This window comes from Eulemur rufifrons, chromosome 8 (genome assembly GCF_041146395.1).
Source record: "Eulemur rufifrons isolate Redbay chromosome 8, OSU_ERuf_1, whole genome shotgun sequence".
In the NCBI taxonomy this organism is placed as follows: Eukaryota; Metazoa; Chordata; class Mammalia; order Primates; family Lemuridae; genus Eulemur; species Eulemur rufifrons.
The window spans coordinates 2,403,608-2,547,332 of NC_090990.1; the positions used below are offsets into that span (position 1 = coordinate 2,403,608).

Here is a 143,725-nt window from a genome sequence, read left to right on the forward strand (position 1 = left end):
TACAGGCCAGGCCCTGGGTGCTGCGCCAGCAGCACTTCTGAGATTGAGGTGAGGGTCTCCTGGCCGCGTGGAGTTGAGACTCACCAGCCTTGTCCAAAAGCTCAGTCTCTGGTTGTTACTCAGGGCGCTTGGGGAGGAACTGGCGTGTCTGGGAAACCGCCAAGCTCAAGGGCTGTGGCCCTCAAGCCAGCCCGGCCCTGCCTCCCAGCTGCACGCCCACAGGTCGGTGGCTTGAGGGAGCTTTTGTTACTGTCACTCGTGTGAAGGAACCAGGGCCGAGGTTAGTCCGAGCGCCACCTCTGGAGCCCCCGACATGGCGCCCATCAGCGCAGCACCCTGCAGCCTGGGTGAGGCCAGCAGGCCCCGTGGACGCTCCAGAATATTCCTCCCATGCTCCCCTCCCCCACCACCCCAGCTGCGAGTTAGAAGGAAGCACAAGGACCACAGCAGATGCTTCCCAGACCCCCTTGGCACCCTCCGTTTAGTCCAGGAGCCCCCAGTATGGGGGTGCCCCAGCTCCTCCTCGGCAGGGGCTCCACTGCGAGTCTCCACCGGAGCAGCCTGAAGACCCCCCCTCCTGGCTCCCCCCCCGTCCCCCACTGGGCTTTGGGAACCTTCTGCATAATCCGCTCCCTCTGGGGGAGCCCAAGCTGAACTGATGGTTCCCTAACAGTGCGGCCCTCCCTTCCAGGAAACTTCTAGCAGAGGTGGAGACGCAGACACACAGGAATGAATGCAAGGAGGGCTCGAGACCAACCATGGGACGCTTGACATAAACACACACACAGAGGACCAACCCCGCGGACAACAAAGCACACTCGTGTTCTTCACTGTTAGAAATAGTTGCATTTTTTTATAAAAACCTCCCTTCTTCCTTTCAATAGAAACGGTGACCCAAAGCAATTGGGCCGTGAGCTGATTTGTGTGAAGTTAGCCGACCTGACAGATAATCCGCTCACTGAATTAATCAGCCACAGAAAAGCAAATCCAAACCTAAATATTTGTTTAAATTGTTGACCCAAACTAATCCTCCGTTTGGCGCAGTCTCAGCAAGTAGGGGACACCCTTGCAAGGAGGGCGTCTGGGCGCATCACCCGGCGGCACATCGGGCTGCTGTCACCGGCAGCGGCAGACGGAGTGGCAGTGGCAGAGAGCCGTCGGCGCTGTGGCTCTCGGGACCGCAGCAAGTCACCACTCCCAAGAGGGAATCTGTGTCCCCCGGCCCCGTGCAGAGGCCCGGCCCACCCGGCCACCAAGCCCTCCCCAGGCGTTGGCTTCCAGGCTTCCTTCCTCCCAAGGCCCTGAGGTCTCCGGGCCACAGCAGGTGTGAAGACAGTGGCGGTCCCTGGAGTCCAGTGTCAGCATCCAGCCCTGGGCTGACCTGCGCCCTCGCCAAATGCCCCTCGGGACGCCAAAGGCGCCAACACGCCGCTGTCAGAGTCGGGACCCGGTACCAACCGGGGAAAGGGATGGAAAGGTCCAAAGCTAATGCTTAGCGTAGCGAGGAGCAAAAGTTCAATGATCTGTATTTCTAGAAACACACTTGAGCACGACGTAGTGGGCGGGAGGTGACGCTCCCATGCCCAGCGTGACTGTGTCCCACTGGGTGACGCCCTAGTCACAGGAGCAGAGCCAGCTGCCATGCCACAGACCTGGGCACCTCAGGGTGACAACCCCAGGGCTGTCCCCATGGCAGCTGGTATTCCATCAAGGTGTCCAGCTGTATTTTTACCGTCATTACAGAAACGGTTGACCTCAGAAGAGAAACTTTCTAATTGTGAGAAGCACTTTCTATGCCACGTGTAAGTAGGAGAACAGCGGGAGTGCCCCTCCGAGGTTACTAGAAGATTCCAGGGTAGAATTAAAAGAGTAATTTTGAGTGACTGCAGCTCCCGGTCCCTTTCCAGCCTATAGGGAACTTCTGGAGGCTTCCTTGCTAGAGAGACAGCAGAAAAGTTCTGCTCAGCTAAGCGGTCACGCGCGGGGGTCCTCAGGAGCCTCTGCCGGAGCCCCTGACCTCAGTGCTCCTGTCAAATGTCGAACGGCCGGGCCACTCGCTAGGTGAAGATTTCTAGTTAGATTTTGCCGTGGGAAGAGCTTCCTGGCGAAAAGAGCAAGTGTGAGCCAACAAATCCTCCCCCGCCAGCCAGGACACAGCAGCCTGCGGCTTCAGCCTCGTCGCTGCCTTTCTGCTCTGACGGTATAGAGGTGGGGGCAGGCGCCAGGGGCAGAGCCCCGGCCCCTCCAGAAGGGCAGTGGAATCTTCGGGAAGGGTCAGCCTGGCCGGGGAGCAGCACAGTGACTCAGCTTCCTTCGTGTTCGGTGCCGACTCGACAGACAGGCTGAGGGCACCGTGCGAGGCTCTGGAGATTAAAAGATTTAATCTCAAACACGGAGCAGAGCCTGGTGTATTGTAAATCCTTAATAAATGTTAACTCTTAATTATTATTTGTTTAGTATTGTTGCAATTCAGCGGTGAAAAAGAGAGACTGTGTCCTCTTGAATCTGACTCTAGTGGGAGATAAATGGCAGGTGAACAAACACACGCAAAGATCGCAACAACCAGACAGCGGAGTGACTGGAGGACGGGGACTCGGCTGGCCTGTGCTGTGAGATGAGCCGCCCCAAAGCTCGGCGGCTCCCACCAGCTACTGGTTCAGCTCACGGTTCTGTGGTTGGCATCTGGGCTGGGGCTCAGCTGGGCAGTTCTTTGGGCCGACGCTGGACGTGGTGACCTCGGCTGGGCCCCTCGTGCGTCTGTGATCAGCCGGGGGCTGTCTGACACAAGCCGCGGGGACGGCCGGGACACTTGGACCTCTCTCCACGTGGTCTCTCATTCTCCAGTAGGTTCTTGTGAGCTGGTCCCCAGCGTGGCTTTGGGGTCCCAAGAGCCCAAGAGCAGAGCAGCAAGCAGAGTGGGCCCCGCCCAGAGACGGCGCCACCCCACATCTGCCACTTGCCGGTGGTCGAAGATTACTCAAGGACACCTCGGACCCAAGGCGGGGACACAGACCCACCTCGATGGAAGAAGCGGCCACATCTGTGACCTATCACGGGGAATTTCTACCTTAGGTGCCTGGGCGAGGCCTCCCTAGGAGACAACAGCACAAGAATGAGAAGAGCTGGCCACGCAGGAAGCTTCCAGGCAGAGGGAAGAGAAGGTCCGGGCTAGCGGGGGTCGGTGGTGGGAGCTGAGGCTGGGTGTGGGGGCCGGGACTCATGGACAGTTGTCAGGCTGGCATGTGGCTCAGGCAGCAGCGGGACTCAGACAGGGAAGCAGGCGATCTGGCCCCCGCCTACTTGACAATATTCAGACAAAACCCACGGGCAGTGGGTGGCTAGACAATGAACAAAGGAAGCCGTGACAGTCAGGGTGACTGGGGGCGGGTAGCAGGAAAGGTCTGCTGGATAAAAGGACATCCAAGCTCATCCCTGGCTGAAGCCAGGGAGTGAGTGACGTGGATGAGGGAGAAGAGCATTCCAGGAAGCAGGAACGGCACGTGCAAATGCCCTGGACACAGTTGAGCAAGAGCAAGGAAACACGTGGCCACAGCCACAGTACAGAGGGAGGAGTGGGCAGGGCCTGAGGCCATCCCAAGGACTCTGGCTGAGTAAGTTGGGGGCCCCCAAGGGTCCTGCCCTGACTGGTATGGGGCCCAGAGGGACATCAGGACACCAGCCCAGGGGCCATGGCAACACCTCCAAAGATGGGGCAGGTGCAGACTTGGAGAAAGCTTACTGCTAAGGAGCACTTTTGCTGACAGCTGACCATGGGGTGCAAACCCCCAAGCAGGCTTGGGGCCCACACAGCCCCTCTCCAGCCTGACCAGTCGGGAAGGTGGTTGGTCCGTCGAGAGCAGGGAGGCGTCCTCCTGAAACGGCAGCGGCGCGGGCTGCACAGGGCTCCAGCTCTGCGCAGAGATGTCTCTCCCTGAAATCGCACCTTCTGGGGCTCTAAGCAGCTCTGAGAACCTGATGAAGGCTACAGACCCTCCTCCATGAACATCCCTGTGCACAGAGAATCCTGCATAGGATTTCAAGGGTTTCGTGGACTCTTGCTCCAAAGACAGAAGGGTGGGGACACCTTGTTCCCACACGGAGAGAAACACGGGACACTGGGGCTTCCTCAGGCCATGTGCAAGGGCACTGCCGTCACTGAGCTCTTGCCACCCAGAAGGGATGCGGCCAGCAGTGCACAGGGTGATGCTGTGTGGCGAGGCTGGACCCCACCGGCCGGTGTCCACAGGCAGCCTTTGTGCCCAGCATCTCACTCCCCCATGGCGGTGGGCCCTGAGGGGTGGGCCAAGTACGGGAACCGACAGACAGACGTCACTGTTCCATCTGGGGGCAAAGGCACAGAGGCCAGTCCACGAGGAGCCCTCAGCTTCCCTGTGGCCCATGCTCCCCTTCTGAGCTCTCTAACAGCCAAGCAGACCTCAGGGGTCTGGGCTGCCCAGCACCCCCCACCCCCACTTCTTCCCTAACAGCCCTGCGGGTGGCTAGTGCCACCCCCCCCCCAACATTCTCACTCTGCCCACACTCTGCCCACCCCCTCCAGTTCCAGGGCTGGATGCTTAGAGTCACAGGTTCAGGGATGGACAAGTGACCTGGCCAGAAGTAAAGAGAGTAAGGCCTGGGACTTTCACTCAAGAAGAAAAACAGCTGTCGGGCCGGGCGTGGTGGCTCACGCCTGTAATCCTAGCACTCTGGGAGGCCGAGGTGGGCGGATCGTTTGAGCTCAGGAGTTCGAGACCAGCCTGAGCAAGAGCGAGACCCCGTCTCTACTAAAAATAGAAAGAAATTATATGGACAGCTAAATATATATAGAAAAAATTAGCCGGGCATGGTGGTGCATGCCTGTAGTCCCAGCTACTTGGGAGGCTGAGACAGGAGGATCGCTTGAGCTCAGGAGTTTGAGGTTGCTGTGAGCTAGGCTGACGCCACGGCACTCACTCTAGCCTGGGCAACAGAGTGAGACTCTGTCTCAAAAAAAAAAAAAAAAAAAAAAAAAAAAAAAAAAAAAAAAAAAAAAAAAAAAACCAGCTGTCTTTGCACTAAGGGAAGAGGCTGAAAGGCAGAGTGGAAACCTGGAGAGACGTAGGCTGCTGACACCACCATCTGAGCACCTGGATCCAGCCATGCCTGAAGACCGAGTTCCCCCAGAGGGTATGAGAGGCAATCACAGCTGCCTCTTGGCCGATGCTGGTTTGAGCTGGATATCTATCCCCTGCAAACACAAGATCCCTGATAACAGTGTTGGTCCAATGAAAGTCCTGCAAATTTAGTGCAAAAACAGGTCAGTCCACATGAGCTCCTGGCAAGAAGAATTAAGGGGGAAACTCTAAATGATTTATTATTTAGGGGACCACCACAGGTGGTCAGCAATGTGAACAGAAAGCCTGGCAGCTACACTTGAGGACTTCAGATCTGTCCACTGAACAAGGCTGACCCCCCATGCCCTCCCCCCCACCTGCCACCTACCCAGACACAGGCCAAGCTTCACCGTATGAGGAGCTACCCACGGAGCATCCTTTTCCCAGTGCATGTTCTTGTTCCTGACGCAGAGGGAGGACACCGAGAGGGGACGTGCCCTGCCCCGAGGCCCAAGGGATGGGGACACCCACCCTCCAGGCTCAGTCTCAAGTCACCTCCACCCAAGTCCCAGCCACATGGAGCCTCCTGCAGGCTGATGGCCCAACAGAGGGAGGACAGGCAGCCCGGGGCGCCCTGGCAGGGAGGCCGGCTTGGCTAGAGAAGGCGATGCTAACTAGAAACCCCTCATCCTCGGCACCCTGCAGACGGGACCCTAGGGGCAGAGGGAAGGGGCCTGCTGGAACAGGGCCATGTCACCTCTGCCCACGTTCCTGCAGCCAAGCCTGCAGGCAGGGAGTGCAAGGACATCCCTCCCACGAGGACACTGCTGGTCAGATGGCATCGGGTGGGAGGGACAGAGGACAACCGGAACAGCCCTGCAGTCCGCCACACAGGACCCGCTGGCCTGGGCTCCCCGCCTGCTCAGCTCACTTTGTCCTCACAAACGTCCCCCACAGTAGGAACCACAAGAAGCCCCACTTTGCCGGGGACACTGGGGTACAGAGAGCTGCAGAAGCACAGACTGAGGCAGGGAGAGAGGGTGGGATGGAGCTGGGAGAGGACAGGCCTGTTGGCCCCAGACAGGACGCTCGTCCTTGTCCTACCCACTGGAGGGTTTACATAAAGGAGGCGACCGGATCATTTGTATTTCCAGACGGAGACGCTGCCCAGGGCCGCCCACTCGAGGTGTCTCCACAAGGCAAGGATGCAAGAAAAGCCACAGTTCTGACCTTCAGGATCTAACCAAAGTGCACACGGAATTTCTTTCTGAAAGCTAAGGACCGCGTCACGGTCGGAGCCTGCACAGAGGCAGCAGGGACTGAGAGCCACCGAACTTATCTGTGAAGAGCAAACATTAATCACTGAAGTGCCAGTGGGGACGTGTGTTCCCTGTGAGGTCACTGCCAGACGCGACACACCCCTCCTCCACTCAGAGGAGTAGGACCTGCAGCCCCTGGCGCTCCCACCACCGGCCTCCTGCCACCCCAGCCCCACACCCCCCCCCACTGGTGCTCCCACCGCCGGACTCCTGCCACCACCACCACCACCTGCCCACCCCTCCGCCCCCGGCACTGCCACCACCAGACTCCTGCCACCCCCGCCCCACCCCCCCCCACTGGCGCTCCCACCGCTGGACTCCTGCCCACCCCCACCCCCGGGCACTCCCACTGCCGGACTCCTGCCTCCCTAGAAGTCACCCCTATGGTCTCAGCACACACCTCCCGGCCCTGGGACAGGCCCGAGTGGACTCTCCGTGAAGGTGCAGGGCACGGCCACCCGGCTGCCCCCAGCCACAATGTCCTCAAGGGAAAACCAGGCTTATGCTGTAGACAGAAAACCCAAGAAAACTGTCAAAAGAGAAAACATGAAAAAGTTTCGTATAATATTTTGCTCAATAACTTAAAAAACAGATGTGATATAATATTAATAGTAGTACAAAACATTGCATAGCAAATAATATATTATGTTTATACAAAATCCAGTAAGAAAAACACAATTTTATCATCTGGGATGATTCATAAAATACATTTTGCTAAAAGCAAATCAGAACAGAGCTACAGATGGAGACAGCACGGGCCTCGTGCGCACCGCGGGCAGAGGCTGCGTCAGAGCCACCGCGGAGGTCACGTTCACACTGGCCTCGGTGGCTGTCAGTAGCTCCACCAGACACGGGTGTTACAAAAGTGGTCGGGGGCTCTGTCCTCAGTCAAGTTCACAGGTCATCCGGCAGGTCCCTGAGGCCAAAGGCCGTGGGGAAGACGGAGCACAGAGCAGTGCAGGCACGTGGGTGGGAGCTGGCGGCTGCAGGGAGGACGAGCGGCCGGCCCTCACTGGTAGATGACCTTCACGCAAAATGTCTCTTCGTTTTTGTCTTCGTGGTCATTGATGTAAATGAGAATCTCCACCTCCCCCACGCTCTGACGAGGGGCAAACCGCAGGCCGATCGTGTAGGTCTCTCCTCCTCCGACCTGGAAATAAGCGTCGAAATCCCAGTGTCCACCCCCAGCTGTCCCCGCTCTCTCATCCAGCCACCTCTCCGCACAGTCACGTACGTCTCCAGCAGGATCAGCAGCTCACAGGAGCTGCCCGAGGACTGTAAGCCCTCAGGGTGTACCTGCGGCCTGCCGGAGACCCCAGTGCCCGGGGACCAGGGTGACACGTTACTCAGACCCCAAAGCACACTCATTGTCTTAGCTACATTTTCCAGTGTTATGGTGAAGACCCTGGGCACACCGCTCTTTCCCGTTCTTGGGAGAAGCTTCGCTAAATCTCTGGCAAATGAAGAAACATCGGGTCACCCAAGTATAGGCTGACACTTGTCACTCTCCCAGGACTTTCTGAAGACGGCTCCTGACGCAGCGGAATCACTGCTAAAGGCAGCGCTAACCACCTCCTCCAGGTCACCTGCCCCCCAGGCGCCACTGGGCTGACGCCTCCCGGGACGCCCACCGCACCTGGAAGGCGTCCTCTTTGAACTGCAGCAGGTCAGGGTGGTCGCTGTGCAGGTGGTACGTCCTCCGGGAGGGGTAGGGGTTGGTGTAGGTGATCCGCTTGTTGACGCCCTTCCCTTGGCCTGCCGCCAACGTGATCTCGAAGGCCTGTGGACAGAAGGGACAGGGGACGCTGTGGCCAGACTCAGAGGAACAGCCGCTGGCCCCTTTTTCAATGTACCGTGTGTGCCCCAGACGCAGGGGACTCCACGTAGACAGGACAGACAGGCTCTCTGGAGCGTCCAGCCTGGGGGCATGGACAGCACAGGAGCAAGCCCCCCACTGCCCACCCAGCCCGACACAGAACCCCAGCTCTGGGTGGCCCGAGGCACAAGGCTGAGGCCCTGTGGTGCCTTGGCAGGGAGCCCCCATCCCCTCAGCCCGAGCTTGTCACCCATACAGACCTTGGAAATGAGTGGCTGGCGGCAGGACAGGCACACGAGCCACGAGGACACCAGCTGGTGACAGTCCACATCGACCAGGTTGAGGTGGACGAAGCGGCTGCCCGCCCTGAGGGGCCTCACGCTGACGTGCAGGTCCTGCATCCCACGAGGTGGCAGCACAAAGACGCCTTTGGGGTCCGTCTTCAAGAGCAAGAGCGGCAGGTTCAGGGCACAGCCTCTCCCGGGTCGCAAGCGAGGAATCCCCGCCCACCTGCGGCCGGGGAGCCGGGAGAGCCCAGGGCCACGGGCTGCTCAGGGCCAGCCCACGTCTGCGGCCACGTCTCAGGCCTGCACTGGGCAAGCCCCTCCTCGCACACGGTCACCACCCCGTGTGCCACCGCAGCAGGGAGAGAACCAAAACCAGCTCCGGTGTAGACGCTGGCCAGGATTCTCGCCGTCCTCGCCATCCAGTGTGTAACTGTGGCTTCACAGATTCCAGAGTCACTGTTACTATTTACCTCTCAGTAATTCTAAAAATTGGCCTTTAGGGCTTATTGATATGTCACTCACCCCCAATGACACCTCTAACAGAAGGCAAGTTTAATGAAGCCTTTAGTAAAAGAGTGTCATTGGTCACTGAACCTGCTGTAAACGCATCAGGACCAACCGCTGAGCTGTGCCCAACACCTGCTGTCCCGTCTCCCGGGTAGGGTGAGGGGAAGGCCCAGAAGAGCCCCCAAAAAAGCCGTACCTTCAGCTCCTGGGGGTGTGAGGTGAAAGCTCTCACTTTCCTCACCGTCTGTGTCCCCCGAAGGACAAGGGACAGGCGAGTCAGCTGGCCTGTGACACAGGAGACGTCCACACGCTGCAGGGAATGCAGATGGACCTGCCACGTCTGCACGGGTGCCACCAGCCAGCGGTCCCTGCAGCAGGACAGGAGCCATGGGCACTTGTCCTTGAGGACAGCAGCACCAACCCGTGAGAGGTGGACAGGCACTGCCAGGAGGCTGGGGAGGCCGCACAGGGACAGCCTTGGAGGGCGGGGGCCGAGGACACAGCGCTGGGGCCCGGCTGCTCTCGCCCCTGGGCTCTCGCCTCCCACCTAAACCAGAAGCTCTGGGGGGCGGGGCTGTGGCTTAGACATCGCTGGTCTCTGCACCCAGGACACCGCCTGGCCCAAGGTTGCTCAGGCCAAATATGTGTCCTGGACAAGCCTCAGTCCCCAGATGGTGAGGTCCTGCCCCCGCCTGTTCTCAGAAGCACTGCAGGGGATCCCCCGGTTCACAGCGGTTCTGAAGGATTCTCAAAGGGCCAGGAGATCCGACTTCAGAGGAAACGGTAAAGGGACCAGCTCATCCTAACGGGTGAGAGGTGGGGATGATCGCACCACAGTCCTCAGACATCAAGGACAATGGCTGGCCATGTCCCATCTCTCCAGGAGGGAACACAGCCTGATTCCCTCAGTTCAGCTTGAAGATTCAGCAAGGAAACAATGACAACAGGCTGCTGGGCCACTCCTGGCACTTCTGTTTCTTCCCTTGGTGGGCACAGGATACATCCCACATCTCTTGGGCTGTGTGAGCCGCTCCGGAGCACAGAGGACGCTGTCCAGAGCCAGGATGGCCAAGAACCAGTAGGATCCCACCTCCCAAAGCAGAGGGCTGAGGAGCTCCCACTCACGAGCTTAGGGAGGGGCCAGACCCACTTTCAATCCACCAGCAGCTCCCAGACCTGCCCTGTCCCCACCTCTGCCCTGTCCCCAGACCCTGGGGCCTGCACACTCACGAGTAGATGAAGACAAAGAAGTCTTTGCTCTCCGGGCTTGGACCACTAGCCACCTTCAGAAACACATCCCGAGGCTCCCCGGGGCCCTGCCAACCGGATGCAGACACATGAGGGCCACCCCTTCGAAGCTCTGCCTGACCCGGCCTGGCCTGGCCACAGCAGGAGGGAGCCGGCCCCCACCCCAATGAATTTATTAATTTTCTGTACGAGTGGGAATTCACTCTTCTGTTCACTGCAAAGGAGAAAATCATTAGCTTCCTGATTTTGTATGGATCTCAATAATTACATTCTGCAGGAGATGCTATCCCGTTTCCTAACTAGTCATAACACAATTATCGCCGTTATCCTTTACACAATGGTAATTAATAAGTGCCTTAATTACCATTCACTTTGCTTCATGCCTTTTTTAAATTTAAATTCAGATGATCAAGGAACTGATCTGCTAGTGGAAAAAATAGAAACACATTCATAAAGTTCTCATAAGGATGTCACAATAGCCTTTAGCACCTTGGAAAGAACCCACTTAGTCAAAAACCTAGAAGGAAGAGGCCCCCCAGGAGACCGGGGAAGGGCAGGGGACTCGCGGGAAGGACCTGCCTGAGCCAGGCCCACAACACAACCTACCACATTCTGGGTCTCACAAATGACGTTCGGGTCACTGCAGCGAACGTGGACTGGGGGCTCCTCGCCGGCCATTCCTCTCCGAGCACCTGGAACAGGGAAAAGGCCAAAAAAGTCTTCTCCTCGGCCTGGGCCTGTGCTGCAGACAGCCCTGCATGTCACACCATCTAGGACAGGCCTGCTAGGCACACGGACACGGCCACCTCTACCCCAGGACAGCGCCAGTGCGCTGTGCACTCCTGCAGGGACACTGGCCCTTCCGCCCCAACATGGCACATCTCTTAGCGACCTTTTCAGGGGACCATAGAAACGGAAGCACCAAGAGGCGCTTTGGAGCACAGAAGGCCTCAGTGTGCTCTGAAGGCACCACTGGGAACAGGGGAGATGTCCGCTGAGCGGCAAGTGTCCCCACCCCCACCCCCGCCTACTAGGGACAGACCTGGACGTCGGGAGCTGTGATTTTTAGAACAGTGGAATCAGCCACCAAATGTGCACCTGTCCCCGCAGAGGAGGCAGGAAGGCTGCCGTGCAAATCATAAGGGCAGGTGGCAGAACTTACAATGCACCACATGTTCCTGGTGTAACGGCACCAGGCCATGAAGTAACGATGCCATCTGCCACCCGTGGGGAGACACTGTTTTCAAACAGTGGAACCTGCAAAATGCCAGCCACGGGGTCGGCAGGGGACCTGCCTGGGAGCGTGTGCCAGGGGGGCAGGCGGATGGCCTTCTTCAGGAAGGTGAGCTCTGGGTGATAGAAGCGGAAGACCTGGTCCACCACGTGGGGCTGGGGCTCCACGGTGAGGCAGAGCACAGCGATGGGCTTGCCACCGCCCGCCCGGAACAGGACCTGCAGGGGAGCAGACACGCCGGCGTCACAGGCAGCAGGCGGTGTGTGGGCAGCTTCACGGCCCTCCTCAGGCAGCACAGGGACCTCCCCTGTCACCAGGACCCACCCTCCCCCTCAGATGAGATGGGAAGTTCAGGCACCGTCAGAGAGGCAGGGACAGAGTCTGCAGTGGCAGGTGCCCGCTCGAGGGGCCACTGAGCAAGGCCCAGGCCAGCACCCAGCACGGGGTCCGCATGTGGGCGTGCTACTGCCGTTTCTCTGAGTGAGGCACCCTTGATGCCAGTGGAAAAGTTCTGCAGTCCCAACACCAAAAACTGCTCCACCCATAATCCCACCTTCCTACACCCTGGATGTGTGTGTGCAGAAGTCATTCTAGAAGGATCTCAACATTAACTCCACCGGGTCCTTGTGGGTGGTACTGGGGGTCGCTGCGCTCATGGTCGAGCACATTAGCACAAGCTCTTTGATCCCAGATGGTAAAAAGAGGCTGTGCCTCAACTGAAAGCGCTAGATATACAAACTGTCCTCCTGTTTTTAAAAAAAGTTATTTACCAAAAAAACTTCTTTGTCCAAAAGAGGCACTAATTTGGACAGCTGATACAATGGGTATCTTTATTTCATTATACACACACACGCACACAAGTGTGCCCAGAGACACTTGTATATGCATAAATGCACACACATGTGCACACGCTTACACACACATGCACAAGCACACACACAGGAAGAGAGTGGAGGGGGAAGAATGGAAGCAAGATCTTTCTGAATATATCGTGTTTTATAGTTTGATTTTGGACTTGTTGAAATGTTCTTAGTTAATTTTAAAACTAAATTTTTAAAACAGGCATCTCTATGTATTGAAAATAAACTGCACCAAATCTGTGTATGAAGCTGGTGCTATAACTGCCCAGAGAAGAATTCGTTAAGTAAATTTAAAACACTGGACAAAAAGGACCTAGGACAAAAGCACCACGCAGAAATCCTAATGGCAGGGGCCTTGCTCGTGGCAGGGTGGACACCGGGAAACACATGCAAGCTCACATGCGGCTGGTGTGGCCACCGGCGTGGCCAGCAGCGTCGGGCCGAAGGGGCTTGACCAGTGTGGTCAGCAGATGGGTTATATTCAGAGGAATTGGGCAAATAAGTGAATATATTGAAGAAAACAGGAGCCAGGTTTCTCACTAGCAGACATGGGAATCAGAAACACATTAAAAAAACAGACAGTGGGAATAAACCTGTGATGTCAGACTGGTGCTGGCAGAATTGGTGTGAATTCATGGTGTTCAACATAGCCAAAAACAGAAGTCTGTGCCCCAACACACACACACATGCACACCAGATACCTACACGTCATATATGCATGTGTACAGGCACATGCCTTTCTGCTGGGAGGTACTAGCAGCAGTGACACCCAGCAATAATGAGCACATTGAGCACCCGGATCTTGGTTTCTAAATCTCATTCTCCACCCAGAGAAAACTTAGCCAAATGGCCGATGTTCCAGAAACGAGCAGGGAACGTAGGCTGAGCCTGGAGGGTCTGTGCCAGACAAGGAAGGGCTCAGAGAAGAACAAGGACGTGTCCACGGCTGGAAGGGGCTGCCACTGGTCAGTCGGGGACAGTGTGAGCATGAGCAGCTAAATGAACAATGACAGTAACGAAATGAGTAATAGGAATTCACAGTCCAGGAAGATATAAAAAGTAAATAAAATAAATGAACAGGCTGAAGGTGAAGCTCTGTCTAACTCAGAATGCCAACGATAAATGCAGGCAGGACGGGATTTGAAAACCCCCGCTGGGCAACCACCACACCAGCTCCCGATGGAGACAGCATCATCAGGGGACGCTGAGACCCCATGGGTAAGAGTGTGACGAAGAACAGGACACGCATATGGTCTCAGAGTAGCTCTCGACAAAACGCTTCCTCTTTACTTTCTAATTACTAAGTACAATTTGTTTCACAGGGAAAATGTGTGGCAGACACCATCTAAGCTAAATGAAAAAGTTAACACCACCGGTAACAGGACAAATCAACATCGTGTCGCCCTCGATACGATGTTCTGAGAATAACAGCAAAACGTCTGTGGAGTTCCTGCCCCAAATGCGGGGCCCAGTCGTGCGTGATCAGACAGGCTCGCTGCGGTCACGCCACAGGACAACTGGCCTGCACACTTCACAACGGCCAGAGCCACGCGAGGACGTGGGGCAGCGCCAGGGGGCCCGTGGAGCACGCCGTGTGGACCTGGGCGTGCGATCGGCTGAGCACCGGCACATCCGTGAAATGTGAGTGGGACCTGTGACCAGAGCCCGTCAGAGCCAATCCCCTGACTCGCGGGGTTCTGCTCTGGTCACACAGGGGCACGTCCTTGTTTTCAGGACAGACCTGCCCTCAGTCTCCTGGAGGAAAAGGGCACTACGTTGGTAACACTCCCCAACTGTTCAGGAGGAAGTGCATAAACACAGACTGGTGACGCAAAGGCGGTGAACGCCAACAGTCGGGACATCCGGGAACAACGCACGGGAATTCTTCACACTGTTCTTACAACTTTTCCCTAAGTTTGAAATTATTTCAAAAAAACAAAAAAATTTAAAGGCACAGGAGTTAACTTGGAAAAGATGGTAGCAGCCAGAGAGGGGACAGTTTCCGCATCTAAAGGATCACGTCGTGGAGCGAGAAATACGAACGTGACACCCTCATGGAGAGACGCCACAGACCCGGCCGTCTCTGGAGGCCGCGGGGGTGCAGCCTATCACTTCGGAAGTCGATAAATGGAGGGAATGAATCTAACGTTTACTCTGACTTCCCACTGCTACGTACATTTCAGGGTAACCAAACTGCTGATGAGGAAAGTTCTTGTTCACAGGAAAATCTCAGGAAGAGACAGAACTGGAATTTCACCACTTTCCACCCCAGACGGAACATGGGTGCAGCTCGCGAGCCCCAGGGGGACGGTTGATGGGGGACTTGGAACAGATGCATCAGGCCGTCAGCATCCGAGCCCACGAGGACAAGGACCAGCGTGGCCGCCACGGGTGCCGTGGTCGGCCCACACTCCACAGCTCCAGAAACAGCACTGGGAGGCAGGTCCTGACCCAAATGAGCCAACGTGAAGGGTGCAGCCCGGACACTGGGCGATACCGAGGACTCGAGTTAACTCGGGGCAGTGGCAACTCGCTGTCAGGTTAGAAAAGTCCTCGTCTGTCAGAGATACACACTGATTTATGAGTAAACTAATAACATTCCTTAAAACTCCAAATTCATGTGAAGGGATCATAGTTTTGACATAAAGATTATTTCTAAGTGAAAACATCTGAAATCTTATCTGAACTTCCCTTATCTGACTGGAGCAGGACCTGAAAACACAGCTGCCACCAACCCGCTGAGGGCACCACGCCCATGAGACAGTGTCCCACGCAGTGTGGGGAGAGACAGGCTGCCCACCCATTAGCATTAAAAACCACAGAACCTTCCATGCTTCCCCACCGACGCGCTGACCCTCACTCCCGTCTTGTGCTGGTTTATAAACCTCCGCCTCCAGGCGCCCCGCGAGTCACTCCCTTTGGCACACGCCCGCGCCTCTCCGCTCCTCCATCTACTGCCAGTTCCCTTTCCGACCCCCTCATTCGGACCTACGTTGGCAGAGGACAATTTTCCTCCCAACAGTTTTGGCCACAGGATGACGGTCGGGATGTCCCACATGTGTAAGGAAAGAACTACTGGCCCCGTATCTAGCCTAGAGCACTAAGGAGACAGCAGACACGCTCTTTGGATAAAGGCAAAGCCGAGGCTTCACACTTAAATACAATAAAGGCAAGTTGTCACTGGTGACGGGGCCTGGTGCACACAGGGGACCCCGGCGGCAACCGCCGTGAGCCTCGGGAAAGTGGGGCACGGCTGAGAGCCTCCCCTTAGCCTGGGCTTGCTGAACTCTGTTCTCAGGGTGGGCGGCAGGGGTCCCCGATTAAAAAGGTTTCAGAACTTCCTTTAAACGAGTGTCTCAGGCTCCTCTTAACAACGTCCTACCAGCCACCCAACGAGGGGTACGTGCCTCACAAACACAGCCTCCCCTTAGGAGGGCAGGCGGTGAAGGAGTCAGTCTTATTTCCAGGAAGAACCACACACACACACACACACACACACACACCACGGGGACTGCTGGGCTCACACCCAGAGAGTGTAGGGCGGCAAGAAGCCGAGCTGCCAGGGACGTGTCCATGCCAGACACTCACTCAGGGGCTGCTGGCACCTGGGGAGGCTGCCACTGCCCTGCTAGGACATGAAGAAAGTCCACCTCTGAGGCCCGGCCCCCATCCTACTCCTACCCTAAACCTGGCTTGACCCCTCCCCTCTAGGAGGGCAGAGAAGGGCACAAGGGTCAGGTCCACCCACGTGACAGCAAACTGATGACACACTTGGCTCAGTCACTAGGGAGACACTTGGCTCTCACTGCAAGACCACAGGAAACCTCTGGAATGCCCAGGACCACTCTGTCTCCTGCCCCTTTACCTTGGCCCGCTTGGTGGGCATTGTGCTGGACGTCCAAGGTGACCCAGCGTCTGGGCCCTTCTCGGAGCTCAAATCAGCAGAGGCCTGTGAGAAACCAATTAGCACGAGCAGGTCAGCAGGTGGCGTTCTTGGGTGACCAGCCCCTGCACGTGTGGGAGGAGCTGCCACCCTGGGCTAAGAGCTCGGGGTGACTTCGTTCACTCTCACGCCAACCTCTGGGCAGCGACTGCCATCAGCCAGCCTCTTTACACCAAAGAGGAGGCTGAGGCTGTCGTCAGGTAGGAAGTGGCAGATCCCAGATCATAACCTGGATCTGCCTGAGGTCCCCTCACTGTCCTTACGGCCTGTCCCAAGAGCCAGCGTGGAAACCTGTGCACCTCCGGGAATCTCTCAAGCCCACCTCCAGGGATGACCACCAGCCCACAGAGCTGCCTCCAAAGGTCAGTCGGGAGCTGACACAGCCGCGCCCCTCCCGGTCTCCCACACGGTGCGGCCACGCCTCCCACACACACCACCCCCAAGGCTGCGCCCCATGTGGGGAGCAATGCCACAGCCAGGGGGGCAAGCGACAGCAACTGCAGAGCAGGAAACACCGGGAGGTTTCAAGCCATTAGCTCCGCCACGGTGAGAGAAAGTCTTTGACCAATTCACTAAAGAGAATTATGAGGCGGCAGTCCAGACTTGCGGACGGTCACCAGGCAGGAGGCTCTGGCTGCCCGGCACAGTGTGGGTGTCTCGGCTCCCGCTGAGTGACGGGCAGCTGCAGGCCTGGGATGACACGGGCAGAAACCTGGGGGGCGGCCTGGGTTTCCCACTGTCATTTAGCTGAACGGCATTCCCCTCACGTGTCCGACAACCACACCTGCACCGCGGCCGGCAGCCCTGCAGAGAAGCTCTGGAACTTGAAGGGGACGTGGGTGGTCTCCCGGGGGCGCAGGAAGAGCTGCGGGGCCAGGCTGCCGCGCAGGTGGAACATGTCCTCCTCCACCGGCGTGTGCAGGCCGGCAGCGTCCTTGAAGTACTTCCACTCCTGAGTGTCCGCGATGACGCTGGGGAGGGAGGAATTCTTCCAGGCAGGGCCCCGAGGCAGGACGCAGCCCACCCACCCAGAGCGGCCCTCGGGGGAGCTGGGGAGGCAGGGCTCGCTCTCAGGCGGGCAGAACTCCTGCCAGCTCAGAGGCGCCCGGTTAGGGCGGCGACAGGAGGGGCTGCCGAGACCCACCTGAGCTCGGGGTTGTCAATCTCCACAGTCACCGTGTGCTGCGTGTTGTGGGGGTTCTTAAGTGTGAACTCAAAGAACTCGGCGGTGCCCAGCGTGGCGTAGAGCGTGTGCTGCGTGGTGATGGCCAGGCTCAGCGCGCTGGCGATGCTCTCGGCCTTGGCGCGCTCCCGGTAGGCAGCGATGACCTGCAGGTCCCGCAAGTGCTGTGCACGGACACTCTGTTGAGCCTGCAAGACGGGCACCAGTGGGTGGACAAGCCCTGGGCGTGCTACCCTCCTCGAGGGGCCTGGTTTGCTGGCCCCCGACTGCACGCCCCCGTCGCAGAATACCAATTTCTTCTGGAAAATGACCACAACCGCCCCCTTCTTGACCATGTGTCAGGATGGGTCTCAGCTGGCGCTGCACAGATTCACTGGCCGTCCCTTCCCTGCGGAGTCCACGCAGCAGCCCAGCCTCCCTCTGCCCCGGCCCACAGGCGGCGGCCCGGGGAGGCGGAGTCTGCCCTGCGAGCACCTCGAGGCTCTTCGCAGCTGTGGGACTGGCGCCAGGCACGGTGGGAAACGGCAGCAGTGGTTTCAAACAAAAGAGGAGAAAACACCCTCAAATCTAAGACAGGTGGGTGACAGGGCTCACCTGGCCAGGTCTCCAGCGCGGCACCAGAGTCCATGGGAGGGAACATGTTCCTGTCACGCTGAGTCTCAGTGCCCCAGATGACCTCACGCTGGGTCAGGGTGCGGACACCCCAGCACAGAGTGTGGACAACCCGCAGGCTGCCTCAGCGAGGCTTGGCCACCCCTCTCTGGGGCCCCAGGGACCCAGTGGGCTCGGCCAGCAGGACGTGCTCTACAGCACGGAGACTGGATTGCTTTTCTTGTGTGCCTCACGTTAAAAGGGAGGCCCGTCGCAGCTGCCTGGCAATATCTGAGGCCTGGACAGGGCCACCCCCCAGCCTCAGCATCAGCCAGGCCCCAAGGACTTCAGTCTAACCCCAGGAGGCTGTGACATCAGAGGGGACGGGCTGACTCGAATGCTGTCGGACTTTAACTCAAAAGGTGAGGAGGGAATTTGATTTCTGGCTTAAATGACTTTGGATATTTCCTTTCTACTATCCAAAGCCTCGGCCTTTCCTCTGCAGAGGTGTTGATGCCGAGCCTCTAACCTCCCCCTGGGATTTGGAAACGGGAGGTGGCCGTGCTGACACGGGAGGCCTCCCTCCGTGACACTGTGGTCACCACGGCTTTTGAACACAGTGGAACCTCTGACAGGCTGTGCCAGATAACAGGGCCGGGCGAGGGTTAGGATGCGCAATAGAACAGAGAGCGGCTTTTCAACCTCAGGATTCAAATAGTGCACTGCTCTGACCCACGTCCTAGCTGAGGGGACAGAATCTACTCTGCCCACCAGTGAAGTGGTCCCCAGGATGACACAGGGGTGGGCTTTCAGGGTGTGGCCACTTGGAGATGGGAGCTGAACTGGCCTATTAGACTGGCTGTCCTGGGCAGGGCACAGTGATGGCCACGCCCTGGGTCACCGTGGATTTGATGGTCAAAGCGATGGGTAGAGACAGCATGAACCTGGGGGCCGTGAGGAGGGCACCTTGCTGTCCACTCCTGCCTCCTTCCATCCCACAGAGGACGCCGTTAGCCGACACCCCACAGGAGACAGGGTGACTCTTGATGCCAGAGCGTGACCCAGGCGGGCACAGCCCTGCCCTCCCTCTCCTCTTTCTTTTGGGATCCACCCGCCTGAAGACGGCACCAAGCGCTCACACTGCTCCTGCCCAGGCTGTAGGTTTGGCAACAGAGACCTGCCTGGGGAGAGGGCCCGCGGCAGCCTGGCATTACCCGTGCCGGGGTGAGTGCGTCTGCAGGTCCCGGGCTCCGTATTAGCAGGTGCACTTGCCTACTGTATCAGCCAATTCTCCATTTTTAGCTTTATCAATAAAGAATCATCAGTAAAATAGAGGTGACACTTAAGTCCCCATCAGCCACACTCTTACCTTACATGCTGGGAAGGGTGACGAGGTTCACTGGGCCCCTATGTCCCAGCACCCAGCACACCCACTGGGGGACCCAGACACTGGTTCAGGGACAGACCTCTGCCCTGGCAGAGCAATGAGGCCCAGTGAGCCCTGTGCTGGGATTCTGGAAAGTAAAGCTCTCTCTGTGGCTCTGGCATCCGATGAAAACATGGAACTTGGGACTAGTGCCACTGCTTTGCTCCCACCAGGAGCAATCCTGCAGCTGTTGGGATGTGTCACTGCAGGGGCCTGAGAGTGAAGCCAGGACACAGAGGGCAGCGGGAGGTAGGGAGACCAAGGCCCTGGGGGCCAGACACAGCCCCAAGCTGGCACTACCCTGGGACAGTCCAGCTACCGTGCCAACAGACCGGCTTGCCGTGGGAAGAAAATCGAGCGGTGACCAAGTCAGTCCCAGGCTCGACGTGTCAGAACACCTGCCCACAGGTAGAGCGGCTGAGCCAGAACCAGAGGGCAGGCCCTGGGGACCCGGCAGGCCAGCGTGCGTTGGGCTTTGTGTCACTCGCAACCCCCACTCCCACCCCCAAAGGAGATGAACCTGCGGTTCTGTCTTCTAGGATCCCATGAGGTACAACAGTTCTCCCCTCCCATTTCTTAGCTACAAAATACTGAAGGGTCTATTTAGATTTTCAGCCAAAAAAGGCAACTTTTCTAGTCAGAATAATTACACTGGCAACCAAGATACTGACATCATTCAGAGCTCTCGTCCCCAAATCTGGGGGACTCAGAATCGCCTGCAGAGCTTTCTTAAAAGCCCAGGCTCCGAAGGCGCCCTCCCCAGCCAATTAGAACCAGAATCTCCCGGAGTGAAGCCCAAGCATCAGCTTTTAGTAAAAGCTCTCCCGGTAATTCTGACTTGAAAATTTCCCCTGTGGCTGAAAAAGTCCAATTCTCTTACATTCCGCAACTAGCGGCAGGAAGAGAACGCTGGGGAAGGGGAGAGGCGGCGGCCAGGACAAACCCTCACCAGCACGCGCGTCCCGCGCACGCCCAGCTCTGCTCCGGCCTCCTGCAGGCGCACGGACCGCATCCGCTCCAGCTTGCGCCTGCGGACGGCGTCCGCCTCGCGGCCGGCGCCCTGCGGCCCCGTGGTCCCCCGGGAGTGGGTCAGCAGCACGGCCGCCAGCTCGCTGTCCACGTCAGCCAGCTTCTGCGCTTGGACCACGTTCTTCCCCACTGGAAGGGTCAGAGAAGGAGTCAGGGTGGACGTGCAGCCTCTCCCTTCCGCAGGCAGACGGGGACAGGCTCCCGGAGCCACCTCGTCCAGGGAGGGGGCGCAGAGCTGGCTGGTGCTTTCGGCAGGCCCCGCCCGCACAGCGCTGAGACGCAGGTGCAGGTGGTGGTCTCACAGCCTGGTCGCCACAGCACCCCCTCCACCAGCCTCTAAAATCAGAGTTCTCACTGTGGTACTTAGATACAAAGTTACCTTCAGGTGATTTTCTAGGGGAAACTCAGTGTTCTAGAAACTCACTTTCTCAGGACATTAAAAGGCCCGCTGACATCCTCGCCCAGGACTGCCGGCCTCAGCTCACAGGCAGCCCCTCCGGGAGCACCGTTCCGAGCCCTCAGACGCACCGTCACATTAGACCCTCAAGCACGCCCTGCGTGGGGCCGTCATGAGCCTGGAGTTCAGGTCAGGAATCGGGGTTCTGAGGGGTTGCACCCGTGGCCAGAGGCCTCCAGCTTCTCGGGGGCAGGCGGAGCTCGGAGCAGGCCTGGCCCAAAGCTCCTGCTCTCAGCTCCGTGCCCAGCACCCCTGGACCGCCCGGCCTCGGGCAGCACATCTCCTTCCAGGGTGGCTCTACTCACCCTGGACACACAGTGAAAGCCGCTTGGCAAACAGAAGCCAAAGAGCCCGGCACCAACAGGCAAAAGGGCAGCCACACTGGGTGGACATTTTCCTTCTCATACAGAGCTGGGGCGTAAGGCCTCAGTGGAACTGTGCTCTGACGAGGCCACGTCACATGCTGCCAAGAGATTCCTGGACAATCGTTCACACAGACAGGCCAGGGGAGGGGCACCCCAACTTAGGACCTGGGTCCCTCCTGGCTCTCAGGCACCGCCAGAAACTTCCCACAGGAAACACACGCCAGCCTGACCCCTCCACAGCCTCCACCCGCAGACGTCGGCAGCCACGGTAAAGCTCCTCGCCGTGACACAGCCGTTTGTCCCCTCCTCCCCCACCTCTTCCTCTGTCACAAGTAAGCAAGTGCTGTTTCCAGGTTCCTCGTCACCACCCTAACTCGAAGCCATTTAATCGCTTTGCAGATGCCACAAGCTGGCCTTCGATGGCTGTCCCAAAGAGCATTTTACGTGTCTCTGGGGCACAGGCGTGAGGGGAGGCCCAGCCTGGATCAGGCCTGAGCTGCCCGTGGCCACAGCCCCACGTGGGCAGGCTGGGGGGTTACAGTGAGCTCAGGTTTTCACACTGCATCACCCCAGCAAACGTCTCTCTTGGTTCCAGAGTGACCGTGCGGGACCACACCTAGGGAGGAAGGAAGCACTGAGGCCCTTTATTAAAATTCTGTGCTGCTTCCTAACCCCAGAATGTCACCTGACGGGCGAGACCTGAGCTTTCTAGCAGACACCTCCTGTCCTGGTTCTCTGAGCACAACAGGAACTGAAGGACCCTGACCCAGGAGTGCTCAATCCTCTCAACAATCCCTACTGGTTCCAGCGCCCGGGCCTGCCCTGCTGGGCCCTGAGGCCAAGGTTTCCAATGACCTCAGCCTCTGTTCCCGGAGTGCAGGGACTTCCCACTCTGTGGAGCTGGCTCTGCCCCTGCCCTCCGGACAGTCACAGGGGCCAGCTGGGGATGAAGCAGCACTGACCCCAAAGCAGGGAATCGATTCGAAGGCAAGTTCACCACCTTTAACCACATCTGGCCAAGTCCCCTGACCTCTCTTTGCCTCGGTTTCTTCAATATTACAATGCGGAATCCAGCCCAGAATAGACACTCACCTTGCTTGTTTCGTGGATCACGGATCACAGACCCCCTCGGGCATCTCAGGCCCCTCCCCCCCAGGAGGATGTACGAAGTTGTACCTGGAGTTTCAGGGGACTTGGGGGATCCTGGAGGCCTTACAAGATGGAACCCAAAGGCCCTCCCAGCTCTAACAAGCCACAGCGCTGATCCCCCTGGAGAACCGTTCAAGGCCAATAGCCAGGGCCATCAACACAAGGCGGCTCATGGCAGCTCTGAATTCACACAAGATCATCTGCAAGACTGGCGGAAATACTACTGAAAGAGCACTGCCCACATGCAATTCAAGTGACAGGTATTTTATATTCAGGTCTGTGAAGTCTTAAATTTTAAGGGGATAGGCCGGGCGTGGTGGCTCACGCCTGTAATCCTAGCACTCTGGGAGGCCGAGACGAGTGGATCGTTTGAGCTCAGGAGTTCGAGACTAGCCTGAGCAAGAGCGAGATCCCATCTCTACTAAAAATAGAAAGAAATTAGCTGGACAACTAAAAATCTATAGAAAAAATTAGCCAGGCATGGTGGCACATGCCTGTAGTCCCAGCTACTCGGGAGGCTGAGGCAGGAGGATCGCTTGAGCCCAGGAGTTTGAGGTTGCTGTGAGCTAGGCTGACGCCATGGCACTCTAGCCTGGGCAACAGAGTGAGACTGTCTCAAAAAAGAAATAAATAAATAAACAATTTTCAGGGGATGGGAAAAAACTTCAGAGTTTCCCTGTTGTGAAAAATAGTTTCACCAAACCCAGCTCTTTCTTTCCCAAGCTCCATAACTGGTTTGTTTCTTCTATTAACAACATGAGAAATTTCAACTTCCTTTTTAATAATCAGGCTATGCTCATCCTGACCTCTTCCTCATTTGCTCTTCCCCTGATCAGACACAAACGCCACTTGCAGGACGAGCGTTTCTGTGAAACGGGGCAGCCGGCCTGCAGAGCCCAGGCTGGAGGGCGCTGGGCATGGCGAATGCGGGGGATCGATGGGGCCTGAGGGTCCCCAGGAGCAGCACGTCACCTGGACACAGGTGGAGTTTCCGTCTCCAGCTGCCTGACAGTCTCTCTCCAGATGGTTCTAACCGAGGATGGAAAGGGAGTGTCCGTCCTTCCAAGGGAGCTCGCAGGTCTCCGAGCTGCTCTAACTGGGTGCGCCTCCCCAGACCAAGGGGCGGCCACAGCCTGGCCCTGGACACAGAGGGGCACCGGCTCCACCACAAACACACACGCACGTGCACAAACACGCACACGTGCACAAACACGCACACGTGCACACACGCAGCTTTCCACCTCACTCCTCCCCGCCCCCCACACACCATCCACCATTCACAGCCCACCCACACGTGGGTCCAACAGCTCAACTCACGTCTTGGGCCTCCGCTCGTGAGGAGGCTGCCTCCAGGGAAGCGGCCGGCTCCATCACTCGAGATGACTCGAGATCTGGACGGTGGCAGTGAGCTAGGATTTCTCACTCTCTGTTCACGCAAGTGACCTAAAGGAGAAACACCCCGGCATGAGATACCAACACCAAGTCAGAGTAGTCTGAGGAGACAGATTAATGCACCACATAAGGAGCTGCAGTTTTCCAATCCCATCCACACCCTCTGACGTGCTAACGTCCCACAGCGCCGCTCTCAGGTTTGAATTTGTCTTGCAATTAAGAGACGAAAGGTGGGGGCTTATTTTTCTTTGCACGTTTTCATCTTGTGGTTTTTTTATCCTCTTGCCAGCTCAGCAACAGCCTCTGCTTTCTCGAGATGAAGCAGAGCACGTGGCGCTCACAGTTCACTTACACGCAGATTCCTGCCTCTGCTTCTCTGGGTCGCAAGGCGGGCTCTTCACAACTCACTGGGCCTTCTGAAGGCTGCACCGTGCATAGAAAGGCCTGTGTGCACTCGCGCGTGCAAACATCTGACTCCACATACAACTCACGGTGAAAGGGCCTCAGCAAACTAGAACCTTCTCTGGAGCTGCTTCTGTAACAGATGTCTCGGAGAGCAGTGTTGTGGCCTCAGGATTAGCATGTCCACAGGGACACAGGTGACCATGGGAGCAGTGCCCTGTGAGCCTGCAGAAGTGAGTGTCCCAGGGGACCAGTGCTCACCCACGGGCACGCTCTCCGGCAAGGTCAGGACCCACAGCCTCTGCCTGAACTCCTGGGCTGAGGCAGAGCACAGCTAATGAAGTCATGTTCCAAAATGAACTACCCAAGTTGCACGCAAAATGCTCATGCTATTGACGTCCCCAATTCCAAAGAGAAAGTGTTGAACACCCACAGGCCTGGGGCATCCTGGCAACCTTCCCGGGAGCTATTAGAAGTGGGAACCTTTTCCCCTGGGCTTCCCACCTCTCTGGGACCCCCGGCTCCCACCTTCCCTCAGGCCCAGGATAGGGAGGGCGCCTCTCCTGCTTGGCTGGGCCCCTCCTCTGGCCCTCGGCAGATCCACCTGCTGCTCTGGGCTCCTTCCCCTCTTGCCTGCCAGGAGCTCTGTTTTCAAGGGCAACTCAGTGCCAGGTGCATCGTACGCCCAGGTGCCCACAGAGGTGAGCCACAGTCTCTGTCCTACCCAGGCTCTCCTGGTGACAAAGGTGGAGTTTTCACCTCCTGCCGCCTAACAGACACGTCTCTCCCTAGAACAGCTCTGCACAGGCTGGAAAGGAAGCGCCCATCCTTCCGAGGGCGCTCAGCAGGTCCCCGAGCTGCCACAAGTGGGTACACCCTCTGGACCCGAGGGAACCACAGCCTGGATTTCGGATACTGAACTGCGGGTGGTGACGCCCAAGGCGTGTCTTCGACAGAAGATCATCCCCCACAAAGACTGCGGAGGGCAAAGGCCCCAATCCGGAGGTGGAAAAAGACGAGATTTAGAAATTACAGACAGACTGAGATCAATCTCCCGTGAAATTCCAGGGGAGTTTACCCAGCAGATGGACGGAAAGCTCCAGTCGGCTCCGTACGGCCATGAGGACAGTCCCTTCCCTCACGCAACCTACACTGTCGTAATCGGTCAGTTCCTCTGGTCATCTAGAGCGTGTTCTATGGGGCCTCAGCCCACGCTGCGCTGGCCTTCTGCCACCTCCTACAGCCCAGAGCTGTTCCTGGTCACCTGCTCCCGCTGCCGTCTTCTTCACAGGCTTTTTCAAAACCGAAGCTCAGGAAGCAACCGCGGCCAAGGTGCCGAAGCGCTCGCTGTCTTCTCCAGGCCGCTGCACGGGCAGACGCGGGTTCTGCCGCTCAGAGCAGTCCCCAGGGGCAAGTTCAAAGCTCATGGGGTGCTCAGACATGGGGTCAGCCACCTGCTCCACATGCTGGGAAGCCTGCCTTGAGGCCAGATTCGGCCAGAGAGCACTCGTGGACGTCCCTGAGGAGGGACGGCAGGGCCACCTCCCCCCACCCCTGGTAGCAACCAGGAAGGCCAGTAACATATGTATCTGGTCATCTCTTCCCAGGGGAAAGTCATTCTGGCCAATGCCCCAATAGCTGCCACCACCTCATCCCACTGTTCTTTCTCCTTGACCTTGACGTCAGCGTTGTGAGGCGCAGGAGAGCAGCACTGACTCCCCCTCTGCTCAGGACCCCGCCACACCCCACGAAGATGCAGCTTCTGTCTCCCGTACTTGCCCTGCCCTGGGCTTCTGCCTGCAGGCGACCCACCTCCCTGTGGCACCTGCAGCGTCCACGCCCTCCACCGAGGAGGACTGTTCTCGTCTTTTCTCTGCTTCCTCCTGCGGAGGGCCCCCAGAGGCACTCCTCCACCGCGCCACCTGGCATCGCCACCTCTGCTCCCACACTCTTCACAGCGGCTTCCATCTGCCACGTCCAAGTGAAGTGGAGCCCTTCCGGCTGAGGCCACTGCGTCTCTTCCCAAATGCATCTTCGCGTTTCCAGGGCAGCCACTGGTGACCCCAACAGTGGCTTGTCATCACCGGACCAAGATCCCTGTCCCTAAGGAAAGAACCCAATATCTGCGCCCCTCTGCGTGGGCAGATGTTCACGTCTCACGGCCTGCGGCCGGCTCCAGCCTCTGCAGAGCGAGGTCGGAATCCGAGGTGAGAGGGGCACTCGGACTTGTTCCGCAGTCACCAGTGAACCTTTCCACCGCCGCGCCAGATACAAGGCAAACAGCACAAGGAAGAAACGGTCCGTGCCGTCAAGGAGGGTCCAGATTTGTGAGGGGAAATGGCAGATAAATGAGCAGCGCAGGGCAGTGACAGCGTGGGGCAGGGAGGGGACAGCTGCCTGATCCAAGGCCCAGCCCACCGGTGCTGGAGCCAGAACTCCAGGCACTGCAGCTGGTACTCACGCCTGGGGCCCCACCGCCTTCCGCATAATGGGGATGGTGCCCAGCAGGCCCCCAGGTGCCCCAATTTCCTGCCCACGAGCTCGGCATGGGTGCAGGCTCCCCGCTGCCTGCATCTCTTCCCACGGGAATCTGTGGCAGGGGTGGCAGTTCGTGGCTGACAGTCTTGGCAAGCTCTCTGTCACGTCCCAAAGACCCGCTCCAAGGAGGGGCCTCCCAGCTGCCCAGCAGGAGGGCACGAAGCACCTCCAGTCCCTCCCTGAGGGCAGCAGAGACTCCATCCCACAGCTGGGGGAGGCCCAGAATCTTTCTCAACCACCTTCATCCGATAGCTAGAGGTTCCCTGAATCACAGACGAGAAGGCCTTTGGTCCACCCACGTCAGACTGGAGCACGCGCTGGCCTGGTTTAAGCCTGCCAATGTGCACCGTGCCGGTAAGTACAGAGATACCAGGGAAACCTGCAAGGTCAGGACGGGTCCACACAGCTCGAGGGGACAAGCAGCCAATGTCCTTGGAGCTCGGGCTCTCACGGGGGCTAATGATGATGACAGTTGCAACAGGTGGGACCAGCAGGATCCTGAGGGCCACCTTACAGACAAGGGACACTGCTGGGCTTCGCTCCACTTCCTCTTACTACATTTGCACCGAGAACGTGTGGGAAAACAAACTGAAGAGTTGAGTTTGCATCTTACTTCGTTCTCAGTCAGGAAGGGTCTGGGTAGCAAGATGCCGCGTTTCAGCAGGGCACGATCTGTGCTCGTTACCTGGGGCAGGTTTCCTCCCCTGCAGTGGGACAGAGGGTCACGCTGGGCCCAGCACATTTGCTGCAGGGGCAGAAATTCCCTCCAAACACAGACAGCTCCTGAGGCAGCCCTGCAGCTGGAGCAAAGCCACCAAGTGTCTGAGTCACACCTCGGCCATCTGCCAAAGCCCATCACCACCTGGCTCTCTCTGAAGTGTGTGGTTTGCTGACGTCCGTCCCCTGAGAACCTGGACGCTTGACTTGTGGGGTTGCCTGCCCTGATGCCTGCCTCTCCTGGGAAGGCCCCTCGGGAAGGCCCCTCCAGGAAGGCCCCTCCGGGAAGGCTGCAGAACACAAGTGACAAGCGAGCGCCCCGCTGTGCTCCTGTCCTACTGCACAACCTTGACCACTGCGACGGAAGAAAACAATGTGGTCCTTGCAATCCCTTTGCAACACACGCTCACTGAATGGCAGCGCGAAGGAGGCTGCTACGGAGCGGAAGGCTGGCCTCCAAGGAGAGGCACAAGCAAGAGGACGGTCCTCTCCCCACCGTGAGAGCCACAGGAGCCCTGGGCCGAGTTGGCGGCCACCTGTGTCCCCGTCTGTAGCACAGGCTTCCTCACGTGGCCTCAGATGGAGACACATGCATCGTGAGTGTGCCCGGCGAAGCAGGGTGCAGGCCGGGGCCAGGGCTGTCACCCGGAAGCTGCCACAGCCCTCGCCCCAGCCGCTGGCAGACAGCTGCCTGCGCTCCAAAGAATAACCAGTTTTATGAAGAAATAAAAGACATAACACGTTTTTTCTAGAAAATGCCAACTGCACAGAGGAGGCCTGGCTCCTGCACTGAAACGCAGAGCATGTGGGCGGCATCTGTCCTCTGTCCCGACCTCTCCCTGTCCCGCTGGCACTGGAGTCTCTCCGCTGCTATCTCAGACTCGCTCTCCCACGAGCTTATCTTCCTCTTGCAGGCAAAGTATGAAAATGACAATTCGAGATAACATATAATGGAGCCAATCTTTCTTCTGAAGATAAGATTTTAAAACCTGGAGTCACTGCACATTTGTGGGCTGAATTAAATATAAAAACAACCGACGCAGTCTCAGAAGCAGAATGCCTCTTGCAACTCCCTTCGTCGTAGGAGCCTTTGAATAATGTCTGCTCCTCACATGTGGCTCATTTATTTCTCAGAACCTAATTGAGTTCTGCTGTTTCCATATTGTCTGTTTTCCGGGCTGCCTCGGATTGTACATTTGTAAACAAGCAGGCAGAAACCTCCAAGCAGACTTAATGAGCTGTGCGCTGCTCCCTCCTCTGCCGCCGCGCCGCCAGCCTTGTGCTGTCAGCACAGGCGGATGTGGCCCACGGGGCCCTGGGGCTTAGAATCAGGCTGGGTTTTGAGGAATGGAAAATTCCCTAATAAAATGACAGAGTTTTTGAGTCCCTTCCAGACAGATACGGCCCCAGAAATCTCAAGCAGCTTAGTTTTGTTGTTTTTAATTCTGCCCAGAAAAACCCCCAACCTTCCAGGGTACCCTCCAGGGAGAGTCCATGGGTTTGTCACAAGCCCCACAGGGTCCCACAATGTCCCTGCCTACCAGCCCATCAGCTGCCCCATCCCATCAGAGCCCTCTGTGGAAGCCTCCGGGCTGTCCGAGGGTGACCCTCCAGCACCACCTGGCTCGAACGCCTGCCCCACTGGTGCGGCACGTGGGATGGAGACAGGGACTTTGCTTGGCCTCTCTGATGAGCAGCCCTGGGGACACCTCTGACACAAGGCCATGGTGCTGGACCGAAAGGAAACGGGTTTCTCCATCCTTCTCTCCTGAGCTGTATGGAAGTTCGGGAACATTGTTGTTTTCTCCTCTCCATGATGAAACAGTTCCATAGGCTGCCGCTCCAAATGAAAACCCCTCCTGCAGCCGGTCACTTTATTTGAGGACTGTCGCAGAGATGCCCCATTGATAGCACCAAAAAGCACAATGCAGGCGAGCCCAAGAAGACTCATGACCTCAAATCAGGATCAGAATCGGGAATACCAAACTGGAGCCAAGACAGACTCGGGGCCCGAGGACAGTAGCCAAGCTACTAAGGATTCTGCTGCTTTGCTACGAAGCATGTGGTACCCACGACATGGCCCCCATGATGTGGCCCCCGCCCTGAGGGAGCTGACAAGCTAGTGGGGGAGATGAGTGGTCGCTGGAGAATGGTGCAAAGCCAGGGACAGCTGGGGGGACTCTTACCCACGTTGGCCAAGGTCAGGTACAGCCGGCCCTTCACCACCGAGCGGACGCCGATGGGCTTGACACTGCCAAACCCAGTCACGTCTCCGCTCACCGCCATAGTGTCCCACTCATATTCAGTCATGACCACCTCGAGCTCCTGTGACACCTGCACGGCCGGCCGCCCCTGGCGGAGGAGGTGCTGTGGGGGAGAAACGTGCGCTCAGAAGCCAGTGACCGTCCCCAGGCAGCCCTGCGGGCGGAAGTAGCTCCTGAGCCACCAAGAAAGGCAGCTTCTTACAGGCAGGAGTCCTCATTGTTGGGGTCTTTTTTGCAATTCTTAGGTGAAGTACAACCCAATTTACCCAGTGAATAAACACCACCAGGCACGGGGACTCAAGAGCAGGCCTGGCAGCGCCCGGGAGGAGCCTCCCCTCCGCAGGGGCGAGGTGGGGACGGAGGGCAACGGAGCCACGAAGACTGAGCCGAGCCGTGACAGCGAGTGCTCCGGGGAAACCCTTCAGGGGAGGAGCCTGTGGGCAGAGAGGGCTGGGGAGGCAGGCCGGGCCATGGGCACAGGCACGGAAACCCCCAGGGGACTAAGGCTGCAGGGTGGCCTACGGGTCCTCCCCCTGGGAGGGCCCAGGGGACCTGAAGGGCCCGGCTAGGGTGCTGGGCTGAGGCCAGGCCGTGAGGATCTCTGTGCCAGGCTGTGGCTGTCAGAGCAGGAAGAGCCCAGCTCGCGACAGTGTCAGCAGGACCTTCCTGACCGTGGTCTTTCCTGCTCATTACAGTGAATCCTCGATGCCCTGCTTGTGGGGCATGCCTGGGGGTAACAATGGAAGCACAGGCTGCTCCAGGCCCAGCTGGGACATTCTTCACGGTGTGGCCTTGGGAAAGCACTTGCTGTGTGTGAACTGGAGCCTCTTCACATGTCAACGGAAGCGTGGGACCAGACTGAGGTCCTGGCCTTTGCAATTCCCACACTTCCCCTACATGACAGAAGAGCCTGTCCCCGGGAGACGCCCAGGCCCGAGCCTCCCTAGCTCAGACCCTGCTGGCTCAGCAGTGCTCGGCCACACGGCCCACGTTAATCGCACACACACCCACGGCTCAGCAACCTCAGCCGCCGTGATACGTGAAGACTCCTTTGGAGAACGGCCAACAAATATAAGAAACAATATTCAGCCTCACTAGGAAGGAAAGAAATGCAAATAGAAACAAGGTATCATTTCTCACCTATCAAAATGGGAAAGGCTTTTTTTTAAAGGCTAACGCCCACAAGGGAAGTGTCTGGAAACTCAGGCGTCCTCTCGCCTCCGCACAGCGCGGGCCTTGCTGGGCCCAGGGGGCCACGCCCCTACCTGGCTGTGCACACCTGCAGCCCTCAGAGTGCCACTCCGGCGAACGTGCCATTTGGGGAGAAAGAGCTTCAGAGTCAGAAATGGGCCAAAATCTCTGCTCTGGTCATCGTCAGGGCGACCCTGGGCTTCATCTGCTCCACTGGAAACAAGGACAACAGGACTGTCCCAAAGGGCTGGGCTGTGGGTTACGTCGAATGAAGCCCACAGCAGTCACTGGAAGTCACTGTTCTCACTGCCAAGACGGTACACTATTTTCACTATCCTTGGGCAATCGGCTAGAAATCGGGTGTAAAATTCAACTTCAAGGTGTCCGCTACAGTGATTGGAAGAAGGAAACATCACTTGAATGTCCAACAACAGGGAAGATGCAAAACAAGGTGAAATGCACCCTCGTCCTGCAGAAAATAAAACTATCAAAGGATGAACAGAGCATCCTAACCATCTCAGGATCTGGAGTCACACGGCATTATCTTGCCCTATCTCAGTCTTCCATCTTGTCCACCTAAGTTTTAAAGTTAAAAGACTTTACTTGAGAAAAGTAAATTTTAATTTTAATTTATCCAAGTCTGTGTCAACAAACAGTGCTTAAGGGGCTCTTCATGTAAGTGACAACACCTAGTCCCTGCCCTTGGGGACATCAAGGCCAGAGTGGGGGACAGACAAGCAATGGCCCCAATAACCCAGGGGGAACAGAGGACCAGGGTGAGGCATCAGAATAGCAGCCACACCTGCTGCGTCCTCACGGCCCACAGACCCCACCCTGAGCGCTCCACGCACACTGTGCCCCAACTTCCCCCACCCCAGGGGCCACATGCTCCTCACGCATGAGGACGCTGAGTCACAGGAGCAGCCAGTGCAGTGGGGGGAGAGAGGAGCAGGCAAAGCACCAGGGGAGGAGGAGCCTGGTGTGGGGACCCCCAACCCCTGCACTCGAGGGATGAGGGGCCACCCAGGAGCACACGGCAGGTGAAGGAGCAGATGGGTGACAGGACAGGATCTGCACTGCTCAGGGACCATGCGGGCACTGGAGGGGACAAGGCTAACAGGAGAGGAGGGGAGGTTGCGGCCGGAGTCCAGAGGAAAGTAGCCACGCGGGAGTAACGAAGTGGATGAATTTCAGAGACGCGGGAGCTCTACCCTCTCCCACCTCCACCCCACAGGTGAGAGGAAAACTCTGAGGACGTCACGTCTACAAGTGGAGGTGGCTCCAGTCCCCAGCCCAGGCATTGCCATGGTAACTCTACGTTGACCATCTGGGGTCCCTGGGACAAAAGGCTTGGGGAGAAACCCCAGGGAAAAAGAGTGAATGAATGGATGGATTTAGGTTTTAGCACACGAGGAGATTGGAAAAGCGCAATTAAAACAACAGATTCTAATTTCAATTAGAATTGGGAAAGCACAATTCACGTAACTGATAATGGGAATCAGAGAACACTTCACTCCCAGTCACCTACATCTCCCTTCGCTCCGTCTGGAAGGCCACCTCCGACGGGCCAGGCCCTCGGGGAACTGACATGACCACATTCGAAGGAACAAAAGGTAACGTTACCAGGTTTTGATACCTGAGTTTAATCCTAAGAGTTCACTGAGCAAACACCTGGCATTACAGAATTCAGACTTTGTGAAAAATCTTTTCCTTTCAGAAAGCAGAGGATGAGGCACTGTTTTTAATTAGTAAACAAGAAAGCTAAACCGCACTGCTGGACAGTGACGGCCATCACCGAGCAGATGGACCTCGGCACGGTGACTTGTCTCACGGGGGCCACGGCACCCCGGCCGTGCTTGTCCTGCAGGAAGCCCCTACCTTCATCTGGACGGCAGCAGACCCGAGGAGGAGCAGGGAGTCCCCGTCCCAGACGTCCATCTGCAGCGTCTGCGAGGCCAGGTAGCGGAGGAACCAGTGCTGCTCGCCGGGTTTCAGGAACCCGGGGTCCACCATGTACTTCAGCTGGAAGCCGGGAGACCCTGTGCAAAAGAGGCCCCCGTGAGCCCAAAAGTAATTGGAGTCATTTATCATCTTTACGCTTTGAAGAGATTTCTGCTCTGCTCATGATTACTAATTTCTGCTTCCATCATAGCCACGGTTAATAAACACATTAATCAAAAACATCATAAAATATCCAAATTAACAACACCAAGACTCATGTTCAAAAGACTACATTTCTTTGCAATATTTACAATAAACCTCTCCCGAAATGAGATTTATGGTTCTCGGCAAGTCCGTGTAAAACCGTCTTTGTGATGGATGAGGGACAGAGCCCTGGTGAGGCTCACGGGGAGTTTATCATTCTGGGCACGCAGAACCTCAGGACGAACGCAGTCTGATCCGCGGTTGGAACCGGGACCCACACACATGGGCGCAGCCCAGCCTGAGATCGGGCCTGGCACACGCTGTGGGGGACCCGGGACCCCTCCTCGCCCAGCTCTGTGGGGACCCCAGGCTCCTCTCCTGGGGGTCTGCTCCTGGCTGCCAGGCTGGCTGAGAGATGGGCACTGGGCTGCCCCTGTCTTCATCTTCTTGAAGTGGCACAATCGTTAATTCTAAATTGACGAAAATGCCACTGACATCATCACTAACGAAGGCAGGACACCCTGAGCGTACACGGGACCCCAGCCTCACGTTCTAAGCCCTTTAAATATTCCAAAAAATTAAATCAAAAAGGAAGGAAAGCAAACATAAAACTGAAAACAAATTAAAACAAATGAATCGTACTGAATATCAAACGGGTAACATAATCCCCAGGGAAAACTATTTTGAGGGCTTCTGTCATACTAAGCCAACTCTGCACCCTCGGCGGGATAGAACCTAAGACAAAAAGCCCTGCAAAGATCCGAACTTCACTGGTATGTTCATTACTAATGTTAACATTAGCAATGTAATTGTGAAAGTGTCACATGAATTGTAAAGTTAAATAAATGGGAACCACATCTTTCTGTGTAAGGGAGATACAAATGAAGTAAGGAAAACTAGCCAAAAACTCTACATCTTTATTAGAAATAGCAATATGAACTCATTTTTTAATACATGCTCCAGGCTCTTTCAGAGAAAGGCTTCAAAGCAAGGAGCCCCAGGATCAAAGCAGCCCAGATCCAGGTCGCTGAAAAGCCTTCCGCGCTCAGCAGGACCCGGCTCCTCAAAGGAGCACCAGCCCGGGACATGGCGCCGTCCCAGGAGCGAGGACGTGCCCACCTGAAGCTCCCACTGGCCAAACGAGGGCAAGTTTGTGCACTGAAAAGTAATGATGATGAATGAAACGCAACACATCAATAACAATCCAAGAGATCACAGTGATAATCAAAAACAAAAAACCCAGCCATCTAAAACTCCAACTGCCACTGCCAGAGTAACTATTCCACCAACTTCGCACTCTGGAAAGGGGCAGTGAAAGGGGAAGTATTCAACATACGTCCTCTCTTTTTGGAGGACATACATGTAGTCCACCCTGGTTGATAAGGGACACTTCTTTTTTAACAGAAGAATGTTAGCTAATAAGGAAAGAGCAAATGACAGAAAAATTACCATTGTGAAAACTCAATTAACTGACCCACCCAAGCTCAGCCAGGGCGTCACACAGCGGGTGGAAGGGAACAGACAGTCACAGCAGCCAAAAAAGTGCCCTGAGAATTCCTCACTAAGTGACCAAATTAGTACATCTCCTAAGTTTTGATATGCAAGATTACTTTGTCATTCGGTTTTAAATAATTAGTCATTTCTATTCATTTCTATTTTTATTTCTTCATTGACCCATGGAATAATCAGAAGCATATTTTAAAATTCCAAAAAGGCAGCAGTTTGGAGTGTTTATGGGGAAGGGAGTGACTGACTTCTGGCCTTGTGGCATTATGACCAGAGAATGCCATAAAGCTGATTTGATATCGGTTCTCTTGGCACAGGGTGACACATAAGAACGATCAGTTCTTGTAAGTTTCAAGGTATGCTTAAAAATAAGGCATATTCTCTAAATTGGTTATACAGGTTTTCTAAGATCACCTTTTTAAATTGTATTTTGTAATAGCCTCATTAATTTGTTTCTGCTTGATCAATTTACAGAAATTGATCATCTCCTGTGATTGTGGGTTTGTCGAGTTCATCAAGTTGTCCTTTGTATTTTGAGGCTCTGTATGTTAGAAGTTCGCAGATTCAGATTTATTTATTTTCCTAGTGAATTGTTTTCTTGGTTATTACTTAGTAGCCTTTATCCCTAGCACTACAAGAATCAAGCATTATTCTGACTTTCTTATATGAACTGTACCTCAAGGTAACCAAATATTAGGTTATTAAATAGGAAGTGTCTTGATTTTGAATCAAAAGCTTAGTTTATTATATCTCAAACAAGAAGCAGTATAATTAATCAAAGTATGCACCTAAACTATCAACACAGTTTTGTCATCTTAATGGTAGCTTGTTTATACCAGCAGTGAAGAAGCCTGGAGAGTGGGTAGCCATGAAATAGAGAAAGGCATTTTCCACAGCTTGTTGAGAATTGAATATTTTTCCATGCAATAAGTGGCCCAAAGCCTGGAAGAAGTGGCAGTCAGTTGGTGCAAGGTCTGGTGAATATGGTGGATGACAGAGAGTTTCCAAGTCCAGCTGCTGTAGTTTGAGCAGCGTTGTTTGTGTGACATGTGGTCGAGCATTGTCTTGCAAGAGGATGGGCCTGTCTCTGTAGACCAATCTCGGCTGCTTAATTGCAAGCATCCTCACCACTTCGTCCAATTGGTTACAGTAGACATCGCTGTAATCGATTGACCAGGTTTCATGAAGCTCTAGTGGATAATACTAGCACTGGACCACCAAACACACCATTAGCTTCTTTTGAGGAATATTCGGTTTTGGACTGGGTTTCGGCACTTCATCTTTATCCAACCCTTGCGCAGAACACTTGTGATTGTCAAAAAGAATCCATTTTTCATCACACGTAACAATACAGTATAGAAATTGTTTGCCTTTATGTCCTAACAGCAAAGAAAGACAAGCTTCCAGATGATTTCTGACACTTGTTTAATTCAGGCGGTACCCATCTATCCAGTTTCTTTACCTTGCTGATTTGTTTCAAATGGTCCAGTATTGTTGGACTAGTAACGTCAAACCTTGCTGCTAATTTATGTCTAGGTTGAGATGGATTTGCTTCCACTACAGCTTTCAGCTCATCATTATCCACCTTGGTCTCAGGTCACCCATGTGGCTTATTATCAAGATTAAAATCACCAGAACAGAACTTCTTAAACCATCGAAGTACTGTGCGTTCATTAGTCACATCCTTCTCAAATACTTCGTTGATATTTCGAGCTATCTGTGCTGCACAACAGAACTCATATTCAAAAAGAGCACGAATTTTTGACTTATCCATGGTTTCACAAAAATTGCTCTAAAAAAAAATTTGAAAGATAATCACAAGCCAAACCATGTATTTGAAAGACCGAGGATGTACCTTCACAATAAAAACAAAACAAATGTCAAAGTGAAATGTCAGGGACATCAACTGTCAAACTCAGTATTTCAGAAAATCGGACATTTCATACTTAATAACCTTTGCTAGTTGATGAGGGAAGTTTCTGGCTATGGAAGCATTCCAGCTGACAAAGGCGCCCTAGAAGTTGAATGTCACCATTGTGCCACCTCAAAAGAAACAGTGGCTCCATAAAGCAACGGTCACAATGGCCCCAACATGCACAAAAAGGAGCAAGCAGACATTCGGGTACAGCACAGATGGTACGACATCACCAGCCACAAAGAAATTCTCGCCAAAACCAAAAAACACACACCTGATCACACAGCTAGATCTACATGCTGATGTGCAGGAAGACAGGAGATAAAGGAACACCTTAAACATTACCCCAGTATACAAAAACAAAATCCAGACTACAGGACAGACGCTCTATGTGACAATGTAGCTTCTTCAACAAATACATTAAAAAGATAAAGCAGAGACTAGGGATGGGGCGGCAACTATGTAGAAAGACTATATAAGGAGACCTAAAATTCACACTGTTCCATTACCACGGATGGACCTTATTTTTGAACTATTAAAAGAAATTTATTAAGTTATTAGAGAACTTTTAACATTGACTAGATATTTGATGATATTAAGAATTATTCATTTCTAGGTAGGATATTACTGAGTTTATATTTTTCAAAAAAGCATCCTTAGTTTTTAGGCATACATAAGATAATATTTATAGACGAAATTATATAATGTCTGGGATTTGCCTGGTTTCAGGGAGGAAACTGGGATGGGAAATAGGCGATCGCTATTCGGGCTGCGTGCTTGGTGCGCTGATCCATTACGCTGGTCTCTCAAATTCTGTGTATGTTTCACACTCTTCATGGTACAATTTTTAATAATAAAATTTACAGTTTACACACAAAGCTCAGCATGGGATGTCTCGTCTTCGCCAGGTGCATGAGCACTTACCAGCGTCAAAGGAGCCGTCTTTGTCAATGGGAACGAGGACGTGGGACAGGGAGCCAGAGCGGGTCTTCCCAGTCTCGTCCAGCTTGACCAGCTGCAGTCGTGGCGTTGTCGCAGGTGGGAAGCGGTAGAACTGGAAGGTGAAATACACAGTCTTTGGCCATGACGTTCCTCGGGAGTCCTGGGCCACTCTGAATCCAACAACAGCTCTGAATTAATCAAGGATCCACAGCAGGAACCTGGGGTTTTTGATGCGCACTTGTGTAGGGAGACAGCCCGGGCCCTGCAGTCACCAGGGCAATGGTAAAGAGGCTGCCACAGTCACCAACATGAACAGCTTTGCTCTGCCCTTAAATGACATTAATACCTGCGAATTGGGCCACACACTGTCTGCATTTTAATTGAGACCACAGAAGATCGGCCAAAGCAGATTTCATGGCATTTAGAATGGCTTTGGGTGGGTCCTGGCCAAAATAAAATATAAACAGATGGCACTCCTTACTCTAGTAAGACCTACACAGAGAGAGTTCTGCCAGGTCAGAACCACATCAGAGCTTCTCTTCAACACAGGAAGTGGGAAAGCCAGATAGAGTAACAAGGACAGAATATTCAAGAATTTACCTGCTGAAGGCAAGAAACTGTAGCACTATTTCGTTGCTTTGTAGACAATCTGATTCCTCCTTTTGGGGGTTAAACGTCACCGGATCTGCAGGATTTACGGCTTCAGCTGGTTGCTGATTGGAATCGAGAATCTCAGGGAAGCCGGAGGACTGCAGCAGCGCCATGGAGGCTCTGGAGAGCTGGCTCCCTGAACTGCAACAGAGAGACCCTCAGCCAGCCTCCGAGGGGTGGGCAGCAGAGGCGGCAGGGCCTGCCAGCGTGCCTCTCTGTGGAAAGCCTGCTGCCCGGGGAGTCACACGGTCTGGCCGCACAGCACGTGCCTGGTCCAGGCCCTCCCAGAGCCACACCTCACCTCCTGGTCTGGGCTCCCATGACAATAGGGGCGTGCAAAGGCGTGAATGGCAGCTCCTGTAACTGTTCGGCAACCGATGTTTCCAGGACCACAGGAGCCTGGCTCAGGTCAGCTTCCAGGTGAGAGACGCTGGCCTCCAACGGGAATGCCTGCCGAACAAAACCCCGACCTGTGACAACCGACAGTGCTCGTATCCAAGGGGACTTACTGATGAGCTGCCTCTGCAGAGTTGCCAGCTTTAGCAAACAAAAATACAGGAGGCTCAGTTACATTTTAACTTCAGGTAAACAATGAATAATTTTAGCATAAGTATGTTCCATACAATTGGAACATACTTATGATAAAACATCACTTGTTCACCTAAAATTCAAGTTTTACGGGCGTTCCGTACTTCATGTGGCAACCTGGTTTGTGAGTCCAGAGGCCACCAGGAAGGGATCGCCAAGCTCATGAGCAGTGCAGAACCGTGGGGCATGTCTGATGCCTGAGACGGTAAATTAGCATCAGAACATATTTACAGAACAGAAAGATGAAACTTTCCCAACACTCAGAGGTGAACAGCATGCCGAGGCCCCAGCGGCTGTGTTCGGACGTTTCTCTCGCTCCCACATCCCCTGAACGTTCCAGTCATTCGCTGTATTCCACCCTCCACCCCCCCCACGGCAGAGGACCCAGGTCTCAAGGACAAGCTTGTCTGGGACTCAGGACTGCTCTCTTTCAAGCTTGGTGCCCCAGCTTTCTGTTCCAGTTCAAAGGGACACCACTTAACTGGAGGTCACCCCACACCGTGTCTCAGGTGCCAGGAAAAAAAGGCAAACTCTCCACAAATACACGAGCCCCAGACATGTTTCAATAAGGCATGACAGACGCATGGTGCTGTGAGTATTCTCAATGAGTGAGTAGGGCCGGGCACGGTGGCTCACGCCTGTAACCCCAGCACTTTGGAAGGCTGAGAGGGAGGATCACTTGAGGGCAGGAGTTCAAGACCAGCCTGGGCAACTTGGCGAGACCTTATCTATATAAAAAATAAAAAAATTAGCCCAGTGTGGGGCTACCTGCCCGTAGTCCCAGCTACCTGGGAGGCTGAGGTGGGAGGATCGCTTGACCTCAGGAGTTTGAGGTTACAATGAGCTATAATCGCAACACTGCACTCCAGCCTGGGCAACAGAGTGAGACCCTGTCTCTAGAAAAAAAAAAAAAACGTTTTTTAATTAAAAAAAAAAAAAAATGAGAAAGTAAAAGGAACTATTTTTCCTCAACATATTTCCAGCTAAAATAGATGCAGTGTGCGGGTGAGAAAGGCAGCTTCTGAGACCAAACGCTACATGAATACCCAAGGTCAGTGGCAACACGGGGCCACCTAGCCATGAGCTCAGCCTGCATCCAGGACCGCGGCTCCACTCGTCCTCCTTCAGCTGCCTAGCAAGGAGCATCCTGGGGGCTGGAGGCTTGTCTCGCCCCTGTTTATAGCTCTGTACAGCCTTTCAGGTACAGAGAACTCGGGGCAGTTGAACTTGGTTTTTTCAGGTAGACCAAAATCAAAATCAACCACTGTGGCAAGAAGAACTCATGGGCCACATTCTTCCCTGGGCTCCGGAGACAGAATGATGGCAACGACCTGAGGCATGAAAGTAAGCAGGCTCCCTACCCGCAGCCCCAGCCGGTCCTACAGCCCACGTCACAGAGCCCACCGAGGCTCCATCGCCTGACTGAGGCCCAGCGCTGCTTGAGAAATCAAAGACTTGCCCAGCAGTCAGGAGCGGTGGAGCCACTCCCGGGTAGAAGGTGGGGCACGGGCGGGCGGTGCACTTACTGCCTGGGCTGGGGAGGGCTGAGAGCCGTCTGGCTGCTGGGAAGCGGGTCTGGCTGCGCGGCGCTGAGCCGGAGACTGCGGGGAAGCCGCCAGCTCGGACAGCGACAACTGGAAGGGAAAGAGAGCTTGGGTGAGAAGTCAGTCCATCTCACATGCAGATGGACAGAGAAGCCCCCCACACATGCGGACCCAAACGGAGCATAGCTCTGGCCCCAGCCACAGAAGGGGGGGTGACATCTGCGGTCTCCTGCTCAGTGGCTGCTCTGGAACCTAGAACCACTTCTAAATTTCCTTTCATTATAGAGATGTGATTCTGTGATCTCTCCCAGATCATAATAATTGAATAAAAATATTATTAGCAAGGAAAAGCACGCAGGGAAGGGAGCACCCAGATGTTACGTGCGTCATGACGTGACACAGAGTGAAGTACACAGAATTGCCCATCAGGTGCTCTTCTGGAAATGTCCAACTTGAGTCCGATCAAGCCGTTACACCTAACTTCCAGTTTTTATGAAACATAAAAGAACAGGTTAAATGGCACCTTGAGAAGCCATTAGGCAAGTCCAGAGCTAGCCCAGTATTTTAGTCAAAAAGATAACAAAAAGGAAAAAAGAAGTGGAAGAGAGCAGGATTCTTAAAGATCAAAAAAGACAAAACCTATTGTGAAGACGGATCTTGTTTGGATCTTTGAACAGAGTTCAATCAGTTCTATCTTTCAGTCACAACGGGATTGAACACAGCACAGGCAGGTGACGTTAAGGAATTATCAGCTGTGTCTGGTGTTCACAGCATTGTGATTATGCAAATGTATTAGAAACATGTACGGCAAAATGTTCTGTTTCCTTGTATCTTCTAAAATTTTCTTAATAAAAATTTGCAAAGTCAAAAGAGAAAGAACACCAATGAAAAGTAGAAAGGGGAAAGGTTCTCAGGCTATGGGGGTGGAATGGCCTCTGACCTCTGTGGGTCTTCCTGGACTCTATCCCTGGACTGAACATCTCCAAGGCCCCTTGGGTTCCACCGCCTGTGTTCCTATCCCGTGCACCCCCTGCGGAGGCAGGGACCACGCCAGCGGCCAACACAGGCGCTGCAGACAGACAGCGGGTGGAGTCCCCACACTACCAGCTCGGTCCTGTGTGACCTCAGGCAAGTCAGCGGACCTCTTTTTGCCTGCCTCCTCACCTGTACAATGGGGATAATAACAGGGCCTAAACTGCAGGACTATTGTGAGAATTAAATGGGAACTCGTGCCAAGGGCTTGGCCCAGTACCTGGCATACAGTGAGCCTTCCACAAAGGCTACAAACACCTGGACAACGAATCCTGCTGCAAAAAGGCTGATGGGGAAGGATGGGGCCCCACTCTACTGAAGACACGTATCTCAAACCTGGACTGTTTTCCAGCACACAGAGCCACTTGGGATATTCACTGTCAGCAGTGACAGTCGGCCCGAAGGAGGTGCTGGCACCGAGAAAGACTCAATATACGAAGAGGTGCTGAGGCACGGGTGGGATGGGGGTGAAGTCACAGGGGACCCTGGCAGCATCTCCAGGGAGAAGAGAAGATCTTCCCCCAGGCCCCACAAGGTGTCGTGGACCCACAGGGCTAATGTGGAAACCGCGCCAGGGAACGTGCTGGACGGGGCTGGCAGGAAGCCTGGGAGACATCCACAGACAGGTGCTTTTTTTTTTTTTTTTTTTTTTTTTTTTGAGACAGAGTCTCACTTTGTTGCCCAGGCTAGAGTGAGTGCCGTGGCGTCAGCCTAGCTCACAGCAACCTCAAACTCCTGGGCTCAAGCGATCCTCCTGCCTCAGCCTCCCGAGTAGCTGGGACTACAGGCATGCGCCACTATGCCCAGCTAATTTTTCTATATATATATATTTTAGTTGTCCATATAATTTCTTTCTATTTTTAGTAGAGACGGGGTCTCGCTCTTGCTCAGGCTGGTCTCGAACTCCTGACCTTGAGCGATCCACCCGCCTCGGCCTCCCAGAGTGCTAGGATTACAGGCGTGAGCCACCGCGCCCGGCCCTACAGGTGCTTTTAAGTGAATATAATATTCACTTGTGATCCAGTTTCCAAGCTGCATGTTACACATTAAAGCTGCTTCCTAGAGACAGCCTTAGATACCGCATTAGTCAACTTTTCTAGAAAGTCGATTTCCAGGTTGATATTGGCAGACAGAGCCATCAGGAGGCACAAGCCAACTCTGACCTTGCCCACATTCATGCAGCTAGAGCCGGCCTGGAGCCACAGGCGAGGGCCTCGGGTGACTCAGGACTCCAGAGGGGGCCGAGCAGGAGCGCAGCACAGGCGCTGGCCAGCCACGGCCAAGCCAGGAAGTCTTCCTTAGGAAATTCTAGCACCACAGGGAGGTTTGCTATCTGACATGCAACTGTCACCGTGTTGTGTCTCTTTCAGCTGTGGCCCTGTCTCCACCAGCACCAGCGGCTCGGCCCAGGGGCCAGCTGTGCCTGGTGGCCGGCTGCTGTGGGCACTGGTGGCTGCCAGGTGCCCTCTCCTGGAAGAGTCTGTCTGAGAGAGCAAAGGGGTTAACACCATGCCTTGGGGGCTCTCGGAAAAAAACAAAGGCTGTTCAGGCCTAAAAGAGTCGCAACCATTGGACAAAACTGCCAGGGAGGTGCTGAAACACGCCTCAAACAGCAACCGGGGGACCACCAACAACACAGGGAGCTGCCCCCACAGCTGGCACTGTGAGTTAGCGTGGCAGGGACAAGCTGTAAGGACAAGACAGGGGACTAACATGTCTCGCCACCCAGCAGGTCCCTCCCGGGCCACACAGAAGCAAAGAGGAGGGCAGCTGTCCTTAAGGATGCAAAGGGTATTTGCATGTGCCCAGAACTTTCAAGCACTTGACTTTGGAATTCTGAAGCAGGCCCTGCTGGGCCGGGACTTACCCCTGGTCCCACGGGTGAGTCCTGGGTAGCAGCGAGACCCTGGGGTGCTGATGCTGGCGGGCCTAGGAGGAAGCACAGGGGCATTGGTGGGTCCATCAGCCTCTGCAGGGAGCCCCGAAGCCCAGTGCAGTCAGGTCTTGGCGTGTTTCTCCACCTCGTCTGTAGCTAGGGCCCAGTCGGCAGTCAGCAAGGGTGCAACCCTTGGCGTGTATAAAATGAGACAAACATCGGCTTCTCCGAGTCACTTGGGAGAGTGGAACCTGAGCTAAGTCTGCCCGTGAGGACGTGCAGCCTCCTCGCTCCGCACTACCTCACTGCGTCTGGGTCCCGCCGTCTTACTGAGCCTGGGCCTTAATGGGACGGGAAATCTTTCAGACACTTGAATTCTCTAACGTGCTTTTCAGTCTTCTCATCAGCTCACACAGCCCAGCCCGGGAAGAGCTGGGATCCGACGTTTGCCTCATCTGGTGGTTCCCCAGCCCAGGCCGACCTGCTGTTTTGTTGAAACTTCGGAGCAGACACTGCTGGCCAGGCCCGCAGCCCACCAATGCTGGCTAACTCAGCCTGTCTCCCAAGTCCTGCCTAGTCTAGGTGCAGGCGTGGTAGAACTGGGAGGCCCACCAGGAAGAGGTGAGGCCAGCCCTTTACATGGGCCCCTGGAGCAAGGGGCTGAGAACAGCCTTTGACCTAGATGACTAGGGATTGAGCTGACTCCGCCCACGGGCACCACCTAAACTGCCCAGCCCAGTGGCAGCACGGCGACCCAGAGCGGGTGCTGGCTTTGTCTGGGCTGCTTTCACGCCCCCTTCCCTGGGCCACATGGACCTGAGGCATCCGCAGCCATCTACCATCTTCCGGTCATTCCAGCGCTGCCATCTGCCCCCTCGCGCCATGGACACACCCTCCAGTCAACAGCAGGGACTGCCCCAGCTAGACCCACGCCGTGCTCATGGCCACCTTCGCCCATCTGGAGGCCCAGCACAGGGTGTGAGTGCTGGTCACTCTCCATGAAGCGACCTGCCTGGCTCCCCTGAGGCCACAGCCCCAACCCCCACCCCTCATATCCACACCCTGCTTGGCTCAGTACGGTCCCCTTCACGGCACCAGGACTCCATCCACTGGAGTAGACCCCACCCCCACTGGACTTCCAGGATAACCTGGACATCCTGAGAAATTGGGTCTCCTCCCACGGCCCTGCCACCTCTGTCACCCTCACATGGCCACCGGGCTCACCCGTGTGTCTGCTCCCAGCTGTCTGCCCTGGCTCCCCCGCCCTCCGCTGTGGCCTCTGCTGCCAGAGTCCCTGCATGGCCCATGTCTGCCATGAATGTCAAGCAAAGGAATCTCTCACACGACCCTGGAATCCCAAATTCCCATGGAACACAGCACGGGGTAGGCACTCGGTACCTGCCAATCACACAAGTAACCCAGATATCCATGACTTCAAATCCTGTGTGCTCTGGACAGAGAATGCCCAACCATTTCCTGTTCTAATCTGAATCAAAAAATAACAAAAAGGGCTGTCTACCAAGGGGGAACTGGATCCATGAAGCACCACCCCAAACCCCATGCTGCTGTAACCACCAGAGCCAACACGCCACCCAGGCCTCTTCCAGCTGCTTCCAGAATCCGCCTGACAACGTACTGCAGGTCATTCCCAGCTGAGGGACCCAGGACACACCCCGCTGGGGGCCTGCAGGTAGGGTGGGAGTGGAGGTACAGGGAAGGCTGTGGGAGCCGGGCCAGAGGGAACCCCCACACCTCAGGGGAGCCAACCGCCCCGCTGGGGGCACAGCGCACAGTCCAGCCAGCTCCCGGGCAGTGCCCACCCACTGGCCCGGCTCCTTTCTAACAAGCCGAGTTATCGTGGTTCTGAGGAACTCTGAAACACTCGTCAGAAAAGCCTGCAGTTCTAGACATGAGCTCACGCTGTCCTTTGCTGGGAGTTAGCAAATCATCTAGCAAGTTACTTCCCCAGGAAAAAATAATCGCGCTAGAAGCAAAATGTAGATGAGGATTCTGCTGAGACCCAGCTGTTCTCAGGCCAGGTGTGGTGGCTCATGCCTGTAATCCTAGCACTCTGGGACGCCAAGAATTCAAGACCAGCCTGAGCAAAAGCAAGACCCCATCTCTGTTAAAAATAGAAAAATTAGCCAGGCGTGGTGGTGCACACCTGTAGCCCCAGACACTTGGAAGGCTGAGGCAGGAGGATCACTTGAGCCCAGGAGTTGGAGGTTGTAGTGAGCTATGATCACACCACTGCACTCCAGCCTGGGCAACACAGCAAGATCCTGTCTCAGAAAAACAACGAAAACTGTGCGCCTCTCCCCAGATTCCTTGAGCATCTCCTACAGACAGTGTCAGAGCTCCATGCAGCAACCCACTGCCCACCCCTCACACAGCCCAAAGGATGACACGGGAGAGCAGCAGGCGGAATTCTAGTTCATTCCACCCTAAACAGGGACTCTGAAAACTCCACAGGCTGATTTTGGTAATGAGGAAAATTGCAGGGAATGGCCCCATTATCCTGAGCTGAGAGGAACAGGCACTCAGGGGCACACCCTCCGTGCATCCCCGGGGTGGGGAGGACCTGAATGAACACGCAGACCATCGAAGCACATCAAGACTTCTCACAAGCACTTTCTCCTCCCCGTTAGTCTCAAATATGGGTATCATGTGGCATGTTTTTTCAGGTAATTCTTTATATCATGACTTATCATGCAATTTTATCTTCTCAGAGAGTAAAACAGCCTACAAAAGTCTTTCGCAGCCATTTAAAAAGACGCTCGCTGGTGAGCCCAGGGCCGAGAGGGCCCAAACCCACACACCCCAGCGAAGCACAGGCTGAGAGAAAACACACCACTAAATGCCTCGTCTCCAGTCTTCTTGCTGTAATGTCCTATGTGCGGTTACCGGGTAAGTCGCGTCTCAAACTGCACTCACAGTCCTGCCCGGAGAACACCGCGTCCTCCACGCAGCACCCACTTCCCTCCCTCCGAGTCTCCCAAAGCCACGATGGGAGTCTGACTGGGAAACCCAACTCCTGCCGAAGAACTCGCCTGGCTGAGAACTTTCTGGGCCAGCAAAACTGACCACGGGGCAACACGCACATCCCACAGGGGCACATGCAAGCGCGTCCGCAGCGGCCCTGGCGGCAGCACTGCTGACAACGGCACGACGTCAGCGGACGCAGGTGCTCCTGACAACGGAAACGGCTGAATAAAACCCGCACAGCCGATGGGGGCACGGAAGCAACTGGAAGGGAGGAGGTCAGCCTGTGTGTGCTGACCTGGGAAGGTGGCCAAGTCGAGTTTATAGAGTAAAAACAGCAAGTTAACAATCTGCGCGGTGCAATCCCATCTGCGTTGCGGAAGCTATCCATACCAAAATGGAGTCACTTACGTCACACCCCAACAAGATAAAGCCAAGAGGCCATGAAAGAGGGGCGCTCACACACGGGTGCCTATGAGGGAACTATGCAAGGAATTCCTCAAGACCGCAGTCTTCCAGATGAGCGCCTTGCACCAGGACGTGCGCCTGACAACAGCCGTCTCCACCAGTGAGCTCGCACCAACTCCCGCAACGAGCCCCTGTGACTGGTGGTCTCTGTTTGAGAACAGCTTACGTTCTCCTTTTCGTCTGTAAAGGCTTCCCCTTTGCCCCAGCCCCCTTGGCTGCACCGACGGTCTGACACAGCAAGCATATCGCAGACCAATCCCCTCCTAGTCCCCAATAAACTCTGGAGAGTCGGGCTCTGTGGCTTATGTTAGGTTGACAACATTAAAGAAAAAAAAGAAGAAAACCACCGTGTATGCAAGTATGCTGGTAAACTCACCGAAACCCGTGGAACGGCATGAAATGTGAAGTGGCTGTAACTACACCCTTTATACATGTTAGTAAGCGTGTGTTCGTACATTACCTGTATAATTTAAAGTAAATTAATTTTTAGTTTAAGGGTGAAGACGCTGTTGGCTGAACCAGTAGCACCAGCCAGCACAGAACTGAAAGATGAGATTTCTGGCGGCTCCAGCTGTCGGCTCCAGCTGCTCCTCCCCAGGCAAGGAGGCCCTGCGCACACGCAGCCAGCAAGGCCAGGCTCCTGCGCTGGGAGGTGGAATCGGCATCTGGCCAGGCCGCCAAAGACTCTGGTTTCAGGTAAATAACCAAGACATTAAAAAGAGGAGCATGGAAACTCAGAGACGAGCTCTTCTGCGCTGCTCTGAGCAGCTCTGGGGCCCGCAGGCCCCGAGACACGGTGTTGCCAGCACACCCTCAGCGGCCAGGGACAGGCCCGGGAGACGAAGGACGGACTACAGCAGTGGCTTCCCACGACACCAGAGCAAACTCTGGTCCGGAAATGTTCTGTCCTGCGTGCTGGAGACAAAGGAAAACAGATTTCCCACGCAGCGGGTCCTGCCGCCTGCGGGCAGATCACTTTCCCTGACGCTCTGCTCTCTCCCGTCGGCCCCAGCGGCTGAGAACCGCCGTCCACGCAGCTCAGCCATCCGCTCCGCTCTGTCAGTCTGGCGTCGGGCAGCCCAAAGCCGCCAATTGACTGAAGCGCAGGCCGCGTGGGAAGGCAGGGCCTGCACTCTGACCCCACGCCGGGCCGCCACATGTCCCACCCACTCACAGAGACCCGAGTCTTCACGTCCTCTGCCTCCTGCCTGGAGGGGGACCTGCAGGAGAGCACAAACGAGAACGTTCCCCACTCGGGAGACGCTTCTCACTCAGCGTTTACAGGGAGTCCAGTGGCAAAAGCTAGATGGCAAGAAAATAACGCTCAAATGTGGTCACACGGCGAGAATTCCCCAGAACACACCCAACCCTCCTCTCTCTACCACAAGGGAGACTGTTAACATATGTTGGATAGAGAACAGAAAGGAACATTATAACTCTGAATAACAGTAACACCAAAACCACAGCCAAGAGCAGGAAGGAGCCCTCCAGCCGAGCCCGTCCCCCAGGCACGTGGCTCTGCCGAGAGAGGAGGGCACTGGGCTTCGATTCTGCATCTCAGCTGGGACAGGGATGGGACGGGGGCATGAGGCGGGTCACTTCCCCGTCAGGTTAGAAGTCCAGACAACGCAGGGGGGGCTCCAGGGTGCAGGGCCGCAGCGTCCATCTCTAGACCAAAGTTCCCCGAGCGGCTGTTTGTCCCCTCAAGCTGTGCACTGTTCAATATACGAGTTACACTGCCATAAAAAAGTAAAAATAGCAATGAGGAGAAAGGAAGGACGGTGTTTTTACCACCTTTACTTTCCTATGTCCACAGATTCATTTATCCAACAGATGTTTTATCAGACTCCTGCACTACGCCAGGACCACAGAAAGATCTAAAGATAAGTACACAGCTAGATGAAAGGGGGGGGGCAGGGGTCTTCATCGAGACATCCTCCCAGGCTGGAGAGAGCAGAGGCCCCTGACACACCAGGAGACACACTCGGAGGCTGACAGTGTCCTTTCTAGAGCGTTGGACAGAACCCTCCAGCACCACCCCCCCTGCAGCCAATCGCCCCAGCAGGACGCAGCCCTGCACAGGGGGCAGCGTGGAGCCCCCACCCGCGTGGGAGCTGCCTTCGAGCTGCCTTCCTGGGCCTTCGCTGCCACCCAGGAAACGGGAGTCAGCGGGCAGCTCGATGAGGAGCATTAACAGAGGACAGTGCTCAGTTCCTTGAGCCACCTGCCCAGCCAGGGACAGCAGGGGAGGCTGTTGCTTAGCAACTCACAGCCACTGGGGCCAAAGGCAGGGGCCTCGGAGGTAGAGTGTGGCCATGGCGCAGAGAGGGGTAAACAGCTGGTTGGTCCCTAAAGGAAAGGGGAGGGGAAGGGCCCCCCTCGCTGTTAGACATGCAGGGGCTGGGGTTTCCCATCGTTGCTGGGAAAACAGAGGATGGGTCAGTATTTCATGGTACTCCAGACACTAAGAATTCATGAGGCAAACCCACTTGAAAGGCCTTTATTCCTAACTATTTGTGGGTAAAAAGTCATTCTTCCTAAGACTTTCATCACAGGAATGGGGAAAATGAGCAAAATCTAAGGGACAAAGGGACACGTCAATGACGGGAGCGTTGGTCTCCGTGCCGCCTGAGTCCAACCTTGGCAGCCGAGCCGCAGGGCTGCCCCGCCTTGGGGTGACACAGTTCCAGACTTGCCAGCACCTCCCAAGGGGGTCCCCGCCCTTGTCAAAGCCTTGCCCGGACCCCCTCTCTCGCTAACATTCTCCAGCAAAGTGCCCCCTTATGACCTGCACACTCACTTCTGTTTACTGGGTTAAGGGGTAACGAAAAAGCTACTTGGTGGCCTTAGATTCTCCTCCCCTGCTGCATAACTTACTGAATTAGCTGATCCATGGCAAGGGAGCCGCCTGTCAGAATGTTCCAGACAGGCCACCAGCACAGCAGGCACAATCATGGCAAGAATCTAACTCCACGTATTCTGGGAAATGCCACGATTATATGTTTGCAATGACCCCTTCCACATGGCAAACAAACCAAAAATCTGACACCACCGGGACATTCAAAAGCAAAATATGGGTCAGGGAAATTTCAAAACACAAAGCCTGGGTGCCCTCTAGTGGCTCCATCTCACTCTTCCATGGCAGGTGATGAATGGACCTTTGCTCCCTTGCAATTTTATAGAAAAAATAAAAAGCGTTATTCATAACACAGAGCCAAAGTACCTCACTTAAAGTGACAGCCACATATCATTAAGATTTCCAAAGGAACCATATAAGCGGTAAAATACTGAAGTATGAAAAGTTTCCATCATAACTTAAACACTAGTGGATATTTAAGTCTCTTATATTGGGTCTTGGGAGGCAATGTCCTCAAATGCTTGGAACCTGGGCTGAAAGCGATCATATTAACGTGACGTGAATACAGCCATAAATCCAAATTAAATAAACCAAATGGAATCAGGTTCCATCCATGTAGATTTGCTGGTCCCCAAACAGTAACTGAAAAATAGATTATGCTGCTCTGGCACATTTGCGTAACCGTTCGATGCCTGATCCTTCCAGTAACCAAAGCGTATTCCTCTCTGCCAAGGACATAACAGTAAATCCTTTGGTAAAGAACTAAAAAGTGCGTGTGCCCAACAGCTCTGCATCTTAAGAAGTCAAACTGCTGCCCCTGTGCCCTACACACAGGAAAATAACCACACCCTCAGCCGGTTAGCCAGAAAGACGCCTGCCGAGGTGGGTCAGGGGACAAATCAGGAGCCCAAAAGCAGGCTGCCTCTGTGGGGATCCCTGCTTGGGGGCCCCTCCCCTGACTCAACGGCACTCGCTCGAGCCCACGCACGTCTGGCCTCCTGCAATCACTCTTCCTGGGGCCCAGCCTCCTGCCCAGAGGTCTGGACAACGGGCTTCTATCTGTCTGCGTCCTTCTCAAACAGTAGGAAGAGTGACAGAACCAGTCATGTCTACTCACCTGCTGCTGGCACGATGCAGGAAGAACTGAAATGCAACCCCACAATCGAAGCAGCAGAATGTCGGGAAAGACTCAGGACTCGGAACCAGAAGACCAGGCCCCTCAACCCCTGGGGCAACTGACGTCTGCTAGTCTCGCCCACCCTGAATCCACCTCTCTTCCGATGGCCTTCCTTTGGGGAATCACCCTCCCAGCCCTCAGCCACACAGTCAGAGACAGGCCCAACACCACCAAGAGAGGGTGTGTGACCCAGGACCAATTGTCCTCACCCCATCCCCACCTGTCGTTGTGGGGTTAAGGCAAGTGACGCAGCAGATCAAGGAGGCTCCATCTCAGGCTCCTACTGGAACAACTGAGCAAAGCCGGTGCTTTCTGTTGGGATTCCTAAGCCCAAGGACGACTCCGGAGCTCCTGGGGTCACCGCATGGAGACACTCTACCTAGAGGGAAGTCAACACTGAAGAAGAGAGCTTAAAGGGGAGGGGACAGGGCAGAGAGACAGACGGACAGATGGAGTCTTAATGACATCATCTGAGAACTAGGATCGAGCCGTATCTAACATCAGCTCTTACCTGTGGGCTTTTCTGTCACACGAGCCAATAAAGTCCCTCTCTTGTTTTTCGTTGGCTTTCTATCCCTTGTACACAAAAGAGTTCTGCTTAATTCATTTACTCTACAAACACGTACTGAATGCTTTGCTGTGGGCCAGGGCTCTGCTGGGCAACGTAAAGATGAATGAAACCCAGTCCCTGCTTGTGAGCCGCTCCTACGACGGTCTTCAGTGTGGCGCAAATATCTGCACCAAATGTCAGCTCCTCTTTACCTTCTGGGCATAGGTTGGGCAGTTCCCAGTCCCCCTGAGGGGCAGGGGGTGGGCATGTGGCTGCCCTTAGCCAGTGAGGTCGAAGTGACGGGTGTCCTTTCTGGGCCAGAGCCTTAACTGACGGAACAGGATCTGCACGAGGCCTCCCTTTCATGCTGGTGCAGCCCAGCAATACTCCAGATGGCAACTGCCACCTGGGATCTGCCACCAACCCCAACAGACATACAGCGAGAGTGAGAAATAGACCTTTCTATTTTAAACCACCGAGAGTTGGGGATTATTTGTTACTATAGCCAACCTGACTAACGCACTCTAAGGACGGTGGGGGAAGGAAGGAATGTAGACAATACACAACTATATAAAATACAAAGTAGTATCTAGAAAGGGCAAGAGAAGTTTAACAGATACATCATACCTGGACAACACAGCAAGACAAGATCTCATATGCTCCCTGTCCCCACACATGCACAGCTTCCCCCACCATCAACATCCTCACCAGAGCAGTATATTATTCCTTTTGCTCCTAATATATTTGTTTATTCTCTCTTTTTAAAGCTCCACAAGCACAGGAGCCTATAAATTACCTGGCACATCACAGACTCTCAGCATTTGCTGAGTGGATGGAGGAGGAGGAAGAAAAGGGGATCTGCCTGAACAAACCCTACCTGAGCGAGTCAGTGTGCCCTTCAGTGCCTGCAGAATGGCTAATATAGAACGGTAGAAGCGTATCCAGTGCTAAGTGTTCTGGGCCCAGAGAACCCACCTTCCTGGACACTGTTAGCGGCAGCTGTTTTTACCCTGTCTAAGGCTCTGGGCTCAAGAGAAGGTCCCGGAGAAGTACCGCATTTGCTCCTCCCCTGGCGGCCACCTGGGTTCCAGAAAGATTTTGGATCTATGTTTAATTGAATCAGTGGTTGAAAGCGGTGCGTACATGTGGTGACTTCCCACCAATGCTGCCAACCAGAGGGAGGACCATACCAGTGGCACAATAATAACCATGATGGTTGCCAATAGCAATTGCTAAGGCTTTGCTCCACGCCAGGCAGCCCGGACCACTTGGACACATCTTTACTCATTAACCCTCTCCACAACCTTCGGATATCCTTCGCCCAGCTTTTGTTTCTGTTGACTACTTCTCACTGATTTGGGGGAGCTCTTTCTATAATCTTTCTTCTTTCTAATCTTCTAATTCTTTCAATCAGTTTTTAATGGTTATATGTATTGCAAGTATCTTTCAGTCTGAGCTCTGTCTTCTTTAGGAGTCTTTTTTTTCATACAAAAGCTTTATATTTTGGCTGGGCGCGGTGGCTCACGCCTGTAATCCTAGCACTCTGGGAGGCCGAGGTGGGCGGATCGTTTGAGTTCAGGAGTTCGAGACCAGCCTGAGCAAGAGCGAGACCCCATCTCTACTAAAAATAGAAAGAAATTATATGGACAGCTAAAAATATATATAGAAAAAATTAGCCGGGCATGTGGTGCATGCCTGTAGTCCCAACTACTCGGGAGGCTGAGACAGGAGGATCCCTTGAGCTCAGGAGTTTGAGGTTGCTGTGAGCTAGGCTGATGCCATGGCACTCACTCTAGCCTGGGCAACAAAGTGAGACTCTGTCTCAAAAAAAAAAAAAAAAAAAAAAGCTTTATATTTTAACATACATTTCTCAATCTTCTCTTTTTGGTTTACTTTTTGTCTACCTAGTTTAAGAAAGCCTTCCCAACCCAAGGCAATAGAAATATTCTCCAGTGTTTTTTCTAAGATTTCTCAAGTTTTGTTTTTCATATTTAGCTCTGTAATCCACCCTATTTCACAGCTGAGGAACCCAAGGGACAGAGACGGAAGTCACTGCTCTGGTATCATTCCGTGAGTGGGTGTGCATTCAGGAACAATACCTGCAAGTGTTCTGAAAGTCACTTAATGCCACCATATTGTACATTTCCTGTCAGAACTTGCCTTTCAACATCATATTGTGAAGACTTATCCATAATGACATGTACAGATCTACTTCGTTCATTTAACTGGTATTCAGCATCCTCCGTCCAAATAGATCAGCTAATTTACCCATTCCCTGACTGGGAAGCGTTGGCAGACTGTTTTCAAATTTTAACTGTTAAAAAGTGTTGTTGTGAATAGCCTCATCCTCCTTGTACGGATGAACTGGTGCTTCACTAAGGTGCCCAGAAATGGCATTTCTGGGTTGTAAGGCATTAGCCAAACGGGACTACATGGCTCTTTAAAGCGGCTATACCTGTCCTCCCACGGCGGGAAGGGCTTCTCTTTAACCACATCCTCGTTAACCTGCACGCTGTCAGACAGCTGGATTTTTCCAGTATGAGGGGTATAAAATGGTTTCTCATTTTATTTTGCATTTCTCTGATTACTAGTGAAACTGAGCACTTTTTCATATGTTTATTGATTAATCTGGTTTCTTCTCTATAAATTCCCTCTTCATACCCTTTGCCCATTTTTCTTTCTTGTTGTTAATCTATTTTTTATTGATTTGGAGGAGCTCTTTCTATAATCTTTCTTTCTTATCTTCTAATTCTAAAATTTTCTAAAATTTCTAACGTTTTGGTTTTTAGTCTATCTGGAATTTCGTTTTATACATGACATGAAATTAGGGTTAAAATCTGTGTTTTCCACGTGGATAAGCCATCGTCCCCGCACCGTCTACCGACGGCTCGCTCTGTCCTCGCTCCCTGCGAGAGGCACAGTAACTGCTCCCCACCCCAGGATGTCACATCCTAATCCTCAGACCCTACAAATATGTTACATTGCCAAGGGAATTAAGGTTGCTAATCAGCTGACCTTGCGGTGGGAGATTATTCTAGACTACCTGAGTGAGTCCAACGTGCTCACCACAGTCCTTGTGCGTAAAAGGAGACGAGACAGCAGGCGTCAGGGTAAGACATGAAGATGTCACGCCACTGCCTGCGAAGGTGGAGGACGGGGCCAAGGGACGCGGGCAGCCTCTAGCAGCTAACAGGCAAGGAAATGGATTCTCCCCAAAACCCCTAGAAGGAACAGAGCCCTGCTAAGACCTTGATTTCAGCCTGTGAGACCCATTTTGGACTCCTGATCTCCAGAATTGTAAGATTAAAAAGTTTCTATCATTTTAAGTCACTAAGTTTGTGGTGATTTGTTATAGCAGCAATAGGAAATGAATACATTCCCCATCTGTAAGTCATCGTATATCACACTTCATATTTTATCCCATTACCTGTCTCTGCATCAATGCCATTCTGTTCTAGATGCTCTAACTTTATACTAAGTCTGCAAATTAAGAAAAGTGAAGCCTCCCTTCTTCTTCAAAATTGCCTTGGCTGTTCTTGACTAGGTATTTTTTAAATTAAAAAAAGAAACAGAATATATCTTAAAAGAAACAAATGTAATACGAAGGGGAAATACATTCCAGGCAGACAACATGAGCGAAGACTCAAAGTCACGAGAGCGCCTGGTACGGCCAGTGAATCAGGAGCAGCACACACAGCCACGGGAAGCCCTCAAAGCACCGCACTCCCAGCCCCGGGGGCAGAGGATGCCGATAGCCTGGAAACCATTAACAACACTCAGACTTCCACTTCCGGCCTGGATGGAGTAACAGTGACCTCTCAACTGAAATAATTTGTTTTTAAACTACATAAATATGGAAAACAATGGTTTTCAAGACAGTGACTTCAGGCAACAAAGGAAAGTGATCCTGAGGGACGGGGAAAGAAAGGGGGGGCCCTACAATTGCCCTCGTTCACCGAGTTCAGCAAGTTTGCGCCAGACAGGATGAGGACTCTGGTCATTGACAGAGGGTCCCCTCTGGCATTCAGTAGCGTGCTGATCAGGAAAATACTCGAGGCCAGAGAAAGTACCACCAGAAGGATTACAGGGAACAGTACTTGCTGTTCACAGGACCAGACGTAGTGCCCACTCCCTTCAGCCAACTGGTAAACCTCATCGTTCATCGGACACTGGGCACTGTACTCAAAGGGGTCTTGCCATCTTAGTAGGGAATAATCAATCAGCCCTGGACTAAATACAGATCTGGTCCAACATAACAAATCTTAAGAGCAAGATCAAAGATGATCAATTTTCAAAGCTTAAGAATACTCATCAAATACAAAAATATTTAGCTCCCAATATGAGAAAATTTCCAACATCTGGAAAACCCAATAAAAAATTATCAGACATGCAAAGAGGCAGAAAAATACAACCCAAATTAGGATGAAAATCAATCAGAACTGATTCAGAACTCACAAAGGTATTATAATTAGCAAACACGGATATCAAAATATTTAAAACTGTAATTCATATGTTCAGAAAGCTAGAGGGAACACCGAACATATTAAGTCAAGACCTGGAAGATATAAAATAAACCCAAATAGAACTACTAAAGATGAAAACTACAACATCCAAGATGAAAAATACACTGAATGGGATTAATGGCAGATCAGACACTGCAGAGGAAAAGATGAGTGAACTTGAAGACACAGAAATAGAAACTATCTAAAATGAAGGACACGGAGAAAACATGATTATAAATAAAAGTGAACAGAATATCAGTGAGCAGTGAGACAACTAGCAACCTGATACCCCTGAAATTTGGGGCCCCAAAGGAGAGGATGAGAGAGGAAGACAAGAAAATATCTGAAGAAGTAGGCCAGGCGCAATGGCTCATGCCTGTAATCCTAGCACTCTGGGAGGCCAAGGTGGGAGGATCGCTCGAGGTCAGGAGTTCAAGACCAGCCTGAGCAAGAACGAGACCCCCGTCTCTACTAAAAAATAGAAAGAAAATAGCTGGACACCTAAAAATATATATAAAAAATTAGCCATGGCGCCATTAGCATGGCGGCTCACGCCTGTAGTCCCAGCTACTCGGGAGGCTGAGGCAGGAGGATTGCTTAAGCCCAAGAGTTTGAGGTTGCTGTGAGCTAGGCTGACGCCACAGCACTCTAGCCCAGGCAAGAGAGTGAGACTCTGTCTCCAAAAAAAAAAAAGAAAGAAAAAAGAAAAGAAGAAAATATTTGAAGAAATAATGAGCAAAATTCTTGTAAATATGATGAAAACTATAAATCCAGAGATCTAAGAAGCTCAATGAGCCCCAAGCAAAAAAAAAAAAAAACAGTTAAAGAATGATTCTGGGAGAGTGGAGGGAGCAGCAGACTAGATTTTTAAATCTCCCCCATTCCCCGCATCAAAACAGACGGGCAACCAGAGAAGTAAAACCAAAGCCCACAGGCGACGTCCACAATTGACCCAGCCTCAAGCCCAACAGCAGAGTGATTCCATCAGAGTTTATAACGAATTTGACTAGAAGGTCTTCAAACATAACTGCCAGCTTTGTTTCCAATGCCACAGAACTGTATCATAATTTAAATATTTGAAAATTCCTTTCCAGAAAAAGGTAATTATATTTTTCCCTTAAAGCTAGCTGTACAAGTTCATTCTCTAAGGAAATTATTCAGGTATTTTTACAGACATGGGCAAACTATGTTGATTACATATTACTACTGTCCTTTGACGTAACTTGACGAAAAGTGAGAGTACAGTCACCCTCCGCATCCATGGATTCGTCCAACCACAGATGGAAAATAACTGGGGAAAAAACGGTTGCGTCTGTACTGAACACGTACAGACCTTTTTCTTGTCATTATTTCGTAAACAATACAGTGTAACAGCTTTACAGAGCATTTACGTTGTATTACATATTGTAAGTAATCTAGAGACGATTTAAAGCACACAGAAGATGGGTGCAGGTTATATGCAAATATATTTTATATCAGGGACTTGAGCATCTGTGGGTGTTGGTGTCCTCGGGGGTTCCTGGAATCGATCCCCCACAGATTCCAAAGGATGACTATAATCATGTTTATATCTCATTATAAAATATACTTAATTTTTAAACTAGGATTCTATCTTTCATATTTATGTTTCTTAAAGATCGATATTTGTTTTATTTTTAAAATGTTAACTATGAATATATGTCAAAGAAAGAAAGATATTAGACTTGAAGCAGAGAATAGGCTGGAAATAAATTTGACTCTTTGTTTAGTATTTTTAAGTTATGTGCCCTATGCCTCAATGCATTCAACTTTATCAAATAAAATTGGAAATGTATCCCAAACTGACTCGGACAGAAAACACACGCCTATCGCCCACCACTTGCCAGGGATTCTCACAGACATCCTGGCAATACCTCAAGTGTACAGGGTACTGTACAATGCGGCGCCACTTGCATAGGGTGGATTGTTAACGTACACATCGGTGATAAACAGAAATCCTGAGAACAATCCGGTAAGCACAAAATTCAAAAACTGAAAGAACAAAACAATTAAAACCATCAAATGCAGTGCCTCTATGAAAAGAAGGAAAATACTTAAAGATGCAGTTTGTCCCAAAGAAATCAACTGAATTTTGGTACCTGAATATTTTTAGATATCTCAGAAAATCCTAAGAGACCATGAAAATGGAGGTCAGCATATCAAGTTCTAGGCCAAAGAAATAAATGTGCTGCTCCCACTAACTGTAAAATTAAATTCAACAAGACCAGTTTCCACAACCTGGAATCTTACCTCTTAAAGAAAATCACTCCCAAGTCACAGATTCTCTGGCCCCTTTGTGCCAGGACTCAGGAGCCACAGCTGAGCAGAGAATGCAAGTCCTCCCTGGCCACCTGGGCGTCACTCACTAGAGGAAAGCCACCAGGAGGGTGCAGGCACACGACACTCCCCGCCACAGGACTAAACACTGGTTCGTTCCCTATCTTTCCACATGGAACCAGCAGGGAAAAAAAGCCTAATCACCTGTGATCTAGGTGTCCCAGAACTTTCTTTCAGCTGGTGAGATCTCCAGAAGCCCGGAGCCAGGGCTCAATGCTCATTCAGGGCAGACTTCTGAACACCCCCTTTTCCCTTTCGCCCCCCACTTCACCATAGATGGACTTCTCCATCTGGACACTGGTCTAAACGAGAGGCGCTGAGGCAGGGTACTGGCCACAGAAGATGCCCGGCCAACCATGTGCAAACCGACAACCGCAGTAGCTCTTCAACCACCTATACCAAGTGCACGTGTCACCACCCACAGGGCAGGCTCTCTACCCCTGCTGGCTGCTTGCAGCCAGTTCTCGCTCCCTTTCTTAAGGTCACACGCTGAGATCACAGATTCACCACTCTCAGACAGTGATGCAGGGTGAGAAGAAAGACGGCTACACTAACAGTGCAGAACGGGGCTGGCCGTCCATGGCTGGCAGTCAACCTTTAATTCCTGGACCCCATGTTTGCAGAGCACCACGTGACATGCCCTTTTAGGTGTCACCAACAGAACCAGACACAGGTGCTCAATCAGGGAGCTGTCAAGTTACTCAACTGACTCCTGCTTGAAGCACAGGTGACACGCTGCAGGGCCACACTTTATCACCATCCAATTCTACAACTCTGTACTAAGCACAAACCCAACTAACTGATTCCAAGTAAAGCAATCTGTGATGATTACTGTACTGGACTAAGTATCCTTCCTCGGGAACAGATGGAAGCCATGCCGTGTGCTTGGAAAGTCGGCTCTCTGGAAACACTTACTTGAAGGAGACGTGGGTGGTTTCCTGGCGGGCTGCCGCTCAGCTGTGGGGCCGTTGATGTGCTCGGTGGGCGTGTCCAGGTGATCTTCCGAGCCCATCGAGAACTGGAACTGGACCGTCCCCGACTCCACCTGCTTCACCTACGACGGACCACAAGAGCAATGATGGCCGCTCCCTTCATCAGCACTCTTCCGTCAGAATAACCCAACCAGAACAATACATCAGCCTTCGAACAAAGTCTAGGTAAAATCAAAGATTTCTGAAGCCACGTGTTCTTAGATTATAATCAAGCTGAGCAGAAAACAATTGGCTGTGGCACTGAAATCTCTAAAGACCACATTATCATGGAATGATCCTGACCCAAGTAAAAATCACAACCTTGCTCACGTTTTGCCTATGTTTTTAATTAACCTATGCAAAACTGACTTTATCATGGTGTGTGGTTCATAGGTTTTAACACGTCTAGATTCACCAGCCCTACAGTCAGGGAACAGCCGCCCCAACACCACAAAACGGTCCCTGCACCGCGGGGCGCCCCCTCCGCCCCCTCCCCCAACACCGGCCGCTTCCCAGCACCACAGCCTGGCTTTCTGTGCACGTCACACAAACGGAATCACGTGATATGGCACTTCTGAGACTGGCTTCTTCCGTTCAACATACGCTGATGAGACTCACCCAAGTTGTGGCACATACAGCAAGACTCAGTTCCCTGCGTTACTGAGTAACACTGTTGTAAGCACGTACCACAGTTCACTCATCCACTCCCCCACTTAAAAACACTGGGTTGTTTTCAGCTTGGGTGATTATAAATACAGCTGCTACTAACACTGCTGTACAGATTTCTGTGTGAACATAAGTTCTCGTTTCTCCAAGAGCAGGACTGCCAGGTCATATGACATACGCGTATTTAATTTTATAAGGCGATTCCAAGCCATGATTTATTCCTGGACTCTTTACATGCCAATCCCTTGACCAACAGCACCCTATATTGATTAACACAGTTTTATGGTAAATTTCTAAATGTGTCCTCTGATTCCTCCAACTTTAGTTTTCTTTTTTAAAGCTGTTTTGACTCTTCCAATTCCTTAGCCTTTTCATACAGATCTTAGAATCAGCTATATCTACAAAAAAAAAAAAAAAAAAAAAAAAACCTGCTGGGATTTTGATTAAAATTGCGTAAAATCTATAGCTCACTTTTGGGGAGAACTGGCATCTTTACTATGTTGAGTCTTCCAACACATAAAGATATTTATGTCTCTCCAGTTACATAGGTCTTCTTTGATTTCACCGGAGGGTAACCACAATGACATCCAGCAAAAGGAAAGTTTTATAGTTTTCAGCATATAGATCCTGTACATATTTTGCTAAATTTATTTCATTTAAGGGGAGACTTTGTAAATAATTTTTTTATATTTTGCTTTCCAATTCTAGCATATAGAAATATGATTTTTTTTTCATGTTGACCTCCTGTGTTATCCTGCAAGCTCATAAACTCATTCATTCTAGGAGGTTCTTTCTGTAGATTCCTTGGGATCTTTTACAGAGATGATCATGTTGTTTGCAAATAAGGACGATTGTATTTCTTCCTTTGAATGTGCATGTCTTTTATTTTCCTGACTTATTGCACTGGCTAGAACTTCTAGTACAATGTTGATGAGGACGTTGAATGCCATGAGTGGACATCCTTCACTTGTTCCTAATCTTAGGAGAAAAGCACTCAGTTCTTTCACCAGTAAGTATGATGTTAGCTAAAGGGATTTTGTAGATACCATTGATTGAGTTGAAAAAGTTTTCTTCTACTGCCAGTTTCCTCAGAGTTTTTATCATAAACGGATGCTAAACACTGTCGAATGCTTGTTCTCCATCAACTGCTATGACCACATGGCTGTTACTGCAGTGAGTTACATTTATTGATTTTCAAATGGAAAATACACTTGCATTCCTGGGATAAACCTCCACTTGGTCATAGTATGTTATTCTTTTTCCATGTTGGTGGATTCAATTTGCTAATATTTTGTTGAGTATTTTGCATCTCTGAGTCCACAATTTTGTTTGAGGGATATGGGTTCACAGTTTTCTTATTATTGTCTTTTTTGGGGTTTGCTATCAATGTAATGCTGGCCTCATTATATGAACTGGGAAGTGTTCCCATCTCTTCTATTTTCTGGACTAGATTGTATAAAATTGGTATTATTCCCTCTTTAAATGGCTAGTAGAATTCATAGTGAATAGACCTGGATATTTGGGGTTTTTTAAAAAGTTTTTAAACTATGAATTCAAATTCTCTGTGAGTTATAGGACTACTCAGGTTATCTACTTCATCTTGGCTGAACTTTGGAGTTTGGAGTTTAGTATTAATTCATCTATTTCCTCTAAATCGTTCCGTTCTAAAATTTTCATTTGATTCTTCTTTTTATCTTCCATGTCTTTACTGAGACATTCCACCTTTCCATTTATTTCCAGAGTGTTTGTTCTTACCACAGCATTTTTACAATGGCTGTTTTAAATACTTCGATAATTCCAACATTTATGTCCTCTCTGTGTTGGTGTCCATTATATGTCTTTTCCCTAACAAGTTGAGATTTTCCAGGTTCTTTGCATAACAATTACTTTTAGATTGTTTCATGGACATTGTGAATATGACATTATGAGACTCTGAGTCTCATTTAAATCCTATGAAGAATGCTGATAGTTTTGTTGAGGTAGGAATCAACCCAGCGAGTTCAGGACGTGGTTTCTGACCAGCCTGCTATGGGCTGTGGTTCCAATGTCGGTTCCACTTTCAAAGCCCGTGCAGTGTGCTCTGCAGATCTCCCCTGCATCTCTCTGCCCAGCAGGCAACTCCAGGCCTGGCCACAGAGTCCATTCCACAGTTCCGCACTCAAAGGCTTTGCTACGCCAGAGTCAGACCCACACATGTGCAGCTTAGGGGCAAATCTAGGGTTCTGTTAACAACTTACAGGGCCCCTTCCCAAGCTCCTGCCTCGGTGATCTCTCTAGTACCTTCCAGTTCCCTGGAGACCCCTTCTCAATTCTCCAACCAGCCCCATGGTCTTGCACACTTCCTGCAACTGTGCCTGAATCCAGGGCCCAGCAGTGGAGGACAGAGTGTTTTAAAGATGGGCAGGAGTGTGCAAAGGAGCTGAAGTTCTCATCCATCATTACGGGAAGTCAGTGCACAATGTCTAAAGTGGACAAACTAAGAAACAGAAGTTGAAGCATAATATTTTAAAAACAAAGGTAGGCCGGGCGCGGTGGCTCACGCCTGTAATCCTAGCACTCTGGGAGGCCGAGGCGGGTGGATTGCTCAAGGTCAGGAGTTCGAGACCAGCCTGAGCGAGACCCCGTCTCTACTAAAAAATAGAAAGACATTATATGGACAACTAAAAATCTATATAGAAAAAATTAGGCCGGGCGCGGTGGCTCACGCCTGTAATCCTAGCACTCTGGGAGGCCGAGGTGGGCGGATCGTTTGAGCTCAGGAGTTCGAGACCAGCCTGAGCAAGAGCGAGACCCCATCTCTACTAAAAAAAAATAGAAAGAAATTATATGGACAGCTAAAAATATATATAGAAAAAATTAGCCGGGCATGGTGGTGCATGCCTGTAGTCCCAGCTACTCGGGAGGCTGAGGCAGTAGGATCGCTTAAGCCCAGGAGTTTGAGGTTGCTGTGAGCTAGGCTGACGCCACGGCACTCACTCTAGCCGGGGCAACAGAGTGAGACTCTGTCTCAAAAAAAAAAAAAAAAGAAAAAAAAGAAAAAATTAGCCGGGCATAGTGCCGCATGCCTGTAGTCCCAGCTACTCGGGAGGCTGAGGCAGTAGGATCGCTTAAGCCGAGGAGTCTGAGGTTGCTGTGAGCTAAGCTGACGCCACGGCACTCACTCTAGCCTGGGCAACAAAGTGAGACTCTGTCTCAACAAAAAAAAAAAAAAAAAGGTAAATATCATAAGTCGCAGCTAAAAGTGGCTGATTTCGGAGATATTACATAATTTTTTTTTAAAAGAGACTATTATTTCCTCAAGGGAAAAAGACAGGAATTGAGAGCGAAAACACAATCATTGATATACTACATTTTATAGTAAATAACAGTGAAATAATCACAACATAAACCATAAAATTAAGCCAAAAATTATGGGATTTTTATAATATTTATATTTTTCTTTGACTGACAGCTATCATTTCTACTCAGCTGTCAGTCCCATGGGATCAGGGATGCCTATCTTAGAGCGTATGTAGGTGCTCAATAAAAATTCACTGAATGAATGACCGACTGAGCGAGATGAATGGTCAGCTGGCACAGGGGCAGGGATGAGGCACACCTGGGTTTCCAACCAGCCAGACTCCACAGGTGCTGGCATCAGTGAGTAGGGAGTGCAGGAAGGAGCAGAGGATGCCTTCACAGTGCAGGAGACGGTTTAAACCAAGTCTGTGGCCAGTGTTAGTTCACTGTTTTAGTTCATTATATCTGCTGGAAGTGATGGTCTCAACCAGGGGCAATTCTGCCCCATGGGAAACATGTGTCAATGTCTGTGGCTATTGTGGGCTGTCACAATTGAGGGATGCTACTGGCATCTAGTGAATAGGGGACAGGGATGCTGCTAAACATCCTCCCGTGCACAGGACAACCCCTACACCAAGAATTATCTGGCCCAAAATGTCAACAGTGCTGAGGTTGAAAAATTCTGATTTAGAAATAGTGTTCCTTGTGAAAACGGCAACATTTGATACATTTGTGTCTTAAGATAGGTAAACCTTCAAAACACTCGTGCCCCGATATAGTTTACACACTTCAAAAGTGAAGGCAATGCAGTGGCATGATAAGCCTAAAAGTAAGCAGCATGAATGTTTATTTATACACCTGCCCAGACTGGGGCGGAAGAGGGGCGAGAGAGGAGAGGAGCAGAGAGAATGGCGATGGCTTCAGGACTTCTAATGGCAATTTTATAATAAGGGCTCAAACTAGACCATGTGGGAATGCAGCAAAACACGGGCCCATAATGAGAGACATTCCTTATAACATGAAAGCTGCGCTGTCAGCTGTTCCCTCATTCAGGTCCCCAAAGCATTACCCAAATCATAAATAACAGCACTGAACATAATATTTGTCGCTAGAGTCAGCACAGGGGTGACATGCTGAAATAACAGGTACAGTCCTTTTGCCTTGGAAAAATGAGACAACTGAGTACTCAAAGGCTCCCATTTGCACTGCTGAAATAGGCGTAGTTTAGGAATGTGAGTAGAAGAAGCAAAAGCATACCCCACGGAAACCAGACATTGGCCAGAGCAGTGGTGTCACACCATGTCACTACTAATGATTCCCCAAGGCCACCGATGGGGCTGGGGAAGCCAGGGACTAAGACCCCTCACACACACACACACACACACACACACACACACACTTCAACCTACCCTGCTTTTATATTTGCTTTCTACATTGGGGTTCAAAGAATGTTTCATTTCAGAGTGGTTTTTTAAACATCTAAAAATCTCTGCTATGGACCTACCCCTTTGTACATAGCTGAGGTCCAGCAGGAGTTAGGGACAAGTCACAAACACAAGCCAGGCTAGAAGCCAGGCCACCCGCTTCCTACCATGGCACCCAGCCTGCTAGAAAACCTTCTGGCAAAGGCCACCTGAGGCCCAACCTATGGTGAGTTGTGTATTTCCTTACATATTACAATGTAATAATAATAAAATTAAAGTGCACAATAAATGTAATGCACTTGAATCATCCCGAAACCATCATCCCAGCCCCCCACCCCCCACCCCCGGTCCGTGCAAAACCTGTCCTCCATGAAAACGGTCCATGGTGTCAAAAAGGTTGGGGACCGCTGCTGGTGCACCAAACACACACAGCATAGAAGTGGCTCTTGTTGCAAAGTGCATATAAATCAGTCACAGGTCCACCAAGTCGCCTCGGGAGATCAGCATGTGAACAGAGATGTCATAAGACCCACAGTAAAACTGGCCTCATCGAGCTTACACGTGACCGTGACTCAGAGTTCATACCCATCTTTTTAAGAGCATATCCATGACATGAAAAAATTCTGTTCATGAAACATCTACAAACACATTGTCGACCCCTGCTTTGGAAAATGAACTTGCTACAAACTCACCAGGGAAGAATCACACATAAAAAATACCTAATAATTTACCTCTTGGGAGCTCATGCTGGCTGAGGGCACCTTGTAGACCAGACAGTGTGAGGGGTTGGGCTGGACTCCGCCCTGTAGAGGCAAAGTCACCCTCCCGGAATTGGCTTCCAGCGAGGGGTTCCAAACAGCCCAGCGAACCATGTACATACACGCCAAGTTGGCCAAAGAGGTGACCGAAGCTGCCTAGAATCAAAACAAAACAAAACACACGGGTGTGTGAGTTATCACAAAAGTCACCTGGGCAGGGGAGATCAACAGTGCATTCATATGTTAAATTTAACTAGAGCTCAGTGTAGCAGGCGCAGGGATCATCAGTTCCATTTTACAAAAGAAGAAACTGAGGCAGAAGGAGGTCATGGCATCCATGGTGCAGACAGAGCAGGTGCCAACAGCCTCCCGTTGTGAAACACCCCCAACCTAACCAGGACCCCTCCCTACCCAGGCAACTCTCCTTTTTCTGGCTCAAGGCAACAATAGCTTCCCCCTTAAAGATCAATACCATTTTTTATGACTCTCTCGTTCCCATAAGGATCTTTCAGCAGGCTTGTAATCACTCTGTACCTTGCGAACACCTACTCAAATCCACCAGCAAAATGCTAGGAACAGCACTCTGAATTACTGATAAGAAACTTTGTAAATTAATAAAGAATGCACATGTATATTCAATTTAGGGTTATTAACATGCATTTTCTTCAGCAAAGTTTCAGCTTAATATATATTTATATGTATGTAACTTTATAGGAAATCGGGAAATCAATCAAGTCAAATGGCAGGCGTTGTTCCTTCTTTCTCCTTCTCTATGTTTGACCAAATGGAAGGAATGAGGACACTACGAAAACCCTTGGGTTAGCAGCCACATTTAAAGAAAGTCATTTTCACAAATATGGTTTCAGAGCTTGACTCAGCAAAGAGTGGCAAAATTACCAGTTTCATCCATTTATTTAAAAAGAAAGTAAGAGTAAAGCTAAACTCCGGGTGTTTGTCAGGTACCAAAATCCCCCTCAGCCTGGGCAACGAGGCTTTGCTTTACCACCCTGTGGAAGAGGACCACAGAGACAACCAGCACGAGCCCAGGCCCTGCTGGCAGATCACCAGGAAGGCCGCTACTCAGCCAGACGCCCCGGGATACAGGCAACACCAGGTCACACTGGGAGCCCAGGGCAGGGCTCTTTCACTCCCCAGAACACAGCTGCACCCACTGAGTCACACAGAGCCCTGTCTGACCCTACAGACTGGGACAGCTCAGAGAAAGGGGCAGCAGCCAGCCGGCTTCCACCTGGGACTCCCAGCCTCAGCAGCCACGTGCAGAGGAAAAACGATCCCAGGGCAGTGGGGAACTGGAATGTGAGCGCAGTATTCCACTTCCTAGTGCTTTCTTTCTGGGCAACAGAGACAGTGGCACCTGTGGGAATGAGGAAGGCAGATGAACAGGTGGCTCCTCACTGTCCCTGGGCACCAGGCTTAGGGCTCCTGGGCTCTGCTAAGGGAGCCACAGGCATCCCTCTTAAGGAACCCAGACAGTCGTCACAACCGCAGCCATAGCCACAGGGAGCAGGGTGGCCTGGAAGAAGGGGGTGTCCCGCTCTTGGTGAGGAACAGAAGCCCATGCCCTACCTGGGATGTGTAGGGAGCATCCTCCAGAGGGGAAGGAGACTCCGGGGGGACCCACTGACTTGAGCTGCGTCGGGAGCCGAGGAGGACAGCAGGGCTCCAGCAGTGGTGGCCAGGGTCCCAACGGACCTTGCTTATTTGGCTGAACACGCCAATGGGGAGCGGCTGTGCCACTGTCACTGCCCAGACAAGACTGCACTCAGCCCCAGGCAGATGTACACGCAAGCCTCTGGCTGGAGTCCTGACACAGATGGCCCCGTGGTCTGCTGGGCTAAACCACAGCCAAGTTCATGCGCAAGTGGATCTGAATACAGAAAAAAAAAACAGCACTTGTCTCATCCAAGTCAGTCTCTTCCAGACCGTTCTTGCCAGATGATAGCCCATCCGGTTATGTCCTTTATATCCATGTGGGGAAAATCTAGAATCAGCATCTAGTTTTGAATTAATCTCTCTTCATATTGTAACTGGGCCTCAAACCATCCATTTCAGCAGGGCCCTTGACTGCAGCTAAATTCTTAATCACAGGTCAGGACACTGCCACATTCTCGCCCCTGTCACAGGGGTGAACGGGCATTTGGGTCCCTGGTAATTCAGTGAGGAAAAATCCACATCCTAGCGGTACATGCAAAGAATCAGGACAGTGAGAAACAGAAGCCTGTGCCTCTGCACCCCACTTTCAGTGTTCGTCAAACACAAGCGATACCTGCCTCTCCCCACCCAGCTAGCTGGAAGACAGATTTTAAAACAGTATTGAGTACCCACAGTGTATCAGTGAAAAAGTGATTATAAATCCACTGCTTTTTAAAAATAAATTACCATAGGTTGGTCTGATGGCAGTGGGTTATCAGAACTTATCAATATCACTAAAGTTGGTATACAACCCCCTACTGCTAAATTTGACTGGCTTAAAATAAATAAATAAATAAAAGTATTATAAATATATTAGGAAAACTGGTCACTGAAAAAATCTATGAGGGTTCAACAATGTCTAGACTACATTAATAAATAGTTATCACCTGTAAAATACAAAAATTTATTACAGGATCAAAAATAAAATATGTTATCCAAAGCTTTCATGCTATTTGTGTAACTCCTTCTGGTTTAATTTTTCAAATTAGGTGATTACAATATCGAGTTTTCCACTTTCATAGTTCTTTTTGGGTTTCTTGAGGCTCAATCAATACAAATCTCCTCTGTGTGAAGTATCTGTCAGTTACATAAACTGCCATTTTGACTCACTTTTGTCATTAACAGCTCTAACAAAAAAGATGGCAAGTTATTGATTCCTCTTCCTGAGACCTCAAAGGGATGATCAGGGCCTGGTGGCAATCCAGTCGCCATGCGTTTGTCTGCACCCTCTCACAGCCAGCCCACCGTGGAGCCTGCAGACGAGAACCTCCCTGGTTCTCTTTGACTGGCTCCAAGGAGAAGGTCACAGGCACCCAAGCACGTAGGCAGAGCAAGAATAATGACTTAATGGGCTCCTATAATCAGTGAATTCAAGTGGTTCAGATTCGATGAGCTACTTTTTAATTTCTTATCCTGCTAAATTTGGATTTCAATTCATGCAAACTGAAAAGAGAAAAAAAAATACATTCAAGTGTTCCCATTTATACTTTTAACTATAATAGCAAACAATATATAAAAGATCAAATGAATACACTTGGATTACAAGCCAGGTTTTGTGGTGGAACAGAAGTGCCACACCAGCATTCACCAGGCAAAGCCACAAATCAGAAAACAGACACTTGACCTTTGGCAATGCTACAATCCAGAGTCCCTGTGGTGGGCTGAATGGTGTCCTCCAAACAGATGTGCCTCCAGCCTAATCCCTGGAACCTGCGACTGTGACTTTTTTGAAACAAGGGTGTTTGCAGATGTAAGATGAGATCATCTTTGACTACCCAGGCTGGCCCTAAATCCTACAGCAAGTATCCTTATAAAGCAGGACAGAGAGAGGTTTGAGACAGAGGGAGACACACAGAGAAGACAGCCATGTGACGACACGGGCAGAGAACGGAGTGATGTTGCCACAGGCCAGAAATCGCTGGGAGCCATCAAAACCTGCAACGGGCCAGAGGGCTCCTCCCCAGAGCCTCTGGAGGAGCCCGGCCCTGCTGATGCCAGGCTTTCAGCCCAGCAGAACGGAGTTTGGATCTATGGTCTCCAGAATTGTGAGAGAATAAGTTTGTGCTGTTTTAAACCAACAAGTTTGTGACACTTTGTTGCAGCAGCCACAAGAAACTCATACAGTCTCCTGATGGCTTCTGTCCTCAGATTAATATGAACTCAGAGAAGCACTAAGACTTCATGTTATTTCATGAGCTTTATGTTCTTTAGGTTTTCAAGGATACTTTTTCACTCCTGCCCGGGTCACCATGCCACTGACCCTAGGCACTGTTCTGCTGGGACCCTCAAGCCCCAGGGACTGAGAACACACAGCAGAGCGGACAGTGACATCTGTCTGGGCAGTGGGGGGAGGTCCCACCCAAGCAGCACAAGTGTGCTCCACTGCCCGAGGCCATTTCCAGGGACAGAGCTGGGCCCAGGGGACGGAAGTCTTGATGGAGGTGACCACATTTGGGCACCTGGCAGAACAAAAATTTTAAAAAGACAAACTCTTATGTCAAAACTCTCTGAAAGTTCCCACTGCCACACAAATCACAGAGGAAAGAAGGGGTGGCTTAAAGAAACAAAGAAAGAGAGAAATTTGGTAATTATGACACAGATGAAGGAGGTGACTGGGAGGCACAAGGTAACCGTGGCGAGAGAGCTCAGCCCCGGGCTGGGAACAAGCACGTCGCACATCCGCACAGTCTAAGAGCCACGGGGACAGGCAGGACTGGCTCCGCCAAGGCACTGCCCCCGTGCGCATTAGCTCACGCAACCCCCGGAACGGCCCTGTGAGATGACAACCAGGCAGGAGAGGAAACAACAGCGCTACCAGCCACACACAGGGGGTGGCCTGAGGCCCAACCCAGGTGGCCTAAACCAAGGAACACCTCAGGGGCTGCAGCCAGGCGTCCGACCACTGCCCGACAAGCTGGGCACATGGGCAGCTGACAGTCCCTGCAGCTCAGAGCTCAGATGGCCGGCCAGGAGCAAGGCTCTCTTCAGGGGACTTGTTTTCTGGCATTCTCCTTGAAGACACCGGCCCCTGAGGTGAACTTCACAAGGCCTGAGAGACTCGCCCCTCCGCGCCCACCGAGGTGAAGAGCTCAGAGGGCAAAAGGCAGCTTCCCGGCGTCTCATCTCCCCTCCCTGCTGCGGGAAGGACCCGGCCCAGGGACCACCACACTAGGCAAAGCCACTGCCGTTCTCCACAGAGGTTCACAAAGCAGGTATCATCAGCCTGAAGTTCTTCATTCCATAAAATAGGTCAATTATACGCCAAAACCTTGCCCAAATTAGACGAACAGAAAACTCAGCAGCTGCTGTAGGCTAATTTCCTTCATACACGTTCATGGTGGAGAAGGAAATCTAAGGACATGTAATTAAAGTCATTTAATCTGCCCATATATGGCACAGTACACGCAGTGTCATTTAAAAGTACAGTAATCATTTAATAGGCAATATTTTCATTTCATTCTACTGAGTAATTATTTTTAAACATATACATGAACAGTGAAAAGACTAGGCTTTGGTTTTAAATAAAGTTCTACGACCTAAGTTATAGGAAGACCTATAACTCTTCCTACTGGCCAACGGGTTCACAGAACTTTGGCCCTCTTTGCCAAACAAGTGTCAATTTGACACTGATTAAAAAGAAGCAATGGGGCCGGGCGCGGTGGCTCACGCCTGTAATCCTAGCACTCTGGGAGGCCGAGGCGGGTGGATCGCTCGAGGTCAGGAGTTCGAGACCAGCCTGAGCAAGAGCGAGACCCTGTCTCTACTAAAAATAGAAAGACATTATATGAACAACTAAAAATCTATATAGAAAAAATTAGCCGGGCATAGTGGCGCATGCCTGTAGTCCCAGCTACTCGGGAGGCTGAGGCAGTAGGATCACTTAAGCCGAGGAGTCTGAGGTTGCTGCGAGCTAAGCTGACGCCACGGCACTCACTCTAGCCTGGGCAACAAAGTGAGACTCTGTCTCAACAACAAAAAAAAAAAAAAAAAAAAAAAGAAGCAATGGGGAAACCATTATGAGTTTGGAGCCGTGACCCGTGCGGTAAACAGGTATGTAGCTACCACCCCCTGGAGGCCACGTTTGGGGCCCAGGCCTTGGCTGTGGCACTGCAGAGCCTCAGCTTTTGCTTCCTCCAGAGAACCCACCCCTGCAGGTTGTACTTCCCTCCCCACTCTCCCACTGGGTCTTAAAAACCAATGGCCCCATGGCTCATGTTTGGGGCCCAGCATCGGCCCCATGGGCATTGTTCCTCCACCCCTCACCTTGGCCACACTGTAGGGCAACAGGAAACTCCATCCCCCAGGTGCAGTGACTACTCCATAGAAGGGATTCAGGTGAGGCTGGCCCCAGGCCTTTGATGAGATGGTATTTCTATGACCTGGGAATCTAGAGACCTTGGGAGCAGGAAGCTCTCTTTTATTAAGGGCCACCAGCTGGGAAAGAAGTTAGCCCAAAGCTGTCCACAGCCACACCCCCACCTCAGACCCCAGGGGACAGTGGGCCTGGAGGACAACAGAGAGTAAGGCAGAGCTAGCAGAGGAAATGCAGGAGGGGTGGAGAAGAGCTTCCCGCCCTGGGACAGGCAGAGCTTGTGGGAAGGACTCAAAAGGCACCACATATGCAAGAAAAAGTTGACCAATTGGACTTAAAATCGGAACTTCTGCTCATCAAAAGACAGTGTGACCATTAAGGGTGCTATGGTTTGAATATGTCACCCCCACCCACCCAAAAAGCATATTTTGGAAACCCAAATGCAACAGCGTGAGGAGGTCGGGCCTAATGGGAGGAGATTAGGCCATGAGGGCTCCGTCCTCATGAATTGATGAATGTCGTTAGCGCAGGAGCGGGTTCCCCACAAAAGGATGCATTTAGCCCCCCGTTCTCTCTCTCTCACCCTCTCTTTGCCCTTCCACTATGGGATGACGTGGCAGGAAGGCCCTCGCCAGATGCTGGCGCCTTGGTCTTAGACTTCCCATCCTCTAGAACCCGGAGCCAGTGAACTTCTGCTCATGACACGTTGCCAGTCTGGTGCTGCTCCAGCAGCAGGAAACAGACCAAGACAGGGCAGCCAGGTAGGAGGGACATGAGACCTGCCTGCTTAATTCCCTATAACTACATATGCATTGACAACTACCTCAACATACAAAGTTTAATTTAAAGACAGCATGTGGCATATATGAGCTATGTACAGTGCTGATAAAACTTTAGAAATAATAATGACTTTCCACAAAAATAAAACAGAAACAGAGTACTAAGTTAGACAATATAATGGAAAAAAATCACATTTATAATAGCAGCACAAAAACTTAAATGCCTGTGAATAAATTTAATAAGAACTGTTTAAAATCTACATTAAAAAACTATTTTTAAAATCACGCCTGAAAGACAAAAATAGAATGGAACAAATGGAAATACATCCCTTCTTCTTGGTGAGGACATCTCAACAGAATGTTAAGAATTCAGATATAATTGCTCACCAAATTCATTTATAAATTTACTGCAAGCCCAATAAAAAAATGCCAATTAGCATTGTTATGGAGCTAGACCTCTTGCGAAAATAGCTAGAAAAGCAAAGCAAGGAGCAGGAAGAGCCAGGAGTCTGAACTTGCCCTAGCAAATGCTAAAACACACAACAGGGCCTCCGAAAGTAAGCACTCTGGCCCCGGCACATGAATAAACGTCCAGAAACAGACACAGCTCTACATGGGATGGAGTATGTGACAAACACGGATCCTAAATCGCTGTGGCAAAGGACTCTGAATAAGTCGTAGTGGGACCAGAGGGCCACTGGAAAAAGGTAAAATCAGATCCACCCTCACACCACAAACAAGAGATCTAAACATCAAAAAGAAAACTCTGCAAGTACTAGGAGAAAGCTCGGGTGAACTCCTCCGTCAGCAGAGAATGAGGAAAGGCATTTCACCCATGACTCAAAATCCAGATGTAATAAAAGAAGAGACTGATACATTTGACTACATTAAAAAAATGTTTTAATGTTTACATGGCCAAAAAAAGGAAGAAAACAAAAAGACAAATGACAAAACTAGAAGATAATATCTGCAATATGCATCACAGAGAGAGAGCAAATATCCTTAACAAACAACTCTGAACATTTGATGAAAACTGTAAAAAACCCTATAGAAAAAATGGGCACAAGAAGTAAATAGACAACTCACAAACATAAGACAACATGTTCAACTTCACTCATAATCAGAGAAATACAAACCAAAACTACACTGTGATTCCATTCTCACCCATCAGATTGGCAGAATGCAAAATCTTGAGGACGCACCCTAAGGTGAGGCCGAGGGGAGCAGGCGCCCTAACTAGTAACACCGCCAGTGGGAACGAACAGGACACGACCCCACTGGAGAGAAATCTGACAGTATCCAACAAAGTGATCTACGCACCTACCCTTTGATCCCGCAAGCCCACTTCTGGGGACTCACCCTGAAGACACAGTTCCTGCGACACAAAAGTGCGTGTGCACCAGATCCCCATGTAGCATCACTGTGAGGGCAAACCCATGGGAGCTCTCCGAACACCGAACACCGAACACAGGAACCTGGCTGAGTAAATCTTGGTGCCTTGGCACAGATGCACGACGGACTGCTACGCAGCTGGAAAAAAGAGCGAAGAAGAGGTACAACTGCCAAGACCCATGCTGAAGGGCAGACAGACAGCTGCGCAGGCTGCTACCCTTTGTGTGTTAAGGGGAACTATGAAAACACACACATATCTGGTTATATTTGTAGAAAGCAGCCCAGGAAGGGCAAACCAGGAAGCAATAAAGTCGGTCACCACCGAGGGGTGAGGACAGTGGGGTGGAAGGGACACAGAAGATAGAGATACTTTTCTGAGATTACCTTTTTGTAGAACTTTGATTTTAAAAATCTCTCAAGGCATATTAGTGTTCTATATATTCAAAAAAATTAAATTAAATCAATAAGGATGGAGAGCAGAAAATAATTAAAACTGAAAGCAAACAGAAATATAAGAACCCACTATAGCTCAAATGAATAATGCCACCACACTAAGGAGGGGACAAATCCAAGAGACCTATGAAAACAGAGTATATCGGACTATAGCCCCTCAGGCCTGGGGCGAGGACAGGCTGCAAACAAAGCCTGAACTCGTTTTGCTGGGTTTACCCTTTGCAGTAATCACCTTAGATGCCTTTCAGGACTGAGCAAACGAGCGACCACACGGATGGCGCCCGGAGCCCAGGTTCTCTCAGCAGAAGGAGGGAGGGGCGGAGGGAAGGGAGAAGAAGGGAGAGCGCTGTGGGGACATGGGGATGTGGGGACAGACCAAGCTGAAGGGACCAGCAAGAGAATTCAATTCCTAAGCTGTGTATGTGCTATGGATGTATGTGCATGTTTAAGCATGTATGCACATACATGTACACACACATACCTCTAGACGTGTGTGTACCTATGTGTACACATGTAAAATTTCCTATCTCTGTCCACTGAAAGGGCTTGGACAAGGAGGTACACCTAAGATCTGATTTCTAACACATTCCCCTTTAAACAGAACCAGGACTCATCAAAACAAGAAAAGTCTCACAGCTACTCAGGATACTGAGGCAGGAGGATCATGGGCCCGGGAGTTCGAGACCAGCTGGGCAATACAGCAAGACCCTGACTCAAAACAAAAACAAAACCGAAAAAAAAAAAAAAACCCACGAAGAAAGTCTAAGAAACTGCCAGTCTGGAGAAGGAGACATGACTAAATGTCTTGTGGCATCCTGGATGGGACCTTGGAACAGAAACACGGCAGCAGGGAAGGGAATCCCAGTAAACGCCAGGCTGCAGTTAATAGTCATCCAGCGACACGCGGTCGCGTTGTGACGACAGGCCACAGCAATGGTGCTGGTAATGGGGAAACAGGATGTGGGCTGCACGGGAACTCTGCCAGCTTCATGGAATCTTTCTGTAAATCTCGAACTCATGGCCTCAAGCAATCCTCCTGCCCGGGCTCCCAGAGTGCTAGGATTACAGGTGCGAGCCACTGTACCTGGCCTATTTTTATGTAAATCTAAAACTGTTCTAAACTTAAATGTTTATTTTTAAAAAAGGACAGGCCTGGGAAACCATAGCTCCTCACAGATCGGCCGGTTCCAGGGCTGGAACAGGGAAGATGCAAAACAGCCAGCAGCATCTTGTGGTGCCAAAGGGTAAGAAAATGCTCAGAAAACAAGACAGGATGGAAAATGTCACAAGGACACAGGGACCAGGCTGAAGGGACTCCATTTGGTCAAATCTGGGACAATTTGAGCACCAAAGTAACCAGGGGCCACAATTCAAACAGCAGGGACCCTGGAGTCTGCACCCACTTGCACTCAGCGAACAAGTCAGGCAGTCCTGGGGGGGGGGGGGGGGAGGCCCGCCGGCAGAACACCGTGCCCACCAGCAGGCCTGCAGGGGATCCCTCTGCAAGGGGCACCAACAATGCCAACTCCAGGGGGACATTCAGATGAGGAGCAGAGGCTGGGTACGGTGACTCTCACCTGTAATCCCAGCACTTTGGGAGACTGGGCAGGAATATCGCTCGAGGCCAGGAGTTCAAGACCAGCCTAGGCAACCAGTGACATACCATCTCTACAAGCAAATAAGTAATTAGCCAGGCATGGTGGTGCACACCTGTAGTCCCAGCTACCTGGGAGGCTAAGCTGGGAGGATCCCTTGAGCCCAGGAGTTCGAGGATGCAGTGAGCTACGATTGCACCACCGCACTCCAGCCTGGGTGACAAAGCAAGACCCTATCTCTAAAAATGAATAAATAAAAATTAAAATTAAAAATAAATAGATGAGCTAAACGATACCTGTGTAGTCTTAAAGAATCTCCCCACAGATTGCTTATTAGTTGCAAGGAGGAAAAACAGTAGCTCTACACTGGAGACATCACACAAAATCCCCACACTCAACATCGCCAGTGATGGACGTCACGTACCTCTGGCCCTGAGGAGGACACCACCACGTGCACACGGTGTTCCGGCCAGGGAGGCATCTGATTCCAATCATAAGGAAACATCAGACAAATCCGAAATAAGGAGCATTCTCCTTAAAATGTTTTTAAAAGAGGGAGACTAAAATATTAAAAAATAAAATCATAAAGGACAAAGGCTGAGGAACTGTTCCAGATGCAAGGAGGCCAAAGAGACATGGAAACTAGACTCAACCGATGCTCCCGAACTAGAGACTGTACTGGAGGAAAAAGCCACGGAGGTCACGGTCGGATCCATTACACAGAACTGGAACGGGGCGGAACAAAAAATAACCCATGATTTGAGCCCCTGAAGATCCTGAGACCAGAACCCTCCTCGACTTGCCAGGTATGAGAGCCTATAGGTTCCCTGTTTGTTGCTTAAGCTGAATTGAGTCAGGTTTCTGTTTCTCACAACCACAAGAGTCTCAAGTAATACACCTCCCACAAGGTGTATCTGCGCACAGGAAGAAGCAGGGCCACTGGGCAAGTGCACCTGCTCCCAGGATGAGCACACCTGCCTGGTTCCCGGCGACCGTGGTCCTCGGCTGTGTTCTGACTCTACAGGAAAGCAGGTGCTCGCCGACACAGGCCGCTGGCGCCGCAGGGAGGATTCTGCCGACCGCACAGGCACGTGTGAGTTATATACCCACCTGCTGAGCAAGTACCACAGGTGAGGCTGATCCTTGCAGATCATTCCCTGAAGCTGTGTGAGGTACTGGAATCAACTGAGGACGAGAAACCTTCCGCTGGTTCCCACAGTGAAAACCCAACGACCTTTTGAATAAGCGGGTAAATTCCAGAAGCACCTTTACCTGAGCCCGTCCACTGGCCACAAATCTTATCTCTAAAAGAAAAAAGGGACAGGCAACGCTAGCTCCACGTTTAACCGAAGGCTTGTAAAGCCAACAGCGCAGAAGGACCACAAACAAGAGAAGCAGGGCTGTCAGCTCCCCGGAGGTGTCCGGGCCGGGCCTGGCAGCCGCGTCCTTGTTCCGCTGGAGAAAACGACCCCAACAGGGGCACGGGGAGCAGCCCCTGCCCGGGGCAGCATGCCTGGGCGCAGAGCCAGCAAACGAGACGGCGTTGCCGTCCCTGTGCGGGGACTTGCCCGGGACGCGCACTAGGCCTCAGGGCACGGGGTCAGGATTATTTTGAAAGATCTCAAGAAAACCCTCAAGACATCTGTATTTCCAAGTTTTAGGAAATTTAAAGTTATATAATTTCCAGAATAAATGTAGACTCCCAATATGGAAAATTCAAAATGTGCAGCACTGGCACGTCCTGGGCACCTCAGCCAGCACCTGTCACACAGCAAGCACTCCAACTTTTGTTAAACGAATTTGTTTTGTTCAAAGAATGTTAGTAAATACATAAATAATAAATTTGATCTTTACCTCTTAAAGATCTGGGAGGGGGTGATTTTGTCCTGTGAACTCCCCCAAAAAAGGACCGCTGTCACCCCGAGAAGCCGCAAGGGGATGTACATTTACTCTGACATACAAATGCAGCGAAAGACACTGGCGTCTGGCTGTTCCGCAGCTTTGCCCTCACTGCATGTCGCCCTCTCATGTCCGAGGGGGCTGGTTCTACCGTCCATTCGGCAGCACTCGTCTAAGGAGCCCACACTTGCACGCTGACAGCATTTCTAAAGAGGGAGCAGTGTGGCCATCTGAGGTCGCACTGTCCCCGGGACCCCGTGAAGGAAGTAGTCTGGAGGGGAGGAGCCCCTTCTAGGGCTCATCACAGCTAACCACAGACAAATCACCGTGAAAGGTTTTAGCTGCTCTGGGTAACTAAAAAGTGCAAATTTTAACAACAGATTGAAAACAACAGGTGTGTCTTCTCAAAACTTTTCTTTCTAGTTTGTTTTTAATGACTGCAAAATACTCAGAGCCAATACTATCCACTGAGACTCAGGTGACTGTGAACTGGATGCGGTCCCTGCCCACATCCTCCCCAACCCAGAGGCCCCGACTTGCATGTAGGTGCCATTTACAGGTGAACAGTCCACAGGGAACCTGGGGACACCGCGCGTCTGGCTCCTGGCCTGCAGCACGAGGCGAGGGAAGCAGCCACCAGAAGCCTGGCGCGCGCTGGCTCTCCCAGCGCTGGGAGAGAGAAACTCAGGTGTGACGAGCGCAGCGGGGCCACGGTGAGGACAGACCGCAGCGTCAAAGGGGCACCAGGAAACCACCCGCTGGTGAGAAACACACCGGCTGCCCAGCCCAGGCAGGCAGACTTCGGTCAGGAATCATTTTCTAGAGAAAAGTACACTATTTGGGTTTATCCATTTCTGATCAAGTAAAATACTTAAGAAATGCACACCCAGGCTGACAGGCCATTTGATGATACTGAGAAATTTCTTTCAACTTTCCGGTGTGATAACGGTATGTGCAGTCACGCTGTGAAGCCCCTACCTTCTGGAGATACACAGGGAAACATTTACAGATGACACGACACGTCTAGGGTTCGCTCTCAGATAACTGGCCGACGGGGACAGGAGAGCAAGCCGGGCAGACCAGCAGTGAGCTGATAAGCCTGAGGCTGGCGGTGGGCGCGGAGCTCATCACGTGCTTCCCTCCAGCCTCAGGTTTGAAATTTCCCATCATAACAAAATTTCTTTTAAAAAAAAGAAATGTACATGCCAAAATGTTTACAGATAAAATAAAATCATGCCTGGAATTTATTTCAAAACAACTTAAGACTGGTTGTGGAGAGGACATAGATGAAGCAGACTATCCACGAAGTTGACAGTCGCTGAAGCTGCCTGTCACCATCCAACCTGCCTTTGTTTTTTTTTTTTTTTTTTTTGTTGAGACAGAGTCTCACTTTGTTGCCCAGGCTAGAGTGAGTGCCGTGGCGTCAGCTTAGCTCACAGCAACCTCAGACTCCTCGGCTTAAGCGATCCTACTGCCTCAGCCTCCCGAGTAGCTGGGACTACAGGCATGCGCCACCATGCCCGGCTAATTTTTTCTATATAGATTTTTAGTTGTCCATATAATGTCTTTCTATTTTTAGTAGAGACGGGGTCTCACTCAGGCTGGTCTCGAACTCCTGACCTTGAGCGATCCACCCGCCTCGGCCTCCCAGAGTGCTAGGATTACAGGCGTGAGCCACCGCGCCCGGCCCAACCTGCCTTTGTTTACGCTGGAAATTTCCATCATGTAAAGTCTTCACAAAAGAAAATGAAGAGGGAACCTGCAGCCTGAATACAGAACTGCAATGGAAAGGCCTGAGCCCGACTGAAGAATGACGCTCTGTAAGGGGCCACTAAAGGACCAGGCGGCTGTGGTGTGAGTGGCCCTCCTTGGGCCCACCCCAGGCTACAGGGGAGGCTGCCAGGCTTGTCCCCCACCGTCCCACAGACTGACCCCCAAGGAAGGAAGAGGAGCCCACGAGGCACCACCATTGTTTCTCCTCCAACGTGCCAACCTGCTCGTGCCGGGAACACTCAGTTCGGGTTTCGCCCGCTGAATGCTGAACCCGTGTTCAGTGTTCCACACGGCAAGCAGTTTGTGTGGAAAGTCATGCCGCACCCTGGAACGTTTCCTCCCCAGGTCACACTGCAGAAAGTGCACCTGACGACAGCAAAACGGAAGCCGACACTCCGCATCATGACCGACCTCCACATCCAAAAGGGCTGCTGAGCTATCACACGGCCACGTCCCCCACGCTCTGGGGGCGGCATGGCATCGTGACCACCTGCCACTGGTTAAGCATTTCAACGAAGAGTTAAAAAATAATAAAGTGTCACATAAGACATCTTAGTTTCAGCATGCAGACTTTACAGTTGCAAGTGAATTACAACGCACACTCTCTAGAAGGCACTAACTGCGAGCGAGGCGTCCAGGGACATAGGCCCCCACAGAGGTGCCAGGCATGAGCTGCTCCTCCCGCTGGCCCCCTTGTCCCCTATGCCGGGCAGCCAAGGCAGCGCACCTGGGGCACCGCACCTGAGCCCAGGCGTGGCTGCCCAGCATCCTGCAGGCCGTTTCTCCTCCAGGCTCTCCCCAGCCCCGGCAGCTCCACCCTCTCAGGGAAGCACGGCCCGCCCAGGATGCTCCAGTCCCATCCACTCAGGCGTATTCAAAAACAGTTGCATTTCAGCAGAAATTTCTGGCAATGAGTAAAGAAAAGCAGAACTGGAGCAACAGTTTCATTAAAATGACTGTGGCCGTGGGTTAGAGTATGAGAATGCCTGCTGCCTCCAAATTTCCGCACCTCGTTAGGGCTCTGACTCATACAGGCTTGAAGGGTGGACACTGGAGAGGCCACGTGGCTGCTGCCAGAGCAGATCAGAAACATGGAACGGCAGTTATGCTCCGACACCTCCCTCTCCTGCCTGTGGCGCCCCCCAGACCGTCCTCAGGGCCTACGTCCTTTCATCAGTGGTTCCTGAGAGCCCAGTCACAATGGCAGGCAGGCCCACCACCATCCACCATGTCTTGTCGGCCTTTTTGTAGATTCTGACTTACTTGTTAAAGAGACACAGTAGTCCCCCTTATCCACAGTTTCAGTTACCCAAGATCAACCTCAGTCTGAAAATATTAAATGGAAAATTCCAGAAATAAACAATTCAAAAGTTTTATTTTTACTTTCATTTTTTAAAGATACGGTCTTACTTTGTCACCCAGACTGGAATACAGTGGTGCAATCATAGCTCACTGCAACCTCAAACTCCTGGCCTCAAGAGATCCTCACACCTCAGTCTCGCGAATAGCTAAGACTACGGGCATGCACCACCAGGCCCAGCTAATTTTTTAAAATTTTTTATAGAGACAAGGTCTCACTATATTGCCCAGGCTGGTCTTTTTTTTTTTTTTTTTTTTTGGAGACAGAGTCTCACTCTGTTGCCCAGGCTAGAGTGAGTGCCATGGCGTCAGCCTAGCTCACAGCAACCTCAAACTCCTGAGCTCAAGGGATCCTCCTGTCTCAGCCTCCCAAGTAGCTGGGACTACAGGCATGCACCACCATGCCCGGCTAATTTTTTCTATATATATTTTTAGCTGTCCATATAGTTTCTTTCTATTTTTAGTAGAGATGGGGTCTCGCTCTTGCTCAGGCTGGTCTCGAACTCCTGAGCTCAAACGATCCGCCCACCTCGGCCTCCCAGAGTGCTAGGGCCCAGGCTGGTCTTGAACTCCTGGCCTCAAGTGATCCTTCCACCTCGGCCTTCCAAAGTGCTGGGATTACAGGCGTGAGCCACCACGCCCAGACCACAAATTTTAAATTGTGCGCCACTCTGAGTAGTGTGATTAAATCTGGCACCATCCCACTCCGTCCCACCTGGGACATGGATCATCCCTTTGTCTAGTGTATCCACGCTGTAGACACTATCCACCTCTGGCAGCTGAGAGACCACATTAACACAACTTTTATTACAGTATACTGTTATAATTGGTCTATTTTATTATTGGTTATTGTTGTTAATCTCTTACCGTGCCTGATTTATAAATTAAACTTTAACGTAGGCAGGTATATACAGGGAAAAGCATGGCATACACAGTACAAGGTTCAGGGCTATCCTCAGTTAAAGGCATCCACCACTAAGGGCCTTGAACCACACCCCCTGCGGATACAGGGGGACGACTGGATTGGCTTTTTCAAACAGAAAACTGAATCATAAGGACAGCATGACTTGGGTTTTCCAAAGCATCTATACATTATATTTCTCCCAACTGAACCTACAAATTCTTACTCTTAGTTATGATATAGGTACATACAAAGTTCACAGTAAGAAGCCATTTATCACTCGTGCAAATTCAAGCTTTACTATGCCTAATATCATGTGGAACATACGTTAAAATAGCACCAGTTTTCAAAATAATTATTGATTTGATAATTATGAATTAACACTACTTGGCTACGTGAAACCTGCTGACCTATTTATCACCATCAGGCAGCAGAATGTACTTATGATATTGTGAAATTCGTACATGCTCTTCTTCCAGCTTCCTAGCATACAACTCCTAAAATCCTTGGAATCTCCAAAGTGATGTCTTGTTGGAAATGAGATGACTGGTGGCTGGCAGCCCCTAGCCAGCTTCAGGATGGGCCTGGCCACAGGAAAGACCAAGGCAGGATTACAGGGTTGGGACTTTCAGCCCCACCCCACAACCTCCAGGGAGGGGAGAGGGACGGAAGGTTAAGTTGATCACTAATGGCCAATGATTGGTAATCAATCATGCCTATGTAATAAAATTTCCATAAAAACCCAAAAAGACTAGGTTCAGAGAGCTTCAGACAGCTGAGCACACAGAGGTTCCTGGAGTGTGGTGCGCCCAGAAAGGGCACAGAAGCTCCCGTCCCTTCCCAGTCTGCCCTGTCCGTCTCTGCATCTGTGTCCCTTGTAATATCCTTTATGATAAACCAGTAACTGTACGTAAAGTGCTTCCCTGCATCTGTGAGCCACTCTGACAAATCAGTCCAACCCTAGCAGGGGTTGAGGAAACCCGTTTACAGCCAGCCTGTCAGAGGCACAGGTGAACAACCTGGAGTGAGGTCAGCATCAGAGGCGGGGCGGTCTGTGGGGCTGAGCCCTCAGGCTGCGGGGTCTAACGCCACCCCCAGGACGACAGTATCAGAATTGAATTGGAGGACACCCAGCCGGTGTCTGCTACAGAACTGACTGCTTGTTTGATGTGTGGGGAATAGCCCACACGCCTCGTATCAGAAGCTGCGGTGACAGCACAGTGAGAGGAACTGAATTCGTTTCTTCCTCTAGCCTCAGTACTATTGCCATAGAGATGGGAATGACGATAACAAAGCCATCATCAGGAAGTACCTTCTAGAACCGTATCCCATACTTGTCATCCACACTGCTAATAATACTTACACTGTTTTTAATGGAAAAAATGTTAATGCCAACTGTGTTTATCCTCAGCACAGAGCCCATCACCAGAGGAGACCTGAATACAAAAATGGTTCTTACGTTGCCGTCCACTACGGAAGGACTGTTAAACACGTACTCCAGCTGAAACACGATCGCAAACGCTGGGTGACTGACCATCTCGGGGAGTCGGAGGCGGCTTCTCAACACCAGAGCTTGGTTTCCAGAGCTGCATCAGAAACACAAACCAGGGCACATTAAGGTGTTGGCTCCCACCACACCCTGCACCCACCTCCAACACTGTCAGCGACAGCTCAAGGGGGCAGCCCAGGGACCCGGGACACTGGGCACTGCTGACATAGTGAGTCTATCCATGCAATGCTGCAAGCTCTTCTGTGTGACTTGGCCCCCAAGGTAATTCCCCACACCAGTGCTTTTTTTTTAAGTGTCACAATCACCACCTCTTCCAAACTGCCAGAGCTTGCCTGCAGGAGGATGGAATTGTAAGGCCAAATCACCAGGAAGTACCCCAGAGAAGACGAGGCTCCTTTCTCCAGGGCTGGTCTGCTGCAGAGGACAGCTGGCCCCTGCCCGGCCTCAAGAGAGAAAGGAGGGGGAGGACACCCTGCAGAGATGTCTGTGATATCTGATTTGGGAAGCGCTGATTACACAGAACAGCAGGACCTGCTGCACTCCGGTTCTCCGTCCCATGGAAAACTAAACCCAGGGCACGTCTGCAGGGCAGAACGCAAGGGTCTGCACAGACCCTCAGCAGCCACAGCTCGAAGTGCCTGTAATGCTAACTCCAAAACTGTCACAGCATGGCCAGGCACACTGGCTCACGTCTATAATCCTAGCGCCTTGGGAGGCCGAGGCAAGAGGACAGCTTGAGGTCAGGAGTTCGAGACCAGCCTGGGCAACATAGGGAGACCCCATCTCTGCAAAAAATGAGAAAAATTAGCCAAGTGGGGTGGCGCGTGCCTGTAGTCCCAGCTACGTGGGAGGCTGAGGCAGGAAGAGTTGGAGGCTGCAGCGAGCTGTGATCATGCCACTGCACTCCAGCCTGGGCGACAGAATAAGACCCTCTCTCAAAAAAAAAAAAAAAAATTGTCACAGCACAAAAACAGGCTTTTTCCAAATTACAACTCTGAGGCTTATTCCTAATGGGTACAACTTAGCAAGAGGAAAGAAAGATGACAAGGAAGTACCTCCACGTAGGTGAGTCCACACCTGATGTGCACAAACAACTTCATTTCACTGTGCTCCCTCATACGTCCCCACCCAGCCCTCAGGACGCTGGGGAAAATACCTGGTCTTTGAAGAGGAGACCATTTTCCTGCTGAAGCTCGCTGAGCGGGTCAAGGCCACGTCCATCTCGGGCACCAGCACAACCACCTGCGGCCTCTGCACGAAGCCCAGGCCGTTGTGCACACCCACGTGGAGGCGCCGCTCCAGGATCTCCAGGGCGCTGCGGTCCAGCGGGCCCTGGAAGCAGCACGGGCAGGCAGCATGAGCTGGGCTCGGGAGGAAGAGCCCCAGGGTTAGCAAGCAGAGAGCAGAAACCGCGACTGAAGCTGCAGCGTTTCCAGATCAGGTGACGTCAGTCAGGATGAGTCCAAGCCCATGAAAGACACACGGCCCAATCCTAACCGCTGGCCTCGGGGCAGTTCCTAGTGCCGGCATTTCCGACAGGGCGCAGGGGCCTCCACGGCCAGGCTCTCCCTCTCGCTCCCCAGGCTGAGCTGACAGTGCCCAACATGCAGCAAGCCCTGCGGGTGCCCGTTACAAGGAGTCCCTCTCCCAGAGTCGCCACGCCACGCCACGCCACGCCACACCACGCCATGTGGCCACGCTGTCCATGCTCCCTGCACGTGTGACTCACAATGATGAGCGGGAAGTAAAGAGGGCATTGAGCAACAGCAAGACGGCCCCACACCAGTTCCTTAGTCCTCTGCTGGTACATTTCTTTCTTTTTGCTTCTAAAGTCAAAAGTAAAGTCCCTCTCTTGCCCTAGGAGGGGGGACGAGGAGCAGCTTGTCCACAGGCATCTGGGGGCCCCTTCTTTTAGAGCTGGGAGAGCCACCAAGGCTGCCCCTTCCTCTCCCCACAGGAGGCGGCACCTTCTCATGGCCAGGAACAGAGGAGCAGGCGGGGGCAGAGTGCCGGGGCCTGGCGGGTGGCGGCAGTCTGCAGACATCCCACCCAGCTCCCCCTCTGCCGGGAATGGAAGAACCAGGCCACACAGACCATGCTCTAGCAACATTTGTGACAGTTCATAAGGCCCAATTTTTCCAGACGAAGGAAAGATTATTGCCTAGAGAAAACAAGAAGCCCCCCAAACCTGCAAAGGTTTTTCCAAGGAACTTCTGGCATATAAACAAGCTCCTACATAAAAAACCCAAAAGAAGCCTCATTGTTAGAGGTGACAAGAACTCTAGAGATACTCTCCTTGGACTTGGTGTTTTACAGCTTGCAACCCGATCATCGATGGGATGGGACGGGAGAGGGAACCCCAGTTCTCTGTGTGCGAGGTAAGCCGGAACGCCATGCGCGGGCACGGTGTGGACTGGCCCTCCTGGGGGCTGTAGGCAAATGGGCCGGAAAGCCGCTGCCTAGCGGACCAGCAAAGCCCCCAGACCCCCTGCCAGGGCACTTGGACAAATCCACACATCGAAAAGCAACAGAGAGGAACGGCAACGTGCTGCCCACACGGGACAAACGTGCAGGGATGGGCTCACACGGGTGTGGGACCAGGGAGCACCTTCCCGGACACCGCCGTGACGGGTGAAATGACCAAGCCTTCCAGTGACCACCTCGAAACAAGCCAAATATTCTCTACATGTCCTTGGCAGATGTATTTTATGGGCTTCCCTATGCTCATGTGGTGACTTAATTTACTTTTAAATGAGGATTGTTTCATGATCTACAAAATAAATATTAATTAATATCTCAGGCAAACAGCACCTTCATCACCACCCAAGTTAAAACAACGGCTGGAGGTACTGCAGGGGGCTTGGCTGCCAGAGGAAATGGGTCCTCTAAGACCTACTGTAAGTTATCAATTCAGGGACAGAGAGAGTGTCCCTCTGCGGCCAAAAAATGGGAGAAATGACAGGACCATGTCACCAGTGGCCCCACAGCCCATCCCCAGAAGCATAAGGTGCCAGCGTCCTGCCCCTCCCTGCCCGGCCCTGCCAGACACATCTCCACTCTTCAGGTTAAGTTGCCGTGACATGAGACAGTACCTCCTGGAAGTGGTCGCTGATAAGGAGTTCCAGAAGCTCCTCCTCAAATTTCTCGAGGGAGGGGTACAGGGTGAAGAATAAATTGTCCAAGTACCACGTGACGGACTTCTGAAGGCGAGGCTTCCGGAGGGCGTCTCCTGAAACAAGGAGAGGGCTGCATAAGATTCTCCTTGGAAACAAAACCACCTGAAGCAACCGAGGGCCCTCACCCCCTCCAGGCCACGGGTGCTGGTACCTTCGGGCATGAAAGAGAGCTGCCGCTCAGAGGAAACACCACCCAAATGAACCTCTACGTTGATTAAGCAAATCACATTTCATTTGCAGTCCAAATTCCACACCAAACCTCCTCCAAGAACAAATTTTATAATTCAGCAATTCCAAGAACACAGATTACAGAATGCAAAGTATTAATAATGTCTGCCCCCTTGGGCTTGGCTTCCCTTTAGCACCTACTTCCTCTTTAGCAAGAACGCAGCCAACTATGTTGTCACTTACTTTACTGCATTGACCTTGAACCATTTGGAACACAGAGGAATATTCATGAGCATGTTAAGGCAACCAGCAAAAACACAGCCTGGGCTGGCACCACAAGAACGAAGTCCTGGTCCTGATACAGAAGCAGCCCCTGGCCTCTGAGCTCCTCGAGGAGAAAGGAGGACGGTGGCTCCCAGGACCTAGCTCAGTGTCCAGTGCACAGCAGGCACATGACAGCGCCAGCTGGACAGGGCAGGATCCAGGCCGTCGGGGGCGTCCTTCTCCACACGCTCTGCAGCAAAGACTAACCCAGAAGGACAAAGGCAAAGCCAATGGCTTCCCAATGAACACAAAACTCATGGCAATGCCCTGTTTCCCACCATTTTCATCTTCTTCTGGTCCTGTCTCCATCTCTTCCTATGTTTAATGATTATTTACTATGTAGGTACAGGGTCTTAAGATTTTTAAAAGCCAATTCCACAGCTAAAAAAAAAAAAGAAAACACTGAGATAACACTCAATGCTGATGAAACTGCCATTCCCGGAGCACCCTACCCCACTGCTGGACGGCTCTAAGTCAGTATCGCCAAACAGCAACTTGTCTTTGCCTTCATATAAACCAAAAGCCTTAAAAATATCCCCCACCTCTGCCCCAGTAATTCTACTTTTTGAACCTATTCAGAGAAAATAATCAAAGATGGAACCAAAGATTTATGTGCAAAAATACTCACTGGAACTTTATTTATAATAGAGAAAAAGTCAGAAAAAGACAAATCTTTACCAACAGGGGAATGTTGATTAAACTTTGTTCGTCCATACCAAATAGGAGCAAAACATCATATTGTCAAAGGTTATTTGATAATTGAAAAATAATCATGATATTGTAGGTGAAAAGTAACATACAAAACTGTCTATTGTTCCATTTGATGCCATTTTTATTTTAAAATATAAGCACTTACATGCATACATGTATATCTAAGGGCAGTAATCACAGATTATTTTCTTTCTTTCTTTATGGTTTTCTGTATTTTCTCTATCACAAACACCATATTGGATTTGCCCAATGGAACAAAATAGAGATTCCAGAAATACATTCACGCACCTATAGCCAACTGATTTTCGACGAAGGTGCCAAGAACGCACTGGGGAAAAGACAGTCTTCATTAAAGGGTGCTGGGAAAACTGGATATCCACATGTAGAAAAATGAGACGAGACCCCCTACTTCTCACCGTATATAAAAATCAACTCAAAGTGGATTAAAGACTTAAATGTAAAACCTGAATCTATGAAACCACTAGGAGAAAACATAGGAGAAACACTTCACAACATTAGGCTGGGCAAAGATTTTTTTAATAAGTCCTTAAAAAGCACAGGAGACAAACACAGAAATAGACAAAGGGAATTACATCAAAGTAAAAAGCTCTTGCATAGCAAAGGAAACAGAGTGAAGAGACAACCTATAGAATGGGAGAAACTATTTGCAAACTATATATCAGACAACGGGTTAATATACATAACATACAAGGAACTTAACAGCAAAAAGACAAATAACCTGATTAGAAAATGGGCAAAAGACCTTAATGACATTTCTCCAAATAAGATATTCAAATAGCTAACAGATACATGAAAAAATGCTCAACAGCACTAATCATCAGAGAAATACAAATCAAAACCACAATGAGGCCGGGCGCGGTGGCTCACGCCTGTAATCCTAGCACTCTGGGAGGCCGAGGTGGGCGGATCGTTTGAGCTCAGGAGTTCGAGACCAGCCTGAGCAAGAGCGAGACCCCACCTCTACTAAAAATAGAAAGAAATTATATGGACAGCTAAAAATATATATAGAAAAAAAAAATTAGCCGGGCATGGTGGCGCATGCCTGTAGTCCCAGCTACTCGGGAGGCTGAGACAGGAGGATCGCTTGAGCTCAGGAGTTTGAGGTTGCTGTGAGCTAGGCTGACGCCACGGCACTCACTCTAGCCTGGGCAACAGAGTGAGACTCTGTCTCAAAAAAAAAAAAAAAACAAAACCACAATGAGATAACACCTCTCTCCAATTAGAATGGCCACAATCAAAAAGTCAAAAGAAAACAAGTGCTGGTGAGGAAGTGGAGAATAAGGAACACCTACGCACTGTTGGTAAGACGGTAAATTAGTACAACCACTATGGAAAACTGTATGGAGGGTCCTCCGAAAATTAAAAATAGAATTACCATCTGATCCAGCAATGCCACTACTGGGTATAAATCCAAAGGAAATGAAATCAGTGTGTCAAAAACATATCCGCACTCCCTTGTTCATTGCAGCACAATTCACGATAGCCAAGATATAGAATCAACCCAAGTGTCTGACAACATGGATAAAAATGGATTAAAAATGAATGGATTAAAAAACATGTGGTATGGATCGCTCGAGGTCAGGAGTTCGACACTAGCCTGAGCAAGAGCGAGACCCCGTCTCTACTAAAAAATAGAAACAAATTATCTGGCCAACTAAAAATACATATAGAAAAAATTAGCCGGGCATGGTGGCGCATGCCTGTAGTCCCAGCTACTTGGGAGGCTGAGGCAGTAGGATTGCTTAAGCCCAGGAGTTTGAGGTTGCTGTGAGTGAGGCTAACACCACGGCACTCTAGCCCGGGCAACAGAGTGAGACTCTGTCTCAAAAAAAAAAAAAGTGGTATATATACACAATGGAATATGATTCAGCCATAAAAAAGAATGAAATCCTGTCATTTGCAACAATATGGATGGACCTGGAGCACATCATGTTAAGTGAAACAAGCTAGACACTAAAAGTTAAATACTGCATGTTTTCACTCAAATGTGGGAGCTTTAAAAAAAAAAAAAAAAAAGGCCAAGCACGGTTGCTGATGCCCATAGGGAGGATCACTTGAGGCCAGGAGTTGGAGACCAGCCTGAGCAACACAGCAAGACTCTGTCTATACAAAAATAGAAAAATTAGCCAAGTGTGCTGTTTTGTGCCTGTAGTCCCAGCTACTCAGGAGACTGAGGCAGGAGGATCACCTGAGCCCAGGAGTTTGAGGTTGCTGTGAGCTATGATGACACTACTGCACTCCAGCCTGAGCGACAAAGGGAAACCTTGTCTCCAAAGAAAAAGAAAAAAAAGTTGCTATCATAGACGCAGAGAGTAGAACAGTGGTTACCAGGGACTGGGAAGCAGGATGGGGAGAGAGTCAACAGGTACGAAGTTAAAATCTGACAGGAAGAATAAATCTCCTGCACAGTAGGGTGAACACGGTTAACAGTAAGGTATTAAATATTACAAAATAGCTAGAAGAGAGGCTTTGAAATGCCCTTACCACAGAGAAATGATAAATGCATGAGGTGATTATCACACTAAATACCCTGACTTGATCATCACACAACATATACATGTACTGAAATATCAAATTGCTCCCCATAAATACATACAATTATAATATGTCAAAAAAATTTTTTAAGTTTAGCAAAGTTGGGAAAAAAGAACATAAACTAAAATAATGGTGGACAAAGACCATTTGTCAGGCCAATTTCTTGTAGGAAGGGTCATTTTGGTGCCACAGATGCCCTCTCTCAAGGGGCCACAACTCAACAGAGGGACCCGAACTGCTGGGCACCTGGGAGAGTAGCAGAACCCGGTGCTCCTGCAGGGGGCCCGGGCCGGGCAGGAAGCAGGCTCTGCATCCATGACGAGGAGACACACGCACCCCGGACCCCGCAGTCCTTACACGGTCATGACCTGGTCTGCACAGAGAGGTGCGGACTCCAGTCCCATGCACAGGAAGTCTCACAGGGAGGAAAGAGGAGCTTCCACCAGGGTAACCAGACAGGAGCCACAGCTGCAGTGGGAAGAACCTTCCAGATCCAGGAGGCCAGGGCAAGGCTGGGCATCTTCGTTCTGCTGGCCTTCTCCAGGCCACATCTTGTGAGCATGATGGGCTCTGGAGTGAAGCATCTAAGCCCCAAGCCTGGCTCGGTCACCAAATTGCTCTGTGACTTCCAGGAGGCCAAGACTGGGCCAAGAACAGCTCAGCAGGAGCTGAGTCCCCTCCACACGTCTGAAGGGCCATCAGAGGGAAAGCCGATCAGGCCTCCAGGATGTGCTCCACAGGAGCCCGGATTTGGGCTGGACTTAAGCAGAACCTTTATGATCAAGACCCCAGTGCTTTACCAATCCATCTCATTTTCTCCCCAAATACATCTCTATGAGCAGGCCCTATTACTGTCCCCTTTTTATGGAGGAAAATAACAAAGGCTTGGAAAGCTACAAAACTCGCCCCAGCTCACACCGCAGATAACAGTGGAACAGGCGTTGACCACAGGTCTGTCGTAGCCTCCAGTGTCACCCATTGAGCATCATTTACTACCTGAAATTGCAGGTGACCCTCAAACAACATGGGGTTAGGGATGCCGACCCCCCATGCAGTCAAAAACCCACATATAACTTTTGACTCCCCCAAAGCTTAACTCCTATTAGCCTACTGTTGACCAGAAGCCTTACTGATAACATGAACAGTTAATTAACACATATTTTGAAAGTTATAGGTGTTATATAATGCATTCTTACAATAAAGTAAGCTAGAGAAAAGAAAATGTAATTAAGAAAATCATAAGGAAGAGAAATTACATTTACTATTCATGACATGGAAGTGGATCATCATAAAGGTCTCCATCCTTGACATCTTCACGTTGAGTGGGCTGAGCAGGAGGAGGAAGAGGAGGGGTTGGTCTTGCTGTCTCAGAGGTGGCAGAGGCAGGAGAAATCCACGTGTAAGTGGACTCTCGCAGTTCAAGCCCATCCTGGTTCACGTGTCAACCACATCGTTCATTCAACCAAGCAACCGACAGCAGCAATCAAGACAGACCTGCGCCCTGCCTTGGAGGAACTGACCTCCCAGCAGTGGGGGCATCGGCCCCTCATGCTCTATAATCGGGTCTAGCTTCGATTTATCTGTTGCCACGTCTTTGGCTGGGAATGCAATTCCCAGTAATAGCATGGCTCCCGTGGGAAAACATACCCCACTTTACAATGATGCATTTTACTCTGGGACTCCCACAAGTGCACTACAAAGAAAATAGGGTTGCCAGCAAACCCTTAACAAGCGAGAACCCCCTTCCCGTTGACACCCTTTGGGAAGCCCCTGAGATGCCCAAGGATTCTCCCTAGGCCCTAACAGGCTCCCACAGACCACAGCCTCCTAGGGACGTCTCTCTTCTGCTAAGGATATTTAATTCACCAGAACGCACCTCACAAAACAAGGAGAACATTGTACTAATAATAGTAGCAATTAAATGAAAACCAAATCTAGGAATGATCTAGGCAGAAATAAAAATGGGTTTGCGCTGGTCCAGGTTTAAACTACCTTCTACTGCCTTCGGCGATTGTGGTTAGACTTGAGGTCCGGCCTTTCCCCAAACTCATTGGAGAGAGAGCTCCGCGCCATCTCCTAAGAGCTCAATGCTACGTCCTCCGCACCCCAGCGTGGGGCCTCCCGCACGGAGTATCTGCTCAATAAACATTTGCTGAATAAATCAATGAGTAAATGAATGAATTAAATTAATGAATACATAAAAGGTATATACTAAACTAGTAGCAGTGGTTTTCTCTGGGGAATGAGACTAGAAGGGAAAACTTTCCGTTTTTACTGAATTTAATGAATAAAGATTAACTTTGTGATTTCAGAATGGTCTTTAGCATTGTATAAAAGGGGTCCAGCTGCACCAGCACCTTCCAGGCACTCACACTGTTGGTGGGGCGTCCGGCTCTACCGCTGTCACCCCACGCTGCAGCAGAGCACCCCCGGTGACCTAGACAATGAGCCCCCAGGGTGGTGAGCGTCTGGGGAGCCTGCAGGAACAAACCCACAGCAGGTAGAGGTGCCCAGGCCTTCGGGTGCAGGGGCCTCACCCAGCAGCTCGTACGATGCTTCCTAAAATGCAGAATTTGGGGCCCTACCCCCAGAAATTCTGATCTGGCAGGGCAGGACTGGGGTCCAGGAAGTGGCATTTTTAACAAGCACCTCTGGAAATTCCCACAGACGTCACTCTGGGAAACACCAATTTAGAGGAGGCCCCTCCTAGGCAGACAAGTCAATTCTCCAGACAACACTTGCGAGTTCGGGTCTGACCGATGAGGGAACCCAGGCTGGAGAGGGTCGGCCTCGCTGCGGGTGGGATGGCAGCACAGCCAGGACCCAGTGCCCTGCTCTGGACAGGCGGGCTCCTCAGGGAGGGCACAGAGCGCAAGCCAGTGTGCAGGCGCGACCGGGTGGCTGTGGCATTGTGAGTGGAACAGCCACCCAGCGACACCAAACCAGGAGGTAGAGACGGCGTGCCCCAACAAAGGGACTGGGGAGGGGGACAGTGAGGCTGGGACAGGAGGTAGGGAGGTGAACAGGTGCAAGCATATCTGAAGCCAAGATGAAGAGGCAGGCGCCACCAGAGGGTCTGCAGGCAGAGGAGAAAATGTGGTGAGGGCGGCGTTTGAGGAGGGTTGTTCCCGACAGGAGGAGGGTGTGCAGGATGGCCACGTGGCCAGGACACTGCAGCATCAGCAGGCGTGGCAGGAGGCAAGGCAGGCCTCAGAAACAGCTGTCCCAAGCAACTAGCGTGACCGAGAATATCCTCCTGGTCTCTCTTCACCCAACATCCCACTTTCCCGAGACCGCGCACAGTGGGCTAGCACAAAGTCAGCAGGAAAGGGATGCCGGAAACAGGCGGAGCTGGGCTGGCATGGAGGGAGCTGGTACAGCGGGCAGGGCCCAGCCAGGCCCAGAGCCTGGCGTCAGGGACACTCAAGATACATGCGGGGAGGGAGGGCGGGGGTCGGATCCTTGGGAGCAGAGCGCAATGAGCCAGGACAAACACGATACCAGCCGTTATTCATAGCCGTGAGCACCCAGGAGGGCGCCTGTGATCAGCCGCAGGGAGCCCACTGGTGCTGCCAATTCAGCTCCACCCCAGCTGACAGCCGCCCCGGCCACTCAGCCACCAGGCACAGGGCACTGCACGCCGCCTCACCGGCCCTGCAGCCAGTCTCCCTGCAGCAGCCGCGAGGCCTGGCCGCCTCTCCACCAGGACACGCCCGCTACGGCGCCCAGGAGGCACCACCGTTGTCCCCCAAGAGCACACAGCAACTGGGAGTCATCCTGAGGCAGGACGGCCATCCAGACCACCCGACAACATGAACCTGCACACACGGATGCGAGGAGGCCTTCCTCTGGGTCTCCCCACGGCCTTGCCTGCTCCCCAGAACCTACCAGCTCACTCTCTACTCCTGCTGGGCAGGCATCGGCCAAGCGTCTGTTTCAGACGGCCCCTGAGGGGAGTGTTCCCAGCTGGGACCTCAACCTTTCCCCCAGGGCCTCAGGGCGCTGAGAGGACGGGACTCTGAGCACCCCACGGGGGACCCTTACTCGGGCAATCAATTCAGTGCTGGCATTGCCTGTGGCCTCGGGTTCCAGTTCTAGAAAATGAGCTTGGGCCTTATTTTTATGAGCAAACTTCCTCCCACAAATGAGTACAAGTCCAACTGGGGACATGTGAGTAAGACTGACAGGTTGTGTGGGTGTCAGCACCCCAGTTATGACACTGCGTGGGGGTAACTGGGCAAAGGGACCCGGGGCCTCTCTGCGTTATTTATTACAGCTGCGTGTGAATCACAATGACCTCAATAAAATTACAATTCAAACCGATTTAATCTTCCTATATTGTGGCTTTTAACAAACGACCCACTGTCCAACTCCCAAGATGGCATCAAAACAAAATCAATCCCTCTGAAATGAGACAAATGAATGCTACCACCCAAGCAAGTACTGGCCTTTCAGGGCTATGAAATATCCAGCAAAGAAGCCCTTTTCAATAGTGAGTCACAAAAGCCCAAAAGTTCCTCGGCGGAGTTTACAGCAGAGATAACGACAACTGTCAGGGAGCAGACTCAGGCTTGGAGTCATCCCACACGCAAGTGACAGGCTGAGCAAAACGTGTTCCTTTTCTGAAACGGGCCCTGGGGGAGGCGCTGAGATGCCGAGTCTTCCCGTCTCAGCCTGGCTGTGCGTGGAGCCTGCACTCTCTCCCGACGTCGGGCACACGCTCCCCCCGTGGACCCCTGCTCGCTGGACCTCACGCTCCCCCCACAGACCCCTGCTCGCTGGCTGGACCCCACGCTCCCCCCACAGACCCCTGCTCGCTGGACTTCACGCTTCCCCCGCGGAACCCTGCTCGCTGGACCTCACACTCCCCCCGCAGACCCCTGCTCGCTGGCTGGACCCCATGCACCCCTGCTCGCTGGACCCCACGCTCCCCCCACAGACCCCTGCTCGCTGGACCCCACGCTCCCCCCGCGGAACCCTGCTCGCTGGACCTCACACTCCCCCCGCGGACCCCTGCTCGCTGGACCTCACGCTCCCCCCGCGGACCCCTGCTCGCTGGACCTCACACTGCCCCCGCAGACCCCTGCTCGCTGGCTGGACCCCATGCACCCCTGCTCGCTGGACCCCACGCTCCCCCCACAGACCCCTGCTCGCTGGACCCCACGCTCCCCCCACGGACCCCTGCTCGCTGGACCCCACGCTCCCCCCGCGGACCCCTGCTCGCTGGACCCCACGCTCCCCCCGCGGACCCCTGCTCGCTGGACCCCACGCTCCCCCCGCGGACCCCTGCTCGCTGGACCCCACGCTCCCCCCGCGGACCCCTGCTCGCTGGACCCCACGCTCCCCCCGCGGACCCCTGCTCGCTGGACCCCACGCTCCCCCCTCGGACCCCTGCTCGCTGGACCCCACGCTCCCCCCGCGGAACCCTGCTCGCTGGACCTCACGCTCCCCCCGCGGAACCCTGCTCGCTGGACCCCACGCTCCCCCCGCGGACCCCTGCTCACTGGACCTCATGCAGCAGCGGCAAACACTGCCGCCCCCTTTGCGGTTTTACAGGCACGGCTTGCGAGCACTCATCGCCTCAGTGACCGACTGGCCACCATATGAGAAGGGCAGGCGTGAGAATGGGACTCAGGCCTCTTCTCCAGGTGTGACCCTAAAGGATGAGGCGCTGGAATCACACATCCTGGGCTCACGCTTCTTATACTCAAACTCCACTGTCCGTAAGGCCCCCTGGACTGCCCAGCTGGACGCAAGATACTAAGGACTAAACCCAGGGGCCTGTCTTCTTAGGGCACCTACCTTCTCTTTAGCCATCTCAGTGACAAACAGCGAGTCCTTGGTGACCTGCAGAACTGTTCTGTGTGCAGTTCTGACACCCATCGGTAAGTCACAAAGTGACAGACACACCTCAGGCCCCGAGACTCCCAGGACAGGAAGACTGGCATAACACACTTGCAAGCAGACACACAGCACCACCCTCAGTATCAGCACAGACACAGAAACGTGTCACCATGGCGTGTACAGGGCCCTCCCTGGCCAACGCAGCAGGGGCCGGGCAGATGGGCCACAGCCCAGGGCTCAAGAGCCAGACACGGGTTCTCGTGTTCTCTTAACTCAACAGCAGTGACAAGGATGCACTCTGCCTCCTCTCCCTTTCAGGAGATCACAGGCAGATTTCAGAGGCTATAGGACCCCTACAGAGGGCCATGGAGGGCACTCATGCCACAGTGACCCGTGACAGACAACCCCAGGCTCACTCCCGTCCATAGTTAATTCCGCATTTCTCATGTCTTCTCTGGAATGCTGGAGAAACAGTGACTTCACCACAGACCCGTGCGAGAAACGAACTAACCCAGACAATGACACCTGCAGCCCAGGACAGACCAGGACCCCAGACCGTGCTTACCACGCACGGGGACGCCACTGACAACAGACACTGTGCTGGGGCAGAGACCTTCCTTTCCTTCAGGGTCTTCAATGTTTCCAGGAGCCATTGCTCTCGATCTCGGCCCCTCACACACAACGCCAAATCCTCCTTTTCCTAGAACTGAGCAAGGAGCCGGCTACCCAGGACGACAGGTTCTAGTGCTGCCACGGACTCTCCAGCACATGGCAAGTAGGGAAGACTGTGTGGTCCCTCCTTCAGGGTCCCTCCAGACAGCCAAAGGCCTCCAGAAGTGCCCAGAGGGAGCACAAGGCCCAGCACGAGGACTGTCCAGCAGATTCCTACAGCAGAGCACACCCCTGACAATGTCAGTGCTCACCCTCAAGAGTGTCAGAGCACAAGGCAGCCTGTAGTCCCAGCTACTCGGGAGGCTGAGGCATGAGGATCACTTGAGCCCAGGAGTCTGAGGTTGCTGTGAGCTAGGCTGACACCACAGCACTCTAGCTTGGACGACAGAGCAAGACTCTGTCTCAAAAAATAATAATAACAATAATAATCAAGTCATTGATACCGTGGTACAGTTGTAGGTAAGATCCAGCACAGTGGTTTTCCTGGCTATGCTCATAAAGTCATGAACTGTGTGTTTTATGACAGCATTTTCCCGAAAAAAGAAGACAAATGACCTGAGAGACATGAGACACTCTTCAGGAAGGGATTAAACTAGATGGCCATTGCCACCCTCCTTGTCCCCAGACGTCCCCCACCGGGCCGTGCTGCTAGCTACGGAGGGATACTTGGCCACATCTGGCCCACGCTCACCCTGGAGGAGCCCAGTTCCTTCGAGGTGTGACCGTGAACTACCACAGACTCACGAAGTGGACAGAATCAAAGAGGCCCTTACTCGTTTCTCCGTGAGCTGGAAGCAGGCCAGGGATCTGCTGCAGACCAGACACTAGAAGGTTCTCGGGAAGAAGGTGGAACGCGGACTCCAGGGGCGGGTGTGGCTTCAGGGTGTACTGCAGGCTGCAGTTCTCAATGACGGTCATGTGCTTGTTTTCTAGGGGAGAAAACACCAATGTGATCACTGAAACCAAAGGCACTTCCAGTCAAACCAGCCAAGAAACAGAGACTCTTAGAAACACCATGAACAGAAAAGGTACTTTTCTAGGGAGAGAGGGGAATTGCTCTGTTAGTTCAGCCTAAAAGTAAAAAACATCAATTCTTAATAACTCTCTCTGGTAAAATTGCAAGGAAAGAGGTATTTGTTTTTGATCCAACCTAACAAAATCTCTCCTGCTCATCCGAGGGCACGGGACAGGCACGGGGCCGTGCGGTCTCCCCGGCGTCACTGGTGCCTGCCACCAGGGGAGGCTGGAAGACACTCTGGACCCGCGGCCTGCCTTCCTTCGTGCATCCATCAAGCCCGGCCAGGGAGCAGGACAGCACTGGAGGGAGGCCAGCGGCATCAGAGACAGAGCCCTGTCTGGGTCGGGCCAGTCAAGGACGGGCCATTCTCCTGTGGTGACGGCTAAGACCCAAACACACCAACACCCGTGACGCCCGGGAGAGCTGGAGGCAAACCACAGGGAAGGTTTGGGGAAAGTACTAGGGAAGGAGGAAGAAAATGTCCTCAGCCCGGGCTCGAGGGAGGCCTCCTGGAGAAAACAGCTGGGAGGAGCTCAGGTGACAACACCGGGGAGGGAGCAGGTGCTCACAGGGGCAGGACAGCATCCACAGAAACGGGGTGCAGGAGCAGGCATACCCCACAGTCACAGGGCCTGGAGTTGAGAGAAACCATAGATACACCCCCTTCACATTCCTAGCACATAATCAGTCTTGCTTGGGCTTGATTTCCTCCACTGACAGGGACCTCATCACCTCCCAAGGCATACCATGCCAGCTTAGGCCAGCTCTGGCTGGTTGTGGCCACACTGTGGAAGGCTGCTGAGAGTTACAAATTCATCTCTTTCATTTTCTGATTTTTATAAAGAGTGATCTAAATATGGGCCGGGCGCGGTGGCTCACGCCTGTAATCCTAGCTCTCTGGGAGGCCGAGGTGGGCGGATCGTTGGAGCTCAGGAGTTCGAGACCAGCCTGAGCAAGAGCGAGACCCCATCTCTACTAAAAATAGAAAGAATTATATGGACAGCTAAAAATATATATAGAAAAAATTAGCCGGGCATGGTGGTGCATGCCTGTAGTCCCAGCTACTCGGGAGGCTGAGACAGGAGGATCGCTTGAGCCCAGGAGTTTGAGGTTGCTGTGAGCTAGGCTGACGCCACGGCACTCACTCTAGCCCGGGCAACAGAGTGAGACTCTGTCTCAAAAAAAAAAATAAATAAATAAATAAATAAATATGAACAATTGCATTCATTAGAAAAAGAAAGTAACGAAAACTGTATTTTTAATATCTAACCACTTCAAACATGGAATCGGCTCACTTTAACATTTCAAATATTGCTGAAAAGCATTTTACAGGTAAAACTACAAGGCTGGTCAGAAAGAAAATCAGCACAGCCTCTGTGGAGGGCACACAGGAATACTGCGCAGAACACTGAGCAACACTCAATGCTCAGACCCTCAGACCCAGCCACTCCACTTCAGCAATGTATCCTGCAGATTCACGTCACGCTTGCCAAAGGGCACACGTCCAAGGCAGCACGGCCTCCAGCCCTTCGTTCCTACAGAACTGCCCAGCGTGCCCGTGCAGGAGACTGAGTCAGTCAGTCAAGGAACCTCAGTGCAACAAAATACCGCACAGCCTTAAAAGCAATGAGGAGCTTTCTGTGTACTGACATGAAACATTCTCTAAATCATTAAGGGGAAAAAGCAAGGTGTGAAACGTCGAGTAGAAAGAGGGCAAAAACAAGAGGCAGCACTAGACACATGCACTTGCTTCTGTGGCCACAAAAAATCTGGAAGCATCCACAGGACCTCAGAGAGAGCCCTTACCTGGTGGCGGGGGAGGGTGCGGGGGAAGAGACCTCGCTCTGAACTTTCACACTTTGTGCCTTTTGAATTCTGAATGTATCGCCATCACCGGCAAGTTTTTAGAAATGCCACCCGAAAGCAGGAGCGAGTGGCCCCGCGCTGGCCTCACTCACGCCCGCCACCCACGAGGTCAACTTCCACGGAAACATCCCACGCGCCCCAGGACTGCGGACGCAGGGTGACACGGCGGCCAGGTACACTGTTTAAAAGGTCCTGCTTCTAGGGAGACTTCAGAAGAGAAAATCCTGGCAAATGAATAATTAAATTCAATTGAAAAATGACCTAAATGCCAATCTTTTTAAAGAAAATGAACTTTCTGACTAACTGTTGCCCTATCATGAGATTTTCGCCGAGCTCAGTAGGGGAGTTGGCTTTTAACACAGGCCACTCAGCATACGCAAAGTCCCCTTCAAGGGATCTGGCCAACAGCTCACCTCGAAGACACAGAAAGCCACCCTCCCTGACAGATCCGCCTCCAACCACCCTACCCGCTCCACGCACCCCCTGGGGCAAGCATAGTCTCTGCTCTGGGCCTCTCCGGCGTCCTTCCAGCCCACTGCCCCGCCTCACACTTCCTCCGCAGGCTCCTCCTGTCACCCTCCAGGTGGGAGCCACAGAGTGGGCCCCAACGCCCTATCCCTCCTGACGTGGCACCCCTCTGGCTGCCTGGGAGGAGCCGGTCTCAGCAGGACGGCTCCCTCCCTGCCCCACTCTCAGGCAGGCCTCGCTGTGCTGGAAACGACCAAGGGACCAGAGGCTTTGCTGGACAGTGGTGGCCAGGTGGACAGCTACTGCTTCATCGGCCGGGCAGAGCTGTTCTCCAAGAGGCAGGGAGCCCACCCCCTCCCCCAGGCGGCCATGCCCTCCTTTTGGGCTGCTGCTTTTCAGTTCTTTAAATTACGCTGCAAATCCAAGGCCATGATAGGTTTGCCCAAACCTATTAAACAAATTAGCGAAGCTGACAGTGGTTCACACCGGCAAAGCCCACAGGACAGAGCTGAAGGCGGAACACTCGGGGGAGTGATGAGATCAGCAAGGGCTGCCGAGCCCGGCTCTTACGCTCCACGGGGTCCTGGAGAAGCGGGTGCAGGAGGGCTCTGGGGGTGCCGTGGTACAGCCGCAACCTGGAAGACAGGACCAGGGACGCACGTCAGCCTTTGCACAGAAGGAAAGCACGTGGAAGCCCCACCCACCACACACCTGCTACAGACGTCTAAACACGTCAGTCACGGCCTCTGGAGCAAACGGGCAGCTGCGGAGAGCATCGGCCTCCCGGCACTCGGCGCCCTCGGCCAAGCACGTCTGCCATGCGTACAGCCCGTCCCAAGGGACCCAAGAACCGAGGAGCTCAAAACCAATGCCAAGCGGAATTTATAAAACTCAAAAATGTCCCAAGAAAGACAATGTTTGAGGAATTTCCACTGTTGTGTAGCTACAGCAGTGGTTCTCAATCAAGGATGATTTGAGCAATGTCTGGAGATGGTTTTGGTTGTCACAACCCAGAAGTGGGTGCTTCTGGCATCTAGTGGGAAGAGGCCAGGGATGCTGCTTAATATCCCACAACACCTAGGACAGTCCCCACACAGCGAAGAACCGGCCAGCCCAAAATGTCGGGTGCCAAGGTCGGGAAACCCTGATCTGGAGCAACGATGCAGACTCTACCCTGGGCTGGAAGGACGAGACGCCATCTTGCCCATCTCTGTACATCCGTCTCCTCAGCAGAGCCTGCCACACAGTAGGTGCTCACAGCATCTGCTGAATGAATACCTACTGCCTACTGGGCACCTATTGATATTTGTGAAAAACATCTTACTTGACATTCAAGCAACCCCTGTGAGACAGGTATTATTATCCCTCAGGTGCAGACCAATGAATTCAGGGTCAAAGAGTTTAAGTAACTTGCCTGGAGCCCCACAGGGAGGAAGTGACGGAGCAGGACCAGAGCCGTGTCCACCCCACGCCAAATCCAAGGCTCACGGCCAAAGCCAGGCCTCCAGCCCAAAGCTATTCCTCAGCTCACTTGGAAGTGGCAAAACCCCCCAAGCAAAAAATATCCCACAGTGTGCTCTCATGAATACGCAACAACTTCAGGTGACAAACTTAAGGCTTCCTGTCGTTGCCAGGAGCTGACACCTACATCACCACAGAAAGATGCCGGGAAACTCCAGATACAGAAAACAAGGTGATACCGTTTGTCCTGGGACGCAGAGGAAGGAGATCCCGAATTGCTGTTGAAGATCCGAAGAATTCCGAAACCACATGACAATGTTTGCAGGGTCCCATCGCGTTTCTTGCCTTCAGCGACCACTTCTACGACAGCCACGATGTGAGGGTGGTTTAAGGACGTGTGAAAATACAAGGGCTGCAAAACAGAAACGAGAGGATGGCTACGACGGAAGCCGGCTGGTGGACGGAATGTTCCCGGCCTGCAGAGAGGACACAGAGGGAAGAGGTGGAGCCCTCTCCCTCCCCACGGGCCATCTTCACACCCGGGCTCTCCGCCGCGTGCCTGCGCTGCGTGTAGACCACCACACGCCCTCTAGGTGCAAGGGGAAGAAGTACAGGAAATAACCCCCTCAGAGTTGGAAGCTGGAGTCGGAGCTTCTCATTCCAGAGCACCCCACATCTAGAACATCAGACAATTTGCTTTTGCCCCAGGAACTTTATCCCCTGGGAATTCCACCACCCAAAAAAAAAAAAAACACCAAACACCAACAGACTCCAGGTCCTCTGGGGTGAAAGGGGCTGGAGCAGCCATGCATCCCACCTCCAGGGCTGGGCGGCACCAGGCAGGAACACGGTTACATCAGCCCACGACATGACATGTCCACCACGACAAACACAAGCCACGTTCCACGCATCACCTGACACTCAACACAGACAACTTCAATCACAACTTGCCAGTGCCGACCCCAACCCTGCTTTGTGTGTACCTATGACCAAGTCCCGTCTGAACTCACTGTATTTAAACGAAGAAGGATCCTTAGAGTTCTTTGGATGCTAAGTAATTACCTCAGTTAAGAGCCCAACTAATAGCTTTTTATGCCAAAAATCGCCTTGAGATCATTTTATTAACAGATTTCTTGGGATCTAAGCCAAATAGATAATATTCAAATTGATCTTAAAAGGTTTTCCATTTGCGACATTTCCAGTCCCCCACATGCAAATGGCAGACCCCTGACCCTGCCTTCCTGCCAGTGCCCAGGGGGAGTGAAACCCACCTCCACGGGTAACAGGCGGGCTCACCAGAAAGCACCTTCACTCTGCCGCTGCGCTTCCAGTTCACTAAATTCAATGCAGTTGTTTTTATTTAAAACTACCGAGCGTAGGGGACACAGAAGACGGACAAGGAGCTGCCAACAGGGTCTGCTAATCAACAGGGAACATGCGCCCACAGGCTCGCAGAAGGGCTGCGCGGTGGCACCAGGCTCAGAGTGTCCCGACAGCCCAACATCCAAGCTGGGGGGCAAAGCACGGGGATAGAGTCACCAGCCGGGCACAAAGACCTCCCCCTCAAGCAAAGAGGGGTACGGCAGGGCTGCGGCTGGTCTTCCGAAACGTGATTTAAACTTGGAATAATCCTCCTATTAACGAGTCATTACCATGGTGTCACTGAGAAAACGTTTGCTGTAATCACAGACTGTCAGCCCAGGATAACAGAGAGACACATTAAAACATCAGCCACGGGATATAAATCGTTATTCTATTATCTTTTATTGCAAAATGATGAAATAATGACCACTTACAGCTGACAGGTGGTTGGACTAAGAGAGAATTATGTTGCTGTTTCCAAGACTCCAGAACTGTTTTTAGAAAGCCCCAGTGTAAAGTCGAGTCGGTCATTACCACACCTTTTATATCTATCCCTGTGCATATCAGTTTTATGAACACTACCCACTTTTTCTTTTGGCAATAAAACAAACATTTTAAACTCTAATATGAAGCAACAATAACACCCCAGCTAAAATGTCACCTTGAAATTACTCTACCTGAAGGCAGTGGGGCCAGTAGCTTTGGGCATGTCCCAAGTACAAATTTCTGGTATGCTGCTTCCTTTTGTTTACCGCCAAAAACAATCACTTTGAAACGGAAACACCACCAATAACAGTAACAACAGCGCCCCACAGCTGTTCGTCTCAGCTGGTCCAACCTTGGACTCCAAACATTCCTTCTTCAGTCAGGCGAGGCAGCCACTGGAAGCACAGCCTGTTTCAAAAGTTCAGGTGGTTGCGTCAGTATCACGACCGACTGGTAACCATGTACGCTCCTTTCCAAATACTCACTGACCCTCCAGTGTGGGAGCAGCGCCAGGCTAAAGAACCCATAAGGAACCTGGAAAACACGATCCAGCCTTGGAGAAGTTCAAGGCTCAAAGGCTTCACAAAGGATAGATTAGGCAAGTACAAAAATGCAAACGCTGCTCGGCAATGAACAGTTTTGAGACCCCGTGGAAGGCAAAAGCCTCCCAGGGATGAAAACGCAAATAGAACCGCCGCCCAGCTGTAATCCCCGGCTCTCCTCACACAAGCATGCTCAGTCTCATCCCTGCACCCGGCCGCCCGCTTCCCACCTGGCGTCAAAATGGGCTCAGCCAGAATTCCAGACAGCACTCAACATCTAACACCTGCAAACAAGCCCCTCGGTCTGGGAAAATTTAATTAATGCCAAGGCCACACATTTGAGAAGAACAGTCTCTGCATCCACTGAAACTGCATGATTAAAAGGTTAAGTTAAGCCCATGAAATCACCTGCAGAGGAAGAGTGGAGATGCGTCCTCAGTCACCTCTACATAACATCTCATTCATCTGCACTGGACAACTTTCCTCCCCGACAGGGTAAACAGATTAATAAATCATTTAGATGCTCCTGTCTAAACGCCTCCGTCTTCAAAAACACGGACACCGTTTTGCCTTGGGGCCAAGTTTCCCTTTTTCAGTCACAGTGACAGAATCGGAATTGGGCCTCCGATGACGTGTCTGTAGGAACAGGCTGCGGCCAGGCTCTCCCAACTGCGCGGCCGCTCAGCCTGGCACCTACGTGCCACAGGGCTCCTCGCACAACACTGGGTGACAAGGCCAGGGAAGGGCTGAGCAGAAACTAAACTGGTACTTCCCAAAGAATTTTTTAAAAATAAATCTTTAATACAATATCTTCAGGAAGGCACATAATTCACAAATATTTCATGCAGTTTCTAACCATTAATACCAGCTTGGCTTCAGAGTGTGGATTCAGACACTTTCCTAGATCCTCCCGAACAAAGACAGTGGTGGGGCAAAGCCCACCATTATCCACAGCAAAGTGTCACCACGATGGGGGCAGGAACAGCCCCCACCACAGAGAATTATCTGGCCCAAAATGTCGGGTGCCAAGGTCAGGAAACCCTGATCTGGAGCAACGATGCAGACTCTACCCTGGGCTGGAAGGACGAGACGCCATCTTGCCCATCTCTATACATCCGTCTCCTCAGCAGAGCCTGGCACAAAGTAGGTGCTCACAGCATCTGCTGAATGAATACCTACTGCCTACTGGGCACCTATTGATATTTGTGAAAAACATCTTACTTGACACTCAAGCAACCCCTGTGAGACAGGTATTATTATCCCTCAGGTGCAGACCAATGAATTCAGGGTCAAAGAGTTTAAGTAACTTGCCTGGAGCCCCACAGGGAGGAAGTGACAGAGCAGAACCAGAGCCGTGTCCACCCCACGCCAAATCCAAGGCTCACGGCCAAAGCCAGGCCTCCAGCCTAAAGAGCAATTCCTTGGCTTATTTGGAAAAGTGAGCAAACCCGATTACAATACACAAAAAAAACAGCCCACACTGCTGTCATGAAAACAACAAAACTGACAAACTTATAGCTTTCTACTGTCCCCAAATGACTAGCAGTTCAAGCACCATAAAATTAAACTCAATACTGGAAACATCTCAAAGCAGAATAATTTCTCCTCCTAGAAACCATTTTCTTCCATCCTCCCGATTGCAGATTCCGAGCCCCCCGAGTGGTTTCTGTGCAGCCAGAGAGGAAAGCGGCCTCCGCAGCTACTGACGGACACACAAGCCCATCCGGAGCCCAGGAGACCCCTCCGTGGCTCAGAAACGGAGCTCGCCTCCTGCTTCTGCCGTGAAGATTTACGTTCAGGACGTGCCCTCCCTCTGCCAAGCGGCGCGGAGAGCACGGGAGAGGCAGCAAGGCTCTGCGGCAAGGGTTAACTGCACATTCCAGAAGCCGGCTGATTCATCAAGTGGTTCGGAAGGGCTTCCAGGAGTTCCGTGTGGATTACACTGATATTCCTTGACAGCAGCCACTTTTAAAGGGGAAATTACATCACTTTCATTACTCTGACAAATAAGAGCCGTTCAAATGTTGCTTCTCATTGCTTTGGCTACAGGGAGGGAAAGCAACCCGATTACCTGTGTCACTCGCTGAGGGCAGGTGACCGACCCTATTATTTTGGCAACATTTGGGGCTGGTGCGCCCTGGGAGGAAAGAGGTCCTTGCTCTGGGCTCAGGCTGCCTGTCAGCAAGCGCCGGGACTCCTGCCCAGCAGCTCTCCCCAGAGACAGCGGGACAGCGAGCCACCACCAAAGGCTGCTCCGTGGCTAGCTCAGGAAGCTCCGAGGGAGAAGCATGTCCATCTCTAAAGAAAATGAAGTAACTGCATGGCACTTTGGCCACCAGACTACGGCTTTTAAAGGACACTTTTCTAGAGGTTGAATGAATTATTAACTGGCTTAGAGGCAGGGAAAGGCAGTTCCTCTCCACCCCAGAGAGCGCAGAGCTAGGGGCGGCCTGAGGGCTGCTCTCCTGGGCCTCCGGGCCGAGCCCTCGAGGGGAAAGTGGGCCCAGGACAAAGAATTCTTCACTGACAGAAAAACACCCAGCCCGGGCTCAAGACAAGACTTCCACGTTCAAAGTCTTTTTTCAGGGCACTGTTGTTCACAGTCATGAAACAGCATCTTCTCTCAGGGCTACATACTACTCCCACATGCAACAAAACCCAGAGCATGAGGGGTCTATTCATTAGTCCACGTGAGGGCTGTACAGCCACGGTGGCCCCAAATATGGTCCCCTGCTCCTGGTGGCTCGCCCACCTCAAATCAGAACACTCCCCCCACCCCGCCATGCCACGGCTAATAGGTAAAACCAGAAAAACATAGGCAATTAGTGAAGCCAAAGAAAGATCTCTGCCAAATCTCAGAATCACCTCTGGAAAGAGCAGTTGGTACTTCATGCAGCTCTATGTCCCCAGGTGTGCAGGGAGAGCCACGAGTGTGCATGATGCAATCACACCCCCACACCCTCGTGCTTATGAGTGCCCGTGCACGGGAGCGCGCTGCACTTCACCCACACGTGTGAGATAAGCATGTGTTTGTGGTATGCACAAGCATGCACACACACAGCCAAGGGGAATCCTCTTTAACTAACCTTGAACAAAACCTATTTTTCTGTATTTGGAACGTCAAGGAGGTAAGAGGAAAATGCTCAGTATGGAAGAGGCTGCTAACGGGCCTGGCAGGGTGGGACGCATTCCTGGGGCACCACTGCCCTCTGCTGCCTGCGCTGGGCATGGCGGCTGCAGAAAGCAGGTTCCCTGAGCCCTCTGTGGCTCTGGCATCACTCTCACAACTTCAGTGGCTACAAGGCTGATGGGTGCTTATTTCTCTGGAAGCTTTGAGGACGATGTTCCACTTGTCCCCCGGCCCTACCCCTGGCCCCAGTGGAACACACACCCACACAGTCGGCCAGGGCTGGGCCGAGTGGCCGTGACTGACGCCGTTGGAGCCACCAGCACAGGTTTTCCAGACTCAGAACAAGTGGCCAAATCTTAGTTTTCCCGAGATCTGAATCATGAACTGAAAGGGCTCCATGATCCACAGCTGCCAGGCTGCGGTGAAACGTGAAATGCTGCTCAACTTCTACAGCAACAGAACCCGCTCGGTGGGGGAATTTAAACCCCAGGCAATAGAGAGGTGTCAATTCTGAAGACTGTGTCTTGCGATGGTGGCTGGTACTCCAAGGGATCGTTATTCTGCAGCCAGAGAATCAGGATAGAAGCCTCTCTGCTTCCGACCTGCTGGGGCTGTCATTACCGACGGTGAGCACAGCAGATGCTCGTGGGGACGGAACCTTCTCTAAAAGGAAAGCTCAAATAAGGGGGGACTCACCGTGGACCCTCAGTGCCCGCCAAGCATCCCTGTGCTGGTTTCAGAGTGTAATCCCATCCCTCAGCGCTCCACGAGACGCTTCCAAAATAAAAACGCGAGCTCCTCTGAAACAGGAGGTCGTGGAGCCACAGAAGGTCACACAGTCAGGAGCAGCTGCTCAGGCCGCCCTCGCCCGCCTGGTGGCCTGGTGGAGTCACTCCATCTCCACGTATCTCTCGTTCCTCCTCTTTAAAATGAGGACATACGAACACTGACCTCCACAGGAGGATGACAAGCACGAAATGACAATGTCCTTCTGAGCCAATGCCTGGCCCACAGTAAGTCCCTCCCCGGTAAAGGACGGCCATCACCACCACCACCTGCCCAAGCTGTCACACTACCAGGTTTCCTTGGGCCACACACTGTACACATGACAAAGACAAAACCGAAAGAGCCCCCACCCTAGAAGGCCGTGCCAAAGGCGGGAGGTGGAGCCGCAGGCCGGCTTATCGGCAGCACCGCTGGCCACAAGAATCACCTCTTCCCCTGCCAGAGGCACAAGGTGACTTTAGAGCCGTGCTGGAGCAGCTGCAGGGCTCACCCACAGTCACACACACGATTTACAGCATGCAGTCTTTTCCCTCTGACACGGCTGGCCAGAGACCTTTAGAGCTATTTGCATAAGCTGTTTGACAACCTTAATGTCAGACACATTTTTAGGTCCCGTGACACGCATTTTACCAAGGCTTTATTTGATCTTCCTGACCCCTGGGGGCACTACCTCCCTCTACTGCCCACGTTAAGGAAGGGCAACAGTCAGAATCAATCCACGCCAAGACACACATTTCCAACGGTGGTGACGGCCACATACAGAGAAGCAGCATGTCCACAGCCAGCCTGAGGCAGTGGCGCCGACTGTGACCAGAGCAGTCCCCAGCAGAAAAGGTGCACCTCGACATGCCTACCCAGAGTAACTCTCAAAGGATGGCTGCTGTCACCACCGCCATTATTTATCATACAAACTGCCACACCACCAGGCTTCCTGGGCCTCACTCTGCATACTCGAGGAGATAAAATCAAAACAGCCTGGATCCTTCCTCCCGATCACCTCTGCCTGTCATCTGCACACCCACTGTGTCCAGAGGTGGTCCTTTGGACCCTCCCCACTCAGGTTCAGCTAGGCATGGGAAGGCCCCTGGGACATCCCTGGCTCCTAGACCCAGCCAAGGAGGCAACGCCCAGCCACCTTGCCAAACCCACCCACTGCCACACCAGCCCTGGCCTCTCCTCCCATCCCTGACACCTGCCGGCTCTCTCTGCTCTGCATGGGGCACCTTCATTCCTGCCTGTCGCAGGGCCAGGTTCTTCTCATCCTGCAGGTCTCAGCTCAAACGGCAGCTTCGCAGAGAAGCCTTCTTCGTTGCCCTGCCTAAGCAGGTCTCCGCATTCTCCTATTCGTCTCCTTCTAAGAACTTATTCCCTGCTCAGTATGCCGCCCTAACAGACTACAAGTTCTGCCAGCAGAGAGCAGGCGCTGAACACACGCTGGTGGAATGGGTGCAACTGCAGAGACAGAGCACACCTGTCTGCAGGGCGGCCCGCTGCAGCGCTCCCTGCACAGAAACATGTCACTCAGCCGGCTTGGTCTGGAGACAGAGGCATAAGATGTGAGTCCAGGGTCTGCCACCTTCTGCTTGGGCAAGTCACTGTACTAAATCTCAATTTCCCCATCAGAAAGAAAGAGGAAGGAAGGGAGAAAGGAAAGGAGGAGAGAGGGGAGAGGAGGGGAGGGGAAGGAAGGGGAAGAGAAGAGAAGAGGAGAAAAGAAAAGAAAAAAGAGAAGAGAAAAAAGAAAAAAGGAAAGAGAAACAAGACTAAAAGGAAAGAGGGACGTGGAGGAGGAGGTGGCAGCCATGGCAAATGAGATCAATAATTTCCTAACTTTGTCCCAAGAACCCCAAGGTTCCTTAAAGGTGATGAGACCCCCCCATGTCCCTTCTTCAACAGAGCAGCACACACTCATCTCTTTAGGACATTTGGCTTCCACGTAAGATTTTGTGTGGAAACAAAGCAGCTGCCACTAGGACACGCTTGAGGTTCCTGTGGGTCTGAGACGCTCTGGTCTTCTCTGGGCAGGGCCCCGTCCTCTGGGCCACACACCCCGGGACCCCACACACCTGCTCCACCACGGAGCAGCCCCTGCCCGCCCTCGCCAGGGCCTACCTCATTGAAAACAATCCTGGATGCCGGCCTTGAGAGCTGCTCGGTCGCCTTCACCGTGGTTTTCCACGTCCTCCCGAAGAAGTGTCGGTAGGTGACATCAAAGAAAGACACCCGCAGATGGCATTCAACCTCCGACAGCACTGCCAGCACGCCCTAGGAGACAGCAGCGAGTCAGCCCTGAAGAGCTCTGTGTCGCGAGCCATGCCACAGTTGCTGACGGACGCCTGGTACACACGGGGCCACTTAGCACCCCACCTGTTCAGGCAGCAGCAGCCCAATCTCCTCGTGGGGAGCCACGTCTTTCCCACCCACAGCCACTGGTCTTGGTGGGGTGACAAACCAAGCGCTTGGCCCTCCCTGGCCAATTAGAGCACTGAAGTCCCCTAGAACAGACACAGGCTTAAGACTCACCCACAGCCTACGAGACACAAGGGGCCAGCGCTGTGGATACAGATGTGCCTGCCGGGACGCAGGCCTGGAGCTGCCACTCTGTCACCACGTGGAGCCAAGAGGTTAAGACAAGTCCAGGTGGTGACATCACATGAGACTCTGGATCAAACCACACCTACAGCTCATGTTTCTATAGATCTGTCTGTTACGTGAGTTAACAAGTCACCTCTAGCTTAAGCCATCTTGGATGTGTTTTTTGTCACGTGCAACCAAGTGAGTCTTTCCCGACAGAACCAGAAACTGTAAATCCTCAAATCGCCAGAATTATTTTGGGGTAGCGTTAACAAAGGAAAAGCAGATCTTTGAGGAAAATTATGAAAAATTATGGCTACAAACACAGAACAAGCAACCAGAGACGATACAGACAGTCTTTTCCCCATAGCTTTACTGCTCATACTAAGTTTTTGTTTCAGGCTTCAGTTCTCGTCACCGGTTACGACGAGCAATGCCACAGTTCTTACCTGGGACAAAGAGTTCTCTGCCTCTCTTTCGCTCATTCACTTAGCAAACACTAATTAAACATCTGCTCTGCGTATCGACTCCGTGCCAGGCATTGTTCCAGGCACTAGGGATACACCAGAGAACAAAAGAGATGAAATCTCTGCCCTTACAGGGCTTGCATGAGAAAAACAGGAGAAGGGAGAGATGGGCAGGTCTACCAGCTGAGAGAGAAGGGTTGGGAGATGCCGGGAGACGGTCCTGGAGCGGAGAACTAGAAGCAGCAAGAGAACCACGAGGAACCTGGGGCGCACGAGCCAGGCAGGAGCAGCAAATCCAGGGTCCTGGGCAGGAGGGAGCTTGGGTGTCAGGAACCAGTGATCAGTGTAGTAACTGTATTTAGTTGTGAGCAGTATTTCTTATTTTCTGTATTCCCAATGCTCTGGCACATGGGGCCTACTGACAGGGCAGACTGTGCCCAGCGTTAGCTTATCCACAGGGACGGCTCATGGCATGCCTGCCAGACCATCTCTGTAAACCAACCAACCCAGAGCCCACAGCCCCACCTGCCCTGCCACTGGCTCTTCCATGGCAGGAGACAGCATCCTCAGCCCCCGTCATCCCAGGGTCAAGAACCAGGCACCGAGGGCCAGTCTCTACATCCCAGGGCCACTGAAATTACTCACACTCGTCAATCCCAAGCCAGCCCAACCGCTCCCCTGCCTTGCCCACTCCCTCCTGCAAAACCACAGCGAAGTCCCTGCCAGGCTTCCCCTGGCTCCCTCTGCCTCCTGAACAAGCCTGGTGCTTCCCCGTGGGGCCCTGCATGGTGTGGCCTGCCCCTCCCCGCTGAGTAACACACCCTCTTTTCAACGGCAGTCGTCTCCTGAGCTGCTGGCCTCCCCACACCTGAACAGAAACCAATCCTAGGAACATTCTGTATAAGCAGAAAGCCCACCCGACTGCAGCAGGCTGAGTACACGGAAGTCAGGAGGGATCAGAGGTGCAGCAGCTGCTCCGGCAGGTCCCCCAGCACGGGGACAAGCTGGGCTCTCACTCCCAGTTCGATGGGAGGCCAGGGAGAGACTGTAAGCAGAAACGATACCAGCCGATTCAGGATTCTAAGAAAATTCCTACAGGTGCCACGTGGAGAAGAGACGGCAGGGGTGGGAATGGAAGCAGGGGCCACTGCCACCATCCAGGAAAGAAAGGAGGGGCGCTGCAGGGTGACAAGAAGCAGGCACCCCTGGGCTCTCCTTTTAAGGAAGGGCTGCGACAACCTGAGGAGAGAGAAGCGGGAAGGGCGGGGGATAAGCTGTCGCGTTTGCCTGGCCCTCCCAGGCTAGTCCTGAGTCCCACGTCTGCAGTGAAGCAACCAGGACAGAGGCGGTGTTGCCGAAGGGGACAGGGAGGACGGAGCAGGGCAGGTCTGGGGGACGAGCCCCAGTTCACTGCAGTCATCACTGGCTCCCCAGCAGAGACCTCCTTCTGCACACAGCCCTTCCCCTCGTCCTTGCCCCTCCACGCCAGCCCACCGCCTCCTCAGGGGTCCTCACACGTGCCGGCTCAGTCCCCAGCTGGCTCAGTCCCCAGCTCCCGTGCCCCTGATGAAGGGGGCCTTCCTGCCCACTGCCATCCAGACCCACCCCCGACCCAGTTGACACTTCCCCAGAGTGATCATCCAGCTTTCACACGTTGACTGTCACCCCCAACTAGAACGTGAGCTCTGTGAGGACATGAGCCTAGAATATTCTGTTCCCTGCTCTATCTTTTGGGCCCAGGCGAGGCCTTGCACATGCAGGTCCTCAGTGCATGCACATCCGCACCACTGGGGCTGCCCAGCCTCCACCATCGGCCTCTTCCTCTTCCTCCTCCTCCTCCTCCTCCTCTTCCCTGACATCCTCTCAGAAGTTAATCATAAGCCAAGGCCCCCTAATCTCTATTGCTGGCTTGGACTTCTTTCCACAAGGCCTGACCTTTAACCACTGTGCTGCTTCCCAACCGATTCTGTTCAAATAAGTTTCAGATGAGAGCTCTGTGAAGCCAGGACACGGGGCAGAGCCGTCCCTGTGTCCTTGAAATAAGTACACAATAAATGTCAAATGGAATTAAAACAGCATCTCAAAATAAAGAAATACAATGTTCATGATAAAATTAAACCAAACAGAAAACTAAATAGAATAGTAAGAGAAACACACTAAAATGATAAAGTGCCCTGAGCTCAAAATAAGCATGTGATAGTCTCACGCCAGCACCTTTCACAGTGGGGTTGCTATCGTCTAAAGCGATCAGTTCCAAAAAAAACTAAAACTGTACAGACTCGTAAGACTATCTAAATCAAACTTTATTTTTTATCATCTATTTCCAAATTCAACTTTATCTTCTTTTCTTTTCTTTTATTCTCTCCCAAGTTTTGTGTAAAGAGATGGAGGGAAAAGGCGTGGCCACCGAAGGGGAACGTTGAGGGCCCAGGGGATTGCTTTTTTTTTTTTTTTTTGAGACAGAGTCTCCCTCTGTCCCCAGGCTAGAGTGCAGTGGCGTCATCATAGCTCACTGAAGCCTCAAACTCCTGGGCTCAAGTGACCCTCCTGCCTCAGCCTCCCAAGTAGCTGGGGCCACAGGCATGCGCCACCACGCCCGGCTTATTTTTCTATTTTTAGTAGAGACAGAGTCTCACTCCTGCTCAGGCTGGTCTTGAACTCTTGACCTTAAGTGATCCTTCTGCCTCGGCCTCCCAGAGTGCTAGGATTACAGGCCTGAGCCACCATGCTTGATGCTTGGCCTATCTTCTTTTAAATGCTTTATTTTGATTGATTTTTGTATGTAAAATCAACTCTGCATTCCTGCAATAAACCCCACTTGACCTTCATATACTACTTTTTATACATATTGCTGGATTTTATGTCCTACTATTTTAAGGATTTTTATGTCAGTCTGTACTTTTCTTGTAGTGTCCTTGACTGGTCTGGGTATCAGAGTTATGGTGGCCTCAAAGAGTTGGGAAGCAACCCTTCTCTATTTTCTGAAAGAGTTTGTCGGGAATTAGTATCATTTCTGCCTTCAATATCTGATAAAATTCAACATTATATTTTTAATGTCTGTGGGATATATAGTGATGCTTCTTTCATTTCTAATATTGGAAATCCATGTTTCCTCTTTCTCTTAATCTGTCTTGCTAGGGATTTATCAATATTATTAGTCTTTTCAAAAAACCAACTTCTAGCTCAAGGATTTTCTCTATCATTTGTCCTTCACTTCACTGATTTCTGCTCATATACAGTCATGAGCCACATGATGTTTTAGTCAACAGACCACATGTATGACGGTGGTCCCATGAGATTATAATACCATATTTTTATTGTACCTTTTCTGTATTTACATTTTCAAGTACTTATCATTGTACTAAAACTGCCTACAGTATTCAGCACAGTAACATGCTGTACAGGTTGTAGCCCAGGAACAATAGGCTACACCATACAGCCTAATTGTACAGACCACCTAGGTTTGTGTGAGTACGCTCAATGATGTTTGCACAACGATAAAATCACCTAACAACACATTTCTCAGACTGTATCCCATCTTAAGTGACACATGACTGTATGTACCATTTCCTTTCTTCTACTTACTTTGTATTTAACACATTAACTGCCATGAGAGTTGTATTTAACTCACATTGGTTTTGTCCCTGGGGCTGTGTGAATCATACATAAAATCTTACTTCTTGATGTTCTTTTTGCTATAATATTGACAATTCTAAAAACATGGATTAAATGAATAGAAGTCAATCAATTTTGGTTTTCTATTTATGTTTATCTTTAAATTATACTTGAAGTTTTTATTCTATTTTTTTTTTTTTTTTTTTGAGACAGAGTCTCACTCTGTTGCCCAGGCTAGAGTGAGTGCCATGGCGTCAGCCTAGCTCACAGCAACCTCAAACTCCTGAGCTCAAGCGATCCTCCTGTCTCAGCCTCCCGAGTAGCTGGGACTACAGGCATGCGCCACCATGCCCGGCTAATTTTTTCTATATATATTTTTAGCTGTCCATATAATTTCTTTCTATTTTTAGTAGAGGTGGGGTCTTGCTCTTGCTCAGGCTGGTCTCGAACTCCTGAGCTCAAACGATCCACCCACCTCGGCCTCCCAGAGTGCTAGGATTACAGGCGTGAGCCACCGTGCCCGGCCTTATTCTATTTTTGTAATAAACACTGTGGCCCCAAGGAAAAGTCTGTTTCTTTGGTGTGGCAGTCCATGTGTTAATTTGCTCTTTTTATCTAGATTGTCAAGGAGGGAGCAGAAGTCCCTGATTATCTAACCCTTCTTTCTAATATAGTCATATAAAGATACAAATTTCTCTCAAAGGACTGCATTAGCTACATCCCACAGATTTTTATATTTTCTTCCACTACTCGTTCAAATTATTTTCTCATTTCCCTATTAATTCTTCTTTGACCCATGGGTTATTTACCACTGTGTTAATTTCCTACTATTTTCTAAGTCTCTTATTGTTATTTATTTCTAATTTAATACCACAGTAGTCAGTAAACATACTCTTTTTAATTTGGATCCTATTAAATTTATTGAGACATTGCTATGGCCCTGCATATGTATGGTCTATCCTGGTGAATATCCCAGGTGCACTTGGGAAGACTGCGTGGTCCACTTTGCTGGGAGCAGTGCTGAAGAGATGGCACAGTAGCTGATGGTGGTGTTCAGATCTTCCAAATCCTTATGAATCTTTTGGTCTATTTGTTCTATCAATTATTAACTGAGGACAGTTAAAATTTTCCAACTATGGCTGTGAATCTGAATATAGCTCCCTTTAGTTTTTGTCCAATTTTGTTCCATATATCTAGAAGCCTTGTCATTGGGTGCCATACACAAGTGTTATCACAACAGACCTGTTACGCTTTGAAAGGCCAGCTTACAGGCTGGCCCTTGGCTGGAGCCTGGAAACTTAGATTTGGGGAGGGTTCCTACCACCTGAAGTGACAGTGGCGCCCTGAGCCTAAACTGTTCATACGCTTGGTTTATGCTGAACACCTGTTTCCCTTCTAGGAGTCTGGAGTTTTGGTACACAACATTTGGTGCGTGACATTTCACACGTGTTGTTACGATTCATTGCTGGGGGATGCATGAATGCATCCTGTGTGACTCCACTGGGAGAGGAGCTTTGGGAGCTCATGCCCACCTCCCCCCCCCATGTCCCCCCACATGCCTATTCCCTTTGCGGATCCTGCTCTGTAGCCTTCTGCCTTAATACATCTCAGCTGTGAGTGTAAGATGTGCTGAGTCATGTGAGTCCTCTGAGGGAACCTTCAAACCTGGGAGGAGGTCTGGGCAGCCCCAACACAGGTGCACACACATTTAGGATGGTCACATTTTCTTGATTATCATTATCTCTATGCAATGCCCCTTTGTCTGGTAACACTCTTCCCTTTGAAACCCACTTTGTCTGACACTAGTGTAGTCACAAAGTTCTCTTATGCTTCGTATTTACATGGCGTATCATTTTCCATCTGTTTACTATCAACTTGTTTATGTCTTTATGTTTAAAGTGTACTTTTTTTCTAAACAACATATAATTGGGTCTTAAATGACAACTTTTAACATATGACTTTGGATCAGGAATTCCACTTGTAGGAATTACTCTACAGACATAAAATGTACATTAAAAAGAGATATAAATTAGGTTATTCATTGTAGCAGTGTCTGTAGTAGCAAATGACTGGAAAAAGTCTAAATGTCCATCAATAAGAGCCTAACTAAATAAATGATGGTTCATTCATATAAAGAAACACTATGTAGCCTTAAGAAAGAACAAGAAAATTCTCATGTAATAACATGAACAATCTATAAGACATATGGTTATGAATTTTTTAATAAAGCAAGGTACACAACAGAGTATAGTTCAGTACCATTTATATGTTTAAAAAGGAAAAATACACACAAGTATATTTATATATTGTATTTGCTTAGAATTTCTGGAAAGTTATACAAAAACAGGTAACACTGGGTGCCTTGGAGACACTGTGGGCTGATTCACTTTCTCTGTGTATCCTTGTCAACTTTGAACTATGCGATTATCTTTTCAAAAATAAAATAAATACATGAAATAGGGAAATACATAAAATTTCCTACATAAAATTAGGAAAGAGGAAAGTCCCAAGCCATCAGCTACCTTGGGAGCTTCTAGAAGGCAGTGGCAGCTGAGCCAGACTAGGTAGTGGCCACCTAGTGCTGTATCGCCTGGGCAGCTGACTCCGCTCCTCTCAGGTACAACGTGGATAGGATGACACCTACCGCATAGGGCTCTTGTGAGGACCAAGTGAATTAACACACAAGTGCTAGGAAGCTGTAACAGTACTTGTCACCCAGTCCCCAACACAGTGGCAAAGACGTAGCTGGTGCTCAGTCAGAGGGTTTGGAACTGGACGAGGCAGGACATAGGTGATTTAATCACAGTACATTATTCCTAGACCGAGCACTCCAACAACTTTGAACGTATGCAAGTATCATTCCACCAGCTGCACAGGAAAACCGTCTTGCCAAGCCAGACCCCATAAGAAGCTACATGTTTACACTGGCAGGATCAGATCCTTCTTGTGCACCCCTACAGGCCACCAGGCCTCATGGGGACAATTCAATCACATGGACACTCTGCAGGCCGCTGCACGGAACCATGAACTTGTCCGGCAGTTCCTGCCAGCTGAGGGGCACAGATGGATGTGGGGCCTTGAGGGCAGTGGCTGAGTGTGCAAAGGCCGTGGCACATGCAGCCACACACAGAGCCACCAGGATGCCCAGAGTTCACGCCTGCAGTCCTCACTGCCAGGCTGAAAGCAGGCCATGCGAAGCCATGCACAAGGCCACGTGGCTCCCCTGGTTTCAAAACAGCAGTTCTTTAAGTGTGGTCCCCAAGCCCCTGAGGTTCAGAGAGATCCTGTCAGGGGCTCCACAAGGGCAAATACCCAGATGTTATTTGTCTTTTTCACCGTGTTGACATCTGAACGGAGAGAAAGCAGGCCACTTGGAGTTTTAAATTGCTCCACCGTAGGCAGAAAGAAACTCTTACCCAGTATCAAAAGTGCTGACCAAGTCCCTGAATCCCATATTCTCTTTGCTGATGGGCCACTTTGCCTCTGAATACTGCCAAAGCCCAGGGTAATGGGTACGGTGGTAGGACGCAAGTAAATAAGTGAAAATCAATACAAACGCTCCTGGACTCACGATGGGGTCCCATTCCGATAAATTCATCGTAATACTGTAAGTGAAAAATGCACTTCATACACCTAACCTACTGAACGTCGTTGCTTAGCCCAGCCTACCTTAAATGCGCTCGGAACACTCACATTAGCCTATAGTGGGCACAACAACCTAACACAAAGCCTATTTTATAATAAAGTGCTAAATAGCCCATGTAATTTATTAAATACTGTACAGAAAGTAAAAAACTGAATGGCTGTATGGGTACAACCACACAATCCTAAATTGAACCGCAGTAAATTGTGGACCCAGATTAACTGGAAACCTCTTCTCAGGTGAAAGCAGTCACAAAGTGCTTTTGATAACAAACAGCAAATTTCATTACCTGCTTGATTATTGGCCCGTCAAGCCACTTCAGGACACACTGAAATGCTGTGGACTCCTTCAACAGCTGGCGTGCTCTCTGGGGGTGGGGAGGGACAAGCACGTTTTGGGCAAAGATCCTGTGCCAGTCATTCATGCTGCCCGTCTGAGGATCACGTGGGCCTCCAGGATTCCCTGCACCATTCATGTTCAAACGAAGAAAACAGTTATGAGGGCCACAGTGATCAGAGCAATTCTGAAAGCTTCCTGCCTCCCACCGAATCCCAGAGGACTCTCCATCCCTGAAACCACGCCCTGCAATCCCACCCCCCAAGCCCCAGAGCAGCACACTGCATTGCTGGCTGGCACGCACTGCCATCCCCTCGCTCCAGACAAGCTCCGCCTCCCTTCATGGGCCAGCCAAGGCGTGACTACCCTGACCTCAGGGACTGATCTAGGACGGGCACACACAGGGTTGCTTTCTACAGCTGTGGAGGGCGAGTGCTGCACCGGGGTGAGTGGCAGCTGAAATCCAGCCCTGGTGTGGTGCTGTCGTGCAGGGGGCCCAGGGAGCGCGAGAAAAGGAATACAACTCTTGGAACGGTGAGGCCATCAGCCTGAAACTGCCAGGGGCTACCTCAGGAGCCACCACCTTGAGATACATAAAAACAGGCAGAGAGGAAATGTCATCAGTAGAGCCCTGGCTCTAGGGTACCCTAACGCCAGTCACCCCAGGACACCTCAGATACATGGATGAAGTCTTTCGTTGCTAAAGCCATCTGGGGGTGGGTTTCAAGTGTTACCCAGCTTTAGTGACCCAGCCCATCATGGGTATTATCCGTCCCCTTCCAGCCATGCAGGGATCTGAGCCTTCTCTACACATCTTTTCAGCTGACACAGAATCCTGAGACCTTGGCATTGAGACGAGGCCGCACACTGTGCGCTGAGATGGTAAGGAAGCAGGAAAGGCGGCAGGTCTCTCAGTGTGGTTCCCAAGCCCCTGAGGTTCAGAGAGACCCTGTCAGGGGCTCCACAAGGTTAAAACTATTTTCATAACATCCAGATGTTACTTGTCTGTCTCACCACGATGACCTGCACTGACGGAGCACGGGCAACAGTGGGTGAAGCTCCAGGGCCTCCGCACACCCGGGGCAGCAAACTGTACCAGCAAACTATACCTGCTATCTCCACTAGCAGGAAGAGCGCACGGCTTCACTTGGGAACGTCCTTGGTGACGCCGGGGAAACTATTAATTTTATTACTTCTGGACCCTTGACTATACATGTTTTTAACATCCTGTGTGACAAAATGGGAACTACACAAAAGCATTTCTGCTGAGAACCGGCGGGCAATGGCCCTCCTGGGGAAGCCTGCTGTGCCTGTTTGGGGCTGCGAGCTAAACAGACAGTTTTCTTCACTCACCAGCACCATTTTTACTAAAAAGGATGACTGATAGACAAGCTATGGTTATTCCGACTTGGGTACTTGGCAGACACTTTCGCAAACAGGAATGGAGTAAGCACGTCACTTCAAGGAAAACTGTGATAAAAATGGAAGTTTCAAGCAAAAATTAGAACTGAGAACGTTTGTATCCTTCACCACGAGCCTGACAGCTTCAAGACTTTCCTGACGAGACGGGCAGTAACAGAACGAATGTGATCTCCTGAGACTGCTGATTACACATGTCAATATTTGGAAGGTCTGCAGGACTCCCTGAACCAGTGTTTTCCAAATGAACAATGCATAATGATACAAAATCCTGCAAGAATAAAAAGATCCACCCCCAGTACAAGACAGACCAAAAGATTTTAATGTCACAGAGTATGAAAAGTTCATTGATATAAGACTCTACTTGGAACAAATCTCTAAGAAACTACTGCTCAGGGAGTGTAGGTGTGCCATCAAATGTCCACAACTATCTAAAAGGCTCCTCCCCTACCTGGATGTGGCTGGATTTCCCGCAAATACTGCAAAGTAACATATCACGACAGATTGAACAGGAGACAGCAGACAGGAGACTCTAGCTGTCTTCTACTGCACCAGACACTAAAGATAAATGCAAAACTGTGGAACAGCCCATCTTCTAATTTTTTTGTTTTGGAAAATATAGTTGGTTTTCATTATAAAATACTTTTTATGCTACTATATAATAGGTTTATTGTTACTTTTAAATAAATATTTTTAACATTTCTTAGTTTTAATTTCTATACTGTAAACATTGATAGATATAACTTATATAAACAACAGTTCTTTAGGGTCCTCAATATTTTAAACGGTAAAAGGGTCTGAGACCAAAAAATTTGAACAGGACTATCCTAATGGGTCACCATCTCCATGCTCACAGCTATATATAGGCATGGAGAGGACATAACCAGCTAGCCTGGCATGTTCCCCCATCCCCCCCAGGGGCCATGGCTCAGGGTCCTGCCCTCACCCAGAATGCACCCACTGTGGGTGGTCTAGGAACACCCCTCAGAGGTCCAGAGTCAGCCTGTTACTGTGTGAATATAGCAGCCACACATGCTGGTTTGTGTTTCTTGTGGGTTATTTTTGTCTGCTCAATATCCCTTGCTTTGTGGAAGGATCCAACCCAATTTCATGATAAGGGCTGTTCCCCAATTCAGGCCAGAGACCAGCAGTGATTGGTTCAAAGAACACATGACCCACACTGAGCCATTAAATTCTTCCCTGAGAGACCTGAGCCCAGGCTGTCTCTCCTCCAATGCCCAGAACTGCCCAGACCAAGCCAGCCCAGAGCCCTCAGCCACCACAGGGAGAGCCTGAGGCAGAGAGGCAAGACCAGGGGAAGCTGATTTCGGACTTCTGCCCTCCAGAACTAGAAAAGAACAAATTTGTGTTCTTTTAAGCCACTGAGTTTGTAGAACTTTGCTACAGAAGTCACAGGAAACCCATACAGTTGCCCATGACCTATAAGCAAAAGAGGCCTAACCAATACCAGCTCAAGGGCCACCTCCTCTAAGAAGGCTTCCCAGATGAAGCTTAGCACCTGTGCTTCCCTTGGTCACAGCATTTGTCACCTGTCTTGTGTTGATCGGCTCACTGGCCAACTCCTTGAAGGGAGCATTATTCCTCCTGTGTCCCAGCTCACCATCAGAACTTAATATTCATAAAATCAAATCAAAGCTTTAGTAAAGCTGACGCTCAAGCTTTGTTTCCCAGAGAAATGTTTTCCTGTTGACTTGCACTATAAACTCTGGCAGTGTACTGATACAGAATGTATGTCTGTGTCGTGATGAACCCAGACGGGCGTTTCCAGAGGAACGGCTCTCCTGATGCGGATGCCCTCCGGAAGGTGACCGCTCTGCCTGCTCTCCTCACCTGCCTGACTCCTGACCCAGTGCCTCCTTCCCTCCTCCCTGGGTGTCTGCAGGACTCAGTGCCACACATGCCCAGGAGACACTGCTGAAGAACCCACAAGTGCCAGGCCACCCTCAAGGGGGAGTACATTAACCCCATGTGACCCTACTGTGCCAGCAGGGCACACGCCAGGCAGAAAGTCATCCACTCTGAAAGGACCTGCCACCCACAGGCAAATACTGATGCTCAGGAGGTGGAGGAAGGACAGCAACTCTCTCAAGGGGCCACAGAGGGCTAGGTGACATCTGACACACCTGGGGGTGGGAGCCCAGGCAGCCACAGGCTCTCACTTCACTCGCCCCACCTCATAGACAGTTAGTTCCAGGTGCCCTCCCACCTGGCCCTCACTCCTCTCCACCTCTACTCTCACCCTTTAGGAGTCAAATCAAATGCCACCTCCTGAGAGCAAACCGCACCCCCACCCTCCAGCTACACGTAGCAGCACCAGTGACATTAGAGTCACCAAACTTCCCAAGGGCTATGCTTTTACTGTTGTCCTGCAAGACTGTGAGCTCCCGGAGGTCCGGGCTGAGTCCTCACTGAAAATCTTTTAATGATTAAAAGGAATACCAAGGAGGAAGGACAGTAGGGCCTTTGGGGCCAAATAAACAATAGGAAGAGAAAACTGAGAGGGTTCCAAGTTTGGAACACTAGAATAGAGTACAATGGGCTCACCGGGATAAAAAAAAAAAAAAAAAGAAGAACAAAATACACCAGCTTTTATTGAGCCCCAGATAAAGAATTCCAAATATGGATTGTAAGGAAGCTCAATAAAATCCAAGAGAAAATGGAAAACCAACTCAAAGAAACCAGAAAAACAATTCAAGAAATGAATGAAAAATTCACTAAAGAGATTGACATAGTAAATAAAAAACCAAATAGAACTCCTGGAAATGAAAAATTCACTTAGGGAAACACAAAATACAGTGGAAAGTTTTAAGAATAGACTAGACCGGGCAGAAGAAAGAATCTCAGAGCTTGAAGACAACTCTTTCAAATTAACTCAGACAATACACAGAGTATTATTCCGACTACTCTGTAAAGCAAGTGTCATCATTATCCCCATCTTATAGAAGAGGAAACAGAGACTCAGAGAGACAGTGATAAATCTAAAACCATTCTAATCACCCCCACCAACCCCATCACTGAAGCCAGGAGAGCACAGGGAGAAGAAAGGCCCCAGGGAGCCACCAGCAGAACTGGCGGACCAGGCACCTCCTGAGCTAATCCTCTCTCTCTCCCTCCTCTCCAATTTCAGGAAAGACTCTCACCTCCCCCCCCATCCCCCCACCGCCTGTTTCCAACCTACAAAATGAGGTCTCTGAAGTCTCCTTGAGACGGATCTTTCTCCAGATCTATTCGACAAATGTTTACCAAGCACCTACTGTGTTCCAGCACATACGAAGACTGTCAAATGGCCTGTCTTCAAGAATCCAGAAATCCAGAGGGGGAGAAGCCAAGAGGGTGAGTGTGAGCAGCACATGGAACATGCTTAAATACCACAAATAGCGGTTTCCAGGGAAAGGAAGGGGCAGGGGGTGGGAGGGTCCGTGAGGTGAGGGAAGCCTCCTTTCCAGAAGTGAAGGAGGTGTGAAATGCCTGAGACTCAGAAGCCTTGGGGAGCCTTTGGAGAAGTACAGGTTTGATTAAGCACTGCCTGGAATTCTCTCACTCAAGGAGCATTCTTCCAGCACCTACCCTGTGCTAGGCCCAGGAGAATGGGTCCTGAACACAGAAGAAAAGCTCATCGCCCAGTGGAATTTATACTAGAGCCAGACCGAGACATGCCCCAAAGGCACAGCTGTAACCTATGCAGACTGCACAGGGGAGCTGCAACCGAGACGTAGGACCAGAAAGCAGCGCCCATCATCGTCAAAAATACTCTTTCCCTACACACCAGAGGCAGGATCCAGCGGTGTGTATGACGCCAGACCTGAAGAGATCTCAGGCTGAAGCGGGGCCTGCAAGTCCGAGGGGTGGGCGGGGACAGGCCTGCGTTAGTGGGTAAAGGCAGCGGGCAGCGCGGGTCGGCCAGCCCGGAGGTCCGGCAGCAGGAACGGGGAGGGGAAGGCCCCACAGCCCCGAGGACAGAGCCTCGCGGGCACGTCCGAGGGCCGCAGCGCGGGGATGGGACGGCCGGGCCGCACAGCCGGACTCGGGCTACTTGGCAGGAGCCCGCGGAAAAGTGCGCGCGGACGAGGGCGGGGGAAACCGAGGCCCCGCGCCCCGGCAGGGCCCGGGTGATGGGCACCGTCCTCGCCTCATAGGGGTCTGCATGCGGCGAGGGGCCGGGAGCAGAGGGCAGAGGGCAGAGGGCAGAGGGCGGAGGGCGAGCACCAAGCAGTCCACGACGCCCAACTGCACTAGGCGGCTGGGCCGCACCAAGTGTCCGGGAAGGGGGGGGGGGCGACTGCTGCAGGTACAGCCCCGGACCGCGCCGCGCAGGCACCGGGTCCCCACGCAGGAGCGCGACGGACTATACCCCCTCCGAGCCCGTGGCCTCGGCGGGCCTGCAGCCACCCGCGCCTGCCGGCCACGTCGAACCTCCCCCGCGGCGCCGGCCCACATGGTTCCGCCCGCCGCGGGCAGCGTTACCTAGGAAACGGGCCCGCCACAGCCACGCCAGGAGCCACTAGGCCCACGCTTTCGAGGAAGTTGCCCCACGACGGACCCAGAGGCCCAGTGCCCAGCGGAGCCGCAGGCCTCGCGGGCCGAGGACCGGCCGACGGGAGCACCCCGTCCGCCGCCACCCGCGGGAGGAGCCTCGGAAGGCGGTGCACTGCGCGCTCATGCCGAGAACCCGCCTCGCGTCACTTTCGTCGTCAGGGCCGCGGGGCCAATCAGAACCCAAGTCGAGGAGATACGCTCCTCGAGCCCCAGCCAATCGGCGAGACGGCGGGCCCAACCTGATTTGCATGACCGCAAGCTCTCAGCCAATGGGAACGTGACTGGCGTGAACGACAGCCAATGAGGAGCTGGCAGAGGCGTGGCCCCGGGCGTCCCACGAGGTGAAGATGCTGCGAGCGGAACCTGCCCGAGCGAGCGGGATTCGGGGGCGCTGAAGTCGCAGGGGCAGGGCGGGAAGGAAGATCCGGAGCGGGGCGCAGGATCCGGAGCTGGAGCCCCCAGGTGAGTGCAGGGGGAGACCCCAGCGGGCCGCGCTTTCCCTAGACCTGCGCCGGGAGAGCGGCGGTGGGCACCGCCGTCCCTTCATCCCCGTTTGCCCGGCCCTGCGTCCCTGTCCCCGCCGCCGTCTCGTCTCACCTCCCCAGCCTCCTCACCTCCTTCTCCGTCGTCTCCCTTCCCCCATTCCATCCTCTCTTTCCTTCCCTGTCATCCCGCCTGACCTTTCAGCCTGCACCCGCGACCCGTGCCCCAAACTTCATCCCTCTCCCGCATCCCACAGTGCGCCTAGACCCCATCTCTACCCTCTCCCGCCCCGCAGCCTCGCCTCCCCCTCCCTCATCGTCCTCCGCGTCCCCTCTCCCGGCCTCTGCGCAGCCCCATCGGAGCGCTCCTGGGCCAGTCGTCCCCATCGCGCCCCTCGCTGCTCCTCAAGGCTCATCCTTCGTCCTCGCCGCCTGTCCCTGTGTCCCTCTAGTCCCTGTCCCCCTCCTCCCTGCCATTCTGCTCCCTGCCCCTCCGACCTCTTCCCGTGGGCGCCCTCTCTCCATGGTGCTCTGCTCCCCAGGACCTTGGCACTCCCTTCCTGCACCACTTCCTGGGGCTACTTACACTCCTCCTCCCCACCCAGTCCCTGGCCCCTACCCCCATCTTCAGCTTTTCCCTCATTCATGCCCAGGCCCTGGCACAAAGCGTTTCCCCACCTCCCTACCTGCTGCTGCTCCTTCAGGATGCAGAGACCCAGCTGCTGCACTGCTTCCTGCTGCAGTACCAGCAGCCCGGTGTACCTGCCCACCTTCCCACCCTCCCATCCTGGTGCATCCTGGCGCATCCTGGCGTCGCTCCTCCTGGCATCTGTCCTGGGGGCTCCTGCAGGGGCTATGCTTTGTCTAAAGCATCTTGGGGTGCTCCAGGTGGGGAGCCCCTTAGCACCCTCCTCCCTGGCCACCTTCTCCCTCCCCGCCCCACCCCCACTTTCCTGCTCAGCCTTACTTTGTGATTCAGCATTTTTGGGGTTGGTAACTTTCTTTGCTTCCTGTCATGACAGGGACCTGGCTATGGGGCTGAAGGCAGGGGTCTCGACCTGCAGTTGGCAGGGCCACTTTCGGACCTAGGCCTGAGCTGCCTGGTTGGGAGAGGGCTGGGGAGCGACCGCTCGCCGGTGGGGGTTGCTTTTCCTCCCTTTCATTTGTCTGCCCTGTGTTGAACCAAATCCAGAGGGAGATGACATAAGTAATAGCTCTTGGGGAAATGGGCTATTAGCATTTATGGAAATTAATACATCCATATCCGAGGAGCAAGAACACCAAGTTCAGGCCACAGCTGTCCCATTGTCTGTCATTTCAGAATTTCTTCCATCTCTGCAACTTCTCCTCCCCCTCAAAAACACCAGCCCCCACGCCACACACGCACACTTCCAATGCGGAGCTCTCGCTCTGCTAAGGAAGCTGCATTCCGGCCTTGCGTTGCAGGGTTTGGAGACCTGCATGTGGAGAGTCGCATCTGCCCACCTGATTCTCACTTGGCGGATGTGTGTCTGCTGCAGAGCCCAGGCCGGTGTGCAGCTCCGGGCTCCAAGCCCTGTGCTTTCACAGCATGGGGCCCTAGGAGTGCACGTGGCCTCCCAGGTCCTGTCTATCAGGCTCAAGGTGCAGCCTCTCCAGGGACAGCTCTCCAAGTTCACACTCAGTGACACTGACAGTATTTGGGCTGCAGCACGTCCCTGCCTCGAAAGCAGCCTGGTGGAGGCTTCCCATATAAAACCAAGATTCATTCTTTTCTTCCCTCTTTGCTACACCAGTCAACAAATGCTTTGTAGGTGCTGACTAGTGCCCAGGGACTGAGCCAGGCAGTGAGGCTGGGGGGGTGTCATAAAAAATGCAAAACCCTTTTCATGTGTTTCTTGTGTTCAAAACCCTTGTGGTCTGGATACAGAGCCTGGATTGGAGGAAGGACACACAAAACCAATTGCACACAGGAGATGGGGCACAGGCCGTGGGTGCCAGGGAGGCGCAGGGGCTGAGAGCTTTGGGGGCTGGGCAGCTGGAGAAGGCTTCATCCCCTTGGGCTGGCTGGCTTGCTCTCCTTTTTCAATAATCTTCTGAAACCCAAATGATTCAGGAGGAAGTGAGTGGCACAAAGTTTTGATTTGGCAGTTTCCGGTAAGGGCTTAGAGGGAGGGGGCCTCCTGTAGAATTTCCTATATGTTGGTGTCTGCCGTGGCAACTGGGCAAACACCGTCTGTGTCGAAGGAAAGCCTGCTTCGCCACAAGAACCCTGGGGAACATGTTTCCGTTTCTGGGGACTTTGGTGTTTGGTCCTCGGCTACATTTTCGGTGATCCTCACATCACCAGAGGTCTCAGAGTCAAAGTGCTCTCTTGGTGTCCCTGAGTAAGGAGGCAGAACAGGGCAGCTGAGGGCAGCCCTCGGGAAGGAAGCGTCGGGGACCAGAGACCCCACACCTCCCTCTACCCCTTCTCCCCTCGACCCCCATGCCAGGGGGTCGTGCCTCGAAGAGGTAGGGACTCTAACATCGCAGGGGTGTTCCCTCCCAACACTCGGGCGTCTTCTCCCTCAGAGGAGTGACAGAAGCCCAGAGGGAGAGGCTTCTCCAGGGTCATGCAGGCAGGGGGGGCTGGGCTGGGCCCCATGCTTCCTACTTATTTGCGCCTGTCCACTTCTCTGGCTGTCCGGGCTGGAGGAAGCCAATACCCTGAGGACATGACCGGCTGCCCTTTGGGAAGGCCACTTTGGAGGTGTTGCTGACATTCATGGGAGAAAGCAGCACCTTCCGGTATGTCTGATTCACTGGAGGGGCCGTAGGGAGCAAGAGATGCCACCAACCATGGGAGAATTCTCCACGACTCCAGTCCTGCCTGGCCCACGGGCCCCAGCTTGAGGGTGCTGTTGTTCCGGTGGTCAGAGAGATGGCTGAGTCGTTATCCAAGGCAGGGGGCCCAGGGCCCAGGGCCGGGGTGGGATGAAGGGGAGGAGCGGCCCTCCCCACACTGGACCTGTACTTCTGACCTCGGTTTACCTCAGGTCCTCGTACATGATAACCCTGTGAGGTAGGCTGGTTAGCTGGGATGGGGAAACTGAGGCATAGGGCAGCAGCAAGACCGACCCCAGCCTTCCAGCTAGGGAGGAAACTGTGATTCTGTTCCTGCCTTGCCAGGACTGTGTGGTAGGGGCCCGTTCTGGCATCCACTCAAGCTCTGACAGATGCCAGAAATCCCTACCTCTGTGCAAGGGAGTCTCCTCAGACACTCAGGAGGGTCAGGGTTCAATCCCCAGGCCTGAGGCAAATGGAAACTGTCCTTTCTCATGACAGGGAAAGCCCTGCATTGCTCTTTCCCTGGTGACAGGCAGCCCTCTGCGCACTGCGTACCCCGATCCCTGCCCCGCCTCGGCCCATCTTGGAGTGAGTCTGTTGAGAGACATGCTGTCTTGGCTCAGCCAGTACTGAGGAGACAGCACGAATGGCCGAATGGCGCCTTCCTTAGGAGAGGACACATGCTGCGGGGGAGGGGAGTCGCACACCTGGTCTTGGGCCTGTCACTGCCAGGTGGCTTGAGGCTTTCCATTCAGCCCGGGCTTGGGAAGTGCGTGAGTCTCCCTGCCAGGTAGACCTGAGCAGCCGCTTGATCTCCGTATGCTTCGCCACAGGGGCGCCCGGAGGGCAGGCCTTACTCTTCCTGTGCACGTGGGATGACCCCCAGCCCGAGGGCACCCTGCTGCCAGCACGCCCAGGTCTCTGAGTCTTATCCCTGCTGGACAAGGTCTCAGGAGGCCACTCCCTACTCTGCCGAGTGACCATGTGGTTAAACCCAGAGACCGGGCAAGCTCGCCCACGTGGGGTTGTGTGTGTCACTCATCACAGAGCCGACACCCCACACCTGTCCCACCTGCTTCCCAGGCACCTGCCTCCCTTGAACTTCCTCCTTATAGGCAGCCATCTCCGCTCTCTCCAGCACGCGGGCCCTGCAGAGCTGACTGCTTGGATGCCATGCTGACTGCAGATAAAATAGGATTGAGAAAAGGGGAAACAAATGGTGGGGGCCGGGCCCTCCTTCCCACCTGCTCTTCAGACAGAGTTAGACAGGTTTTCCTCAGGTGACCTCAGCCCTGGCCGCTGGGTGCTGGAGATCCGTCCCGCGCAGCGGCTGAGGGCCAAGCATGCGTTTCGTCTCAGATCCCTGCACTAGATTTTGAGACAAACCAGCAAGCCACTCGCTGTGGGGAGGCTCATAAGCGCCTCCTTGGGTGGTGTAAGGCCCTGTGTCCGGGCCCCGGGGGTCCTCTGTCACCCGCCGTGGCTCCTCGCCTATAGAGGGTTCCTTCTCCAAGTCTCTGCATCTCTCCGCCTCTAAGCCACACGGCCTCCTTCTCGCATCTCCCTTTTTCTGGGGGATGAAATGGTGCCTCCAGAGTAAACACCTGGGGACAGTCCCTGGCACAGAGGTGCTCAGTGACTGTCGGCTTCTCCCCTCCCAGGGCAAGACGGAGCCCACCCCTCGTCCTGCCTGGAGCCCAGGTGACCCCAACTGAGTCTCCAGGAAAGCCAGGGCAGAGTGACTTCGGTTCCCTCCTGATCCGTTTCCTGAGCCCACTCAGGGCTCCTCAGAAGGGGCTGCCCTGCTCCAGGGGAAGGGCCCGGGAGAGCCCGGCTGCCTGCTTTCATGGTAGAAGAGGGGAGGGAAGAAGATGAGAGGGCAGGAGGGGAGAGCCCGCTGCCCTTGTCTGTTGGTCTGCAGAGAAGACCCCCAACACACACCCCCAGGAAAGAGGGACACACCTTGCCCTGGGCTCAGGCCCCGCGTGCATCTGCACACCTGCCTGTCTGATCCCCCCGGCACCACGCTCTGAGCGCACTGGCCGTCCTTCGCCACGGATGTGTTTTCATTTTCCATCCCTTGGACGTTTTGGGATCTTTCAGCACAAATGCGACCCTGATGTCCACAAGCTGTCAAATGCAGAAGGATCTAGAATTGTGCCTTGGAGCCCTGCCATCCTGAACACACAGTGGTGGCAGGGGGTTTCTGGAGGTGGCATCCTTCCCGCCCCTTCTAGATATAGGAGGGTTAGAAATAGCTAGAATGCAGGGACAAGGAGATTCTAATGAATCTTTTCATTAGAAAATAAATTTAAATTTAAAACATTGTTTTAAAACTATGAATGCCAATGAAGCATGGAGACCTTTGCAGCAGACATTTGAAGGACCAAGGCTGTGCAAGACCTGCCCACTTCTGTCCTCTAGAGCCTGAGAGCCAGGAAAGGGTGCAGCACCCACATGCCCAGAGCTGCCAGAGAAACCCTCTGATGGTGAGGAAGGGACGGGGGCAGGGGGACGCTAGACCCAGACCTTGAAAGACAGGCAGGCTAGTGAGAGGCAAAGCTGGGAAAGGACTTCGGGAGAGGGCCCTGCACAGGAAGGCCACAGAGGGAAGACTGGGCGGTGGCCAGAGGCCCAGCGTGGTCACAGACAGGAGTGGGAATGCAGCCACCGTGGAGCTGCATGGTGATGGGTGCGGGAGGAAGAGGAGAGCCCAGGAGCCTCCCTGGCTTTGCTCGCTGGGTCCGGCAGGCCGCTCAGACTCTCGGACGGGAAGTGCTGTGCGGGTCTGCCAAGTTGGGTCCCAGGTCCTGTCTTGGCCAGTGGCACCCACAGGAATTGAGAAGGCAGGGCTGGAGTTCACGTGAGAGGTGGGACCTGGAGGTGACAGCCACCTACCTACCAGTCATAGCCCTAATGGTGGACAAGGTCACCTGGGGGTAGTTCCAAGAGTGAAGTGGGCAGGAGACGGAGCCGGGGGAGCAGCCATGGGTGCAGGGCTTGAGAAGGAAGGTGAAGGGGAAGACAGACAGGAGAAAACCCCGGACCATCCCCGGCCCAGGGAGGAGGGGGAGACAGGGTGGCAGTGTCCACTGCATGGGGTGGGGCGCGGCTGCCACCCAGGAGGCAGTCTCTGTTGGAGGGGAGATGGCGCCAGGCTCCCCAGAGTGGCAGGGAGGCACAGGGTGTCACAGATCCACCACCGCCGGCTTCCAGCACCCCCCAGTCGTCCTCATTCCCATCCGACTGATGCCAGATGGTGCGCGTCAAAGTGGCTTTCCTAAGGTGTCCAGGCCAGGAGGCAGTGGGGCCAGGACCAGGGCCACAGCCCACTCTTTGTCAAATGGCTCTGGAGAAATGTGACAGAGAAAGACAGAGAAGGAAGGTGAGAGCAGGGCTGGGGGCCCAGGCGTGGTGGGGCACAGAGAGGAACATCACCATGTCCATCAGCGGGACCCTCCTGCGTCGGCCCCTGTGTGGCTATTTCCGTGTGCATTCTCCCTCTTCCTGCCTTATGGGGGCATTTCTGGGGACACCAGGCCAGGACGCATCTCTCAGCCTTGTGATGACTGCACAGTGCAATGGCAGAAGCTGTGAGGGCTGGGGTCTCTGGGGGGCCCAGGGTGGGCTGAGTGGTCCTGAGCCAGCAGTGCTCCCGCCAGGCCTGCAGGGCGTGGGGCCTGAACAGCTCCAGGGGTCCCAGTGCCACTCAGTAGGCCCAACTGTCCCTCGTGAGTCTGATCCAGGGGTCCCAAGACTGTGCTTTGAGAAACACTTCCAGCTATTTCAGTCGACTGGTGAGCTTTCCCGCCTCTGCCTCTCGCAGCAGCACACGAGGAGACACTCTGAGATGGTCGGAAGCTCTGGTGAGAGGGCTTCACCGAGGTTTCTTTAATTCTCGGGAACACGTGAAGCCCACGTTCTAGTGGAGTGACCTGCTACGCTTTTGCCAGCTCTGACTCTAAACCCGTGCTTTTATGCTGCAGTGTGTGGCAAGGTGCTATTGTCAGTTTCCCGGTCCTGGTGGAATGTGGTTTGGTGCGGGGCTGCTGCCCGAAGGCTTGTCCGCTGTCAAGGAGGCCAGAGCTGTGTAGAGGAGCTGGTCCTCCTCCCTCTGCACCTGCCCGTACCACATCTGTCACCTGTCTGTGCCCGTCTGTCCAGACGTAGCCTGTGGCATCTCCCCTCCTGCCTCCTGCCTCTCCTGCGTCTGCTCAGCTGGCCCCGCACGCCCTGCAGGGGGTATTGCCTTTCCCTGGCAATGAGTAGAAGGTATTTTTAGTCACTCAGGCCAGGAGGTATTCAGGTGTCACGGGCAGGAGGCCCAGAGCCATCTAGTCCCTTTGCTTCTGTGAAGGACACCCTGTGATTTTGAGCAGAAGCTCAAAATTGCCCCTTTCCATGGGGACCAGGTGTCCTTTGCTCCTCGCAGGCGTAGCAGACGCCTCCTTGTTTACGTCCTTCCTGTCTAGAAGGCAGCGGGAGTGTCCCAGGGACATCAGCCACGCTGCGCGAGGGCCCCTCGGAGGCTCCGGGGATGCGCCCTGCCTTCCCTCCGTCCTGAAAGATGGGTTTGGGAAAGTCCTCTGAGAGTGGCAGGCCAGCTCCCGTCCTGCTGGTACACATGAGTTATCAATGGGGCCCTGACCGAAGGCCTTCCAGAAAAACAGCTGATTCTGGAAAAGAAGGACCTGTTTAGAAGACGCCTATAGGTCATTGGCAAATGGTGTTGCACCTGGGGGCCCAGTGATACCAGGCCAGGGGCCCCTCTCCCACTCAGCTCTGCCGTGAGGCTGGTGGCTGAGGAATGTCACCCATTGACCTACCAGTCAGGGATGCAGACGAGGTCGCTGCCTTCAGGGCCCGTGTCAGTCGGGGAGGGGGCACCCAGATGCCACTCAGGCCACCGCCTAAGTGTCAGTGGTGTCCAGCCAGCATGGTCAGGAAAGGAGTAGCAGGATGGAGCCAGGCCTCTAACTGGTGGGCAGGAGGTGGCCTTCCAGGCAGGGAGAGCTGGGCACGAAGGCACAGAAACAGCATGGGGAAGGGACATTAGCGGGCTGAGGAAGGGTCCCGGGGGGCTGGACGTCATTAGAAGATGCCTCCTGCCCTCTTTGTGCAGCAGAGCTGGGACATTCATCTGGCCTGTGAGGAGGGAAGCCCACCAGGGTCCCCCCGCATCTTCAAGGCCCTGAGCCTCTGGTACCCCTGGGGGGCCCTGAGCTGTGCCAGCTGCCATGATCAACCCAACATACACACACAGAGCCTGAGTGCTGCTGGCATCATTCCCTGCCACACCCAGGGCTGGAAGGTTCTGGCAAAGCCCACTGGGGTGCCATTGGGAGGAATGCTTAGGGGAGAGGGTTTCTTCCCACCCCCAGCAGCCTGGTAACCAGCTGCGGGAGCAGCCCAGCCACCTGCCAGGCTGTATGGGTGCCAAGGGCCTGGCTGGGCCCCAGGGTATACCCACATGGGTCCCAGGGAGCAGCCTGTGTGAGCAGCGGGGGCAGGGAGGGGGCCAGGCAAGGGGACCCTGACCTCCAGCCCCTGGAGGGGACAAGAGGGCATGTGTCCCTGAATGAGGAGGCTCGTAAACCAGTACGGGCCCCTGGAGCCAGTGGCCACAGGAAAGTCCCAACTCTTTGACGCTACGTAGCCCAGCCTCGTCGTTTTAAGGTGAGGGAAACCGAGGCTGGGGAAAGACTCGTACTTGTCGGTAGAGCCAGGGTTGTGGTGCGGCTCTGACTGTGCCCCCTCGCCAGTGTCCCGCAGGCCTCTGCCCAAGCACACTCTGCAGTGACCTTCCTAGACTGTGGGCCCTGTGAGGACAGAGCGTGCCTGTCCCATCACCTCTGTGCCCCAGCTCAGCCTGACTTGTGATGCAGCAGCCACCTCATGAAGCCTGGGGACCAAGCCTCGGCTCCCCAGAGTCGGGCAAAGGCTGTCCCCACCACAGGCCCCTGCTTTTACCTTCCCCGGGCTGGCCATGGCAGGCAGGAACAAGCCTTCAGAACCAGGAAGGACCAGAGGGCCCCTGGGCCACCTGAGGCCAACCTCGCCACTGAAGGACCTTCCCCAAAGTGTCTTCCCCCAGGACACAATTCCGCCCTGAACACCCTGAACAACAGGCAGTGCCCAGGGGAGGGCAGAGGCGCCACAGCCGCCGGGCCTGGCGCCCAGCCAGAGATGGCAGGAGGCAGGGACACACCCCCCACAGCTGAGGACGAGACAAAGCCAGGTGCCTGCTGCGGCAGCTGTGGCCTGGGCTGGCATCAGAGGCTGATGGCCAAAGGCTCTGGACCGAGGGCTCTGTCCCAGCCCCTCAGCCCTCCCATCTGGCAGCCTCAGCTGTGGCCATTGCCATGCCTGAGACAGGACATAGGACACAGCTCGTGTTTTTACAACCAAGGCACTTAATTATGCCGAGGTAATTCCTTCAAACTGCAGAAACCGTCCCAGTGCACCCAGATCAAGTGTGCCCAGGTGACAGGCAGAGAAGGCCAAGGTCCCAGGAACAGAGTTGCAGGGAAGGTGAGAGCTCCAGGCCTGCCCGGCTGGGGGTGCGGGGAGGGGGCTGCAAGGGGAGGAGTCGGGCACTGCCTTTGACTCTCTGGGAGGTGCTGAGCACAGAGAGTGACGATTGTTATCACCATCCTTACCTGTATTGGCAGCTGCCACTTGTGGGTTTGCTCTCGGTCAGGCCTTTGCTTGACCCTTACAGTGTTTACCCTTAATCCCCCAGCCACCCCAGCAGGCACTGTGACTGCCCCTGCTTCCCGGGGGAGAACAGGTCCCATGCCTCACCTCAGGTCACACAGCTACCAAAGGACAGAGCTAGAACTGTGACCCCCTGGGCTCTTGAGCCTGTGCCTTTGTCCGCACACTAACCAGGCAGGTGCTCACCCATGGCCTCACTCCTGAGCCAGGGTCACCAGGACACCAAGTGAGGGGGATCCGCACGGGGACACAGCTCCCTCGCCTTGGCTGCAAGCGGAGCCTGCCGGAGCCTCCTGCAGGACTCCCCACCCCAGAACCTCCCCTCCCCTGCCCCCACACGCGGCCCCTTCCCGCCAGAGGAGGTCACTGAGTCAGAGGCGGGATGAGTGTGGTCGGGGAGGGACTCCGGCCTTCACCACGTGCAGACACACGCGGGGGCCCTGCTTGCTCCACTCGACGGCGCGGCGCTTGTGCTTCTCAAGCAGGGAACGGTCACTGAGTGACCACGTTAGGGCCTCCTGTTTCTCCATAATTCACTTAAGTGTTATTTCCTGAGAGAGCTGGCATCTTGTCACTCTCCCAGATAAGGCCGCGGTGAACATTTCTACACATCCACCTGATTTCCTCTCTTGGGCTATCAGGATGAAGTTACGTAAGTGGGATTTCTGGGTCCCACCTGTGCTACCCAGTCACTTCCCAAACGGATTGTGCCTCATGCCCCAGCGTGTAGCAGTTTCACTGCAACCTCAGCAGCAGTGAGTGTTTTCATCTGAAACCGTATTTTTTCTGTTAATTGTGAGGTGGCAAAGGCGCGGTGTCTGATGGTTTTATTGTGCACGTCGTTTTATCCAGCGTACCGTTGACGGGTGTCGTGGAGTAAAGCTGCTTTCGGTTGCTGGCGTAGCGCCGCGTGGGCAGGTATTAATCTTGCATGCCTCCGTCACGTGCTCACGGGGCGGTAATCCTCTCTGCAACTGTTCCTTATTTATTCCTGCAGTGCCCCGGAGAGCGGGCGGGAGCTGCCAGTGCTTGGCTCACAAATGCGAGTGGAGAAAACTCTGGAAGTCTCCCTGCAGGGTCCCCAGCGTGGGAAGCAGAGCCAGAGCTGGGGAATCCATACCCCACAAAGGGGTCACGTCCCCCAACACAAGGCAGTTTCTCTGCTTCCCATACAACCTCCTGCGTGTAGAGGGTTTTAGAGACTAGATGGGTGTGTTGGTTTCCTAGTACCATAAACGGGGTAGCTCAAAACAGCCGTATGTATTCTCTCACCGTTCAGGAGGCCAGAGGTCAAGGTGTGGGCAGCGTTGGTTCCTTCCAGAGACTCTGAAGGAGGATCTGTCCCAGGCCTTTCTAGTTTTGGTGGCTGCCAACAACCCTGGTGTTCCTTGGCTTGTGGATGTGCCTCCTAAGTCTCTGCCTTCGTCGTCACGTGGCTCCTCCGTGTCTGTGTCGCCTCTTATAAGGACGCTGTCATCATTGGATTTAGAGCACACCTAATACAGGAGATTGTCACAGGATTCTCAATTACATGTATAAAGCCAGGCACGGTGGCTCATGCCTGCAATCCCAGCACTTTGGAAAGCCGAGGAGGGAGGATTGTTTGAGGCCAGGAGTTCAGGACCAGCCTGGGAAACACAGCGAGACCCTATCTCTACAAAAAATGTTTAAAAATTAGTGCGGCATGGTGGTGCACACTTGTAGTCACAGCTACATGGGAGGCTGAGGCAGGAGGATCACTTGAGCCCAGGAGTTGGAGGCTGCAGTGAGCTATTATGACGCCACGGCACTCTAGCCCGGGAAACAGAACGAGACCCTGTCCTAAAAAAAATAATAAAAATTTTTAAAAATTACATCTGCAAAAACCCTTTTGCCAAAAATGGTCACATTCACAGGTACAGGAGTTAGGCCTTGGACAGATCTTTTTGGGGGACACAACCCACCTCCCAGCCACAGAGCTCCCTCCAGAAGCTTCTGAGGCTCAGCAGACTGCGGCGTATGGAGCGTTGCTGGCTGGAGGGTGGGGGATGTGGGGGCCCAGCTGATGGTGTTGGGCCCGGGCCAGGTCACCTTTGTGACTAGGAGCAGGATCCAAGGTGCGCTTTCTGCCTCCTCGTGCTGGTGCGTTTGGGAGGAGGCCGCCCTCCCTGTTGGCAGAGGTGGGCTCAGCAGCCTGGGGAGGCTGAGAGAAGCCAGGCCTGCCTCTCACTAGTGGCCACTGTGGGGACGCAAGGCCCCTGAGCAGGTGAGACAGGGCACAGCACCCCATGGGGGACTGACGGGGGGCTCAGGGTAAACCCCCCTGTCCAGATGCCAGCCTGTGTTTCGCCCTGGCAGAGGGCAGGGGTGCAGATTCGCGCTGTGGGCTGGAGGGGTCCTGGGGAGGGGCATCCTGGAGCTCTGTCCTGGTCCGAGAGGCAGAGCGGTCATACGCGCTGCCCGGCCAGCACCCTTCTGCTAGCCTCCTGGTCCCCTCTGCACATGGGCCAGGGTCCTTCCCCCATCTTCTTCCAAGGGTCGTGATTAAAATCCACCCAAAGTACAACAAGAAGAGCCATTGCCAAGGGGTTAGATGCCCTCTGTGTACAAGGTGAGGACCATATCCGGGGTCAGCAGTGAGCAGTCAGCCTTATTCTGAGCCAGGCGCTGTGCTAAGCACAGCAGAAGGTGCCTGGCTGGACACGATAGCCAGGGTGTCGCTGCACAGGGCTGCCCAGGGATAGGCAGCCCCTGTCACTATTACTGATGAAGCAGCCCCCCTGGGAGCACACACTGCTCCCCAAGTTGTCACTGCACAGGCCCAGTCACTGCATGGGGGCTTACCTCCTCGCCTCCTAGGTGTGGGTTTGTCCAGGGCTCCAGAGAAGGAGAGACCCCGACCTTACCTGGGAGCAGGGCCAAGTGGCGGGGAGGACTGATTGGTTGCTTGGTGGCACAAGAGGACACCTGTGTGGCCACCCCATGGAAAGCAACTATTTCTCTGAAATTGCCCGTCTGGGAAACACCAAGACACTGGTCTCTCCCTCCTTCTCCCACCCTGGGGTGTGAGTGGTTAAAACCCACCCCTGTGCCCGGGAAGCAGGGCAGCAGCTCCATCCCCCGAGAGCCCCCTGCGCCCTCCCCACCGTGCTGAGTCAGGCTTCGAACCGCAGTCTCATTGGGAAGCGACACGTGTTCCCTCCCCACCCCCCCGTGTTTTCTTCCTACCTTGGCTCACTTAAAATTTCAATCTGGCTCTGAGAGGAGACTCAGCATTTTCTTTATCCCCTTTTATTGTGGATGCTTCGAAGAGGAGTGTGATGAGCTGGGCTCCGAAGACGCTGTGTGCATCACTGTTGCTCTCTCAGCTCTGGCTCATTGATTATCCCACTAGAGGCAGAGGTTCCATCTCTCCCTGACGCTGCAGCCACGCCCTGGAAGGGGCTAGAGATGCTGGGGTTGGTGGGGTCAGGGTCCAGGTCCCCTCAGTTTAGTGTGGCCTGCAGGTGCAGCCTGGAGTCCCCTGGTTTTGCATGGCTGCCCCCCACGGCAGCTGATGAGCATGGGGCCAGGAGATCCTGCCTCACAGGGGATCCCCCCATTGGCACCACTGAGGACAGACTCCTGGAGGTGGGCTGTTAGGACCCACAGATTGTTTTCTACTTGGTGTACAGGGCAGGGCTTGGATTTCACAAGGCAGACAGGGAGCCAAGTCCCATTGCACTGCACTGGGTCCCCCACTATAGGAAGGGACCCCCCCCCAGTCACTCCAACAGTGGCCTGCCTGCACCCAGGACAGACCCCCTGCTGCCTGTGTCCGTCCTCCTTAAAAAAGCTCTCAGAAGGACAGGACCACCTGGTTCCGACACCAGAACAGGCTGAGAAACGCTCTTGGTGTCAACAGACCAGCAACAGATTGAGAAAATAAAGTTGCAGACGAGGGGACGCAGCCCCCTCACAGCTGCTCCCCCAGCTCTATCTCAGCCCCTCCAGGCCCCAGGGGAGCTGCTGCTGTGTTTAACCCTCCTCTGCCCCTGGGCCATGCTTGTTTCTGTGGGAGCCTCAGGCTCAGGGCCTCAGTGGGGAGGTGTCTGCAGCCTTGACCTCAGCCTGGGCCGGAGGGAGGCCCTGGGGCAGCCCTGCCCTGTTCCTCTGGGAGCAGCTGCAGCAAAAGCTGTTAGGCAGGAAATTGTGCCCAGATGGAGGAAAGCAAGAGCACCCCCAGGTGCACTGCACCCCACGGTCCAATCTGCAGTCCTGCCTCCTAGGAGCTGTGGGCCATACTCTGAGTCCATGTTAGAAATGGGCCATGGCTGGGTGTTCTCGTCCCTGGAGATGAGTGTGAGGGTCACTCAGATGGCATTGTGCAGCTCTCAAAGTCCTGGCCACCACACCCTCTGCAGGGGTCCTGGGCCTTGGTCTCCACCTACCCTCTGGAGCATCTCAGGGGCCACCCCTACCTGGGGCGGAGCACCCAGCCTGTGAAGCGAGGCGTTTCCCGCAGCTCTCTGGGTACAGAGCGGGCAGCAGACCATGGGCAGCCGAGCTGATGGGTGGAATGGGCCTGGGGGGGGGGGTGCACGTGCACAGGTGTGTATGCATGTGTGCTTGTGCGTGTGCACACGTGTGCATGTGCCCTGCTTAGACCCCATCAGGGTTTCTCACCAGGGCTGACCTGGAACACACTGTCCTGCCTGGTTTTGGTCTCCCTAGATCCTCTTGATCAACTTCCTGCAATGGGAGGAACTATGACATACTTTCACAAAAGGGGATATAAAATTAGTTTTAAAGGCAAAAAAGAACTGCAGCATGACCTGGAATTCACTTTTTGCCCTGGGGTTCCACTGTGGAATCTACACACCTTCTAGGATTTCTGGGGGCGAGGTTTTGAGGCCCCTGGGTTATTAGGGAGTGTTTTCTGGCTCCTGGGCACCCCCACCTTGCCCTTGGAGGAAGAGGAGCTGGCCTGGGATGCTGGAGGTGGAGATGGCGTAGGCAGAGGTGACAGAGGCGGAGGAGGTGGAGGTGGAAGTCATGGTGATGGTGATAGTGGCAGCCATAGTGACAGTGATGGCGATGGTGGAGATCATAGTGATGGTGATGGCGATGGTGGAGGTGGAGGTGACAGGTAGAGTTAGAAGTCATGGTGATGGTGGAGGTGGAGGTCATGGACATGGTGATGGTGGAGGTCATGATCATGGTCATGGTAGAGGTGGGGTGACAGAGGTGGAGGTCATGGTGATGGTGATGGTGGAGGTCATGGTGAAGATGGAGGTGATGGAGGTGGTGAGCTGTGTGTGTAAGTGTTTACACACATGTACACACACATGCCCATGAGATACTTGGCTCTACATGCGTGTTTCATGAGCCAGGCATCATCCTAGTGGGGGACTCCAGAGCTAAGAGTGCTGGCCATACTCTCCCACCATGGCACCCCTTGGAGGAGGCTGCTGGGGCTGAAGTGCACCCTCTGTCTCCCCAGGAGGAGCAGCCAAACACGACCACGCATCGCTCCACTTCCCACCACTCTGCCTCTCTTCAGCCTCACGCTGGAGTCTGTTACCTAGAAGCAAAAAGCTACTTGTGCAGAGCGGGCTGGCTCAGCTCCATGCATTCAGCAAAGGTGTGCTGGGCGCTGACGAGATGTCAGACCTGTCCCATGTACAAGGGGTTCAGCAGGAATGAGACAGACATGGGTCCGCCTTCTGGGGCTCACCTTCTGGTTGGGGGACAATCGAGTGAACAGTTGTCACAGGTTGAGACGGGCGCTCGGCAGAAACACAGTCAATATGAGAGAAAGAAAGTGCTCTAGGAAGAACATCCCAGGCAGAGGGGCCGGCATCTGCAAAGGCCCTGGGGCATGAGAAAAGATACCACCCTGGCGGCAGGTGAGGAGGGGCCCAGTGAGAGGACACCGGCCTCCCCACCTGGATGCCCAGCTAGCACCTCAGGCCGGACACAGCCACCACGGGCTCCAGGACTCCCCCAACCTGCTGCAGCCACAACTCCCCCATCTCAGGACCTGACAACTCACCTCCAAAAACCGGGGAGCCACCCTGCACTCCTATCTTCCTCTCACACCCCCGTCCGCCCACTGGTGGACCCTGCAGTCTCAACCTCCTGAATTCACCAGCTGCTGGTCACCACCACCTCCCCACCCTGGCCCCGGGCACTGCAGCTCACACCTGGATTGTCCCAGACACGCCCTGCTCCTGCCTGTGCCCGCCACCCCCAGCTCGTCCTCAGTGATCTGGCAGAGCACAGCCCAGCTCACCCCTTGGGAGGGGCCTTTGGCTATTTCTCTGCTTGCCCGGGACTTCTCTGCTGGTCACAGCACAGGACTGTGGTCTGAAGGGCAGACTCCCAGAACTGCCACTCGCCAGGTGGCAAAGGCAGGCCAGCTTCACCTCTCTGAGCCTCAGTTTCCTCCCCTGTCATCTGTGGCTAATAATGGCACCAACCTCACAGGATTTGGGGGCAAAAGTCACGTGAATTAATGTAGGTAAAATCCTTTATCCCAAGGCCTCTTTCTGACTGCACTGGGTCGCCAGCGGCTCTGACACCGATCCCTGCGCCATGGCCCGGCACAGGGCCCTACGCAGGTGGGCGCCCTCACCTCTTGCACTCATGGCACTCGGAGGGTGCGTCCTGGATGTCCCTGACCCCAGCCATTCAAAGTCCTGCTTCAACGTGGGGCCGTGGCGTAGAGAAGAGCGAGGCCACATCCCTGACCTACAGAGGGCAGGCTGGCCTCTCGCCGGGCTCGGGGCTGGGGGAGAGGCCAGGTGGCCCCGCCTTGGACGATACCCTCCAGGTGCTTGGCTCATCCGCACTGATCACGAGGTGACACGAAGCAGGGCTTTAAAATGCTGCACGTATTTAATTTCAATGCAGGAGGGAGAAAGAGAACACACAGTCTGTATGAGCAACTCAAATCAAAAATAAATGAGGCAAAAAGAGTCACCAAAAATAGTGCGGCATTAGAGGCAGCAGCCTGCATCGCTCGGCCAGCTGTCCTCAGCTCTCTGCCGGGGAGCGGCATCGCAGAGGCAGGCTGGGGGCGTCTCTGGAGTGTTTACTCCAGAACAGATTAATCGGGCCTTCGATCCAATGCTAAGTCGGAATTACTAGCAAAGTGCAAGCAGGGCAGGGACTCTCAGGGCTCCCGAGGGCCTCTGGCACCCTCTCCTCCTCCACCGGGAGCCTCTCCGAGCAGTGGGGTCAGGGACCCAGCCAGCAGGCAGCCTGGGGGTCACTTGGCCAGGAAGGTTCCTCTCTGACCTGGAGGGGCTCCCCTTCCAGACTCAGAACGTCCCCACAGAAGGACAGCACTGGCTCAGCACGCCTGGGGCTCCAGCTCCCCGCAGAGCAGAGCAGCGTGTGCTGTGGCCGTCGTGAGGATCTACATCTCTGCTTTCATTTCATCATGGTGGAGGTCACCTTTTTCTTTTTTAGAAGTCATAAATCAGGGGTCTGCAGATTATGGCCCAAGGGCCAAATCCAGCCCACCATTTGTTTTTGTAAGTGACGTTGTGTTGGAACCCAGTCACACCCTGCATTTCCATATCGTCTCCGACTGCTGTTGCACCAGAGTTGAGTAGCTGCAGCAGAGACTGACCCAGAAAGGCGAAAATATTTACTCTCTGGCCCTTTACTGCAGAAGTTTGTGCCATTCCCTGCCGCGGATGCTTTTCATCATGTGCTTACGCATCCTCGAGAGGCATCCTGTCCACTACAGACAACTACCAAGGTTGACGGGGTTTCTTGTTCAGTGTTGTTTTTAGTCTATGGATATTGATTTGGGGCTTCAGAGATTTTTTTTTTAAATGGAGAGAGAGATTCTGCAATAATTAGGTTTCTCTTATACAAGGAACATCTTTTGGCCGGGGCTATTTGAGTCACAGGTTTAGCCTCAAACCCGACCGTAAAGAGAAACACATGCATTCAGCCGTTGGCACCCACCTGCCTGCCACCTGCCAGTAGCTTCAGCTCCAGAGCAAAGGGGCCTCCCATGGACTCCCAGGGGCCAGGTGGGATCCCTTGGGTTTGCCTGCTGGGCCACACTGCTCTTCTCCCCAGACATCCCAGAGGGAGGAGCAGATGGGACTCCACAGGGCAGGCTGGACTGGGCAGAGAGAGGAGCTCGCTCTTGGGGGCCCCTTTCCCTGCTACGTGCTGACGTCGCCTTGGTCCTGCCCCAGCTTCCGTGAGTCATGGTGGAGCCACTGCAAACCTCTGGCCCTAGCAATGCGCCCACCCGCTCTGGGACCACAGGGCCTTCGAGGGAGGATCTTTTCAGTAGACCATGGGGCCAAAGTACTGAATTAGATTGGGCATTTTTAAGTCTTGATAATTTTGCATAACACATCACTGGACAGGTGTCTCCCAGGGAACAACGCAGAGAGCTTTTAAACCATGAAGTGTGCGTCTGTGTGTCGGCTTCGGGGCACTGCTTGCATGTGACGTGACTCAGGTGGGACACAGTGGTGGTGACATTGCAGAGTGCACACCCACAGGAAATCCCGCTGGACTCTGCCATGTGGTCCCCCAGGCAGAAGCCGCACCAGCAGCAAAGGGACCTCCTGCATTCACCCTTTCCCCCCCAGAGTGGAGTTTGAACGGGGATGGGAAAATGCTACAAACCACGTGGCCGCTGAAATGTCTGCCTTCTGGGTACCAGTTAGAGCGGATTAGCATGTCTGTCTCTAGGAGAGAGGCTATGACCTCATGAGATGAGAACTCCCAGCAGGATCCCAGGGGGGCTGGAAAGTCAGCAGACCACCTAAGCCTCTCCCGAAGGCAAGGAATGAACGAAGTAACAGCGACCAAGAGTGTGCGTGGAGACAGTGCCACACCCTCGGTGCCAGTCATCCCACTTCATTGAAACGTCACACAGAGAGAGGTGAAGTCCTAGACTCAGGTCCAGAAAATGAGTACAGGTATATGGGACCAAGGTTAGATTAGACGAGGTCAGGAGGGTAGAGGCCCCATGATGGGACAGCTGTGTCCCTAATAAGAGGAAGAGCCCAGAGCTCTTCTCTGCCCTGTGAGGACCCAGCAAGAAGGAGGCCATCCACAAGCCTAGAAGAGAGCCCTCACCAGAAACCGAATCTGCTAGCACCTCGATCTCGGGTTTGCCGGCTTCCAGAACTGTGAGAAATAAAGGCCTGTTGTTTAAGCCACACAGTCTGTGGTCTTTTGTGACGGCAGCCTGAGCTGACTAAGACAACAAGTGAGTGTGGCTATGTGCCAATAAAACTTTATTTATGGATGTTGTTATGTGAATTTCATATATATTTCAAGTGTTCTAAAATATTGTTCTTTTGGTTTTCTTCCAACCATTTAAAAATGTGAAAACCATTCTTAGCTCGAGGGCCACACAAACACAGGTGACAGGCTGGATGTGGCCCTCAGGCCACAGCAGTTTGCCGGACTCTATCCTGGAGCAAGGAGGGAGGCCGCCTCGCTGCACTTGCTGCCCACCAGGCGGCAGGTGATACTGCCCTGGGTTCTGGGGACCACTGTCATTTCAGGAAGGACATGCAAACTGAAACAGCTTTGAGGAGGGTGACCGGAGTGCTGATGTTCGAGAGAGAGGCCGTACTGAACGGTGGCTAATCAGGCTCTGCAGCCGGACACTCGAGCTCCCACTTACCAGCCATCTGACCCCACC

The 143,725-nt window shown here is 52.7% G+C and overlaps 1 protein-coding gene across 1 annotated transcript; it reads right to left on the minus strand.

Moving 5' to 3' along the window:
• Positions 1 to 7,267: 7,267 nt before the first annotated feature.
• NPHP4 (nephrocystin 4) lies at positions 7,268 to 118,178 on the minus strand. The gene is made up of 29 exons (XM_069477273.1): positions 118,044 to 118,178; positions 109,568 to 109,720; positions 101,389 to 101,561; positions 100,259 to 100,323; positions 97,110 to 97,265; positions 85,978 to 86,114; positions 84,042 to 84,217; positions 82,835 to 82,961; positions 65,173 to 65,355; positions 59,017 to 59,155; positions 43,202 to 43,263; positions 40,285 to 40,392; positions 38,472 to 38,620; positions 38,120 to 38,311; positions 37,502 to 37,689; positions 32,890 to 33,050; positions 29,743 to 29,923; positions 23,813 to 23,950; positions 20,457 to 20,665; positions 17,452 to 17,678; positions 17,092 to 17,278; positions 16,230 to 16,313; positions 11,566 to 11,722; positions 10,877 to 10,962; positions 10,253 to 10,338; positions 9,219 to 9,390; positions 8,489 to 8,668; positions 8,049 to 8,192; positions 7,268 to 7,562 (listed from the first exon to the last, which is right to left on the minus strand). The coding sequence occupies exons 1-29, from the start codon at positions 118,176 to 118,178 to the stop codon at positions 7,422 to 7,424; spliced, it is 4,296 nt and encodes a 1,431-aa protein (XP_069333374.1). The 3' UTR covers positions 7,268 to 7,421.
• Positions 118,179 to 143,725: the final 25,547 nt, after the last annotated feature.

Excerpts from the sequence above, each read along its gene's own strand:
- NPHP4 (XM_069477273.1), bottom strand. The coding sequence starts at position 118,178 with ATGAATGACTGGCACAGGATCTTTGCCCAAAACGTGCTTGTCCCTCCC. Across the intron at positions 84,218-85,977 it reads TCAGCGACCACTTCCAGGAG|GGCCCGCTGGACCGCAGCGC; the intron begins GTACTGTCTCAT and ends TGCTGCTTCCAG. Across the intron at positions 16,314-17,091 it reads GGCTGCCGGCCGCGGTGCAG|GCCTCTGCTGATTTGAGCTC; the intron begins GTGTGGTTGTCG and ends GGTTTCTCACAG.